The 121,420-nt window shown below is 37.6% G+C and overlaps 6 protein-coding genes across 17 annotated transcripts; 3 read left to right on the plus strand and 3 right to left on the minus strand.

The window, feature by feature from the left end:
* Nucleotides 1-5,915: 5,915 nt before the first annotated feature.
* On the plus strand, nucleotides 5,916-31,584 carry LOC131306451 (probable rRNA-processing protein EBP2 homolog). 12 transcript variants are annotated; one of them, XM_058332693.1, is made up of 4 exons: nucleotides 21,133-21,241; nucleotides 21,281-21,321; nucleotides 22,067-22,116; nucleotides 30,529-31,584. In XM_058332693.1, exons 3-4 carry the CDS (start codon nucleotides 22,072-22,074, stop codon nucleotides 31,399-31,401), a joined length of 918 nt encoding a protein of 305 aa, XP_058188676.1. In that variant the 5' UTR covers nucleotides 21,133-21,241; nucleotides 21,281-21,321; nucleotides 22,067-22,071; the 3' UTR covers nucleotides 31,402-31,584. The 12 variants fall into 12 exon arrangements, with proteins under 12 accessions (XP_058188670.1, XP_058188675.1, XP_058188667.1 ...); XM_058332695.1 differs by having other exon boundaries at nucleotides 21,141-21,245; nucleotides 21,285-21,321; XM_058332684.1 differs by lacking the exon at nucleotides 22,067-22,116 and having other exon boundaries at nucleotides 21,037-21,245; nucleotides 21,285-21,321.
* Nucleotides 31,585-35,680: 4,096 nt separating this feature from the next.
* On the minus strand, nucleotides 35,681-45,212 carry LOC131308062 (26S proteasome non-ATPase regulatory subunit 13 homolog B). Its single transcript, XM_058334874.1, has 6 exons — nucleotides 44,796-45,212; nucleotides 42,308-42,754; nucleotides 41,777-41,857; nucleotides 37,962-38,158; nucleotides 37,756-37,855; nucleotides 35,681-36,200 (listed from the first exon to the last, which is right to left on the minus strand). The coding sequence occupies exons 1-6, from the start codon at nucleotides 44,943-44,945 to the stop codon at nucleotides 36,015-36,017; spliced, it is 1,161 nt and encodes a 386-aa protein (XP_058190857.1). The 5' UTR covers nucleotides 44,946-45,212; the 3' UTR covers nucleotides 35,681-36,014.
* A 13,654-nt stretch (nucleotides 45,213-58,866) lies between these two features.
* LOC131308238 (uncharacterized) lies at nucleotides 58,867-63,686 on the plus strand. The gene is made up of 3 exons (XM_058335107.1): nucleotides 58,867-59,127; nucleotides 60,014-60,187; nucleotides 62,818-63,686. Exons 1-3 carry the CDS (start codon nucleotides 59,062-59,064, stop codon nucleotides 63,016-63,018), a joined length of 441 nt encoding a protein of 146 aa, XP_058191090.1. The 5' UTR covers nucleotides 58,867-59,061; the 3' UTR covers nucleotides 63,019-63,686.
* A 5,666-nt stretch (nucleotides 63,687-69,352) lies between these two features.
* On the plus strand, nucleotides 69,353-79,864 carry LOC131307879 (secretory carrier-associated membrane protein 4). The gene is made up of 12 exons (XM_058334604.1): nucleotides 69,353-69,544; nucleotides 73,778-73,891; nucleotides 73,977-74,039; nucleotides 75,030-75,063; nucleotides 75,174-75,296; nucleotides 75,903-75,965; nucleotides 76,072-76,165; nucleotides 76,567-76,612; nucleotides 76,700-76,767; nucleotides 77,793-77,841; nucleotides 78,417-78,482; nucleotides 79,485-79,864. Exons 1-12 carry the CDS (start codon nucleotides 69,488-69,490, stop codon nucleotides 79,515-79,517), a joined length of 810 nt encoding a protein of 269 aa, XP_058190587.1. The 5' UTR covers nucleotides 69,353-69,487; the 3' UTR covers nucleotides 79,518-79,864.
* Nucleotides 79,865-88,518: 8,654 nt separating this feature from the next.
* Nucleotides 88,519-94,947, minus strand: LOC131308620 (plastidal glycolate/glycerate translocator 1, chloroplastic). Its single transcript, XM_058335578.1, has 8 exons — nucleotides 94,494-94,947; nucleotides 93,718-94,033; nucleotides 91,865-92,126; nucleotides 91,629-91,744; nucleotides 90,369-90,478; nucleotides 89,516-89,693; nucleotides 89,195-89,324; nucleotides 88,519-88,923 (listed from the first exon to the last, which is right to left on the minus strand). Exons 1-8 carry the CDS (start codon nucleotides 94,893-94,895, stop codon nucleotides 88,773-88,775), a joined length of 1,665 nt encoding a protein of 554 aa, XP_058191561.1. The 5' UTR covers nucleotides 94,896-94,947; the 3' UTR covers nucleotides 88,519-88,772.
* Nucleotides 94,948-102,999: 8,052 nt separating this feature from the next.
* On the minus strand, nucleotides 103,000-115,302 carry LOC131308618 (CSC1-like protein At1g32090). Its single transcript, XM_058335577.1, has 11 exons — nucleotides 114,735-115,302; nucleotides 113,686-113,838; nucleotides 113,216-113,351; nucleotides 109,567-109,668; nucleotides 109,357-109,476; nucleotides 108,007-108,087; nucleotides 107,247-107,587; nucleotides 106,862-107,107; nucleotides 105,211-105,535; nucleotides 104,286-104,519; nucleotides 103,000-103,707 (listed from the first exon to the last, which is right to left on the minus strand). Exons 1-11 carry the CDS (start codon nucleotides 115,046-115,048, stop codon nucleotides 103,306-103,308), a joined length of 2,454 nt encoding a protein of 817 aa, XP_058191560.1. The 5' UTR covers nucleotides 115,049-115,302; the 3' UTR covers nucleotides 103,000-103,305.
* Between the last annotated feature and the right edge of the window lie 6,118 nt (nucleotides 115,303-121,420).

Raw genomic sequence — 121,420 nt, forward strand, 5'->3', positions numbered from 1 at the left:
TATATTTTTAGTAATTCTAATGTTTGGGTTAGCTTATGTACACCTCGACCAATACCGGAGTCAATCTCACTATCCAGGAGCGAAAGCCCCAATTATAGCTGGAGCAAATGCCTTGTATGAATCAGCCCTAATAGAGTTGATAGCACCCGAGAGGTTTTAAACCTGAAATCTTAGATTCTTAAAGAGAGTAAACTATTTGGTACTTTACTCATATGATGTTTATATAAATACTATCTATATATAAAAGATGTATAAATTTGCGTTCATCCTCTCACTATGCTTGTTTGCTAGTCGTTATTATTTTTATCGTCACATAAAGATAGTATATGGTTAACTCTTTTTCTTTTTAAAAAAGAAAGCAAGTGATAAGCTCAACCAAGAGTTTAAGAAAAATGTTTGAACAAAAAAGAATAGTGTAAGGAATTGCCCCTCTAAAAATTATATTTGGGTAGTGTAAAAATTGTGATATGGTTAAATAGTGACAAAACTAATCTTCGATCTTATTTTCATCTTTCTTAAAAAAATTGGTTTTGCATTAAATTGTTTTGTTCATCTTGACGAGAGGAATAGCAAAAATAAAAAATTATTACTTAAAGCTTAAAAAATTACTAAACATGATTATCCAAAACAAGTAGATTCTTTCAAATTTTTTTCAAGTCGATTTTTGATTTTTAAAACGTTTTGATAATAATTTACTATATTGGTCTACTTGAAAAAAATAAAACAACGAATAAAATTAACAAAACATCCTAATTAAGGATTCTGAATATGGCAAAAGCAAAAAAGTACTCCTAGTAGTTTTGAAAAACTTTTTTCCTAGGAAAAGGAGAAAGTTCGTGTGGTATTTGGGGACAAGTGTGAAAAGGACAAGGTTTTGAGAGCATATCGAAAAAGAAAAAGAAAATGCGGGAAGGTTATGTAGTCGAGGAATTACCTCTTCACTTTCAACAAATCAGCGCTGCCACAAACCCACTGAATACCGATCGAGGAAGAAGGCTGCTCTATCGTCGTCAGTTGGCAACAAAGAGAGGAGGAATCAACAAAGCAACGAGATGGAGGGAGAGAGCAACACACACGCAGAGAGAGAGAGAGAGAGAGAGAAAGAGGGGTTTCTCTGGTCGTCGGAGAGGAGGAGAGAGGGAGCAACGCACTTAGAGAGAGAGAAAGGCGCTAGGGTTTCAGAATGATTTGGGTGGGAGGGTTTCACGCGTTTTGGGGAGGGCATACAGCAAGGGGAACGACGTCGTGTATAGGAGAAGGGGTATTTGTGTCCATGTTTGTTTTGAATTCCATGTATTGGGAAATAATTTTCTCCTTTCCATGCATTTTGAATTCCTAAAAACTACTCCATCACTTGGGCATTATTTTCTCCTTTCTCCACTGATATGCAATTTTCCCAAATGATTTTGCCTTTTTTTTTTTTGTTAACGTCACTCTCTATAAGTGTACACTTGCAGGAAAGTGGCGTTAACAAAAAAGGAGTGGCAAAATCAGCAGCCTTAAACTAAGTGGTTTATTTCTATCTCTTGGTACTCCACAAGGGAGGCCAATGGTCGAGTCTTGACAGAGGCATTCGAGTTTCTAACTAATCCCTTGCATTATTTGTTTGTCTTTAATTATTATTTTTTTTGTAAATTATTGATTTGTCTTGACATAAGGAATTGAATAAGCTAAAAATTAAACGTAAAAAAATTTGACTTTTTTGCTTATTTTTTGTCTTTATTAAAAAACATAGTATAAATTTCTATCATAATTTTTAAACTTTTCGATTTCTCTTGAGGAAACAAATCGATCATCCACAAAGTTTTGACAAAACTAACAAATGCGAAAAACATTTGAATACAGACAATTTTTTTCTTTTTTCCAAAATAGGCCTTGTCTCTCCAAATTACTATGTATTCTTTTGGTGATTTGATCTTAAATATAATTCAGGCTTTATTTGATAATTGTTATAGGTATGATGAATTGACAATGAGGTAGAATTATGATTGAGATTGATAATGATGAGAGATTAATAATTTTCAAGTTTCTTTTGCACCGAATTAAAAGATAGGATTACTAATTTTTATCTTCTTCTTTTGTACAGAGAGAAGAAGATGATGAAGACATTAATGTCTCTTTCTCTCTATCTCCCTTATTATATACTAGCGAATGCCCGTGCCTGAAGGCACGACGCAACACATTTTGAAAAAACTAAAGCTACTGGTCGAACAATGAGCAAAGGGAGGACATGTTGAAAAAAAATGGCCGGGTACGAACAAACTAAACTTTGGTGTATGTGCAAGACAAATCGAGGTGCAAATAATATTCAAGTTTTACACAAATTTTCAAAATCCATAAATCACCCAACATACGTAATAAAAATTAATTACTGTAAAACCAACTATACTTTTGTAAAACTTTACCTAATGAATAAAATGTCATTATAAAATTTCCAATGTCTTAGAAATACATGTCACATAGCCTCCTATTTTGAGTGATCAGGCAGTGGTCACATGGGGTACGTTCCATGCAAGTGTATATCCCATGTAAGAAGACGCTATAAATATATTAAATAAAATTTTGATAAGTCAGTTTCTAAGTACATTGAAAATCGAAATACATGCACATATTGGATCATGCTCAGATTCAAGCGGATTGTACCAATTTTATTATAATAACACACCCCGCATGACCACGAGGCTAGCGGAATCCCTCAAATGTGATCAATTTTTCATATCGGATAAAAATTTTACACTATGCCAACATACTCTTCAAGTGAAAAATAGGGATAGCATTAATACTTGTTATGTAATCGTAAGAAAAGTAGATTTTTTAGCTATGGACCTAGCAAAAGAAAAATAGGGATAGCATTAGTACCCGATATGATATCTCATCTTCAAAATCGGACATGAAAGTTTCTTTTTAACCGGTTTCGAATTAGTGAGTTCTCCCATTTTCCTTAATTTATTCTTCTTCGTTTCGGATCAAAATAAAATTTCCAAACCAAGTAAAATAAAAGGTTGCACTTATGTACATCAGATACTCAAACTGTAACTCTTGAATGAATCTTAAAAGCATTGATCCTAATATGAAAATTAATACCCTGTGTTTTGCCCCATAGCCGCATAATCTTTGAAGATGATTCAATCATCAATATGGCAGTATAGTGTACCCTAACTAAAGGAGCACATTCACGAAACAATTTTGCAACAACACCACAATAAGATAATGCACTTTTGCAAGCCCCTCTTTCTTGAGCCATGGCCAGTTTTACTAAGATCGACTTGCGCCCACTCCAACCATTGTCATCCTTTAATTTCAAAGCAAAAAAACATGAGAGTAGCCATCAGCAACCACAATAAGCGTTAAAATCAATTTTGAAAATCAACCCCATTAATTTAGAATTGTGTTAGGCCAATTTAGAACTCAAAAAATCCAAATTCGGTACCCCAACTTGTAGCTTATACTATAAAGAGAATGAATTGAGCGAAACTACCTTCTAATGCACGGTACTCACGGGAATGGCCTTAATGGTTTAGATTTCAGCATCACAATAGCTGCAAAAAAATAAAATAGAAAACCCGTAAAATCATAACTTAAAACCAACATAACTTAAAAGTAGGATATTACAGTAAAAGATATAAAAAAATTATAAATTGAGCTAAAGAAAGCTAAAGATAAACTCGATTGTGATTTCATATTTATACTACTAATTTGAAACACCAAAGGAATCCATTTTCATAGTAGCATATACGAAATCACATCCGCTAGATAACCTTACATATCCGCACAACATGATACTACACTTTTGTAAAACCTGACCATGACCATTAACCAATAATAATAACAATACACAAAAAAATAACTCTAGATTCTCATTCCCAATTTGAGTTCATAATTTCTAGAAAACTCAAAAGACCCGAAATCCAAACTTGCAGATTGAATCATGAATGGAGTGAATTGATTTAAAATACCTAGATCTGGAAGCTCGTAGAAGTGACTCAATTGGCCTTTATGATTCCAGTAAGAACTTAAAAGCAGACTACCTAAGGGGAAACAAATTAAAGCAACAAAGTTACACCAATACAAAAAAAAGGAGCTATCTGTTGAAAGGGAAAAACTTCTAAAGAAATAGTAAAATAAACTCAAACCTGCAACCACAATAAAAATTTCAGCTGCTGAGAGATCTCAAAACACCTAAACATTGGAAAAACAAACACGAAAACGATAAGAAAATTGTGTTGATTACCAAAATAACAACATGAATAATCGATAATATGGCTATGCTATAGGGCAATACTTCTTTATGAGCTTTCAAAAGTTATCATTTTTTAGGAGAATTGAAGGAGGAAATTCAAATTGTAGGCTAAATTTTGGGATCAATTATTGAACATTTGTCTCCATTACCATATTGCTCTATTTAAAACAATTCCTAATTAGGAGTATAATTTAAGATCAATGCGCAAAATTTTTATCTATAATTTATTTCCTACATTTGCAATGGCCAATTTGGATATAAAGTCCTTTTAAGGAAAGACGTGAAAATTCATGAATTCTATTTACTATATAATATCGTTGACCCCGCCATTAGAATGTAAGGAATGCTTCGTAATTTTTTGTTGAATAAGGTAACAAATAAGATATGTTAAACATGATTCTCCGCGTTAATGGCAATTCAGCCAGCGGTCTTGATTTATGATTCTACTGTATTAGGAGATGGTTCCTTTCTATTTACTTTATCTCCTTAACGATTTTACCGTACTAATGTCAATTCAGCTGACCTTCTTGTTCTCTAGTAATACAAATCCTAGAAATTTAGGATTCTAAAAATAAGGAAAGAAAAATATGCTTGATTGGTTTCCTAATGGCAACGATTATGGCAGATATTGTTTTCTTCTTACTTCCATGATATTTATTATTTAATTCTTAAAAGTAAAAAAAAATTCATGAAATAGGAAGGTTTCTCAACCGTAGGATTTATGAATATAAATCCAAGGATTCAAAATAATCAATTAAAAAAGGAAAGGGGATATGTTCAGTTTTCTCCCATATAGGAAACATGTAAAACTTATAAAACCTAAAAGGAATGTAGAATGAAGGATCCAGATTTATGCACAAAGAGGGATAAATCTAGAGCGTTGGTTGTCTTTTAGATTCAAACACAGTTCTGTTTTATTATATAGATATACACACACACACACACACACACACACACACACAGTCAGGATCAAGTCAGGAGGTGTGGACCGAAGCTCCGGTCCGCACCTCCCCATTTCTCACATTTCCCGATTGAATTTCGATGATCCGAGCTGCTCAATGTGATCAGAACGTGATTTTAAGGGTACTCACGTGAAATCAACAAAAAAAATGATCGGGAAGGGCTTGATCTGAGCAGTTTTTTTTTTGAACGGTTCAGAAAAAAACTGTTCAGATCAAGCCCTTCTCGGTCTTTTTTTTTGCTGATTTCTCGCGGGTACCCTTAAAATCACGTTCTGAACACATTGAGCGGCTCGGATCATCGAAATTCAATCGGAAAATGAGAGGTGCGGACGGGTGCGGACCGTAAAGGTGTGGACTTGCTCCAGACTGTGTGTGTGTGTGTGTGTATATATATATATAATGTATTGAACGTGAATACATTGTGCAAGATTTTTTTTCTCACATGAGTTGTTTCATTATTACATTCTTCTGATTGAGAATTGAGCAACAAAAAAAGACGGGAGGGTAAACTCGTTATCCTATAGGGGCGAGAACAGGGAAAATTTTCATGATCCGGTCGGGTTTTGAGGTGGGGTCGGGGGAATTTGAGAATTTTAGAGTTGGGGTACATCAAAATCCATCTCGCCCCTTTGCCATTCCTAGATACATACAGGGTTAAATAAGAATAGGATTTTGGACTGAAAGAAGTACAAAAGGGAACTAATTTGTGTCATGGATCAAAATACTAGGGTTTTACATGTAATTGTGGCAATACACATCTCCAATCTCTACAGGGTTTTAGGGTTTTTTTATTTCTCTGCTTCAGAAACAAAATAGGAGGGTTTTGTATGCGATCAGAATCAGCAGCAGCCCAAAATCTTCAATCGAACAGGTACCTCTCTCTCTCTCTCTCTCTCTCTCTCTCTCTCTCTCTCTCTCTCTCTCTCTCTCTCTCTCTCTCTCTCTCTCTCCTTCTCCTCCTCTTTGTCGTCGTCTTCTTCTTCCAGCCTCCTCCGCCATGTTTGGCTACCATGGGAAGCTCTAGATTGAGAAGTTTTAGCCTATTCATAGAAACTGATGCCCTCATCTGTATCTTAATAAATGAATCAATCAAAATAAGAAAAGAAGAGGATATGCTATGTTGCGTTGTGTATTGGATGTAGTTTACGACCCAGAAATGTCCCAAAGGCCAAATTTTTTTGGGCAACTGTTCTTGTATGCTCTATTTTTACTATGTGATGGTTAGAAAAACGACAGAGAAATGTAATTACTATTTGTGCTTGTTCCTCTTCTTGGGTAACCGAAACAAGAAAACTGAATTTGTGAGGAACACCATTTTCCTTCCTATAAACAAAAAGTTTTTTTTTTTGGTAACTTGCACGTTTTATAACCAACCAACTCAAAACAAGGGGATGAATCCCACAAACAAGAACCTATACAAAGGAAACCTCATACATTCTACCAAAGCTATAGAAATTCTACGCCCCAAGCACTTTACTTGAAATGTTCCAGCATCGGCAAAGACTTTGATTTTCAAGAGAGTTTGGAAAATGCTCCAAAGTGCAAACCCGAAGTCTCACATTATCTTCAATACTCGCAAGCACATTATTTGCTCCTCTATGGTTTCCTCCAAACACTTGAGTATTTCTTTCCAACCACAGATGGTATACTGCTTGACGGATTCCTAGTCCTAAATTAATGGGTTGCCCCAAGCGTAGGGTTGAGACCGATGTAGCACAATATCCGGTAAGTCCGGAGTCGAATCCACAGAGATGGTAATGTGTGCTGACTAAAACTCGGGTTGTTACTGATTAAACTGGCTCTTAGGTAGCCACCCCTTATCGATTGATTGAGATTAACTAAAACTAACAGATAACTTGCTCAAATGATTAAAAAGAGAGGCACGGTCGTAGGGAATCCGGCACGCACTACCTAATCAGAATCCACTCGCTTTTCAAGGTTCTAAAAATGTTTAAATTTAGGGAGAATTGGAAACTCCGAAGGATGCAAATCCTAAGCTTGCCGGTCCCGTACACAGCGGCGAACAGGTTTTGGTCCCCCGTTCCCGCTCACATGAGTCTCGGCAATGCCTTGGATCATCCAACAGACGTAGTTTTCACCAACTAAATTTATCTAATTAAATTAATGTACGAAAAAGTTGCAAGACGAATCCAATTTGGGTCGCGGCGCTCCTTTACCCAATGACCAAACCTCAGAAAAACTACTCACTCATTATTAGAAATAGAAGGAATAAAACCCTAAAATTAATCATGCTTTTATAACACGAGATGAAAAATAAACAAAAGATCTAAGTTAAACAAGAACCAACGAACAACTTTTATAAAGAACAAAAATTAAAACGAATTACTGGAGTGCGAGTAATTAAACAAGACTTTAAATAACTTGATGAAAAGAAAAACTCTGAAAGAAATTAAACAATATTCGAACCAAAGAATCGTAGCCCCATCCGTCGTACGTTAGTGCCGAACCAATTCCTGGATCGCCTCCTCTATTCTCCTCCACAGCCAGAACCCTTTTTTTCCAAAAGCTGCTGACCAAGTCAGTAGGGTAAAAGTTGGTTTTATAAGGATTGAAGCATTAATTACATAATGGTCCCTTGGATTTTGCCTAATATTAAATTGACCATCCAAAATTCTGATGCACTTCGCACTTCAGTCCAAAACTTTTGCTAACTTCCATCTTTACCCCAAAATCATGAAAACCAAACTCGAGCGACCTGTAAACGTAAAAACACATAATAAATATCAATTAACAAATATAAAATATTAGTAAATATAAATTGGAGGGCCAAAATATGTATATTTTGGCACTTATCACACCCCTCAACTTACACTTTGCTAGTCCCGAGCAAAGAAAACAAATAATAGAAATTCTAACTACGCCACTTTCGTAGGACTCACGATTGCACTTAGCTCGTGCAACAAGCCTTTTAAACCCCTAAGCGATCCCCAGAGGACGAGTGAAATCTCGTGAGGGTTTACAGCAATGAACTACCACAAACACTGTGAATCTTTTTTACATGAGACCCGAAAACCTATAAGACAGCTCAATGATATCTCAAGTAAATAATATGAAGCCATCGCAAAGAGCTAACGACATAAGCAGTTCTAGATACTATCAAGTCATAAAAATGAGTCACGGCACCTATACTCAGCGTGTGTGAATAAAGGCTTCGGTCACAAGTGAAAAATAACCAAAAGTTCTCTCCGAACCGAGTCTCGACTTCAATCTCACCATGTCATGCACTCAACAAATGAAATCACTCGAAACAAGGTGCATATTACTCTCAAAATGTGCTGGCAAAAATTATGTAAATGAAAGCAAAGTATCCTAAACAAGTTGACACGAAAAGAAAGCTTTATATAATGGACACACGATCTCATGAACGAAATGCCAAGTATTGGAAACTCTCTCTATCCACCAATTCATAGCGCATTGCCCAAGGATCAAATAGGACTTTCATTTCGGTTATAACATTAGGGGAGGGAAAGTATTTCAAGATTAGGGTAAAACGTTCAAGTGTCTAAGAATAGGCTAACCACAACTCACATAGGGCAAATATAACAATGCGTGCCCTCTTTTTTTCTTTAATATTTTTCTTCTTTTCAACTCCACCACATCTCTCTCTCCCACCTTTAATACAATCCCACATTAGGAACAAGTGTTTCTCCTTTTCACAATAAATTGGTATCTTCCCTTTTTGCCATTTTATTTTTTTTCCTCTTTTTTTGAATGGGAAAGATCACCAATTATCAAAACTCAATTCTTACAACGTTTACCCTCTCTCTTCTAAATAATTCACCTCTACATAATTACTAAGCCTTCTTAAGACACAATATAGATGGTGGAGCTCAACAAGAAAAAAGCTGTATGCATGAGGCTCAAATGGGCTCATAATCGATAAATGTATGAAAAGAAAGAAATGAACTGGCTCAAGATATCAAAGATGGCCTATAATCCTCTCCAAGGGGCAATACGACCATGTAACTTTTCAAACACAAGAGATAAGTAGACAATTCAAAACATTCCCAACACTTGACAACAAAAATAATGGGATCCACAACAAATTTACTCTTTTGTGACAAACAAGAGTTTATTTGACACCATTCCCAGAAAAGATAAGGCTCTAAACTCACATGGGCATAAGTCTCCACTACACTAGCCATTGAGAATAATCAAGTCACAGCTCACAAGCAACCAAAGCCCAAAAAGACGTGAAGTGCAAATGTTTTAAAAATAAATGCCATGACAAATTCTTCGCGACAAGCTAGCAAAAAGAACTACAATGCCACCACAATATTAAAAGAATGACTATATATCGCAAACTCAATTAATCAAGAGCCAATCTCAATAGCTTTCAGTCTCATGCAAAAAGATTTCCACCATTTTCTATTTTTTCATTTTTTTTTTTACAAAATAAAGAACAAAGTGAACACTCCCCCCAACTTGAACTATTCAATATCCGCATTGAAAGCATAAAAAATAAAGATAGGACATAAACATAAAAAGAGAGGATAGATATCACCTCGAAAAAGAGGGGTTAAGCAGAGTAAACTATAGATAGAGGGAGACTCCCCAATTTGGATCGAACAACCTGCAAAATGTTAGCTTCCAAGACAGCAAGAAAAATAACTAAAAGAAATAAACAATGCAAGAAATAAAATGAAAGACACAAAATTAAACCATCCACTTTCTTCACGCGAAAGACACGGGTACTACTTTTCTCCCTGGCCAAAGACTGTGTTTCCTATTTGTTGGAAAGACAGTATGCATAGGATTCAACGATATCTTGAGAAGTAGCGCCGTCATCTAATAGGCTGTCACTCCCTTTGGGGCTTCCAGATTCCTTACCCACCACTCCGTTTGTGAAGCAATCTCCACAGAGTTTGGACATTAAAGTCAGATGGTTCAGACAGAATTCTCGCTGCTAACTACACGCCTACCATCAGACCCAACCTCCTAAGTACTACATACATAGCTTTGACCAGGTGGCAACGGCGCCAAAAATGCTTGACGGATTCCTAGTCCTAAATTAATGGGTTGCCCCAAGCGTAGGGTTGAGACTGACGTAGCACAATATCCGATAAGTTCGGAGTCGAATCCACAGAGACGGTAATGTGTGCTGACTAAAATTCGGGTTGTTACTGATTAAACTGGCTCTTAGGTAGCCACCCCTTATCGATTGATTGAGATTAACTAAAACTAATAGATAACTTGCTCAAATGATTAAAAAGAGAGGCACGATCATAGGGAATCCGGCGCGCATTACCCAATCAGAATCCACTCGCTTTTCAAGGTTCTAAAAACGGTTAAATTTAGGGAGAATTGAAAACTCTGAAGGATGCGAATCCTAAGGTTGCCGGTCCCGTACACAGCGGCGAAAAGGTTTTGGTCCCCCGTTCCCGCTCACATGAGTCTCGGCAATGCCTTGAATCGTCCAACGGACGTAGTTTTCACCAACTAAATTTATCTAATTAAATTAATGTACGAAAAAGTTGCGAGACGAATCCTAATTGGGTCGCGACGCGCCTTTACCCAATGACCCAACCTCAGAAAAACTACTCACTCATTATTAGAAATAGAAGGAATAAAACCCTAAAATTAATCATGCTTTTATAACACGAGATGAAAAATAAACAAAAGATCTAAGTTAAACAAGAACCAACGAACAACTTTTATAAAGAACAAAAATTAAAATGAATTACTGGAGTGCGAGTAATTAAACAAGACTTTAAATAACTCGATGAAAAGAAAAACTCTAAAAGAAATTAAACAATATTCGAACCAAAGAATCGTAGCCTCGTCCGTCGTACGTACGTTAGTGCCGAACCAATTCCTGGATCGCCTCCTCTATTCTCCTCCACGGCCAGAACCCTATTTTTCCAAAAGCTGCCGACCAAGTCAGTAGGGTAAAAGTTGGTTTTATAGGGATTGAAGCATTAATTACATAATGGTCCCTTGGATTTTGTCTAATATTAAATTGACCATCCAAAATTCCGATGCACTTCGCACTTTAGTCCAAAACTTTTGCTAACTTCCATCTTTACCCCAAAATCATGAAAACCAAACTCGAGCGACCTGTAAACGTAAAAACACATAATAAATACCAATTAACAAATATAAAATATTAGTAAATATAAATTGAAGGGCCAAAATATGTATATTTTGGCACTTATCATAAAACCCTGTTGCAAAAACTAATTTGAACAAGAACGCCTTAAAACTTTTACCTCTACAATGATCAACAACCCACATGAGCTCACTATCCCATTCTTTCGAAGTCCTCTGGACCTGGAATCTATGAAGAATTACCTGCCAAATACTACTGGAATAACTGCAAGCAAAAAACAGACCCCGGATCAATGACCATTCCCCATTTACACGGTCTCTCTTTAGTAGCTAACCTCCTAAGATAAGCAAGCCACAAAATGAACGACCATTTGGAGACACTTCTTGAAAACCACACAAGAGAAGCCCACTGGACTTTCCCTCCTCTATTCCTAAGAGCCTCCCAAGTATGTTTGGTATTATAATGGCCTGTAGGAGAAATATTCCAAATAACTTCATCTTCTGTTTCCGCATGGGGTTGCATTGCACTCGGAATCAGGCTTCGAATTTGATGAATCAAAGAGGATCTAGGTTGTGGCCAATTCCATTCTCCATCCCGAATAATCGAGCTAACTTTTGCTGAACTTGACCTTCCTAGATTAGCAAAGGCACGATCACTAAAAGCTTGTATAAAGGGCCACTGGGGTGCCAATTATCAAACCATAAAACGGTCCCCTATTCATTGCCAATTAGATGATTGATCAAGCTCTGACAATGCTCTTTCATCTTCATCAGCTTCCTCGTAGTCCATGAACAATCCTGTGGTAGTTTCATAACCCAGATATTTTGAGCTTTAATGAAGTAACTATGGATCCATTTCACCCATAAATTATCCTCTTTTTTGCACAAAGCCCACAAATGGATCAACATGGACACTTTATTCCAGATCTGTAATGACTTCAACCCTAACTCACCTTCATCTTTTGGTGTGCAAACATCAAACCAGCTGACTTTTGCACCTGCTTTTGTAAGATTAAGTTCAGACCATAGAACGGATCTAAGCATAGCCTCCACTTCCTTTATAATCTTCTTTGGTAGAATGAAGAGAGAACATCAATAGGTTTGCATGCTGAAAAGTACTGATTGAACGAGTAATGCTTTACCAGCATAAGTAAGAGACCTGTTTGTCCAACTCATTATACATTGTTGAGTCCTCTCCTTTAATTGAATACAGTCCTCATACCTTAGACATGTTGAAATGAGAGGCACTCCTAAGTACTTGACTGGTAATGAACCTTCTGGGATAGGAAGAATATGCAGAATTTCCTCTTTAATCATATCAGGTACCCCAGCAAAAAAGAATTGGCTCTTAGTGAGATTAGGTTTTAGACCAGAAGAGTGAAAGAATTCATCCAAAGCATGTAGAGACCTGAGTATTTTTAAATTTTGAAAATTATTGTTAAAATGCCTAAATTGAGAAAGTATGGTTTATTTGTGGTTAATTGGATTAGGGATAGAAGTGAAATGATAGAGATTAGAGGGGTGAGAATGTGATTTACTTGTGTGTGAGTATATATAGTGGAATATGTGTTGTAGGAGATAATTTCATCTCCCCTTTTCTCTCTCTCTCATCCGGTCTCCCCCTCCCCCCCCCCCCTCTCTCTCTCTCTCTCTCTCTCTCTCTCTCTCTCTCTCTCTTGCCTTCTCTCAAAAACTCCTCCAAAACTTCAAGAATCAACCTCATTCAAGTCTTCCAATCGCGTCTTTGAGCTTAAAATTTTGTGGGTTAAGCTCGGAGGAGAGGATTTCGGTTGATTTCAAGGAGTTCGGAGCTAGGGCTTGTTCAAATCTCTTGGGTTTCGCTCCTTGACTCAAGGTAGGGATTTTTTTGCCTTCCTTATGTGTGAATATGTTGATTTGGTATGAATATCGTGCCTATAATAGTTGTTGTTGATGTTATGGTCGAATCCTTGAAATTCTGCAGAATTTCTACTCGAACTGGTATTGTATTGATACAGCTCAGATTGGTATCGATACAAGACTCTCTGTTGTGTTTCAAAGCCCATCTGTATCGATACTAGGATTGCTAGTATTGATACAAACAGGCTTAAAATCAGATTTTGCTGTTTTGCTCCAAACTCCATTGTTTTGACCCCCGATCATTCCTAAACCCTTTTGGGCACCTCCTAAGCTATCTTAAGCATGTCTAATTGACTTCCTAGGATGGTTCGATGTATTCCTTGGTCCGTTGGCTTCCCATTAGCAAAAACCGAATAAGGATTTTACTTGATTAGAGTTTTGTCAAAAATACGTCTTAATGATAAATTGAATTCTCGGTTATGTTTGTGGCATACTTAGAGCATTGTTAGAGCACCGTATGATGTTTCATGTGAACATGTGATTAAGGTTAAGTCTTAGTTGGCTTGTAGAGTGCGAGGGTAGGCGAATGAGTCAAGGGATGGACTAGGAAGTCACGTAACGCAAGGGGTGGTAATATGGAGACTTAGGCGGATCCCGTAACGCAAGGGGTGGTAATATGGTGAACCGAGTTGTTAGGGATCACTGTGACGCAAAGGGTGGTAACATGGTAATCCACGTGGTGCATACGGTAACGCAAGGGGGGGAAATACCGACGGTGGGAATTTGGAATAGCGAGTCGTGTTGCGATTGGGGAGTGTTCCAGTCTTATAAATTGTGTGGCTAATTGTGATGTTGGTATATCTTAAACAAACATAATGAATGTCGATTCACCTATGAACCAATCGTTATCTCATGATTGAGCTACCTCTCTTTGGCATCATATTTTGCACTTGTCTTCCTTCTTTGCATCTATCTTCATATTTACATATAAGATTGGTAAAGATTTTCCTACTGGGCTAGTATAGCTCATTCTAATCTTTCTTTTCAGGACAAAATGCCGGGCAATAGATTGCATGCATTCGTGTGTTTGGACATGAAGATTTTTGGGAGCTAACCTTGTTTTAGTTACTTAATCATCTTTTGTAATTGATTTACTTTTGGCAAAAATGAGTTTGTAACTAATTGTTCTTGAATTTCTTTTGACTAAAAAGTTTGTAATATTCTAAACAGATTCGTACTTGTAATTAAGTTGATGTGGGCCATGGAGCCAAAGTTGTATAAAGTTTAACTTTTGGGGACTTGCATGTAAAGTTAAACAGTGGGGAACTCTTTTGGGTATTATTTACGTTATGCGAGGATCTTTTATTAAATTGGATTATCTATTTATGTTGAAAATCGAGGGCGTGACAAAGCATATTTAACGATCCCAATAGAGGAAGGGTCAGCCCCAGCCAAAATAAAGAGATCATCAGTAAAAGCCAAGAAAGAAATAGAACGTACATTTCACTTTGGATGGAAAGCAAATGAGCCCTGAGAGATCCTTCTTTAAAGAATAGTATACAGCCCCTCCATAACCAAAAGAAAGAGATAGGGTCTCCTTGCCTAAGCCCTCTCTCCCCTTTAAAGAATCCTTCAAGTTCTCCATTAACCACCACAGAAAACATAGCAGAGGTAATGCAAGCCCTGATCCACGAAATAAACAATGAAGGGAAATCCATGGCAACCATGACTTGAAACAAAAACTCCCAATCAACCGAGTCATAAGCCTTCATGAGATCAATCTTAATGGCACATCTAGCAACCTCAAAATCCCTCTGGTAATTTCTAACAAGTTCTTGCATCAAGAGTATGTTGTCAGATATAGATCTTCCTTTAACAAAGGCTGCTTGAGCTTTATTGATGACATAGTGAAGGACTGGTTACAATCTTCGAGCCAACACCTTGGTAATAGTCTTATAGATGACATTACAGCATGCAATTGGGCGATACTCTTTCATAGATTGAGGATAACTGGTTTTAGGAATTAGAACAAGAGCAGTTGCATTAACATCTCTTAGCAAGGTTCCAAAGTGAAAGAAAGAAAGGACAAAATCTGTTACCTCTTTGCCAACCACTCCCTAATTTTTTTGGAAAAAACTTGCATTGAAACCATCTGGACCTGGGGATTTGTCTCCATCAATCGAAAAAATGGCCCCTTTAATTTATGTAGGAGTGATAGGAGAGATAAGGCCTTCATGAAATGTAGCAGGAACAGTATTATCAAAATGAAGCCTTTCCTCAGAATGGTGTTTCTGATCAAATTTGGGACCCAACAATTTTTGATAGAATGTTAAGATTTCCCCCTTAACTTCCTTAATATCTTCCCGGAAATGATACTCACACAACCGTTGTGTGTGTTGTGTAACCAATTCTGACCGTTCAGATGTGCTTGGACGCTCTAGATTTTAAAAAAACTCTTCCAATGAAAAGTTTTAACTCTTCCAAGGAAAAGTTTGAACGAATCTTGACCATTTATTACAACAATGGACGGATGGAGATTGGTTGTATTTGATGTTTTGCACAACCGTTGTGCATGTAGCATCTTTGATATCTTCCAACCGCCTTCCATTCTCATCACAGATGGATAAAATCTTGTTCCCCATTCGATGACTAGCAACCTTTTTATGGAAAAATCTAGTATTGTTATCCCCCAATTTAAGCCAACTGTAGACACCCCAATCTGGGCTTCCAGATTAATTTACTTACGGTTTTTGATTCCCCGATGATGAAATAGATCAAGAACACCCTGGGAATGATAGCGTGTTTGAGCTTTGAGTGCTTGCAAAATCCTTGAACCTAACCTAGCCTAAGCCACTTCAAAAAAACCAAAAACCCTACTGATGCGCGCCAGGGCGCAACCATCCCGCGCCGGGGCGCACCATCGCGCGCCCGACTCACTCCATCACGCGACAGAGCGCTGGGGCGCACCATCGCGCGCCTGACTCACTCCAGAGCGCCAGGGCGCACCATCGCGCGACAGACTGACTCCGTCGCGCGACGGTCCAACCTACCACCAATCTTTCTGAAGGAGGACAGTTGGCCACCAATGCAACTCTCAGCCAGCCTCGTGGACTGACTGAACTCCTTTCCTGGCACCAACCAGATCCACCATCTCCCCCTATATATACCCCCTCATGGTTATTCTTTCAAAGGGTTTCAAGTTTTGAGGTCCAAAGGAGAATTACACACACCATCCTCCATACAAACCCAAATACCAAGCAACAAGCTATCTTGTTCCTTGCTTCTACCACTCAAAAAGCTTCCAACAATCAAACCTCAAAGTTCAAACACTCTTTCAACCTCAACCAAAGGTATAGCTTACCTTTGTTCTGCTTTCTGTTCTGATCCCTGAGGGGGGCTGGCAGGGCCAAGGCTGGTAATCAATACCAGTTCTGGTCCTAAAGCTGGCAAGGTTTCAAAAACCGTCATGGTAGGAACCAGTGCGCGATGGTCCCACTCTCTCGCGCGACAATCCGGTGCTGCATGCGATGGACCGCGTGGGGATTGGTGTCCTACTGTTTCATGCTTTATTTTGTATATAGATCACTGTTAAGCATGTTAAAAACCAGTTTACTGCTTTCCTTTGTTAGAAATTGCTAGCCGTAGTTCAATTTGCATGTCTTCTATTTTGGAGTACCCCTGGGATCATTCTGGACCTGTCCCAGAACCCAGAAATATGTAAACCAAACACTGGTCCGCGCTAGGGCGCACCATCGCGCGCCAGACTGGCTCTATCGCGCGACAGTGCGCCAAGGCGCACCCTCGCGCGCCAGACTCACTCCGTCGCGCGATAGTCTGCCTCTGACCAGTGAGTGGCTTTGCATGGGTAACTTGGATTGAGGCTGTTATTCTATCCCCACACTGTTTATGGGGTGCTTTATTCATTTGCAGGGCTTTTTAGCCTTTAACATTACTTAGGACTGTATATTATGCTGCTATATGAACTGCGTGGTTTGTCCTGGGTATGCACTGGTCCTTCCTGAGCCCAGAGGGTTTGAGAATAATAGTTGTGGGTTTGAGCTCACCGGCGCGCGCGTGTCTTGGAGTTGTGTACGTAGGAGTGAACAGCATGCAGTGACTTGTTCAATGCATGTTGGTTTCTTCCTGCGCACGTCACTCCAAAACAGGGGCCTTCCAGTTTGTTTAAACTCCCACAGCAGTCTGTTCTCATCCTATACTAATTGCTCATCCGTGCTATCTTTTCACATCCTGCAAACTGTTACAGTTTTAATCCCCGATTAACTGTTCCCCCGCCCTAATTGGCTAAAAATTTATTAATGAAACAGAATCGCAAACAAACATTTTTCGCAAATGCCTAAGTAGAGACCGATCTCCGGATTGGGCGAGAGGGGTGCCATAAAACCCTTCCCCTCTCGTAACCTGGCTCCCGAACCCAGATATGGTTATGACAGACTAGTTCCTTAACTTTTTCAAATCAAACAGCGCGGCAAGTGCTTCGAAATACGGTTCCTTGGGTGTCGAACCTTCAAACCCGAGTGGCGACTCTGTATTTTCGCGAGCGCTTGTCGTCCAGCTTAAAGCGCTCCCGCGAACCGGCATTTTCCTCTTTAGGAAGGGAACGGAATCCTTTCCTAGAAAAGAAAAGGGCACGCATGCCCACACCAACGAACCCTAGATTTTTGCCGACACCAAGCCTCATCAGCAACACAGAGATCATTGAAATTCAAAAGACAGATTCTTTCATATTCCATCAAAATAGGATCCCCAGGTAACTGAGCACAACAATTATGAATGCTACTAAGCTCCTCCCTGGCCACCAACACCCTATTCTGAATAACACTGTAAAACTCCATATTAAGCTTCTTCAGGCATGGTTTTAATCTTCGGAGCTTCTCATAAAGTATAAACTTAGAAGAGCCAACTTTATCTACTGAGCATCCCCATGACAAAATAAGCAGAGGAGAAAAATTCTTATGATTCATCCAAAAGTTGAAGAACTTAAAAGGTTTGCTTCCCCCCCCCCCCCCCCCCCCCCGCGATAAGGTAGCACTGTAACAAGAAGTAGGCTATGACCAGACACATGAGGAACAAGAATTGCAACTTCAGATTCGGTAAATTCAGACTGCCATTGAGAATTAACAAGAGCTCTGTCCAATCTACAACTATAATGACCCACATTAACTCGTTTATTTGACCACGTAAACCAAAGACCTTTTGAAGTAAGTTCCTCCATTTCAATATCCTCTATACAGTTATTAAAATCCCCTGTAGCATTAGCATCAAAATGACTAGAGTTGGACTTCTCATTCTGCCATCTAACAACATTGAAATCACCAATAACAATCCAAGGTTGGCCCCCAACAGAAGCAAACCCAGTCCTTAGCTCATCCCAAAGCTTCTTCCTAGAACTAGCTTGATTGAAGCCATAAACAATAGAAAGGGCAAACTATCTATTATCCATTTGAACAAAAGGCAATAGCATTTGATCAGAGGATAATAGCACACTAACCTTTGGACCCTGAGTGTCCCAAGCCACAATTATCCTAGCAACTGGGCCTGTCCCAATATTGTGAACATAATCCCCACTACAAGAAATCCGGCTTTTAGCGAGGAAATCAATTCCCTCGCTAAAGGAAGGGTATTGGCGAGGAAATTATGGTTTCCTCGCTAATGGGACGACAGTGGTGTTTTATTGCGTGGAAGGCGAATTTTCCTCGCTATTTCCTTGTCGCTAAAGAGTATTTGCGATAAATTTTCACAATTCCTCTCTAATTCTTGCTGCCAAAAACGTCGCGGGATTTTTGTATGTAGGTAGGAAAATGGATTTGCGAGGAAACAAAAAAAATTGTCGCCGAAAGGCTGTAGAGTTTTTTTGTGTCAAACTTATTTGGATGCTAAAGTTGTAACCATGCATTTTGCAAGGAATTATGTTTCTTGCAAAAATAGTGGTTATTTGTGAGGAAATGAAGCATTGGTTGCTAAAAGTCTATACTTTGTTTGATAGTACAGTAAAAACATTTTACGAGGAAATGTGATGGTCACAAAAAAAGTTCAACAAAAAAACATGAGTATTCTTTAAACGTGACCCTTGGTAGTTTTATACTATTGTTGCCCTTTTTTGAAATAAATGTCATTATATCTTAGTTTTACAAAAAAAAAAAAAAAAATTTATCATTATAATATTATTTTGTAAATAATTTTTCAAGGTTTTGCGAAATACGGATTAATCAGATCATTCATTACAATTAATCGTGTATTCGTTAGACACTTGATCGAACGAGAAATATCATTTTTTATAATAAATTTGCATCCCGATGAAGGGACTTTTAATACCTAATCGAGCAAAAAATTTACATGAATGATTTAATCAACAAGCACAACAAAATCAACGATCTCGATTGTCATGATTATGTTGCGACCATGTGGTTATTGTACATCAACAATTGCACAAGACTTAGTTTACTATCAATTGCATCCCAATGAAGGGGCTTTCTCAACTCGAGATTGAGCCAAAAATTTACATGATTGCTTAATCAATAAGCACAACAAAATCAACGATCTTGATTGTCATTATTGTGTCACGGTTGCGTGGCTAGTGTACATTCAACTACTGCAGAAGATTATTAAGAAAGTTGAACCTATTGATTATAAAGATCATTGTTTAAGTCTATTTTTATAATGGTCGATCTAAACCGTTAGGATTTTACCTTCTACTGATCACATCATTTCTACTAAAATTTGAGATCATCGGATGTATACAATCATATGATCGGAAGACATTAATGCATCTGGAGGCATTAAAGTCTTTATGGTGCATCACTCAAGCTCACATTGTGGTCTTTTTTTGCCATACAAACTGTCTATCTTTTACATAATATGAATTAGATTATTTTTGTACCAGCATGAAGTTAATCACGTATCGTTGGACGTTTGATCATAACAAAACGTATCGTTTTATCAATGAATTTGTATCCCAATCGATGAAGCGGCTTACTAAACTCGATTGAGCCAAAATTTACGTGACTGATTTCATCAACAAAAACAATGAAATTAACAGGATCGATCGCAAAAAAAAAATTCATGTGAGAAATTATGTTTGATGTTGTATTTCAATTGTTGTATATGTAGCACTGTTAGGCCATCCACAATGGTATAATCAAAAGCAAATTGTTTTTAAAGTTAACAATGTTAGGGCAAAAGATTGCTCACAATGGTATAATCAAACTTAGCAACATCCTTAGAAATAATCAAATTTTAGGCTTTGGATAACCAAAACTAGCAAACTTTTTCAATAATCAAAATTTGTGGACTTCACACCACATAAATTAACTAATTCCAAAATTTGTATACACTCGTATTTCAATTGGTATTTTTTTCTTCTCTTTTTCACATGCTCTATATCTTTTTCACTTCACCCACAAACTATTTCTCTTTCTTTCCCTCAAAAAGTGAAGCTTATATCTCTCGATCATCTATAATTCAACCCATCATCGCTAGATTAAAGTATTTCACTTTTATTTTCCGTTTCTATTTTTTTTCCAAAAAAAAATTCATAATAGGAGGAAAAAAAGACACTGATTTTTTTTCAAAATTAAAAGAGGGAATCGATCAATATATTTTTACCAAAAAACAAACGTAAATGAAGGGAAATGAATGGCAGGAAACAGAGAGGGAAAGAGAGTGAAATTGTAGCGGATCATTATTTTGGTTATGGACTAAAAGTGAACATTGTGAAGCTCAACATTGTTAAGTTTAGCAACTTCTTAAGTGAATAATCAAAAGCTGATGTGTCAACTATTGATTATCATTTTTTGATTATACCATTGTGGATGGCCTTATAAAAGAAATTAATATTCACAAGAGAAAATCATTCAGCCGGGAATAATTTTATTTGTCATTTGTCCGAAAATTTCCAATTAGTGGCGGGAGTGGGAAAAAGGAATGGCGCGCGGGAGGGGAAAAAGAAGAAGACAAAAGCGGCACCGTTTGGGCAAAAAGGGGAATACTTACAAAAACCCTAGCCGCTCATTCTCCTCTTCTCTGATTCCAGTCTCCACTCTCCACAGTCCACACCAGGGAGGCAGCGACGCCGCCCACTCCCGCACTCTGCCCACGCCGACGTCCACTCCTCCTCCCGCCGACGATCGATCCACACGGCAGTCCACCCCTTCTCTCGCCGACGATCGACCCACACCCACAGTGGTACCACTGGTACGTCTCTCCTCTCTCTCTCTGTCTCTCTCTCTCTCTGTCTCTCTCTCTCTCTCTCACACACACACAGTCACAGCCACAGCCACAGCCACAGAGCTTCACCATCCGGTCCAAGAGTCTTTGTGCTTCGAATGTATTGTTTCTGTTACTGATAGCTTTAAGCAGTTACTTCTCCTGAAATTCAGCTATCGATTTGGTTTATTTATTTTCTGCAACCATTCTGTGATTTACAATTTACCATTAACCTCTGTTGTATGACCTTAGATTTCATGATTTTTGTGTGTGTATAAGAAGTACGTTAATGGAAAAATACCCTAAGTTGACAACACAGGAAGATGAATTTGCCTTTCGCTATATGCTCTCAATAGCCTGAAAGTTTGAAACTTTGTAGTGTGTATCACTTGTTTGTAACTTTGTATTGTAGGTGATGGTCCTGAATCATGATGGATCCAGACCTTTTTTTTTTGGTATTTGATGGATCCAGACCTACGTGTTATATAACTTATATGACCTTTGTTTGTATTGTATGAAGTCGACCAATTTCGTAAGCCACTCCTCTCCTCTACACTCCTATCCTATACTATACGTTTTACTTTTAGGACTTGGGTTTTGTAAGATCGTGCCCGTTGCAGTGTGTGATCTGATAGGTGACCAATACAAATACAAATTGCTGTTGTTGCTCTGTGACCACTTCATAGTAGATTAAGCCCCCGTCTATTGTTTCAAATCTGTTTAGCTCTTTCAGGTCTTATGCATAGTTTCTATGTAACCCTGGGTGAGGGATTGATATGTGAGGTAAGGAAAATTATGGGTTAGGTTTTTCGTTTAAGATTCTACTTGAAGGATGCATTTAGTTTTTGGTACTCAACAGTACATAATTGGTACTTCATTGTTGCTTTTTGTTTAAAGGACTTCTGGTACTTAACAACATGATATAGTACTTCATTGTGGAGGATATTGGAAGGAGGCTTTTGGTACTTAACAGTACATAATATAGTACTTCATTGTGGTTTTTGTTTAGATACTTGATATTATGTTTTGGAAATTGAGGTACCATGTTTTGACATTTGGAAATTGTTTTAATGTTCCTGCAATTACTTTTGAGTTTGATGGATTGTGTTATTTGAATAATATAGCAAATCATTGTATGACAAGAAGCAAAAAAAGAACAATTACCAAGGGTTTTTTTTGTTGCTAAAAGAGTTATTTGTGATAAGAAAACTATTTTTTATTTGCGATGATGAGTTTCTTTGCAAAATGTATTTCTTGTTTTGGGATAAAATTTTATTTCCTCACCAATCATATATATTGGGCGAGGAAACTTGTGTTGTTGCTATTGAGGGGCCATTTTGCGAGGAATTTTTTCGTTGCTAAACATTTAAATTTTGCGAGGAAATTTGGGTTGTTGCTATTGAATGCACCCTTTCTGTGAGGAAATGATTGGTCGCCAAAAATGTATATTTGGCGAGGAACGGGATTCTTATAGCGACTAATTTGTTTTACATCAGTGTCCAATGATATTCCTCGCAAAATGGTTCATTCAATAGCAACGACCAAAATTTCCTTGCAAAAAATAACCCTTTGGCGAGGAAAAAATATTTGGTCGCTAAAAAGAATCGGAGACTACCCATTTGCAAGGAATGGACGATGAATGAAATTTTGTCGCAAAAGCCCTTTTGCGAGGAGAATTTTGCAGTTAGCGAGAAATATATTTCCTCGCAAAAGGCTTGATTTCTTGTAGTGCCCATCCATTAGGCAAACACGTTTTCATCGCACCTACCATATTTTCCTCTAATTTTTGATTCTACAATTCCAATCAAGGCCAATTTATTAGAATGAATAAACTTTCGAAGCTCACCTTGTTTAATGGGGTTGTTTAAACCCCTAATATTCCAAGAAGAGAGCTTAATCATCGATACTTAGGTTTCCTTCCCCTCTTAGTTGCCCCAGGCTTCTTCCCTTCATTAGGCTTGGTAGAGTCCTGCAGCTCCGTAGAAATTAAAGCCTGAAACAATGCATCGGGATCTTCCATCCCCACCCCAAGAACGTCAGGTAGAGTACCATTCTGATCCACCTCCACACCCTTGCTAGAATTGGGATCAGACCCCATAAGATCACTACCCAAAGAGTCCTTGATAACTAAAACACCAGAATCCAAACGTACGTCAGCAACCTTTAAACCCATAACCCCTTCAGAAGTATCATCAACTGAACTATCCACCACCTGTAAAGCTTCAAATTGATTAGAACAAGGGAGTTCTCTAACAGCAGAAGCCACCATAGTTACCACAAGCTCAGAAACCTCCAATGGGGTTGGGACAGATTCTCCCCCACCTGGTTTCACAACCCAAACTTTTCCTTTAGGAGCAGTCAGTCCCTTAGTAGGAATGTCATCAGTACGCACAAGAGGCTGCTCCTCCCTTTGACTGCATTCAGAATGGCCAAAAACCTTACATGCCCCACATTTTACAGGTCTCCAAGGGTATTTAATGGCAGTGGAAACCATCTTCCCAGATGACATAAGCAGGTCCACTGAATGAGGTAGAGAAGCATTGACATCCACTTCAATGCAAATTTTTGCATAGCTAATTCTCTTAGCAGTTTCAGTCATCTCGTCTGCACAAAGGGGTTTGCATACAGAGCTAGCTAAGTAACGCAAGCCTGCAGCAGTCCAATACTGGAGAGGAACATTATAAAGCTGGATCCAGATGGGTATTTTTGTCAAGCCCTCCTTTTCATACTCAATATGAGGATATGCCAAATCTGAAGAACCATAAGACGTCCACCAAAGTGCCAAGGTCCTGATTCAACAATTTGTCGACACACTCCTTCAGACCCAAATTGAAAGAAGTAGAAACCCTTATCGTTAGAAAGAACATCAACAAGACCATAGTCAGCCCACTTCTTAAAGGCCACAGATCTAACTGCAGGGAAGGGGATCTTTCTATCCACAAAATGCCCAACCAGACAATCCTTCCATTTCTCAGCCCCCTGTACTTCCACAGGACTAGGTGGAGAAACTGTAATTCTGTCCCCCTCCACCGTAGGAGGAAAATACTGGAAAGTCATTCTAGTATTACCAACACCAGGAGGAGCAACTTTATCTTTCCATGAAGAGCCCATCTCTACACCCCCAGGTAAAGCAATACCTGAACCATTAATGGAATCAATCAGCTTATTCTTCGAATCAAGTTCAGCCCGTAGTTCCCTAATTTCCTGATTCAATCCCTTAACCTGTTTAACTGTTGGAGTATCATCCTCCTTAATCTCAAGATGATCATTGTTTGTAACAGTAACTGACTCCAAAAAATCCAGCAAATTAACACGACCAACAAAGCTAGAATTCCCTTGATTAGCATTATCAGGACCAGAATCCGTAACTAAGAGAGGGATCGTACCACAATGTAAAGAATTATTCAAAAACATCGAGACCGGTTTACGTAATCCAGTAAACCCTAACTTCGAAGCAGAAGTAGACGAGGACAACCCTAATGGAGGAAAAAGAGAATCGAAAGTGTTACCAGGAACAGATGAAGCCATCGTGATGGAAGATCTCAAGCCTAGATGGAGGATGATGCAGCGAAAATCAACAAGAGAACACTATCGCACCCAATCGCCCATATCGCCAGTTTGTTAGCTCCTCTCGTCCTCTGCTTGTTTTGGAGCAAAATTGTTAATGAAATAAAAGGAGCCTCTTCCCTGAGAATGTTCTTCTGAATTTTTGATAATGTGATTGAAATCGAAAATGTTAGTGTTCATAGGATAATGTAAAGGTTCTACAACATTTGTATCAATACTTGTGTACTTTTCAAATTATATTCCTGGAATTGCTGGTGAATGCAACTTATGTTATTAGGCCATTGCATGACCTCACCAAGTCTTTTTGTAATTCCCTCCGGGCCAAATATACCATACGTGTTTCCTTTACCATTTCATTCCATTTTGCATCATGCCTGACATGCGTTTGGGAATTGTTTTGCCTTTTTTTGTATCTGTATTTTCTCTTTCTCCAACTTGATTGTATTAGCTGGAGACGCTATTAATGTACAAAACCATATTACTTTATTTCACGTGGTCGGTTGCATATCTTTTGGGGGATAAACTTGGCTGGATTTAATGGTGTATCTGCATCTGTCAACACTTTTTTTTTTCCTGGTAAATGTACTCTTCCATATAAGCCCCAAACAAGAAAACAGCATGGTCCAAACAGGACACAAAACTATCTCAGCCAACTCCCTTAAAGGAGTCACCAATAAGAAAAGAAAATACAACCAGGCACCTATCAACCAAAGAGAAGAACTAACAAAATATAAACTTCTACTATAGAACTCAACCATGGGAAAGGAACTCCCCAAGCCCTAAACAAGACCTTGTTCTCCTGTGTGGAATTGATATTTTGCCAAGCCATCATGGCATCTCTGATGTTGCAAATCTTGGAGCCCAACAGTTCGGCCTCCATCATCTTTTGCTGAAAGATCCTCGTATTCCGCTCACACCAAACTCCATAAACAATAGCAGCCAGTGATAATTTGAGAATAGATTTCCTAATTGTCTTCCCCTTAGAATGCAGCAAGAACCATTTCTTTTCATCATCCCACATAAGTGGGCCTCTGTGAATGGGGTTCCTTCGCAATATCTCCTTCCAGACAGCTCTAGAAAATGTGCAATCGAAAAATAAATGATTATGAGATTCAAGAGCCCCATTTATACACAGAACACAAGTGGCATTATCCACCACACTCCATTTCAGCAGTCTGTCCTTTGAAGCAAGTTTACCTTGCATGGCCATCCATAAAATGAATGCCCATTGAGGAACATTTTTAGGAAACCACACAATGCTACACCAATCTAGCCGACCATTTGACACTCTAATTGCTTCCCAAGCAGATCTCAAAGAGTAAAAACCATTATGAGAAGGAAGCCATACCACCCCATCCTCATTTAGAATATTAGGAGTAAAACTAGAGGGGGTGCTGGTATTGATTTCTTGAATATATCTATTCCTTGGTCTTGGCCAAGCCCATTCCCCATCTTTAATAATTGTGGAAACCTTAGCTTGCAACGATCTTCCAATGTTAGAGCACACAGTCTCCCCCAAACCTTTTATACAAGGGCCCCAAAGGGTGCCAATTGTCAAGCCATAAAAAAGTGGAAGCCCCATTCCCAATTTGATATCGAATTAAAGGTTGACAAACCTCCCTGAGCTGGAAGATCTTCCAGATAGTCCAGGGGACATCATAAGGCAGTCCCATAGTCCAGAGATTATGCTCTTTTATGACATACGTATGAACCCATTTCACCCAAAGAGAATCAGCCTTTCTACTAAGAGTCCACAATAGCTTGAGCATAGCAGCAGCATTACCTTCTCTTAATTTCCTAAAACCCAATCCTCCTTCATCTTTTGGAGAACAAACCTGACTCCACTTGAGCACATTTATGATTTAGATCACACCCAGACCACAAAAAAGCCATAAGCTTGCTTTCAATTCTCTTTAGTATTTTCTGGGGGATAACAAAAATTTGACTCCAGTAGCTTTGAATGTTGCTAAGAACAGACAAAATAAGCTGAGCTCTTCCACCATATGTAAGAACTTTATTGGACCAGCTCTGAATACAACCCAGAATCTTCTCCTCCAACACTAAGCAATCACGTGCCTTGAGCCTAGTAGTGATAAGAGGTACCCCTAAGTATTTCACTGGGAGAGTCCCCACAGGAATAGGCAAAATCTCCCTAAGCAACTGAATTTCCCCTCCATCAACCCCAGAGAAGAAGATAGAGCATTTGTTAAGGTTAGACCTCAAACCAAAAAAGTCGTAGAAATCGTCAAGCATATCTCTAATAGTCACCAAAGAGCCTCGAGCTGCCCCACAGATGATGAAAAGATCATCAGCAAAAGCAAGTTGAGAAAGTTGTATAGCTTGGCCAAAAAACAGATGAAACCACTCTCTGATGAAAGATAGCTGAGAAGGCTTCCATGACAATTAAGAAGAGATAAGGGGATATGGGATCCCTTGCCTCAAACCCCTCTTACCGGGAAAGAAACCCTCCAAACTGCCATTAATAATCACTGAGTAACATGCTGTAGATACACACTGAGAAACCCACTGAATAAAAATAGAGGGAAAACCCATGGCAGCCATTGTGTCAAACAAGAAACCCCAGTCAACAGAGTCGTAAGCCTTCATTAAATCAACCTTGATTGTACAACGAGGAGGACCAGACTCTCTATGATATCCTCTAACAACATCTTGCATCAACAAGACATTGTCAATAATAGATCTTCCTTTTTATAAAGGCAGACTGGTTCTTATCAATAAGATAGGTGAGCACCTCTTGAAGACGATTGGCAAGAATTTTAGTTATGCATTTATAGTGAACGTTGCGGCAAGAGATGAGTCGATATTCCTTAATATTCACTGGCATATTCACCTTTGGAATCAAAGATATTGCTGTAGCATTCCAAGCCTTTAACATGTAACCATTAGAGAAGAAATACTGGACAGCTTGAGTAAGCTCGAGACCTATAATATCCCAATTGTGCTGATAAAAAGCAGATCCATAACCATCAGGCCCTGGAGTTCTGTCTCCATTGATAGAGAACAAGGCTTTCTTTACTTCCTCCATTGTGTCAGGTTGAATAAGCATTTCCTTATCCACATCGTTCACCTTGGTTTTAATAGCGTCAAACAAAACATTTCTAGCCTCCCATTTCTCCCCAAAAGAAGTATCAAGCAGCCCCATATAGTATCCCAAAATTTCAGCTTTTACCTCCTCTGGATTTTCCAAACTCCTACCCATACTATCTTCCAACCTAAGAATAGTATGCTTAGTCCTTTGAACACACATTTTATTATGGAAAAACTTGGTATTCCTATCCCCCAACGCTAACCATTTAACCCTTGACTTCTGTTTAAAAAAAGATTCCTCTGCCATGCTAAGATCCACAAATTGTGCCCTCAAATCCTTCTCGAAAAAACTCAAAGTCACATCATAAGGGAAGAGAGAGACATTGCATTTGAACTCTAGCTAACTGGTCTCTAGTATTCTGAACTCTGGTGCTAATACCAGAATAGAATTTTTTGTTGAAACCTCTCAGCACCAACTTCAGCCTCTTTAATTTAGCAACAAAAGCAAACATGGGATCCAGACATCTCAAGCCCCCAAGAATTCTTTAATTCAGACTTAAAACGAGGATTAGACATCCAAAAATTAAAGAACTTAAAAGATACTTTCCTCACTACCTCAGGCACAACAGTAACCAGTATAGGACTGTGATCAGATATACTTGGAGGCAATACCACAGTACCACAGCTTCTGCATTTGAGAAGGCAGATAACCGGCAGAATTAATCAAAACCCTGTCCAGTTTACTTCTATTCTCACCCAAACCACTTCTTCTGTTGGGCCAAGTGAACCATAAGCCTTTCATAAGCATATCATCCATCTCAATATCAAATAAACAATCATTGAACTCTGTAGAGGCAAGAACATCAAAACCATCCAAACGTTCTACAGCAGATCTAACAATATTGAAATCCCCCAACTGTATCCAAACTTGAGACCCAATAATCCCATGAATATATCTCATCTCAGACCATAGCTCCCTCCTCTGAACAGTAGAATTACCGCCATAGACAATAGAAAGAAAGAAAAGCTTCTTAGTAGTAATCTCTTCAGCAGAAACTACAATCGAGCAAAAGTATGAATAACATTCACCATAAAACACAGAGAGTCCCATCCAAAAATAATTCGAGCAGCCACACAGGACCCTAAATTATCCACAGCCTTCCAGTTAGGAGGAAAACAATGAGCCAGAGTTCTCTCCATATTTTCAGCCCTAATTTTAGCTTCAACAATTCCCATAATCCACAACTTCTCATGATTAATAAGGGTTTTTATTTCTTTTTGTTTTAAGGGATCATTAAGACCCCTAATATTCCAAGAGGCTAACTTAATCATTTAGACCCAGCCTTCCCACCCCCCTTATCCTGAGGGCCTCTACCTCTTCCTCGTCCCTTATTCTTCTTATTATTAGAAACAGGATCTTGGGGAACAGCACCTAGTTTCAACCCTTAAGCAAATTCCTCTTCAGAGGGCAAATTAGCAGTCTTATCATCATTCCCATCCAGAGCAACAAGGTCAGGAGGCCCACCCAACACTTGGATATCTGCCCCAGAAAAACCCATAGCTACAATATCTCCTAGAACACCACTCTTCACAACCTTAGTAGATTGCCCGGGGCTGTCAACAATAGCATGAGTCTTATTTGCCTTACCATGACCTTTCCCAGAATCACCACTCTGCACAGACATAACCAGACGTTGACCAACTACAGCTTTAACACCCCCTGATTTAACCACAGAGCTACCTCCCAACAGAGATATCAAAGAAGTACCAGATTTGGCCACCAAAGTAACAGAAGCTTCCTTGTCAATTTCCTCAAGAATACCAAAAGAATTAGAGGATACAACCCCTAGCGGGACATTAGTATCCAAGGGAGCAGTTGTAGATACAACCATAGGAGATACTACCAAGGGCACATTAGGAGGGGCAACCACAGGAGGTTTAGCCACCCATACCTGCTTAGTTGTAGCCAGAGGAACCGTCCCCTCGGTGGAAATAGGAACACAAGTAGCATGTCCAAAAACCTTGCAAGTAGCACACCATAATGGCTTCCAAGGATACTTAGCCTTAATCTCAACCAAATTACCATTTGCCAACCGAAGATCAAAAGACGCAGGTAAGGCAGAATCAATATCAATTTCTACACAAATCCTAGCATAATTGATCCTCTTGCCACTTTCAGTGAAAGAATCAGCGTATAAGGGCCTTCCAATAGCACTAGCCACGAAACTAAAACCTCCAGCAGTCCAATACTCCGATGGGATATTATAAAACTGCACCCAAATTGGAATCTTAGAGAGTTGCTCCTTCTCCAAACTCATACCAACCTCCCACTGTTTCAGCATCAAAAGTTTTCCCCCAAAATGCCAAGGCCCCTGTCAACACTTTCTTAACTGTATATGCGTATTATGTTTGTTATTTAGTCTTATGGTATAAAGTCGTGCTTCCTTGTGTCGAGTTCTCAAATGTTCGAACCTAATATGTTCCTCCAGATCCAACAGTAGTGGTAAAATGTGTTCTTTATTTCGTTGTATATATTGTATGGGAATTTTCTTAAAAGGACCTGGTGTTTGGTTAGGAAAGGATACCATGAAGAATGATGAGGTGGAGAATCCTGATGTGGAAGTTTCTGAATCAGAATCTGAACCAGAAGACGAAGATGTGAAGTTGACAGAACCTTCGAAAGCCTCCATATACAACGCGGATGGTCTCCTAGATAAACTTGATGACATCAGGTGGCCTCAGAATGTGGAATGGATACACAAGCTTTCCCTTGACATCAATCAAGAGCAAAAGGTGGACGTGAATGATGACCTAGCACGTGAGCTTGCCTTTTACACCCAGGCACTGGAAGGCACAAGACAAGCCTTTGTGAAGTTCCAATCGATGCAGCTTCCTTTTCTCAGGCCACCCGACTATTACGCTGAGATGGTGAAAAGTGATTCTCACATGGTGAAAGTCAAGGGCAGGCTTTTGGCAGAGAAGAGAAAGATGGAAGAGGCAGACGAGAGAAGGAAGGCTAGAGAGTCCAAGAAAATAGCTAAAGAGGTTCAGGCTCAGAAGCTGAAAGAGAGGGCCAAGAGTAAAAAGGATGAGATAGAGTCTGTCAAGAAATGGAGGAAGCAGAGGCAACAGAGTGGGTTTGCTGGAGGTGACAAAGATGGTGATATGGGTTTGAGCTTTGAAGATGGGAAATCGTTTGAGAAGTCTAATAAAAAGAGGCCGGGGGTGGCTCCTTTTGATCGCACTGGTGGGAAGGGAGGCAGAGGTGGTGCTGGCAAGGGGAAGAGAGGAGGAGCAGCAGGTGGAAAGAGGAAGGGTAGGGATGTCAAGGACTCCAAGTTCGGGTTTGGAGGAAGGAAAGGTATGAAGAAGCAGAATACTGCTGATACTACAAATGATTTTCGAAGCTTCAACCAAGGTGGGTCCTCCGGAAATAAAAAAAGGAAGCGGTAATGTACTCATTTTCATTTGGTTCTGTGATGTGCCTTTTTGGTTATTTATGTTTGCTTGGAACTTTTAAGATTTGTACGTTCTATTGCATTGAGCTTTAAATTGGATTTCTACGAGCATTTCTTCAAGTACTCTGGCGTGTTAAGGCCATTTGTCGATTAGTTGATATTTTCTCTCAACCTTGAACTTACTGTGCCCATTGATAAGCCGAATGCCGTTGACTTGAGATATCTTGGATTTGATTGTTTACTACTGTTCTTGTTGCCACCATTCTTATGCAAAATATTTACTGAAAAAGTCTTGTTGTTTGAGGCATGATGGCCACCAAGTTTCGCCACCTTTATTGGATTTTGAAGTTAATGTTGTTCGTTTGTTTGGCATGGAGTGGTGGTGTTTTTTTTTTTTTTTTTGGGGTCTGAAATCGAAAGTTATGGTTGTGGTCCATGGGTAATAGTTTTTGTTGCAATAGTTAAAAGTGCCTTTTTCTTCTGAATATTGAATGTTATGCTGTTCTCTATGACTGATCGGTCCTTTCTGTCCCCAGTTCACTTATTTTTTGCTTTCCTCATCTATCACTTAACCATCATTATTTCGGATATTAATTTGAAATATACAGAAACATTAATTTGAATAAATAAAGGCCAATCTTTACTTAGGCGGAAGTGGTAATTTATTTGAATAAATCGAATAAAAATTAATTGGCACTCTTAGCTCCTGAACTTAGAATCGATAATAATTTCTTGGTTTCTATAATCAAGTGAACTCCATAACAAGTGAACCACAAAGTACTTCCAATTTGATGCATAACGGGCATTGCCGAAGTGAAAATGACTCCAAATAAAATTTTCCTTTTAATGATGCCACTTGGGAAAATTTTGCACCCAAGGGAGAAGATATTGATGACTCATATTTGTGGCATCTTAGATATGGCCACTTAAATTATAAGGGTATGAGATTGCTGAAAAAGAAAAATATGGTGAAAGGGCTACCAAACATTTCAAAAATTATGAAGTTTGTGAGTGGTGCATATACGGAAAAATGCAAGACTCCCATTTCCAAAATTCTCTTGGAGGGCTAAAGCTCCTTTAGAGTTGTCGCCCTACCTGAACACCATCTCTTGGTAAAAAGAAGAGATACTTTCTTCTCTTTGTTGACGATTATACTCAGATGGTGTGGCTTTATTTTCTTAACCAAAAAACAGAACCTTCTCTATGCTTCTTCAATTTAAAGCCATGGTAGAAAGGCAAAGTGGAAGGGAAATAAAGATATTGCGGACAGATCGTGGAGGAGAGTTCATTTACACTCCAGACATGGAGCATAAAGAGGAAGACCCGACAAATCATCTACTTCGACAGTATGTCAGCCATAGCAGTGAGCAAAATACAATTTTTCATGAAAGGACAAAGCATATTGAGTTTCGACATCAATTTATCAAAGACTTTGTGCAAAAATGAGAAATTTAGCTCGAATTCATCGATACCAAGGAGTAGCTAGCAGACATCATCATGACCAAATCAAGAGCATTAGAAAAAAATTCAATTTCAAGAGATCATGAAGATTACAAATTAAGGAGTGTTAGACAAATAATGTGTAATCTTCTAGAATAATGTAGAATAAGTGTTAAAATATCTAAGCCAAAAAAAAATTTAAGTGTGTAGAAGTAAGAATGACACGAGAAAGATTTTTGTATTTAAGAACATAGGTAAAACTAAACATTTCTAGAGATTGGAAGGTCGGTGGATTGCTCTATAAATAGAGCTTGAATGTACTCTTTCCTATATAATGAAAATCAAGTCTAAAAAGCCTTGAACTCCTTTGTGCTTATTGCACCAATCACCCCTCCTTTCTTACAAATCCTACTTATCTTGTCCAATTTCCTTCCAAGTTTAACTAAGCACCCCAACAACATTTTGCGGAGCTTTTTTTGTTTTTTTTTTTTACGATACAATAAACAAAGGTCGTTCCTTTGGCAAACACCATGAGTTTTTACATACTCTAAGGCGGTGCTGGCTCCAAACACCCGTCTCACTTTTTTTGTTGGGTTTACGGCATTTTGGTCAGTATTCATTTGACACTTTGTTAATCAACTGCTGAAGGCTTAATTCTTGTCGAGCAGCATCAGGATTCTCCAATCGATAGAGTACTTTGTAGGTTGTAAGGGCAGCAATCGACGAGCAAACAGCTTTAAAAAGAGTATTGATGTCAGAAAAGTTAATTTGGTGCATGATACTTTCATTGGACAGCCAAATCTTAGAAATACCATGTATTTACATACTCTAAGGCGGTGCTGGCTCTAAAGCTCCAAACACCCATCTCACTTTTCTTGTTGGGTTTACAGCAGTTGGGTCGGTATTCATTTGGCACTTCATTAATCAACTGCTGAAGACTTAACTTTTGTCGAGCGTCATCAAGATTCTCCAATCAATAGAGTACTTTGCAAGTAGTAAGAGCAGCAATCGATGAGCAAATAGCTTTAAAAAGAGTATTAGACAGTCAAATCTCAGAAATACCATGTATTCAGGTACGGACAAGAGACCATAGAGGTCTGTGGACATTGTAATTCAGACTATTATAAATTAGGATCTAAAAAAGTTATGCAAAATATATTAGTTTGCGATTGAAAAAAATCATAACATCCGGTCTGTCTTCGAGCCAACTGAAGTTATCTGGCTGTACAATATAAAAATAAAAGCAAAATTAGGTGTGGGCACAACCCTTTGGGTTTCCTCGTTTGGTATCTTGCCAATTGAAGATTTGGGTCTCGGATTGGGCATAGGATTTTTCTTAGCTTTGTTAGAAATTTGATTTCATTCTCCTTGTTCCTATTGGTCTTTGCATCTATTTCAAATATTAATGAAAATTTTTTTGCCGTTCAAAACAAAATAAAAGCAACATAAACCCATAAGAGGAGGGGATTAAAAGCCAAAGTACAGATATTGCCAAATTAACAAAAAAAAAAAGAAGGTAAAATCAAATTCAATGTGTGTTTGAACTGACTTGGTGTCAAGTTCCCGAGGTCTATGACTTCTCACTTAGCATTTTAAACTACAATGTAGTAAAAAAATACAAAAAAGAACCTGAGTTAAGGGTAACCATTACCCACCACGAGGAAAAGGCTGGGAGAAACTATAGGGGGCTGATTTATGTGCCTCTACTTAGTTACAGGATTAATGCTAATACTAACACTGAATGCGGCTGGGTAGTCTCCCTGTCGAAGTTTATATTTCTACCAGAAAAAGCAAGAAACTAGTATATATCAAATGCAAGCCAGATGATGGGGTTTTGGCCAGAATGCCTCTGATGGCAAAGTCAACAAGCTACTTCACTTGAGATAGGCTCAGCCGAGCGATGAAGTTTCCTCCATTGATTCTAGAGAACTAGTGTGGGTCCCGAGGAGTAGGCAAGTTGTCAAACCTCGTATATATATGTGTTCTCTTTCTCTTTCTCTATTTCTCTTGTTTGTTTTTCTGTGATTCCTACCATCTAAGATTCTAACAGTTTGTGTGTTGGTGAGTATGAGCGCATACTTTAGTCGTCTTTAATCCCAACATGAATGGAAACCCCTCATGGAAAAATATCAAGACAATGTAATTTCGTGACACTACACTTTGTACCGCGTTTGATGCACAACATCCTCCCCAAGTCCACAGTTCACCATTTTCCTTTTTTCAATAATCAGCCCGCAGTTTACCATAGAACATTAACTTTATTATCTAGTCAAATTACAAAGTGGGAGACATTCATTTGGTGGCAAATATGGCACCAGTTTTTGCTAACTTGAGACATACTGCAGCTAACCCCAGATATAGTTGTTGCCAAGAAAACCTGGTGAGGTAACATGGGAAGCAAGTAGCAACAAAACACGAATTCATATACGTAATCTCTTCAAATTTGGGCTTCTTCATTATGATTGAGGTATGTCACGACATAGAAATGCAAAACAAATTTATCCACCAAATCGAAGGTTATATTTAACTCGCAAAGATTTCCTTATAAAAGGACCGATTAACCATTAAGTAGGGGTGAAGGAAAAACCAAGTAAACCAGACCGAAAACAGAAACCAGACCGGTAGTCTTTTTGGTTCTGTTTGATTTTTAGCCAAACCAGTGGTTTGATTTGGTTTGGTTTCTAGAGACAAGAGGTACTCAGTTATACGTATAATATTAAGTTTCTAGAGACTAGAGTAACAAATCGAAAACCGGAATAAACCGGCCAAACCAAACCAAACCGAACAATTAATATTAGGTTTGATTTGTTAAATGTCAAAACCATAATGTTCGGTTTGATTTAAGAAAATGCCTAAACAAGACCAACCGAACCGTTTACACCCCTACCATTAAGGGAGCCAAACACCAGTTTTGTCAATTGACTGACATTGTCTCTAAAAAAAAATGCCCCCAAACTAGGACAACATAACTGCGAAAGTACAAGAAGCTGCTCCTTCACAAAAAAAATTAATGCAAGAAACCATTAAAAAGCAATTCCAAAAGAAGCATACAAAGATGGCCCAAGCCAGTAACAATCTTCCTTGCAGGGGTGACAGTTTGACGGTTCTTTTGGGCAGTGAAAAGATTGTAAAGAAGCACATAAAGGAAGTTTAGTCCAAAATCAAGGATTAAGATGCAACTAGATCAGGAGTTTCCGCCTCCACAGATACCAAAGCAGTGTGAACTTTGTTAACCCAGTTGTCCAGCCGGTCACGCAAAGATGTGATCTGAGAAATACCTAAAACTCTTGGTTGCACCCAGGAAACATGGACAGTCCCCTCAACTTGATCAATTATCCCCTCGATAAGATGAACCTGCAATAGGACTCACCCACTATTTAAAAAGGAAAATCTCCATAGCATTTCAAGAGTTACAGTACTAACATGTAAATAAGTTGGAAGGACAAAATGCAACAAGAGCAGCAAAACAGAAAAAAACACAGTTGACAGTGAAGATTAAAGAATCTGTCACATCCTAACAACTTAACTATTTTCTTAATGGCTTTTTTTTTTTTTTTAACGGCAACTGAACTATGTGGAGGGTAGGAACAATAACAGATCTTTTCAGAACAATAAGTAATCCCCGTGAGGCATTGGAAATGACTACTATTATATTGAGAGAAAAGGGAGAAGGGCGGGGGGCTGCAGGGGTAGGGATTTCACGGTGAACCATAGTTTTGACAAGCATGGACATCTCAACACATAAGCAGCACTTGTCTAGAAAACCAAGTACTAATTGTTTGCATTTTTGTGCCTAGTAAAAGCGTCTCCTATCTCCATTCCATTGGCAATCATACATAATCAATGTCAATCAAACATTCTTACGCCTAGCCTTGATTGCTTCAGGTGTGCTACAAATAATGATACTTCATCCCAACATTTTAAAGCATCACACAGTGAGTCTTCATGAGCTTTAGAGTCACCCTGCTATTATCCATAAAATCTGTATACGCAAGCAAGGGCACACACAAACACAGAAGAGGGAAGGAGCAGTGCAGCTTGGATACCCGGAGATGCACAGAAGGAAGAAAACAAGAAAGGGGGTTGCAGGGTAGTTGAAAGGTTTAAATCACTAGAACAAAATGACAACTGAACTATCTTACCAAATAAAACTTTTTGTAAGTGCCCAAAAAGTCGGCACTCGTCTTTCTCCTTTAACTATAGCTCTCATTCTAACCAGTAAGTTCCTTCCAATATCCAGTTACGCACTATTCTCTTAGGGTACGTTTGGTTCGATGGAATGGAATTGAGGTTGTAATGGAATTTGATGAAATGAGATTGGAATATCCATTCTCATTCCCAAGTTTGGTTGTGCTAAGGAACAATCATTCTCATCTGCAATGGAATGGTGTGGCATTAGTAATTTTTGGATGGATAGTAAATTTTAGAGTGGCAATAGTAAATTTTGGTGTGGCAATAGTGAATCTTGGAGTGGCACTAATAATGTTGGTGTGGCAAGAAAAGGAATAGTGATTCTTTTACTAAGGTGAATAGTGATTTCATTTAGAATGATCATTCCATCATTTAATGGTGAACCAAACATAGGAATAAGTATGCCATTGGAATGACCATTCAATTCCAACTTTGATTCCATCGAACCAAACATACCCTTGGTCCCATAAAGTCAGTCAACAGGTCCCCAATTGTGGTTGCACAAAATTGATTCCCACTGATTTTTATAGCCTTTTCTCGAGGTTGAAATGTCCTAACAACCAACTTAGACTTTTAACAATGAACTTCTGAACAAGGTTACTTCAAACATAAGAGATAACTACAATTCTACAAAAATATGATACATAGCCAAGGGTGCTGGTTTCATAGTAGTGATCCCGAAAATTTTCAATCGAAAATTGTCTAAACAGGGACTCACCGAAAGGCTTTTCATGAGAAGATACTCCACATCCTCGACAGTAAGTTTTGTGCGCTCAGCAATGATACTTAGTGGAATAGTCCTATCTTCTGAAGGTCGGCTGCCAGGAAACACATAGTTAAATTTAGTAAAATGTAAAAACATTTCAGTAATAATGGCTACCGTAAACCTAAATTAGCGAGTAAACACTGGCTAACATAAGATACCTGAAGATGATTTCCATCAAGCAGAGAATGTTAATCTTTTCTAATAGCTTCTGTTCATTCTCCACCAGTGCAGGTTGGGCATTTAGAGCAGCACTATGCACATGGCACAATTCTTGATAACGAACTAAATCACCAGAGTTGAATGCTTCAAGAATGTAATAAAGCCATTCAACCTTTGTCCCCAGAAGACTCTTTATCTGTACCAATGGTTCAATAGAAGGATGTCATAATCATCTCTGAGAAAGTAGGAATCTACTAAAGGGCAAACGTGGGAAACCAACAAATTGCTACCCGCTGCACGTTATGACTATCAAACTCCAAATATGTCGTAAAAAAATCCATCAAAATATAGGGGAATATCAGGTACAGTGTGTACAGACAATTAAGTACCACAGTTGGCATAAATGAAAGATAAATGGTTTTGTCAGTGTACCCAACACATATAATCAGCGCAGATACCGTAAAGATGCAGTAACCATGTTCCCCCATATAGCCTAGTTCTTCTGAAAGATGCAATTGCCAAACAATAAGTTCGTTGTTGCGCCATTGATATTTAAAATGTGTATCACCATATAAGCAGTCACGCCTCATTCCATTAATTCAACCAAAATTGAAACAGAACACCAAAAACAACCCTACCACCCAATGCAAATCAGGGTATCAGATTTGCATCTGTTACCTCCTGGGTTTTAATAGACATGGCCAATTTCATATCAGGATGCTCATACTTCAAACCCCCTTCTAAACACCCCCGCGCAAATAAAACAAAAAAAAGGACAAGTTTCTTCTTTCGATACCCCTCTTCAACCCACTCATTTTATCATGGTTGACCAAACATTGGAAACGTTTGGGAATTGGGGCGCTTTTCATTTATCATCAAAACTTCCAAACCTTTACCCCCTTCTTTCAATTCTTTCAATATCACGGCCACCTTCTCAATCTGATCATGGCTCACCATTCCACCCCATATCAGAGCCAAGTGTACAAGCACAGATAGTATGATTCCTTTTTTTTTCTTCTGATAAGTACAGATAGTATGATTCCTCTATGCATATCTAATCATAACCAAGTCAGTTTTTGTTCACTCATTTAATCCTTTTACAGGAAGGATTATTCCTGAGTCCCTGACCAAAAGGTTGCAGACAACAGGGTTACACTTGTCCAGAACCAGCAGCGACATGGGCAATGGTTAAACTAAAGGTATATTTATAACTCCCAGGGACATACTGTTTATACCCACTTAAAACTTTTTTTTCGCAAAAACAATGATAAAATGACATGTGGCAAGCAGGCCCAAGCTTATGGTCAAGAGATGAGGATCCAAGTGTGATTTGATCAGAAGGCCGAGAAACAGGTTGTAATATGGCAAGGATGTACTTAATCCTCCCTGTCTTACCGTTCAGCAATGGACACCTATATTTAATGCACGCCTGCGCAGACAGGATTTTAGTGACAGGTGTCACTCACTGGCATCTCGAAGCATCACCGGGTAATATTTAACATATTCCTTGGATTTAAAGTACATGTTCCTTGGAAGACCAAATCACTTGTCCCATGGGCAGCAAAGAAGCAAGTTTCAGCTGAGTATGGTTGGTGCGTGAAAAGAACCAGAGAAGTAAAATAGGAAGCATTTCGGGTAGATACTTGTTGAAAGCTACAAATGGCAGCCATCAGAGGTGGTACATCTACAAATATTTTGAGTCACCAGAAATAATATAGGAGACGTATCATCTTTTCAGAGCCCAAATGTGCTCAATTTCAGGGGAGAAATAATTGAACAACACTTATAGATAGCACAATTCAGGGCCAGCCTAGGGCTCCGGTCCTCAAGATGCAGTATCAATGTCCAAACTCAAGCTTTTCTGTTTTCAAATTAATTTCCAAGTTCCAAAAACTTCAATTACTTAGCTTTAGCTTCCAATGCCTTCGATAAGCAAGCCTTTTCTTTCGTTGTAGTCTGTAGCCTATGATACATTTCTTATTTCACTTGTATTCATTAATATAAGTGGTCAACATTGTTTAGTTGTGTTCATTTACCTTACTTTCCAATTCATTCTTCCAACAGGACATTTTGGTTCCTAGTCGTCATTTAAATTGTTCACGAAATTTTAACGACCAAGGAAAAAACAAGAATCATCACTGCCTTCATGGTAGGTTGCGGCACAACTTTCAAATTAGAAGTCAGCACTTAGGCCCTACACTCAAATCTATGTTTGGATCATGTGTCAGTCTTGAAACGCCCGTAAACACACAATCATTCACCCACCTCTTGCCAGGAGGTGAAATTCCCTGGACGTTCTAAGGAGGGAAAAAATACTGTCGTTCTCGTTTCAAAACAAACTCAACAAGGTATCTCACCCAATTTTTCTCCTATACACCTTGTAGACCACGAATATTGCATTACTAATGCACAAAAACAATATGAAATCACGCAATCCCTTACTATATAGCACCGACACTCCAAAAGGGCGCCGTGTCCACGTATTGGACACGGGGACACGGCGGGGACACGTATTGGACACGCCACGTGGCGTGTCCAATAATTTTTATTATTTTTTGATAGGGGACACGGCGGGGACACGGCTGGGGCCACGGCGGGGACACGGCTCGGGGTCAAATTGTAATATTTTTTAAATTTTGGGGGGTTAATATGAAATTATTCAAAACATTTGGGTTAAACTGTAATTTTTCCTTTGAAATTTTTTATACAATTTGTGAAATTATTCATATACAATGGTTCATAATTTTTTTTATATATATGTAAATATATTTATTTTTTATTTATTTATACACGTGGCGTGTCCCCCTCCGTGTCCGTATCCCCATATTTTTAAAATTGCCATGTCCCGTGTCCGTGTCCGTATCCGTATCCGTATCCGTGTCCGTGCTACATAGATCCCTTAAATTGACTCTAACCCATGAAAATTAACCATAGTTCAGAGCAAATGCACAGCCACAGCCTCTCTTGATCTCTTCCCATGCGTATGCTTTCAAGGTGGAACATGTGTATTCATGTCATCTGAGCAACCCTTTTCGTCGCAAAACATAAAAAATAATCCACAAATGGCATATGACACGTGCAAACAGTAGGGCTTTTCTTTTAATGTGCACCTAAATTTCAGAGGGGCAAAAGACCCTACCAACGCAAGGTCTAGACTCAACCAAAGCAAATGATTACATATTTGTACCCACATTTTTCTGCAAACTTTTCTTTTTTTATTGTACCTAAGCTTCACATAATGTAGAGTAAATTAGATGCTTCCATCTTATTAGATCTCTTAGGCCCCGTCCCGCTTTCCCTTCTTAAAAACTAAGTACTTATTTGCAATTTTCAAACTTAAAAATAATGAACTTACAATAATTTTTTTATTTTTTTGCATCATTAAAAAGATCTCATCGAGATCTAATTTTCAGATTTCAGTAAGCGCATTATTTTTAAGCTTGAAAAATTGCAAAGTACTTATTTTTTAAGAAAGGAAAGCAGAACGAGGCCTTACTAACACAAACCCTTGGCCTAGTGGTCAATGCTTGGGACTTGGGGATTTGTTCCCTCCTAAGATCTCAGGTTCAAAACCTCTAAAGTGCTATCAAGTCCTTTGGGGCGAGTACATATGGGGCTCTGTCCCGGCATTAATTGTGCCCCTGCTAGCAGACAATGGGATTGGCACCCAGCATTAGTTGAGGTGCACATAAGCTGGCCTGGACACTTGATTATCAAACCTAAATCTCAATGCAGTTCACTCACATAATGAGAACAAACAAACGCAAAATAACTAGAAGAGATGCTAACGGAAAAGAAAGAGAAACACACTTACAATTGGATGAGCAAGCAACTCCCCAAAGTTGTATATGTTTTCTCCAAGCAACGCAGCAAGGGACAAATCAAAAGCCAAATCCTAGAAAAGGATGGACAAAGAGAATCAATAACCGCTCATGGAACAATGGGAAGCTCAACAAACCATGTACATGATATCCAAGAGAAACATCAAAAGAAGTTATATGCAGCAACCGATTAAGCTTTATTGAATGATTTTTATTTCCTAACAAATGTCTAACACGCATCTCCAAACAAGTCAAATTTAGCACATTTCATCATCATAGAGGAAGAAAGCACATTCTGGAACCAAATGCATTTTACAGCTCTCTCTTTTTTGCATGCAATAACAAGAGATTACAGTCTACAGAATACAATTTACCATATCGCATTTAAACAAGTGTTAAACATCATAGTATCATGAAATTAAGCCTTCCACTACATTTCCATGCCAAGATATCCTTAAGGGTAAAAGTATAGTTAAGAATGAAAGATGTCATGGACCTTGGTAAAGTACATTATAATCCCATACCAGCTTAAATGATTCTGATATAGACTCCACTGAAGTGTATGCCAAATAAAGCAGAGCACTTTTGTAAAATTCAGCAAATTCCTGGCGAGACTTGTGATATTGTGATGAAACCCAATAATAGCTAGCATACACGGAGGGATCAATGTCAGTCATGCTGTCAAGTGTAGTCTTCCCATCTTCTAAAAGCTTTTTGCACTCTTTTTGGTCGCCTTTCTCCACATTGAAGATAGCTATTTGCATCTTAATGTAAAGGATTGGTTCCTCAATGCGCATCTCTCTTGTAGCACGAAGCTTTTCAATCACACCTTCGAGAAAACTAATGGCAGCCTCTTTCTCTGGATACTGCCGAGAGACTATGACGGCAAAATGTGCAAGTTTGAGAAGATTGATCTTGGTTTCAAAGTCCGCAATGAAATTATGATATAACTGTATGAGAGAATCACCAGCCTGAACATAATGACATATACAAATGTCAAATGAACATAAAGAGCAGATGATCGCCGGTGGATGTTTTCAAACTGAGTTTTCCAATCAAAAAATTGAGGAAACATGTAGAAGCAGCCATGCTACATGTCAACCTTCACATCATAGTATAAAAAAAATTAAAAAGGAAAGGAGTCATAGTCATAAATAAGATCCTATCAAAAGGCCATTACAAGCCAAACAATTGACTAGACTACTGATGAATAGGGTGACAAAACCTCATCTTCCACAAAAGTATGTTATGATAACGGTAACATAAGTAATGATTTTGAAGTTAGGGTAGCTCTCAGTTTTCTAATCCTACCTTTTATCCTCAGTGTGTGGGCACTAAATGGCTCCATAGTCCATCCCAACTTGGAAACCCACTAGCAGCTGTTAAGAAGGGAAAGATGTGATTCAAATACAATTACACCAGCTTCTTTGAAGTCAGTGATACTATAAATATTTTACTTCAAGGACAAGCAGCCTTCTCGATGAGCAAATAATAGATTAGGATAACTACCAGTATTTCCAGATATTACTTAAATATTGTGCAAGATCTGCCACCCAACTTGTACTTAAGGTCCAAAACCCTAAACTACCAAACTAGAGGAACCTGGATCTAGAGTTCTTCCATTCCACACCCACATTGCATACTGGTCGTTAACAGATAAACTACATGTGGACATCAACCCAATTTCCAACAGAACCACAACCCCCAACTGACTTGGGGAGATGCGATACAGGTAGGAGGGGAACAATTATAGGGGACAAATACTACCACAGGATGGGATTGTATTTTCCATATGGCAAGAGGTACTGCGTTTAAATAGGCTGAGATAAAGGGTGCAACTAGAGGGAGCCCAGGAAGGATTGTTTCAATAAACAGCGTAGAAGGGAAGACAAACCAAAAGATACATGGGAGGGGTTGAATTAAACCCTCTTTCCATTGATTGGCACAGAATGAGCAATCCCAAGGTTGTGCCTTAGTCCTCAAAATAAACAAATAACGAGCTATCTTGTACCACCACTTCCCCCCGATATGTCCACAAAGCTTTGAGTAGCAGGCAATAAAGATTCCACCTTAAAGACCGCACATAGAGTTTATTTCCCAAACAAAAAACAAACATCAAAAAAGTTTCAGATAGCCAGCAATGCATAACAATGCTCAAGCCATTGACTCCAAATAAACCAAAATGACGATAAGCCAAATCATCACATGAAAGAGGACACTCTTTCTATACAACCTCAGAGGATCATCTTATTTCTCCTACGGTCCTACCGAAACTTCTACATCTTATTGTGCATGTTAAGGGAATCTATTATCTTCTTATTAGCTGGCAATGAATCAAACTTCAAGGCACTCAGTCCAGTTTCTGTTTGCGCCAAACACTAACAAGTAAAGGCCACTTGGATAAAGTGATCCACCAATAAAGGATAAACCCCGAATAACAGCAGCCACCAACAATCCTCAGGTATTGAACAAGACAAGGTGTAGCAGACGGGAGTTGAATAAAAGCCTCTGGGTATACAGTTGGCCCAATGTTATACAGCTGGACTACGCTAATGGGTCCCCAGGAATAGGATCTCATATAAAGTTCCACAAGCCTTGTTCTCTACATTCTCTTTTGTTCTTTGTCCATTAATGTTTCAGACAAGGAAATCACATCTTATAACGGACCTAAATAAATCCTCTGCAGTTAAGCCAGCTTGCCATCTACAGAAACATAACCAACAAAACTAAAATACAAAATTTTCATCCCCAAGGAAACAAAAGCTAACTGGTAAAACCATTCTCAGGAAAACTGGCAATACTCTCCTAAAAAACCCAACTTTTCAGTCCAAGAACCTTAATGAGATCTCCAAACCCTAATTTCGGTACACAGTCAGGCTCGAACAAACCAATACCTAAAATTCCGTAATTCCCAACTTACTCAGAGCAAAATAACGTCTAAGCCGCAGATAAATGAACATGTATAAGTATCAAAATTGAGATTGAGGAAGGGGCGAAGAGAGAGGGGGGGACCTGAAAGGCGGAGAGAGAGACGAACTGCTCGAGCTTGAGAGTGAGCTGATGCCAGAGCTTCTTCTGGTACAGATCTGCTAGGGTATTGAACCAATCGTCGAGCCCTGGATGGGCATTGCGAAGGGTCTCCAAGTACTGCAGAGCGGCCATGGCTGACTCAAAGCGGTGAGCCCCAAGTCGCAAAGGCGGATACAGTATACAGAGAGAGAGAGAGAGAGAGAGAGAGAGAGAGGGATTGTGTGAAAAACCTCTCTTCTTAAATTCTATAATCTTCTGTCTTGTCTTCTGCTTAAAGAAAGGAATTCAGACGTCAACGAGATGGAGTTTTGAACCCGGCCACCCTGGTTTAGGTGAAACGACCTCCAACTTTGATGGGTTTTTTTTGGCTGCCTTAGAGTCTTTACCAGCATTGTTGTTGGGGGGTTTGAGAGAGATTCAGTTTGAATTTTAAACAAAATTTTTAAAAATAATACTGTAAATTTAGCGAGGTAGGTAGGCAAAATTTATGGACGCTGCTATTGACCGCCTTTTATTTTCTCCCATAGCCTATTACATTTCGGTAAATAATTGTTGAAAATCATAAATAACATTTCAGTAAATTGCGGTTGAAAACAAGATTATATTTCGGTAACTACATGTTGAAAATATGTTCAATTTTCGGTAAACAACTGCCGAACATACATTTTCGGTAAATAACTGTTGAAAAAAATATTATATTTCGGTAATTGGATGCTGAAAATATATCTCAATTTCGGTAACTAACTGTCGAGTATAATTGAAAATTTTTAACGGGGTATTGGAGAAAATAGAGGGCTGCGAATAGGGACGCCAAATTTATTGATGACTGTGTACACCACTATTTATTTATTTATAGGATATATTTCACTAACATCCCCTGAGATTTCCAATAAATACAGTGACCTCCCCTGAGATTCTGATAATTGTACTTTCATCCCCTCCTTTACAAACTATTAGCAAGATTCCCCATTCAGTTAAATTTATTTTAACACCGTTAGTTTAGGCTAATAAATGACTGAAATAGGGTAGTTTAAGCTAACACTGTTAGTTTTGTCTTTCTCTAGCTTGCCAGTTTGCACCAATGACAGCACAAGAAAAAGGGTAATGATGAGTTTTCATCGCGAAGGTAAAGCACAGTCCTTTTGTTTTGCTCTTCTATATATTGCCTTGTCCTTCTTCTTCTTCTTTTTGTTGAATGGACAAGTGGATATATCATCCTTACTTAGCATGATTAAAAATCTGAATGAAAAAAAAAAAAACAAAACAAAATCACCATCATCTTTTTTTTAATTGATTTTTGCACTCAATGTTTTACAGGAAAAAAAAAAAAAAAACCATGGGTACAAACCCCTAGATATTTAGGTGTTCTAAACAAAAGTCTTGTTCTCATTTTCATTTTAATTTTCAATTGGAGTTTCTAACATTAAAAGAACTAAGGCCCCGTTCCAGAAACCTTTTTAAAAAATAAACAGCTTTATTTCACATTTTCAAACTCAAAAATAATGTAAATGAAAAATAATTTTTTTAATTTTTTTTTGCATCATATAAATGATCTCGATGACATCTTTCAAATAAGATCCATATTGCATATTTTTATATTTCAATAAGTCTATAATTTTTGAGCTTGAAATTACCTTCTTAAAAAATAATGGTTTTTTTTACGTTGCGGAACGGCCTAAGACTTTAAAATTTTGGTTGTATGTGATTGAATTAGTGTAATTATTTGTACATCTAATATCTTAGTAATTACTCCATCCATCTCTTTTAAGTATCTAGCTTCGTAACTCCAACTTATTAAGAAAATATATTCATTACGCTTTTCACATCAACTTTTACCTCCATTTTTCTTACTTACCCTCTATGGCGACATTATCATTATACTTTTACTCACTAACTTTTCAAAATTGAATCTATTTTTAGGGGTAAAATGAAAAATGCACCAACTTTACAAAATGGACACTTATTAAAGGACAGCTCAAAATAAAACACTGGACTATATAAAAGAGACAGAGGGAGTATAGTTTTTTTTGTCGTAAATTATATTTGTAACTTAATGTATCTCATTCTTTGTTTTTTGTTGCTAAAAAATTTTTTTTGAATGAAATGTATATGCAAATTTTTACTTTATCATATCCCCCTCCAACAACAAAAAAGAGTGAAAAATTATCCTATTTGTTTTTCGTAATGACTACCTCATTCTGATCCCTAACTTTTTTTGTCTTTTTTTATTTTGGTACTTGTGTTCGTTTTCTCTAAATTTTTGTTAGATTAGTATTATATTTTTTGAATTAATCACTCGTCTTAACGAGAGGAGTCTAAAAAATAAAATATGATGACCAAAAAAATTCACTAAAGAATCCCACCCATGCCACTGCTGTGTCTTTGTGTGGATTTGCATGGAGGGCCTTTGGCCAACTAGTCATCTTAGTGGTACTGTGGTGACGGCCTGTCCTCCGGAACAGTAGCTATGGCTCAAACAGAACATTTCATAGCGGGTAGGGAGCCCCTATGATTACGCCCAAGGGGAGTCGCTACGCTGGTCGCTCTCTCTCACCCTTTTCGATTATCAAAAAAAAAATTCACTAAACAAAATGCACAAGTTACTGTATAATTTTGAGTAAAATATGTATGACCAAAGTGCAATTTTATGTCAATACTAACTCTGGAAAAGAATAAAACAAACAACAAAAATAAATAAATATTTTAAGTTGAATGAGAAACATTAATTGATATTTATCTCATTTGCACAAGAACAAATATATTATTTTTAGAACTACATTTTATCCAATAAGTACAAACATTATATCTCATATAACAGAAAGTCTAATTTTCTTTTAATGTTTAAAATCCAATTAAAAAAGAACCAGACTTAGTTTTTTAGAACACCTAAATATCTAGGTGTATCTCAGTCATTTATTAGCCTAAACTAACGGCGTTGGAGTAAACTTAACAGAATGGGGGAATCTTGCTAATAGTTTGTAAAGCAGGGGAGGATAATGAATTATGAAAATCTTGGGGGATGTCCCTGTATTTGTTAGAAACCTTAGGGGAGATTAGTGAAATTTACCCCTTTTTCGGACATTGTATTCTTTGGTTTTTTAATCTATTGTTCCAACGGTGAAGGATGTCTGAGTCTTTTTACGAGCACCTCAACAAGTTACTTTTTTTGTTCAATCAAAGGCAAGTCATCCACATCGAGATTAGAAGATTTACAATAAATTCTCAATTGCAGCCTGACAACAAGAATCGAACCATGGTCAAAATTGTGTGAAAAAATAACGGTCAATGACATATTTTGATAATTTGGGTGTTTGGGAACCTACTTTTTGGTTTTTCATTTTTAGCTTTTTGGTTTTGTGAATTATGGCCAGAATGTATTTTGAGTATGGTAGGAATGTTTGAGAGATTTGTGCAGAATGTATTTTGAAATGTAGTAGTGTTTGGTAGATGATTGTCGAAAATGAATTATGTGTTGGATTTTTACCATATTGCCCTTTGTCTTTATTACTTTGTCGAAAATGAATTATGTGTTGGATTTTTACCATATTGCCCTTTGTCTTTATTACTTTGTCGAAAATGAAGGGAAGAAAGTGGGTATTTTGGTAATTGACCACAAAATGAAAAAATGCAAAAATGTGAAAAACACCTCTAAACCTGTTTTTGGGTTTTTGCCTCTAAACCAAAAAACCAAGAATCCATTCTCATAATGGGGTGTCAAACACCCAAAATGAAAAAATGAAAATGCAAAAATGAGAAAATGGGGTTCCCAAACACCCCCTTAATACCCGTCAATGACATTTTTCAGCATTAACAAATGTTCTTAGCTGGTTCTTGACGTGTATTAATTATCAAAACACATCATAAGCCGTCATTTTTCCAAATTGTGTGGAGAGAAAGCCCACCAACTAACTGAACGAACCATTGGAGTTTTACCAAACATTGTATATCAACAGGGTTAACAACAAAAGGGGTTGATATCTCTGTAGATTCGATTCTCAAGTCTTTCCCTTAAAAGCCAGGGGTACTAAACTACTAACAGATGAGCTTAGAGCCACGCCTTAATTCTTCGTGGGACCATTAGGTCACACACTTAATAATTGCTCTGCGAGTTCGTTTTCAAATCTCACTCTAAGAAATTTTAGTACTTTGAGATAGCTTTAAAAATATTTTCACATTCGCGCATCATGTGACTGTGGTCTAACCTGTATAACTACGTTATGCTTTTCTCTTCTGAAAAGAAACAACTAGGAGTGCTAAAAGCCTAAAATCACCAATTTCAAAGAAAAAAATATTCAATGCTCTTCGGGCACCGTCACGTGGTGCCCCAAACTCTTTTTCAATCTCACATTTGCGTGGTCTCCTTCACAAAGCATGCGGAGCCAACACAAATGTGTGGTAGAAAAAAGTTTGGGGCACCGCTTAGAGTTCAAATAATTTATCTCAAATTCTCAACAGATTATCTTCACTAATTTGAAAACAAACAGTATGCGGTCGTTTTGCTAAATACAATAACCATACTTACAAAAGTAACTATTATTTAGACAAGAAACAAAAAAAAAAAAAAGGAAATTTGTCATTCTAAAGAAAAAGTTACATTAATAACTGTCACTTGGAAAAAATTCTAAACTTGTGCAGACAAAAATATTCCACTTGGGAAAATGAGATCAAAGCCTTGGAGAATAGGGAAGATAATATTGTCTTCAAATTCTTAGATTCAAGGGGTTGGATAGCGATTTTCAATGTTTTTATAGTACAATTATTTGAACCTAATACCAATTAACTGATACTAACGGAACCTAACGATCATGGGGACATTGGTACTTGACTTCGAGAACTAGATACGTAATAAAATTAAAAATGAAGAGACAAAGTGACACTCCATGTAAAATGCAGGACTGCAAAGTAGGGTTGCCTGCGGATCGGTTCGGTTTTCAATTCAATCCGCTCGCGGCCAGTTGTCCTTTTTTCCATCCATCAACCATCCGTAGCATTGTTGGGTTGGTTTGGTTTGGATGTGGTTTTGGCGGATTTGAGCATGCAATTTATCTTTTTTATATACACCAAAAAAGTGAAAAATAAAGTCCCAAAATTTCAAGTCCAATCAAGTGCGTCACAAATTCAAACAAGTCTAAACCAACATTACTTAGAATTAAATTACATTCATCCACCCTAATGTCTAAAGATAAACTATATTAGACGTCAATAACACTCGGACTTGGAGTTGGACTAGAACATGAACTTGATTCAGATTATAATGTACCAAAAAAATAGAGAAGATTATGAACATTTTCAACATAAAACATAAAACCATCCTACAATACATGTTTATTACTTTATTACCTGTGAAATTTTGTTCAAATTACTCAATAGCATCCATAAGCTTTGGAAGAAAAATAGTAACATTGCGGATTGGGTGGAACCGGATCCATGAGAATTAGTAGTTTTAGATCCGTATCCGTCCGTAGCATGCCTCGGTTTGGTTTGGTTTGATGCTGATTGACTGGTTCAGTTCATCCGTTGGTGTTTATGCTAAATTCGCTCAAAATTTGGCAAATGATTGTGTGCGGGCGTGCCAGAAAAGAATAGAAATTATTCTTTTTAGATTAACTCAAAAATAGCTAACTTAATTAGGCAATTGAATCTACACACTTCAATCAAAGAAATCAAAAAAAGATAAGTGAATATAAGCAAGTTTGAATTCAATCGAAAGCAAACTTATATATGATTACTCTTAGGATTTTAGCAAGAAAAAAATAGAACAATGTAAGATAACTTGAATTTAATCAAAAGCAAACTTACATTCAAATAAGTCTTCAAACTTGCAAAATATTAAGCTACAACTACTTTAACCACAAATACTTCGAACTAATTTCTAAGTCCTAAAACTACTCTAGATCTCTGAACAACCATTTTGTATGGAATGTCAAATGATGATTTGTCGGGGGTTCTTCTTTAGTGGTTTCTTCTATTTATAGGCAATGGGGTTTGCCCATAATTCTTGTTCTCCACGTTTTTCTTTGAGCACCCAAGTCTACATTCAAATTTGATTTGAAATGCCTTGATTCCCTCCAAGAATGGTTGTAACTGTTTTCGAACTACTTGTTGACTTGGTCTTCTCAATAAACTCTTCCACTTCCCACGTTTGTTGCTATTAGTTGTGGCTAAATATATGGATCATGGGCTCTTGTTCTTATGCAACATGGATTAGTGCTTCGAAATGAGTTGCTCAAATGGATGTAAGTAAATATAACTGATTCTCCTCATAAAACGTCTCTAAATGACACCGTTCGATGATTAATGAGTTAATCAACTGTTATACTTAATCTTCCTCTTGACATTTGTCATTAATTACTTTGGTTTTTGTTTCATGACTAAGCGTGGTCGTTCCCAATCTAAACGATATCGTATAGTACTAAAATAATATTATAATTAAACCCTTCAATCTCATGCATCTAAGGTGTAATTATAATGTATTGATTGGTCCATACACTATTTATTGCCACGTGTGATTTTCTTATTGGATAATATATTTTTGGATGTAAACAGTTGGACAGCCCTACTGCAAAGTATACTTAACCTTTAGCTAAACTATGCCTCGCGCCCTTTTGAGTTTTGGGCCTTTTGGCTTTCTAGAAATATATAACATGTCACTGAATATATAAATTCCCCATAAAATGGTGGAAATCTATTTATCTTTGGGGCTTGTTTGGTAACCTTAAATATTTATTCACTTTATTTATCCTTCAATTATACAACGCTATTTTTTTTAATCAATCTTCCACTCCCTTTGTTCAAATAAAAATCTATTTATTTACCTTCTAATCTTCTACTATTGTAAATTAAAAATGACTGAATTGTCAATAATCAGAAACTCTACCAGCAACTAAAGACACAATAATTAGATCTGAGTAATCGAAATTAACAACAAAAATGTCCTCCTCGTTTCTACACTACCTCGCACGTACATACAAGTCCAAGCCATGGTACATTTTTGTTCTATTGCTGGGAGAGGGTAAAACTCGTAAATCACTTCTGAAATTCGCTACACTATTTTTCGTGGTTTGGGTTTTTTTGCCTTTTTTTTTTAAGCTCTTTACCGATCACTCTAAAATTAGGAAGATCTGCACGCGCGTCCACGTCCAATCGAATAATCTCTTGCAAGGACTTTTAATTTGGTTATCTTTACCAATAATGCTCTCTATCCCTCACACTTCTAATGTAAAACAGGAGCAAAAAAGTCGATGTATGCCCAAAAAGACTTATAAATTCATGAAAACCTGGACCGGGAATAAGTTTACAAGTTATGACTTATTTGATAACCTAAATTCAGTATTTAAAGCTGAATCAATTAAGTAATAAGTGATTCAGTAGGTTTGATAACAACATTATACATTGCTTAACAAATTAAGTGCTACTTAAAATATAGGCTAAAAAGTTGAAAAAAAATAAGTAGCTTTGAGCTACTTAATTTTGGCTGAATTCTTGTATTTTTGCATTTAATCACCATACCACTACCACAACCACTCCCACCACCACCACCATTCACCACCATCACCATCACCACCACCACCACCACCACCACCACCACTACACCACCACCACCACTCCCCTATCACTCCATCACCACCACTACCATTACCACACTACCACCACCACCACCACCACACCGTCGCTGCTGCCACCACCACAATGCCACCATTACACAACTATCACTCCACTGACACTACTCACTGTCACCATTACACCGTCACTCCACCGCCACTGTCACCATTACACCACCACCACTCGCTGCAACCGTTACATCACCATCACTCCACCACCACCACCACTGCCGCCACCACTCCATTACCACCAACACACCACCACAGCCACCACAATCACCATTCCACCATTATAAGGGGGTGTTCCAGGTAGGGTTCTTTTTTTAAAAGTTCTTTTTCTTCAATTTTCAAACTCAAATATAATAAAAATTAAAAATGATTTTTTGATTTTTCTTGCACCGTATAAAAGATCTCAATGAAATCTATCAAACAAGATCCATATTGGTAGAAAAATTATTTGCATAAACGCATAATTTTTAGGTTTGAAATTACCTTCTTTTTTCTAAAACCTTCTTTTTTCTTAGTTGGAACACCACCTAAGTACATTGCGACCATTAGTAAATTAAGAGAGAATCAAAACTAAAATTAATTTATCTTTTTTTAATTCAGTACTTAATATGTTTACCAAATAGCTTTTCCGTTTAAAAAATTCAGCATTCAGCTTTCAGTACTTAATTTTTCAGTATTCAGTTTCAGTTTTCAGTTTTATCAAACAAGTCCGTAGGGACGACCGATAAAATTGTCTTTCTTTTTTATCCCTTTCATTTCATTCTCTCTCTTCTTCTTTTTTTTGTTGGTGATATTGCGGCAATGTTTCTTTCAATGTAGTTTTGTGATACGTGAGTATAGTTTGCTGAGACGGGCCAAAAGTCTACCCTTTATCCCTTTGCCAACTAGCCCATGGGACATTATTAGGAAGATGAACATGGGAGCGTGCAAAAAAAGAAGAAGTTGGGTACCTGTTTGTCCTAAATTAGCTCAACCTTTGGTAAAATGATTGTATACAGGCTTGTCAGAAAAGAATAGAATTTATCTTTTTTAGATTAACTCAAAAATAGGTAACTTAATCAGGCAATTGTGATTATCCGTTCAATTACCTCAATTAAGAAGATTTTTCTAAAGGGATCAATTGAACCGAATCGACACGATTCAAATAAGGAAATCAGAAAAGATAATTGAATATATAAAAAATTGTTGGGAAGTCCACTATAGCATATTTGTAACCCACTAAATCCACTTCTAAATTTCATAACCCCCCTAGTCCACTAATTAGGTTTTGTTGAGGCCTTAAGTCCAATTCAATTAAAAAAGGAATTAGTTCAGGACCAAAATACCCTTACCTTTAAAAATTGTTAATCTGATATATCTCACTCCTATAAAATCTCTCATATCCCACTCCTATAAAATCTCCCATATTCACGTTGTTCCCATATCCAGAAGGGAAACAGAGTCCAAACGAGAGAACAAGAGAGAGAGAGAGAGAGAGAGAGAGAGAGAGAAGATTACCCTTTCCATTCAAATCCCATATTTTTAGCCCATTATCCGTTCTACGTTTGAAATCCCAGCAGTTACGTTGGAATAAAGCGACAAAAGATTCTCATTTTTTGATACACAGTATATAACGTAATTGTACATATATAACGTTATATACTCGTTCATCAGTTCTCATTTAACGTGTGATACTTACATTTTACGTTATATACTCATTCATCGGCTCGCATTTAACGTTATATGAGTTTTTGAAATCTTTTTTTTATTATAATACAAGAACATATAACATGCCACATTTACATCTGAACGTACATATATTAACATAAAATGGTATATGTTCTACAATTTTTTTGGAGTTTCACTGTACAAAAACTCCCATATAACATTATATTTTTACTTTATTGAATTGATCCGCGCAGCGGCCTCAATGACTTGCTTTGAGTAACAATATATGTTCTTTTTTTGTTGGGAGGTACACAAGTTAGGAACTTTCATATAATGTTATATGTTCTATTTTTTTTGGAGTTTCACAGCACATAAACTCACATATAACGTTATATGTTCTACTTTATTGAATTGGTCCGCGCAGCAGCCTCATTGACTTGCTTCTGATAACCGTATATGTATGAGCTTCTGGAATCTTTTTTATTACAATGCAAGAACATATAAATAATCTTATATATGTTTACAATGCAAAAACAAACAAAAAATCTTATATGTATTACTTTGCCACATAAATAAATAAAAACAAAAAAACGTAATACGTGTGACAAAAAATAAACATATAACCTTATAACGTTATACATGAGATTCTATCTTTTCTAACTCTAAAAAAAAAAAGGAAAAAAAAGAAGAGGAGATCTCGTATCTTCTTTCCCTTTGTCACTGTCGCCTTCTTCACAGTCGACTTCACAGGTAACTTAATACTTCTTTCCCTTTGTCACCGTCGCCTTCTTCACAGTCGACTTCACAGGTAACTTAATATTCTTCACCCCTTGAACAACTGCACAAATAATAAGTCAGTAAGGCCGCTGCGCGGTCCAATTCAATAAAGTAGAACATATAATGATCAGAGTTTGATATAATCATATCTACTCGCAATCAAAATCCTAACTTATATATTATTTACTGTTCAATTGTGCTTTGCTAATGAGTTCCTATATATACCTTGAACTGGACTCAGTTACCAACATTGATATAACCATATATAACCCTATATATTTGTTGAACAGAACATCATATATAATGTCTCACGAGATAGTAGATCGTATATAACGTTATATAAATCAGAAACTATATATACATATATGCAAAAGCGACAGAACATCATATATAATGTCTCACTAGACAGTATATCGTATATAACGTTATATAAATCAGAAACTATATATACATATATGCAAAAGCAACAGAACATCATATAAAATGTCTTACGAGACAGTAGATCATATATAATGTTATATAAATCAGAAACTATATATACATATATGCAAAAGCGACGAAGGGCAACGATCGACGACGAAGGGCGACGATCGACGACGGATATTTGCAACGATCGTACCTTGGGCTAGGTCGACGACGAAGGAAGTCTGGGACGTGGGTTGATCTCTGTTTTTCGCCCGTTGATCTCGTTGTTGGAGTGACGACAGCAATCGAGTGCTTGACGACGGCGATGGAGACGATGCCGGTATTTGAGTGCTTGAGGACGGCGACGACAATCGAGTGCTTCTCGCCGATCGAGTGGTTGAAGACGAACCGATTGGCTAGGTTGGGAACTGGGCCTTTCTTCTAAAAAGAGATGAAACAGATGAAAATGGGGTTGGGGGGGGGGGGGGGGGGATGGGGGTGGGTTTTTATAAGTTTTTGAATGGGGAGAAATTTCAGGAATTGGGAGAAATTTTAGGAAATTTCAAATTGATGTTTTTGAAATGGTTGAAAAAATGGGCAAAAAGTTTTTAAAAAACAGGGGTATATTAGACCTAACAGGATTATTATATCTTTACTAATAGGTTGGTGGACTTAGGAGGTTTTAGAATTTAGAAGTGGACTTAGTGGGTTTGAAAATTGCTATAGTGGACTTATGAAAAATTCTCCCTTGAATATAAGTAAGCTTGAATTTAATCAAAACCAAACTTATACACGATTACTTTTAAGACTTCGACAAGAACAAGACGGAAATATAAGCACGCTTGAATCTAATAAAAAACAAGCTTATATGCGATTATTCTTTTAGCAAGAACAAGATAGAACGATGTAAGATGACTTGAATTTAATCATAAGTAAGCTTACTTTCAAATAAGTTCTCAAACTTGCAAAATATTAAACCACAACTATACTATCCTAAACTACTTTAGATCTCTGAGCAACCATTTTTTTGTATGGGATGTTAGATGATGATTTTGTTGGGGCTTCTTCCTTATTTTCTTCTTCTATTTATAGATAAAGGGTTTGTCCATGGTTCTTGTTCTCCACTTTCTCCTTGAATGTCTGAGTCTTCATTTGAATTTGATTTGAAATGCTATAATTCCCTCCAAGAGCGGTTGTAACTGCCTTCAAATTGCTGTTGACTTGGCCTTTCCAAAAAACTCTTCTCCTTCCCACATTTGATGCTATAGATCGTGGCTAAACACATGGATAGTGGGTTCCTATTCTTGTGCAATCATGAGTTAGTGCTTCAAAATGGGTTACTCAGATGATCATAGGTAAATATAACTGATTCTCCTTGAGAAACGAGTCTCTAATGACACCGTTCAATGGTTTAAAGACTTAATCAACTGTTATGCTTAATTGTCATCTTAATATCGGTCACTTTGTGACCATACGTGGTCGTTTCCAATCTAAAAGATACCGTCTAATACTAAAATAACATCATAATTAAACTCTTCGATTCTTTATATCTCGGGCATAATTACATCGTGTTTTGATTGGTCCACACACTATTTAGTGCCACGTGTAATTTTTTCATTGAATGGTATATTTTTTAATGTAAATAGTACCTGGTTCGATGTCTCATGGCATGCCGCCTATTCAGTTTTGGGTCGTCGCGGGTCGTTAATCTTAATGTTATATAGCCTGCTAAAAAATCATTCTTACCAATTAAAAATCAGCTTCATGAAATCCCTCGCCAAAAGCTTCATGAAATTACTTTTTCATTTTCATTTTATCATTGGCATGAAATCACATTGATGCATGAAAATATAGGGCTAGTTTGATGGTTCAATTTAGATTAAAAGAGAAACTTCGAACTGTCTATTTTTCGCTTGCACAACATGCTTTATTTATGCAACTTTCAATGTTCAAACATGATTGTTTGCTTGAAGAATCTTCTCGACAATGTTTACTAAGATCGGTGGTTGTCACTGGCGACTATATACTTATTGGTGGGTGGGTTTCTAATTGAAAACCCTTCAATAAAACAAACATTAGGAAAAAGGTCTTTTGTAATTTTATTTGTAGTCTAATTAATATAAACATTGACTACCCTAAAAAGACTAATTAATCTTTGTTTGAATCCACTTCATCGGTTTTAACACAACTTTAACTTTAACCCAACTCCTTGTTTACAATGCAACTATTTTGGATAGAGAACAACTATTTCCACGGAATTTTCTGTGAATAGTGATTTACGGAGCTAAATCGCGCCCGTCCAAAATTTTATTAAAATCCGGATCATTCAATGCCAAAACAAATGGCTGAGATCAAGAGGCTCCATAAATTACCTCTTTACATCAGCTCTGCGAATAAAGCCATACTCTTTTGGATATCATTCTATTTCTCACTCATTATGTGCTTAGCCCAGCCAAACTATCCAATTGGAATGGCCATTATCATTTACTAATAGGTACTGTATTAATTTCTTTGGAGGAAATGATTTCTTAGCTACTTGTATTGCTAGACATGCACTTAATCATACGGATAATGAGATAAACTATGAAACAACTCAGAGTTAAAAAACTTGTCGAGTGAGATTACAATATTTCATGTACTTGGAGTTGCCTGTTGGAACATTGATGTCAGTGTATTACAACTGGCCTTTGTGTATGATCTTGTAATGTCATTGATAAAATTCAAGTGTTATATTGGCAACCTTAATGAATATCCGCCACAAGCGGTTTTTATGATTACTTTTTTGTGGAATGACTCCGCCGAAGTCCAAAATTGGACAATAAGGCATTACAGCACATCTACCTCCAAAAAGATTGAAAAACTATGGATGGCATAGCTATGATTCTCCCTCCGAATTTTTTTGGGGGTGAACATTAATTATTGTATGGAAGTCTACATCGAATTGCATTTTGTGAATTACAGCCGGTTATTTTATATGATTTGAGTTGATTTTTCAACTCTAATACTTATAGTATCCAATTAAATTAATGTTATACACGATTGCTTACAATTTATCAAATCACACAAAATCTCACTCAAATATTTATCCAATCGACCTAATTTTCTATATCGAAGAATTTTTAAAAAATAAACTTTTCAAAATGGACAATAAAAATTTCCGAATCAATGACACGGTTTAAACCGTAACAACAGAGTGATCACCCACATTAGTTTCACCGATTCACGGACTTTTCTTCTCATGGCTAAGGCTTGAAGCAGATAACACATGAACCTAAGGGCTGGCTTTGGCCAACAGATTAAACATGATTATTAGATTATTTTTGTTTGGACTAACTTTTTTTTTTATGTTAGATTATTGGATTATTTTGCTCCAAACAACCATGTTATGTCAAGTAGGAGTAGTATTTTTAGCCCAAACAAAGTTTGATGATTGCTCTATGCCCATGGGATATCACGTGGCAGTACCCCAAACTCTTTTTCATCACTCATTTGTATGGATTCCACAAAATTTGGGACGAAAACCATACAAATGTGCGGTGAAAAAAAAATTTGGAGCACCACGTAACGGCATCCGATTAGCATTGAATAATTTTTCCTATTGCCTTGAGATAGATACGTATCTATTGTCTGGAGATATTATTACACGACGCCAAAGCTATACCGCATCATCTGCCCTCACGCCTCTCTCTCTCTCGTCGGTGAGAGAGAAAGAGACATTGAAACAGAAATAGAGGGGAGAACCAAAGGTCAGAGCACATCAGCATACCCTTCTGGGTGAACTATAGTTGAAGACAGTAGACCCCCAAAGAATGGTGGGTATTTTTTCTATATTTTCTGTCTACAGAAACGGTCACCGACGAACCCAAAGTGCACTTGTAAGCCTCTCTCTCTCTCTCTCTCTCTCTGCTTCCCTTTTGAATTCTTCATAGCTGTACGCTTCTTGGAATGATTGATCTGTTTCTTTGATCTGGGTTCCTATCGTCGTTTTATCTCTTTTCTTCCTCTTTTTTTTTTGCCTACCGGTTTTTGTTTCTTCAACTGAAAGTAACACTTTTGTGGTTATGTATATCAGTATATGTGATGGAGATGGTTATGTATATGTATATTTGTGGTTACTTATATGTTCGTAGATGGGAAATATCAACTCTAATCTTCCTGTATGTTTTAATTCTCGGTTTAGATTTTGTGCTGTTTGAGGGAGTAAGACTTGCTTTGACCTTTTCATTCGGCTCTAGTTTGGTGATAACGCGATTTGGGCTCCTGTATCAATAATTTCTTGCACTGAGAGTTTTATGATGGTGTTAGTTCAGTAATTAAACTAATTTTCCAGGTCTTTGACCATTTTCTCTGGGTACTAGGTCAACAAAATGCTTATTGTCTTATTGCTACCCTCCTCATATTAATTTCAATCCAAACTTAATCAAGTAGGCACATTGAGATTTTTTTTGAACAGCAAAAAAAATTCATTAATCTTGAAATTGTTACAAGACTAACAGGAACAAGGAAATGACATCATGCTCAAGAACATTCATCTGTCCAATCTGAGACCTAGTCCCTACGTTTTGGCAAGAAGCCAAAACAAGGACACCCATTGGGCCGAAACCCACCTAAAAGGCAGAAACCCAAACACTCTAAAGTAGGTACCTTGAGATAGATAACAAATAAAAATGCATGATGTAAGAATAGGGAGGTATGGGACTTGGTGATTAGTTGTTGTATCTGGTCATGTTCACGTATTTGGTCGCTTTATTTTGTACACAGGATCAGGGCGAAGTACTGCCCCCTAATTCTGAGGCTGCAGAAGCCACTACAGTTACAGCTGCGCCACATGGTATCGAAGTTGCGGTTGAATTTAAGCCAGTTGAGTGCCCGACGGAGCCTCTTGACAATGATCGTCCGATTCAGTGCCCACTGCCTGAACCTTCGATTCGTAACGTAGGTTAACTTGCTTTTATTTATGTTTGCTCCCTGCCTGAACCTTCAATTTTTAACTTGAGTTAACTGGTTTTTATTACTAACTTGGAGTAGTACATATACACCTGGATACATCTTTATGGGTGTTTGTGTATTTAGAAAGAGATGCCATGGAACACATAGGATATGCAACTTAGCTGTCCTGTCTTTTGAGCTTTTACTGTTATGCGTTTCAGCTTCATACTTGGAGCTGCAGGAGCAGGATGTTGATTGTAGAACTAGAAAGTATCCCATCCCATTACTTGTCTTCGCTGATTGTGATTTCGATGCAGTGCCCAATGTTACTTAAGTTTATACAGAATGGACCATGAGAACCATTTTAGATGAAGTATATGCTGGTTAGGATTAATCATGGTTCAACTACATGTGGGGATCAACATGTGATATATGCTTCATGCTTGAGGCTTTAAATAGGAATATAGGATGAAACACACTTCCATACTCAAGGAAGGCAGACGAGAACCGTGCTTTTTTGGGGTAACTGGAGAACCGGTGCTTTTTAGACAACATGAAAGAATGTTCCAACAGAATGAACTCATTGAGGTGCCAAGCTAGTATTGCCTTGTAGAAGGCTTATTATACTTGATGCAATTTCATACACAAAAACGATGGAAGTATAATAAATGAAGGGAACCTGACTCAGAGGTTCCTGTAGTTGTTTGGCAAAATTCTACCTTAAAACTTTGGTTAGTATCTAGAATTTTGGTTGGGGCTTTGTTTGTTTTTTTCTTGAGCTCACGTAGTGAGACTCAACAACGCCTTAATTTCTAGTTTAGGTTTCCCATAGAAAGGCGATTCTACTCGGACATTTTATTTATTTACGTTATCAAAAAAATGTTGTACGAAAGTTTAAGTTCCCATTATGCATATCAAGGATTTTTTCATTTGTCCAACTATGAAACACTTTTTTTCGTGAAGTGGACAAGTATGGTTTAAACCTGATAGCGCTGCTTATTTTTTGAACAATGAATTTGATAGTTTCCTCCTAGCATGTGGTCATTATTTTGGAACTTGAACGGAGCTAAAGGCAGCACATTAGGTGACAATTTGAGAATTTTCCGATGAGCTATTGATACTTAAAGTTCCTTTGATTCAGTAATGAAGCTCATTGGTATAGTTTCTCCATAGCAAGCTGGTGTCACGGGTTTGAAACATGGAAGCAGCCTCATTGCAACCTGATAAGATGGCACTCATCGGACCCTCCAAGAGACTACAGTGACGAGAGCTTCGTGCACTAGGTTTACCTTCTTAGTTCATTGGTAGATGTGGAGTTGTATTATCCTTACAGCCCCTCAAATGACTGTTAAAGCCTTAAAGGGAGAATTGGAAGGGAACGTCACTCAGAAAAATAGAGAAACTCACAGGTGCATTTAGAAAGAAAGATAGTGATAGCAGAGAAAAGATAATGGATATCGAGTTTTGCTCCATTTGCCAATTGGAGCTCTACCATTATTATTTCCGTCAAATTCTTCATTTTGCTTGCCTAATAAATACTAGTTGAGAGTATTGAGACAGGTTCAAATTATGCTGGAGGTCTGACATGTCCTTATAAATATATAATGCTGGCCATTCCATTTTGGAGGAGGAGAAAAGAAAACAACAGAAAGAAATGGGGGGAAAAAGCAGAAGAGAAAATGAAGAAAATTGGAACAATCAGTACTACTGGATACACTCTGGATTTAGGTGTTATGAACTTTTTGGAGAAATCGTTACAAGTACAATACCAAATTGATGGTGGAAACTTACGTGGGAATTCTCGGCTAAAACAGCTTGGTATGCAATGTGGTTGGTTCATGTTGTGGTGCCTTCAAGCATGTGATCTGGTTCAAGGAAAATGTTTCGAGGTGGGCTTCTATTCAATGGCTATGCTTTCAATGCAAGCAGGCTAGATTGGATAGGGTGATTGGAGGTGGGGCATTGCTTCTGATCGTGCTTGCGTACTGTGTAATGTTGGGACTGAATCGTATAGGGCTTGTTCCTTGAGTATAGTTTCTCACAGCATAGTTGTTTGTATTTGCTGGTAAAAAAGAGAATATATTTAAGAGGTCCTATGAATCTGGTGGGTCAAATAGATTAGGCTGTCCAAATTTGTAACAAATCTTTCAGGGCTTTAATTTTCAAGTTCTCTTAAGCTGCTACCTTATGCCATTACCGGATGGAAAAGGATTTGAGAATTTACCAGTACAAAGCTCTGGACTGCTATCTCTAAATATTGGTGATGATGTCAGACCTAGAATAAGTTCTTGGATCAAATGCAAATTCTGTTCATAGGTAGCTTTGCTTGTCTTGGAATATCTCTTCCATGATTTTGCAGTACTCAATATTTGTATGAGTCTCTGATATCTCGTGTACTTCCAAGGGGGCGCATCTTGTTTTCAGCTCGCTGTGGTTAGATTCTTCTTACCTAGGTATAGTGGATCGCTGCTTCCAGGCTCCTTGAGCCTTGGTTGTGTTCCTTTTTGGTGCCTGGGGTGGGCTCCAGTGTATTTTCAAACTTTGTTTTGTTAAATGGAAATTATTTACTCAATATAAAATAATTAAACTGCTTTCTTCAACATCCTAACGTTTATTTCGTTTTCTTCAAATTTCAGGACGGACGAATATGGAAGGAGCGAACATCTGCTGGGGTGCGGAGAAGGCCAGATTTGCCCGTAATGCAGGAGGAGACCGGGACCCCCACAGAACCAGAGGCCATGGGGAATGAAGAAGTAAAAAGGCCACCATCCAACCGCATGATCCTACCATCTATCAGTGCCCCTGAACATACCCTCCTTAAACTGCTTGAAGAATGAAATGCATCTGGGATCTGATATCACATGGTACTGGTGCAAATTCAAAAGCTTTTTTCTCTCACTGTTTTCTCGTTGTAATTGTTGTAAAAGCTACCATGCACAATGCTTTCCCTCTCTGGCTGTCTCTCTTTTCGATCAATTTCTGGGAAGATTTATTTCTGAATGGACTCTTGTCGAGTCGGAGATTGTGTATGTATATCAACAGATGAAAAAGGAGATCAATACATATCTTTACTTGAATAGGAAAATACACTCTTTTTACATTATTCCTTCCAATCATTCACGTACTATGAAATTGTAGATAGAGCTTAGTTTAGTCAAATGGGCATTATTGTACTATACATAAGAGCACTCCAACACAAGTGAGAACTAACACCAGAACACGATGATGCAGAATGTTAAACCGGTAATTCACGAACTTGGAACAGATGCTCAACCTTCGGATTGATAAATTGTTTCCGAGGCCCACGAAAGCTTCCATGATTCATCCACGGCTTCCTCTGCCACATCCCGTGGGATTCTCGTACACGCTTTTCGCCGACACGAGTACCAGCAGCAGAAGATGAATGGAGCAACGCTGAAGAGAGGAAAATGAAGAGCAGAAGAGCTACTGAAGTGAAGAAGATCCTCAACTGCACCATTGTGATATTCTGTTTTGGTGGTTTATTGCAAGGACTTAGGAGTTTGGTGCTAATAAAGAGACTTTGCTTTGCTTAGAAGTCACTTGGGGAATCATTTTATCTCACACTCCATACATTGGTTCTGGGCCCTTTGGTGGGGTTGGTTACTGTGTGTAGTTGTAATGATTTTGTTGTGGTTGTTGAAATGAATAAATTAATTTTGTATGTAGTGTGCATAGGTATGACTTATGAGTATGACAGCCATTTGCCAGTGATAGCACTCACATGAGCCTAGAAAGTATTCCGGGGAAGCTTCCGCCCACAGCACCATTCAATATTTTCTGACCCACGATTGCCCTGACCACTTGGGCATTAGGCCCAATGTGAGTAGGATCGCTCAACTATGCTTCAATAGTTGGAGAAAATCAAAATTGGTCAAAAGAAAACGTTTATTTTGGAGTTTTACCAACAATTTGCCTGTGTTACAAATTGTTCGGTGCTTCATTAGGCCTTAATCAAAACAATTTGCGTCGACATTCGTATTACTCATTTAGATCCCATCACAAATATATAAGGTCTAAAAATCACTTTTTATTTTTTGTCCTTAGAACAATCAAAACTTCTTTTTTCCAGCTTTTAGAGCATTGGCTTGAGATGGGAGCAGGATTTCAATATAGGGTGAACGAATGTACCTACAATGAAAATTTAACACCGAACATGTGATCTTGGGTCGGCAAACCTCTATATAATTTTAATTTTTTTGGAAATAGTTGTATTTTAGTAGTGAGGATTTTATGAAACTTGGGGTGCGCAATTGCCCGGACTCAGCCGTTCCTCGGTCCGTCCTTGGCTTTGGCTATAATCTCCCTAAGCATACCGGTAAAAAGATTACTCGACACAGAAGTGTCCGAGGAAGAAAGCATTGGAAACGAGTAGAAGAGCATTGCGTGGTTTTGCCTTTTGCGTGTGTGCCAAGCTCACAATCTCGGAAAAGTCCGTTCACACATACATTTTCAAAATAGATTGTGCATAGATTTTTTGTGTAGCCCATTAAGGGTCTCACACAAACGATCCAAGCCGTTCATTAAATGTAAAATATTTTTTCAAGAGTCCTCAAGAAAAATTAGCTTAATTCGATATCTATAGGTGCTTGATCCAATCATCTAACTTTTCATTTAGATTGTAGAATTATGAAAAGTTAGAAGATTGGATCAAACACTTATAAGTATCGGATTGAGCTGAGTTTGATAGGAGCCCTTAAAAAAATGTTTTACATCTAATGAACGGATTGGATCGTTTGGCTATGGGTCCCACATAAAAATCTGTGCACGATCTGCTTTAATATGTCTGTGTGGGTACAACTGTCCTTTACTAGTAGTGGTAATTGCTATCTGTATTTTCATTTGGCCAATTATAGGTACTTCCAAATTATCATGCGGTATTCCCCATAAGTTAAAGATCGCAATCGCACAACGTGGGTTACCCCTTGTAAACGATATTGTCTCTATCGCATACTTTGTCGCTACGTAAATGATTGACAGTATCACGTATGCATCGCCACGTGGTATTCTGTGAACGTTGAATAATTAAACATTTCGTTTCACTCTTATGTAGTCTTTTATCTATGGTTATCACCCTTTAAAGTTGGACTTAAGTAACATAATGCTCGTGCACGCATGCTAGGGTGGGAGCATGAGTACAAGAGTGAAAGTGCCTTCATAACAATATCCCAATTAAAGAATATCCCAAAGAATTTATTAAAAAATATATATATTGCAAAGAATATGAATTCACGATAGCCCGAGCAAGAATTGAGATCGGAAGTACGTAGAGGACACTTCTAAAGGATTATGTGACTGGACTTTTTAATAAGGTGATATATTGCTTACTCTTGTCTAATCTACACATGTAGTTAGGCCTGTCAATGGACCGGATCCGATCCGAAAAATCCGATCCGGATCCGATAATGTCAATCCGAAATCGGATAATCCGAATCCGGTAATTCAAATACGGATTCGGATCGGATCGGATCGGATTAAATCCGTTATCAATCCGAATCCGAACTTTATTTTTTTTAATTTTTTAATTTTTTAAAAAAAAAAGGGTAAATTTTTAATTTTGAAAAAAAAATGTTTAAGAAGTTGTATTTTTATTTTTACTTTTTATTTTAAATTTTTTTAGATTTTTTTTCAGAAAATAATTTTTTTTGAAAAAAAAATAATTTTTTTTGTGCTAAAATTTCTGAAGTAAAAAAAGTTTTCGGATCGGATTCGGATTTTCGGATCGGATCCGAAGTTTTCGGATTTGGATCCGGATTACCACTATCGGATTTGGGTCTTATCGGATTTGGGTCTTATCGGATCCGGATCGGATCCAAATCTGTCGGATCCGGCCTATTGACAGACCTACATGTAGTAAAAGCAGGAAGTTAGTATCCATTGCCATTTGCTGATTTTCAAGAAAAATAAAAGTTGCAATTGTTAGCTGAATTCCAACCGTGCAAGGTAAGTTTAGTAGCAATATAAATGAAATGGGGCCCACTACGATAAATAATGCAATAACACATAAATCATTATTTGCATACTAAAAAAAGTTTGAATGTGATAAATTGGTACTTGAATTTTGACCGCATGAACGCAAAATACTACTAAGTATTAAAAATGTTTAATATCAACAATGAAGTAGGCTTGTGGGACCCATAATAATGAGAAATGTTTATACATCATAGAACACGGCTGTAAAATATGATTAGCATTTATAAAGAATAAAGGCAAATGATAATGCCACGAGCAAATCTGCTGCTGCCACAAGACTTTACTTGTCCTCCCAATTTTACCCTTCGTATCTTGTCATATATCAGCTTCAATCTCTCTGTCTCTCTCTTTCTCTCTCTCCTGCCTGTAGAAGTAAAACCTATTTTGCTCTCTTTCAGTCCTTTGAACCTACCATGAATCCCAAAAAAACGAGGACTCCTACAAGATTCCCTCCAAACCCGAGACCCCGGGGCACCAGTCGGAGAGTCGGAGACCTACCTACCCTTTCCAATCGCTTTGGTGTGATCGTTCTATTTCTGATTGTACCTTGAATATATATAAACTATACGGGCAACCCAATCCATTAGTCACAATCTATAATCTCATATGCAAATAGTAGATTGGGAAAATGCATACTGCAAATTTCCCCCCTAAATGCCAAACATATATTCGGTCTTGCTATTGTCAGTCCACTAGGCTGACGATAAGTACACTAGAAAACAAGATAAACACGTAATCCTGTGTACTTTTTACACCATTTAATATGCATTCATACACTTATAATTGTCAGTCCATTGGGCTGATTTTAGAATTTTTCAACATATATTCCTATGTTCAATACGTCCTTGGAATGAAGAAGAGGAGAGTGAAACAGAGAATCACATTTTACCACTATGCCTCTCTGCAATTTCTCTCTCTCTCTCTCTCTCTCTCTCTCTCTCTATATATATATATATATATATATATATATATACATATATATCTCATTTTACTTTACAATTATCCCATTTTTTAATGAAAAATACGAAAAAAAAATCATACATAACAAACAGTTTTGTGATGCGATACAAAATTGTTAGTATTTGATTTGAAATGTAATAATGGGCATCTGAAGAAGGCTTATGCGGTACAAAACTGTTGTTATTGAAGAAGGTTAACACACATATATATAGAGGGAGAAGAAATAAAATACTCTAACAAAGAACTTGAGGGTAAAAATGACAAATGTAAGTAAAAATGACAAATGTAGGTAAATGTTCATGGCATTAAACAAAATCCTCGTGGCTACTTTGATTGAAATTAAGTTATTTCGAACTCTATCCTACACGTACTGCTTACCCATCATTGTCTCGTAAACGTGGGTTAACTTTTAAAAAAATCTCGTAAACGTGGGTTAACTTTTAAAAAAATTATTTTCAAAATTTTGACATTATAATTTTTCATCCAAGTAAAGCATAAATCTTCACGTACAAGTACGAGAAGCGTAACGTAACCACCAAGGTGGTAGCGGAGATGGCCAAAAAAGCATATATGGGTGAAAGTCCCTCCCTCTCCACAAAGTCTTGGGTTTGAATCTCGATTGTAGGCAGTAGGGCCCTTGTACAAGATTCTATATAAGAGGGCATTTGACGACTCCACTCGCACTTTAGTGGGTTTATGGTGACATGCTGTCTTGCTCCAAACAATGATTGATTCGTAAAAACGCTCTATGATAATGATCTTAATTGGGACAAGTAGACACTGTTGAACATTCCACAGTGGGTCACGGCTATGAAGGGAAGTTACAATGATCGCTCCTTCTCATCCATTTTTTTTGGCTTAGAAAAAAAAAGGAACGAGAATGTAATGTCGCAAACCCCAAAAATAATTTCAAACAGGTTTTAAGCCCCATTGAGTTAAGGTTCTTATTTTTTATTTTACGAGACATGTCATTCTCTCACGATACATCACCTTTAAATTTAAAAATAAATAAGTACAATAAATAAGTACTTATTTATACTTATTTTTCTTAACGGAACGGATCCTTAGTATCTTTCATCCATACTTTCAAAGGAAAACAGTACAGTTATTAGATGATTTAGGTCCCATTGGCCTAATTTCCTTATTATTTATCTTGATTTTCTAATTTTTCTTGTTAATTTTTCCTTGACAACAGAAACCTTAAAAGTAAAAAGTGAAGGCTAGAAGTTAGACAAAAGCAATGAAAAATTGACAAATCCATTAAGCATTAATTTTTCCAATTCTAGAGATGATATAATAAAATATAGTTCAAAGATAAACTCTCTCAATTTTAAAATGTATTATACAAAAATAAAAAATAATTCTAAGAGAGAAAATAAGTCAACGACTACAACATATATCTCAATCTATATTACACATATATCTTGTTTACCCATCGTTGTCTCACCAGCCCTCGGTTAAATTTTTCATAATCCCTAAAAAAATGAGTTTTTTTACCCCCAAGATATGCCAAAACCAAGGGCGCTATAGATTTTTAGAATCCAAAATAGTACTTATTTTTTGGTAATTTTAAACTAAAAAATAATATATTTACGCAAATAATTTTTTTTGTAATATGAATTTTGTTTGATAGATCTCATTGAGATTTTTTGAACGGTGCAAAAAAAATACAAAATTATTTTTTATTTACATTATTTTTGAGTTTGAAAATGTAAAATAAACTGCTTATTTTTTAAGCAGATGGAACGCGGAATACCAATCTACAACAATCAGGAATGTTCGGGTCAGTTTACGCATTTCTCGACTAACTCACTCTATGATTCTGATTCAATCAAAGGTAGTCCATCCACACCAGAATTGAAAAATTTGCAAAAGAATTATTTCTTACGACATGATTCAAAAAATCGAACCCTAATCAATTGTTTGATAAACAAACCTTCCAACCAAAGTGATTAACCATGCAATGAACACAAATCTAACAAGAGAAAAACATCTTTATCAAGCAGCCAGTAAATAAAGTTTACGATACTCAATCGTGCGTTTACAAAAGTGTTTTGTACGATTTGGATTGAAAACCAACTTTGACCTTATTGTTCAAAATTGAAAAACAGATTTCAATCATTAATTATCAAAATGAACGATTGAGATTGTGCGGAGCCGGGGATAAGATTATCTCATTTAACCATCCCGCGTTACACACAAGCAAAGTGAGTATAGTGCTTTCTTTACTCAACTCTCTCTCTCTCTTCCCCAGTTCAAAAAACTCGACTTTCTTTCTCTCTCCCTCTATACTTTCTATTTCAAAACCACTCTCTGCGGAAGGTTTTTCTGCAAAATTGCCGTGCCACCGACACCATGAATAGCCGCAACGATCCCAACCCCTTTGACGAAGAACAAGTCAATCCATTTTCGGTAACAGCCCTGCCCTCTCACTTCGCTAACTTTTTCCACATTCATAACCGCACCGTGTATCTACCACACACGTCGCAGATCTAGCCACATTTTTGCATTTTAATCTCATTTTTGTTGATCCGTTTTTGATTACCGCGTTTGGTTCGGTTTTTCTTACATGGACAGGTGTATCTTGATTTGGGTGGGTCGATGGGTATTTTGAGGTTATTTTCGGTTAGACATGGGTCTAGATCTGAAAATAGTAGCTTCTGACTGTGGTGGTAAAAATGGTTATGACTTATGAATGAGATTGACTGAATGAATTCTGAGTGCAATAACATTCACCCACCTTATAAGTGGATGAAGAAAAATTCTTCAATATCTGCATAAAATCGGGTATGCTTTGCGGCATAAAGTTGGGTACGGGTGGGATATTTTTTATTCCCAACCGTACGATAAAGGGAGGGGATTTGGGTACGTGTTATGTCCCAAGGCACGACATAGGGTGTTATGCCCGTGCCGTGCTCATTCCATGACCCAAACCGTTCATTTTGTATGACCCAATGAGTATCGCATGAAATCCAGGTTATTTCGACTCCGGTCACCACATAATCGTATCATATTTGTTTTTACGGAATGAAAATTATGTTTATGAGAATTGATGTTTACTTTCTAAAGATAAATGTCTTTAGTACCCGTTTTTGACTGATATAATCATTTGCATGGATGATCTACTCATGGGCTATACCATAGGTCCATATGAACGGTGCAAATTATGAATTGTGCCTGGGATAGGCCCCACAAAGGGTACATCACCCCATGTTGTGCCCAAGCAGGTTCCCATGGCTTTATGGTGTGATGTGTAAAAATTCAAAATATTTGTAAGTCCGTTCCATTTACATGAATATTCATAAAGTCAAGGCAAAAACTCATAACATGCAAATACTACCGATACAACGTTAATTTTTTGTAAGTTTATGTGCAAGTGTGATGATATATTTATGATTTGTCGGAAATCTAATGGGTATGATCAAGTATCAATGATGTCGTGTGTTTTGTTGTTATGTTGATTTTGGCTTCTTTTTTCTTTTAACAGCTTTTATTTTTTATTTTTTATTTTGGGTTCAGTTCGATTTTTTGGATCTTTGTTGGTGCAACCACTGGAAATAAGGTTGTGTGAAATTCTAATACCGGAATTATCTATTCTAATATACCAAGGGAGAACACCTTTTGTTATGAACAATTTTGTTAAGTGGTGTTACAAAAATGATTTCCATGATTGCTCCACAAAAAACCAAGGAAATTTCAACTATCTTATTGTGGCATGAATTAACCGTTGGGAAAAATTATATAAGAATTAAAAACTTAATTAGAAACTCCTCACTAAGCAAATAATTGTTTACGGTTGTAAAAAAGCTGCGCTGAGAGCACATGGAGAATTCCTATATAAAGCAACAAATAATTAGCGCCATCTAGTTATATGGAACTGTAAATGAGACCATTTTGGTTCAGATGTGTTGTCAAGTTATGTTCTATCAATCTATCTGATGTTCTCGGAAATGTGTCATTAGAATTATAATTGCAAGAAAACTGAAAAGATTTTGAGGACAACCCTCGATGGTGAATGCAACATTATTTAAGGTTTGTTAGATAGCTTCCGAAAAGGGAATCTGAAACGGGGCATGGTGATAGTTGTAAGTGAGCTGGTTCGATAATATCATGTCAATCGTGCATAGATGGGCAATTTAGGATCGATCATATAGGTGTTGGAACATATGTGAAGGATTTGAGTCCCACATCACATAAATAGAATAGGGTTGGACCTTAATATACTATTGGGTGGCTCACCACTTACAAAGCTTAAGCTTTTAAGTATACTTGGGTCCTTCAATGTTCATTGGGCCCAAGTGATGTGGTGTGAACTGTGTGGATACTCCCCAACGCATTGGGCCCACGCGCACATGGGGTGAACCTTTGTGGATCAGACTCCTAACAATAGGAAGCTATTCTTTCTGTTGTAAATTACAATCTTAATTTGTGAAGAAGTAGCAACTGTAGAACCTTTGGCGAGAAGTAACTCTGGGGAATCGTGATCATCAAATCTCTTATAATTGAACCATCCGGGTCACCACCTTTCGAGTCTCAGATTAGATTAAAATCATATAATACCACTTTCACCATGACCCTCTGGAGCAATCATTTTGCTGCCACTATTGTTTCTATGCCAGACGTTATAATCGCTTGTCATGCTCCTAGATACCTAGAACCAGAGAGGAAGAAAGCCAGAAGATTAGTGTGGGAGTTTGGCCCATGTGGAGATGAGATTGACTGAAAGATCCAAGATTGATATAGAGATGGAGCATTCAGCACAATTTTCCATTTAAAATTAGAGACCATTTGGAAAAATCCTTCTTAACAAATATAGTTATATAAGTAAGATCTAAATTCCAGCAATGGTTTTGTACTACATATATCTAATGCTCCATAGGGAGAAGCAGGCAACAACAACCTGGTGCTATGAGAAGGAGCTAGGGCAAGATTCGTTGGTGTCCTTCGCACTACTTATAGGTTCCAGTTTTTATGACCCATGGAATGACATGTTTTTGGGTCAAGAAAAGAGAAACAGGAAAAAGAGATCTTGAGACATGAAAGGTGTCCTTTGGCTGGAGTGCTTGCTTGAATCTAGCTAGTCCCACTAAAATGGAATAAACTAGTGCTTTATATGCGGAATGGCTACAACCTAATGAAGAAGTCTGGAGCAGCTGTGGGAGGCTGGGAGCTCACTGCTGGTGAGGGATTTAATGTGAAGAAAGCATTCTTTTGTTGATTCCTGTAATTAAGTCGATGGCATGCTACAGGTTGTTAGGTTATCTACGGGTACAAAATCATGCTTTGGGGACCCAAATGAAATTAGAATTTGGCTGCTCAACAACAGTTGGACCAAAGTTGATGATAACTACGAATTAACGCTAACATATCTTAGATTTTTTTTATCTAGAAGTCTATGACTTTATGAAAAAACAAATGGCCATTTGTCAAAGACAAACTACTGATAACACGATATATGCTTCTATAAACGAGCATATATGTTTGGTTCCCTACGTTGAAAGAGTTGGAAGCCCGGGTGCTGTTTATAAGATGCTTCCTCTCGGGTGCCAAACCACAATGGGGACATGGGAAAGGATGACTTTGCTTAGATGAAGCTCATGATCTTTGCATTGCTATTTTTTCATATATTGTAGTTATCAACTGGAATACAACTTATTGGCAACTTTTGATGTAATCATGTTTGGTAAGAGGGAGAATAGCTTTAGGGATAATGTAGAAATGTGGGCCCTAACAATAACAGCATTTAAGAGGGTTGTCTGTAACTGTAACAAGACAGATGTTGTACTGTTGGATAGTCTCCTTTATCTAGCTGAACATCCCTGCTTTACATTTTCAGGTTATTGTAAAAGCATTTGTAGATTCTGGATTTAAGAGACAGAAGAAAGGTTCTAGATTTATGGAATGAAAAGTCTGCTTGTATTTTGAAGTTGTGGTTTTCTGAAAAATAGGCACTGAAAGTTTTGATCTACTAAAGGTTTTTTACTGATTCGTTATAGAGAAATGGCATGGTGTTGTAATTGTGAAGCTTTATGAGGACTTGAACAGAGGTTCTGAATTTGAAATGGTTTTGGGTTTTTCCCCTGGGGAAGAAAATGGAATATTGGTACCCCAAGGAAGTAGAGCTTTCATTGTGGTTTTGGGTTGCTAGGGCTCAATATGGGCCCACATATACATTGTTATTTGTGAAAGCTTTGAAGGAAACCATAGTTCACCTCATGATTATCTACCCATTGCAGAATGTTTTAATCACCAAATCTGAATCACACTTTAAAAATTTCACTGTAATAGTAATGTAAAAATCGTTGTCAAAACTGGTTTGTGTGCATAGTTGAGTAACTTTTGCTTTTAGGTGTAGAACTGCAGATACATGCATAATTACATGAACTTGTGATTGGCCCTGGGCCAGTCCTTAGTGGAGTTTAAATTAATTTAACGGTCGAAAACTTGTTATTTGTTCTCTCTGTAAGTAACTAGTTGATGTATCATTGCCTAAGCTGCTTCATAGAAGTACATTTTGCTTTTTAATCTTTTTTTTTTTTTTTTTGGAATTCATGGTTGAATCGTGCAATTTGGATTTAACATCTTTTTTTTTGCATGTTGTATTCATTTAATTGGATTATCATGCCATCCCAACTGTCATTGCAGAATGGCAGTGCTGCTCCTGGATCAAAGTCACGCATTCCCCAGATGGTTGCTCAAACTCTGGGTTTTGGCCAAAAACATGATGCAAATGTTGATATACCATTGGATACAATGAATGTATGAAATGTTAGAGTATATCATAAATTTTCCTGTGATTGTATTGTGAGCACTGAGTTGCATAACATGTGGTGTGAAATGGCAGGATGGTAAGAAAAAGGAGAAGGATCTTGCTACTTGGGAAGCAGATCTGAAAAGGAGGGAACGAGTTAGTTCTTCAGTCCTTCTATTAAGCATATGTTGCCAATGTAACTTATAGCTTTGTCTTTCTTTTTTGGATTGCAAATTGTCTCATGTCCTTAAGAATAGCAATCCGACTACTTTACAAAATGATGATGACTCATTGAGATGTTTCCATATATCTTGGTCACGCATTTACGCTGTAGTACATGTCATCTCTAAATGTTACAATGCACCGCATAGGACCTATGTTACCAGAGAACGCTATTACCCTAGCAAATTACTTTGGTTATGAACTTTCCAAAACATGGTACACTACCGTTCAGCGATCCAAAGCGATCCCACAATTTTTCCCCAAATTGCTAGCTTACTATGGTAAAGATCAAGGGAATTTGGAATTTCAGTGAGAGAAAATGTTAAAATTTCATTATGCTCCTAGAACTGTTTTTTGTATGAATATAATTTGACAAATAATACTTAGTTTCTCTAGATGTCTTTTGCTTGGAAGAGTTGGTTCTTAGTTTTGTCATCCATGGAAGCCTACCCCTAGCGTACCACAATTTAAGCATGTGGCGTACCCCATTCCTGTTCCCGTTCCTCATACCGATACGATTCGCGTTCCATGTAACATAGCCTAGGACACTCGAGTGAGAGTTTGAGGTAAGCGTGTCCCTCATCTGATGATGCAGGGGACAGGGCCTACACTTTTAGTTGTAAACATTCACCTTTATTTTGTAGCCCAGATCATGATTCAAGTTTATGGTTAAACGTCATAAAACTCACATTATGCATGGAATATCTATGACACATTGTAAACAGCATTTAACTGCACAGAATAAGAAATATATAGAGTATATGTTTTCTGTTTCCGTATCCTTGAGATGGAAATTAGATAAATTTGACACTTATTGTGTACCTGAACCCAACACATGAGTTCATGTAAGATAGCTTTTAAGAATATATATACTTGTCCTAGGTAGAAGTAGAACTGATGTGTCATGCGTGTTATTTTTTCCAGGAAATTAAGCGCAGGGAAGATGCTGTTGCCAGTGGTAAGCCATGAGATTAAGTCCAAGTGATGTTCATATCTTTGAGAGTAGTTTTGTTTGCTTTCCTGGATGGTGGTTTTTGCTAATTTGAGTCTTCCTACATTGCATTTCAGCTGGTGTCCCCGTAGATGATAAGAACTGGCCTCCATTTTTTCCAATCATTCATCATGACATAGCCAATGAAATCCCTGTACATGTTCAGAGGTTGCAGTATTCGGCTTTTGCAAGTTGGTTAGGTATGGGATCATTGAGCTCTTTAGATTGGTGCATTTGTCACTTGGACTAAGTTTCTTCCCAATTTAAATTAATCTGAGATAATTCCACATTGGGAGTGATTGACAATGGCAAAATTTTCAGCACATTAGCATCCTGTTAGTTATTGTACATGTCTTGTCCAATACAGAATTTGTATCCTGGAAATCCTTGATCTTTGCTAACTTAAATGCCTTCTTCATTCTGCATTTTTTGTTATATATTAGCATTCTGTTTGTTGGTTATTATGAAGAGTTGTGCAATCCACGCTTCCCTGGAAATCCTTTGCAGCATAAATGTTTTCTGCCTTTTGCATCAGCTACCACAATAAACACGCAGATTATTGAACTCTATATTGTCAGTTTGTTTAGTAGATTATGTCTTCATTCTGGATTATTTTTTTTCCTATTTTGTTCTTTCCGTTACTTCATTTTGGTATGTCAGCTCTGAGGCTGGATCATTCAAATTTGGATGATAAGCTTTGGTAAAAAGACTTCTGTAGTATTATATAATATATATAAATTCGTCTTGTTCCATTCTTGCCCCTTCCATGAATTAATTTTCTCCCTTTTCACAAATTGCCATTGCAGGTATAGTTCTTTGCCTTGTATTTAATGTTGTTGCTGTGACAGTATGTTGGATAAGAGGTGGAGGTAAGGTTTTTAATGTTTGATTTCGTATAGAGTTTAAGCATCTAAAAAATATTGACATGATACAATATAGAGCTTTTGAGTTATGAAATGGTTTCACTATCTCCAGGTGTAAAAATCTTTTTCCTGGCAACGATCTATGCTCTACTCGGATGCCCCTTATCATATGTTCTATGGTATAGGCCACTTTATCGTGCAATGAGGTATTCAACTGTGCCTTCTTTTGGTTTTTCATTCTCTGACTTCACCTATGCCACTTCTGGAGGTTCCAAATTCATATGTACTTTGTTCTTTATTTGTAAAGGGGGCTGTGGGCGGCTTTCTTTACGATTGAAATTCATCCATGCTAAAAAGTGGTAGACTGGCAGGTGCCCCCTGCCCGTAACCCCTCAAACTGGAAGGGGCTCCAATGGATGCAGTTCTAAGTATTGAAACTTATAGCATTTATAAAATATCATATGGTATTATGGTGTATCAATATGGGAGCTTATGGATAGCTACATGATGATTAACTTGTTGAAAGGTTTTTATATTTTGATACAACACAAAAGTTCTGGACAGAGTGCTGATAGATGTAGAATGTGACTCTGTTTCCACACTGCAGGACGGACAGTGCACTAAAGTTTGGCTGGTTTTTCATGTTCTACATGGTGAGTCTGGTCATGGACTGTGATAGTTTACCGCTTCTTGGAGTTTGACTTTTGTTTCTTTGTGTTTGACATAACTGGAATTTGCAGCTTCACATTATTTTTTGCATATTTGCGGCTATTGCTCCTCCTATCGTCTTCCACGGGCAGTCATTGACGTAAGTTCTATTGACTTAAGTTTTTGAGTTTAAGGAACTAATTTCTTAGGAGGTGATCTGATAGCATTTTATTTTTCAGTTTAAGCATTCATGTTGATTCATTGTGATATTTTTGTTGCAATTTAGCTGGGAATGTTTCCTGCTTAGTTTTTCAAGTTCATCATCAGAACTCTAGGCAGTTCTACACGTGTCTTTAATGTCTTGTGGTGTATCATTGTTTAATTAACAAATAACATGACAGATGAGACAGCAATTTTATGGTCACTGTATTTGAAATTCCTTTCTAAAAGAGAAAGGGAAACATCCTTGTTCGACTCTTGGTTTATTTCATACTGTGTTTTTTCTTCGTCGCTCGTCAGGAACTGAATTGTAGGTGTAGCTGAACAAGATCTAATAATCTCAATTTTTCTGATTCTTTAAAGGTGTTAGTCGTCAGTTTTATCATGATAGTTTGTAACTTTGTCAAAACTTACCCAATACAAAAGATTTCTACTATGAAACCTTTTCTGCTTTTTACCAAATTAAGAGTGCTTTGGACCTTTTACATATGCCTTCTGGTTATTCTGTACTTATGGTTCCTTAGTTCCTACCAATGTTGATGGGTTAAGGGGTAAGGGCCCATAGCCCCATACTCTTTAAGATTCAGGTTGTAGGCGTATGCCATAAACTGCTCCTAGTCCTGAACTCTTGATTCTTCAGTCATTTTGGGTTCTTCAAGAAGGCGTCATAGTACTTTAATGTTCAGAGACTGTCGGTGATTGAGCTCTGTAGCCAACCCAGTGCATCGATTTAGACACTGAATTTATCTTGCTTTACAAATTTTTTAGTCTTGGTGAACAAAAAACTAGAATAAAATTTTGTTGGTTGGAAATACAAACGGGAATGCTTTTGGGATTAATTCTTCAGTATTATACTCATTCTGCAGCTTTAATAATTACTTGTATCAAGAATATGAGATTTTGTTGCTTACTCGTGTCCTTTGATATTTTTAAGTAATCCATTGCTCTCTCCTTTTCCAATCTCAGGGGAATTCTTGCTGCAATTAATGCCTTCTCTGACCATATTTTGGTGGGGGTAAGTTATATTATGAGCCTGATAACATTCGCTTTTTCTTTTTAATACAGTTATGATGTATGTGCTCATGCTCATGCAACTTATTATTTTCTTGCACTTGGATCTTTTTCGGAGTGATATGGTTATGGCAGATGGTAGCACTAAGTGTAGGAGTGTATCCAAATTGACTTTGGAGGTGGTAGTTTGAGGAGACCTAGGTTTCTTGGATATCACGGAATACAAAACCCTCGACAGTACTCAATGGAGACAATGGATTCATGTAGCCAATCTCAATTGATTAGAACTTAAGGCTCGGTTTGTTTTGGATCTGTTGTAGAAGCCATTTTCCCCCCTTTTGAATGGCTACCTCTTGTTGCCCCCTTTCTAACACGTCTGTCTATTCATGCAACCTTTTGTAATGCTGGACAACATCTAAGCCAACATGACTTGATTTCATGTATTATTGTGCTTAGAATGCCTTAAACGATGTAAGGAATTAAGGTCATACGTGTTTTTCTTTTTGCTTTTCTTGCTACGACTTCTGGTATTTATTGTATGGATACAGGTACAACTAATGTAACTTTGTTTTCTTGCAGATTTTCTACTTGGTCGGATTTGCCCTGTTTTGCTTGGAGTCACTTTTAAGCTTGTGGGTTCTTCAGGTTAGCTACAGAAAACTTGAAATATCCTTTCAGTTGTAAAACTCTTAGCTATGTGCACATTGTGATTTATTTAATTTTCCTCCATTGTGATAGTAATGAATCATCTAAGAATTCCAAGAATTCATAGATAGGACTGCCCTAGTCTTTCTGACAACAATATCTTATGGTACCTATTAGGGGATATTTGTGTATTAGTGAGTGAGGGTAACTTAGTCTTAGGTTGTCTTCCACTTTCAAAAAAAGTATTTTTTTTTTTCAAACGAAGGTAATTTCAAAGTCAAATATAATGAAAATGAAAATTATTTTTTCAATTTTTTTTTGCACCGTTTAAAAGATCTTAATGAGATCTATCAAACAAGATCTATATTGGTAGGAAAATTATTTGCGGAAACACATGATTTTGGAGCTTAAAATTACCTTCTTTTTCTAAAAGTTCTTTTTCCAAGAAACCGAAACACCCCCTTAGTCATTTTGTATCTTGTTCTCATACACTATATATATCAATAATATGTGTGTTAGGTTAATTAACACACTAAACACTGTTCTTTTCTCTCAAACACCATGGTGTGAGAGCCAAATCCTAAGCTTTATCCACCACCCTCGTCGATGCCGTCACGATCCATGCCACCATAGCCCTCGTTGACTATGGTCGCTGCAAACCCTAGCCACCACCCCAACGTCATGACTCGTGATGCATACAGTGGATTCATTCTCTCTTCGGCTACCAAAAATTAGTTTAAGAATATGCTTATTAATTCGAAGTTCATTAAACCAAACCAAACCGAGCCTTATGTCCCAATCACTTGGGGTCGTCTACATAAATCCTTTTCCTCTATTAATTCGAAGTTCATTAAACAGGAAAAAATATTACGTAAAGTTTATCTAACCATGAAGGTAAAATCATTGGTGTGTACAGAAATAAGTTGGTGTGATATGTTTCCACGTTTGAGTTATTGGTTTGTATAGTTGATTACTTAAACTCTCTCTTGTTCTGTTTTGCAGAAAGTTTACATGTACTTCCGTGGTAACAAGTGATGCGTGAACCTGGGTAGTGTTCCATTCAGATGTTTGGTGTTACCATTTGTTGAGCTCTTCAGCATATTCCTTCCATCCTCCATTGTCATCCTTTCATCACTGAGGTAGTTGATTGCCTTTGAGAGAGTGATTGACGTGGTATATATATTGTTCTTTTTTCATGTTACATTCGAAGAATATTTTTTTGTTCAACCATTGAAGGACCTTGTGTGTTCTCATTTGTTAGGTTCGCTTCATGCTTACTAGTTTTGTTGCTTTCTTTCAACACACCATTGGTACAAAATATTATTGGCCGCAATTGATCACGGCATTAATGGATTCCTTGATATAAGAATTTTGTTACTTTATTCCCTCGTATTTGTGAATGTCTGATCTTCAAAACATGTCTTTGGGCACCTTACTCATATTTCTGATTGGTTGTAAATGATGGTCCTTCCATCCATATAACTGCCAGCATAATATACCAGGAAGGGTTAGCCGCGGATTAAACAAAATGCTGAGTTTGGACACGCGGTTAGCATGTTGGTGTGAATTTTCCTTGGAAAATCTACGAATTTGAAAAATCGTTCACTTTGACAAGGCTTATTGAGGATTACCATTTGTTGGATCTTTTTGTTTTAAGTTCTGCTTTGAAGAAATCGGTTATAGGACCTATCTACTCTTTCCTTGGAGAAGTAAACAGTTGTATATTTTTGTCCTCAACCATCCCTCTTACATTAATGGGCTTCATGCTGGTTGCAGCCTAATATGCTTGTCTACAGTTCTTCTAGTCTAAAATTTAATCCCGAATTTACGGGATAAAGGTTATAGCTATGGAAATGTTTTTAATTAGGACCCCTGCAAGTGGGTGATAGAATTGGTTCTCCAGGATTAGTTCAGGTGCGCGTAAGCTAGTCCGGACACCTGAGCTATCAAACAAAAAATGAAGCCATGGAAATGTTTGGCTATGAGATTTATATGGGTTTGGTTAAGAAAAGTAGTTTCTTTCCATCGATCATCTTCTATTGCCTTCTGGGAAATACTAGTGTTGAGGAAGTACCATAAAAGAAAATGTGCTGAGAAGTATGTTGGTAATGGAAACGAAAGGCGTCTGGATCCTTTCATGTTAGAGGACATCATGAGATCTTCTCCTGAGCAGTGCGTGCCTCTGCTTGAGATCTCTCCCATTTAGCCAATCAACGGTTCCGATTGCAATTTCATTGAATGAACTAAACATCGCGTCGGTTTGAGCCTCGGGCAGAAAAGGAAAAACCCCAAAACAGGATGAGCTTCCACACAATTTCATGAACTCTCAGTTTAAACATTATGGAATTCACATTCTTCAATCAATCAAGAATAAGTAACCCAAATTAGGTTTACTTCCTCATTAGTCATTACCATTGTTTTATTCCTAAACCTTTAGAGAGATCAAGACCGAGTCACCCAAATACTGATATATGTGATATATGAATTCCATGACAAATGATGAAGAGAGACTTTGCGGCCCATTCATTTCGGATATGATACTTTTCACTTGTACTTATTTACTTATTATTACTCGTAATTGTCAGAAACCTCAAGGGAGGTCAGTGAAATTTACCCTATTATTAAACAATCCAATTTTACTGGATTTTTCTTTCTTTCTCAGGCTATTAATTAAGGCTTGAAGTGATATAGATTTGGTGTGTCTATATGTATGTATATATCTATAACTTGCTTGGGAAAAAGTTGTAGGTAAAGAGGGGCAAATTTGAATTTCAATCTATACATACTCTTCCATGGGACAATCCACATTCCTCAGTCAAAAGAAAGACAAGATTACACACTCTTGTGTACTGGTTCACTTTTTCTATCTCCAGAGGGAAGCTATTTCCTTATCATTAGTATAATCTAGCAACCAACAAAACCACAAATAAAGTGGTAAATCTTCACTGAGGCTGTTCCAAAAACACAAATGGAAAATAGAGTGTAAATTTGATGTTGTGGGGTTATCCATCCTTCCATTCATCAACGGGTGAATGAGCATGTCCTGATCTATCCTTTCTCCCATGAGAGCTAACAGTGAAATGAACAACTCGGGCACTTTGATACCTAAGTAAGTAAAAAATAGGTATAGAGACTCGAGATTACAACATACTTTCAGGTTCCATCTTGTAGCTAGCAGCTTGGCCTCTTAGCTAGCATCTTGTGCCTGGCTCATGTCGTCATAACAGCTTTGTAGTTGTGACGTCATGATGACATTGCCGAGTGCCATGTTGGCAGTCACCATGTGGTTGAGCCGTGCCACCTTGGCATCCACATGGTGCCAACTAGAACAGATGTGCATGGTGGACTGCGTTTGATCCAGTAGAATTCGGCCCAATAGCCCATAACCACGGACTAGGCTCAGTTCCCCTAGCCCAGCCTTGCGCGTGGCTCCAGGCAAGCCCTGTCAAACGTCTGTCAGCCCATCAACCTGTGATGACATGGACCTATTCACTCGCTCGGTTCACGTACCCTTTATTCGGTCCACTACAGATATTCATACCAAAGTGCTGTTCGTTTCCCTCAGGTTTCTGTTTTGGAGATGGATGGCCAATTTGACAGATTAGATGAGCTGATTTGCGTTGAGAGCCATCTCAGTAAAATCTCCACCAATTTCTACGGTGAAGTCACTCAACAAATGTTTATATAGAGGTGGATTTGTGAAACAACAGTGGAAGATGGATCAGAGGTAGAAGAGATGCATTTTGTTGGGATCCTTGCATAACTACCATTCACAATGTGAAGGATCTTAATCACTTCTTTTTAGCAGTTGTTTCAAAATCCATCATGATAAAACTCCCGAGCTCAATGTCGAAATTCATATGTGGCCTATTAAATCTGATTTCAAGCTATTTTTACTGATAATGTCAGATCCCTTTGTTTGAAAGCTTCTCTCTCAAATGGAGTCCAGTCGTTTTCTCAGACGACTTAGCAGTAAACTCTAGAGAAGTTTAGGTACTAGACCTGCTAAGATACCTAGGCCAACGCACATTTGCAGCCATCTTAGCAAGTTCTCAACCATTTGCCAACTAGAGAAAATCTACATCACCGAGGGAAATCACAATGACCACACACTACAATTCACAGCAGCAGTATGAAGAAAAGGTAATAACAAAACAAGATGATGCATTTTCTACTGCCACATAACCATAATTGATAATTCAATTCAACAAGTTTTACCACTTTTCTCCTACATATGACAAATAAAACATTGATAATGAGGTTATTCTGCAGTTTTTCACATCATAACCGGGGAATCATACATTGAGCAGGCTTAATGGTTACTGTTGTGTACCGTTGTAGGAAGTATAATTGGTGTATACTGTTTGTACTTGTACTATTGGTGTGAAAGTCTAGGTAGCAGTAGGTGATGTATAATTGGTCTTTACTATTCAAGTAAAGACTATGTGTTAAAGTGTCGTACTAATAGCCTGATGTAAATAGTAAAGTTATATTATTGAAACTTTGTGTAATGATGTGTGGTGTAATATAAAGTGTAGTAGTGTTCTCCGGAAGACATGGCTCTGGTACCAATTTTACAGACACGAAGTGGGTACAAACACTAAGTAGGTTAGGATCGTAGAAAGAACACAAAAAGGAATTATAAGAACATAAGAGACTGGAATATTATTGCAAACACTGACTGGCTTTCTAACTTGATTTACAACAGTGGAGAACCCTCCTTTTATAGGCATAAGGAGGGGACGTTTACATCATCACATATCATTACACAAAGTACCAATAATATAACTTTACTATTTACATCAGGCTATTAGTACGACACTTTAACACATAGTCTTTACTTGAATAGTAAAGACCAATTATACATCACCTACTACTACCTAGACTTTCACACCAATAGTACAAGTACAAACAGTATACACCAATTATACTTCCTACAACGGTACACAACAATAATCACCAATAATTTCACCCCCTCCAGAAAAGAGGAGAACACTACTACACTTTATATTACACCACACAAAAGAGACAGCTGGTATGAGCACGTGATTATCACTGTGGATCATCTGAACTACTTTCTTCATCTCTGTCAGTCAAGTGATACTAGGTCAAAAGATAGCGAATATTTTGGCGCCATTCTTCCGGATAAGTATCATTGAATTTCCAGTTTGCAGTTTCATAATCGAGGAGAGATGAGGGAACTTTTGCAGGTGTCAATCCATTGAGTGAACACAGTGTTTGAGTCATGATCAGATAATTTCCATTGTGAGTCTGGATGTCCTGAGACTCTTGATATGCAGAGAGGATTATAGTGTGATACTCCTTTCGCCAAGTGATAGAACCATCAGGATTAGGAAGACATCTGTTGTTGCGAGTTGTCCAAAAAGCAAATTGAAAGTCTTCGTCTGGACCTGTGGGAACTTGTCTGATCTTTTGTTGCCAGTAGGGTATGCTTCCAAAAAGAAGGAGAAATTTCAAAAAGAAATCTTCTGGAGGTTGAACTTGATTGAACGCCGCATGAGCCAGATAGACCAAGACTGCTGATTTATTAAAACAGACACTTATAGTATACACATCGACTAAATACCACAAGAGAAGATAGGCTTCTTTTTTGAAATAAAAGATATTATGGTAGGACACTTCAAACTGGGTGAGAAAAGGATAGACAGGATGGAAGGGTAGACCTTTTTTGGGACCTTTCATCAAGACCATATTTGAAAATACAGAGATGTTGAAGGTTTTGACACATTTGAACACACCTAGAAAGAAGGGTTAACTCTAAAATATGACATTGAAGGTGGACAGGAAAATTGACTGGATGGAAACAGGAAATCATGGAAAAACAACCAGGAACAAAGGAATGTGGTTTTGTTTTTGAAAACTGGTTGATTTCTTTTTTGAGCCTTGATAGAAAATCATGGAGGACATTTGTTTTTCCTTTTATGTGAACAGCATCAAAACTCCAATTGGAAAACCAATTTGCCCATCTGAGTAACTGTGCTTTTGGGAGGTGCTTCTGTTTAAACTTGAGCATGCTGGGAAAACTCATCATATCAATCTCAATTAGGAAATGATGACCGATTAGATGAAATTCAAACTTCTCAATGCTCTTTTTAATTGCCAGAATTTCTTTGTAAGTAGAGTGATAATGAAGCTCTGCTGGAGGAAAAGATTTATTGTTAGGTTTTGATATTCTCTAAAATCTCAGCAAAGTTTCCTGGCTCAAAAAAGGTTTGAAATACAAAAACTACTTGTTACCCTGAACTACCCAACCAAATCTCTTTTCCATAGAAAATTTTTCCTCCATCAAAGAAGCCATAATCCAAACTTCCTGTGCTGAATCCCATTCCCAATTCCTCACCAAATGCCCAAACCCACTTTGGAAAAATCCAAATTTCTTCATTTCTCTTCCCTTTAAGAAAAATGAAGACATTAATCCCACCAAAGCCACCCATCATAGAATGAACCTAGAACACTACCAGCTTGCTCTTCAAGAACTCCAGCAACTTCAATCAGAAGGTTTGATTGAGCCCACAACCTCTCAGTGGGCAAGTGAAGCATTTTATGTCAACAAAAGAACAGAGCAGATAAGAGGAAAGTTTCGCCTGGTTATCAACTACCAACCTCTTAATCATTTTCTGCAGGATAACAAGTTGCCTCTTCCTCGGAGAAGTGTTCTTTTTGCAAACTTGCCTAAAGCTCAAATTTTCTCAAAGTTTGACTTGAAAGCAGGTTTTTGGCAGCTGGGCATCCATCCAGATGATCGCCCTAAAACTGGTTTTTGCATTCCAGATCACCACTTCCAATGGTTAGTCATGCCTTTCGGATTGAAAACAGCTCCATCCTTATTTCAAAAGGCCATGATTCGGGTATTTGCTCCTATTCTATCCTCAGCCCTTGTCTACATTGATGATATCCTATTTTTTTCTTCAGATATTGAGTCTCATGTTGTCCTACTACAAATTTTCCATTCCCTAGTCCAAACCCATGGTATCATGCTCTCAGAGAAAAAAATGTTTCTTGCTCAACCAGAAATTGATTTTTTAGGGATGCATATCTCTAAAGGTCAATATACCCTTCAGCCTCATATAGCCTCCCAACTTGATCATTTTTCAGATGAAAATCTCACAGTCAAACAAGTTCAACAGTTCCTTGGAATTGTTAACTATATGGCTGATTTTATTCCCAACCTGGCCCAATACCGAACTCCTCTCTCAGCTCTACTAAAGAAAACCCCTCCTTCTTGGTCAGCCTTTTGTACCAAAGCTATAAAAGACCTCAAAGCCATAGCCAAAACTCTTCCTCCATTAACCATACCTTCAGATGGAAAGAGAGTCCTTCAGACAGATGCCTCTGATCTATATTGGGGACCAGTTCTTTTGGAAAAAAACACATATCAAAAGCGCAGAATTTGTGGATACAAGAGTGGCGCATTCTCTCCAGCAGAGCTTCATTATCACTCTACTTACAAAGAAATTCTGGCAATCAAAAGGAGCATTGAGAAGTTTGAATTTCATCTAATCGGTCATCATTTCCTAATTGAGACTGATATGATGAGTTTCCCCAGCATGCTCAAGCTCAAACAGAAGCACCTCCCAAAAGCACAGTTACTCAGATGGGCAAATTAGTTTTCCAATTGGAGTTTTGATGTTATTCACATAAAAGGAAAAACAAATGTCCTCCCTGATTTTCTGTCAAGGCTCAAAAAAGAAATCAACCAGTTTTCAAAAACAAAACCACATTCCTTTGTTCTTGGTTGTTTTCCCATGATTTCCTGTTTCCATCCGGTCAATTTTCCTGTCCATCTCCAGTCTCATATTTTAGAGTTAACCCTTCTTTTTAGGTGTGTTCAAATGTGTCAAAACCTTCAACATCTCTGTATTTTCAAATATGGTCTTGATGAAGGTCCCATAAAAGGTCTACCCTTCCATCCTGTCTATCCTTTTTTCTCACCCAGTTTAAAGTGTCCTACCATAATGTCCTTTATTTCAAAAAAGAAGCCTATCTCCTCTTGTGGTATTTAGTCGATGTGTATACTATAAGTGTCTGTTTTAATAAATCAGCAGTCTTGGTCTATTTGGCTCATGTGGCGTTCAATCAAGTTCAACCTCCAGAAGATTTCTTTTTGAAATTTCTCCTGCTTTTTGGAAGCATACCCTACTGGCAACAGAAGAGGAAGCATACCCTACTGGCAACAAAAGATCAGACAAGTTCCCACAGGTCCAGACGAAGACCTCCAATTTGCTTTTTGGACAACTCGCAACAACAGATGTCTTCCTAATCCTGATGGTTCTATCACTTGGCGAAAGGAGTATCACACTATAATCCTCTCTGCATATTAGGAGTCTCAGGACATCCAGACTCACAATGGAAATTATCTGATTATGACTCAAACACTGTGTTCACTCAATGGATTGACACCTGCAGAAGTTCCCTCATCTCTCCTTGATTATGAAACTGTAAACTGGAAATTCAATGATACTTATCAGGAAGAATGGCGCCAAAATATTCGTTATCTTTTGACCCAGTATCACTTGACTGACAGAGATGAAGAAAGTAGTTCAGATGATCCACAGTGATAATCACGTGCTCATACCAGCTGTCTCTTTTGTGTGGTGTAATATAAAGTGTAGTAGTGTTCTCCTCTTTTCCGAAGAGGGTGAAATTATTGGTGATTACTGTTGTATACCGTTGTAGAAAGTATAATTGGTGTATACTGTTTGTACTTGTACTATTGGTGTGAAAGTCTAGGTAGCAGTAGGTGATGTATAATTGGTCTTTACTATTCAAGTAAAGACTGTGTTAAAGTGTCGTACTAATAGCTTGATGTAAATAGTAAAGTTAAATTATTGGTACTTTGTGTAATGATGTGTGATGATGTAAACGTCCCCTCCTTATGCCTATAAAATGAGGGTTCTCCACCATTGTAAATCAAGTTAGAAAGCCAGTCAGTGTTTGCAATAATATTCCAGTCTCTTGTGTTCTGGTCATCAACTACCAACCTCTTAATCATTTTCTGCAGGATAACAAGTTCCCTGTTCCTCGGAGAAGTGTTCTTTTTGCAAACTTGCCTAAAGCTCAAATTTTCTCAAAGTTTGACGTGAAAGCAGGTTTTTGGCAGCTGGGCATCCATCCAGATGATCGCCCTAAAACTGGTTTTTGCATTCCAGATCACCACTTCCAATGGTTAGTCATGCTTTTTGGATTGAAAACAGCTCCATCCTTATTTCAAAACGCCTTGATTCGGGTATTTGCTCCTATTCTATCCTCAGCCCTTGTCTACATTGATGACATCCTACTTTTTTCTCCAGATATTGAGTCTCATGTTGTCCTACTACATATTTTCCATTCCCTAGTCCAAACCCATGGTATCATGCTCTCAGAGAAAAAAATGTTTCTTGCTCAATCAGAAATTGATTTTTTAGGGATGCATATCTCTAAAGGTCAATATACCCTCCAGCCTCATATAGCCTCCCAACTTGATCATTTTTCAGATGAAAATCTCACAATCAAACAAGTTCAACAGTTCCTTGGAATTGTTAACTATATGACTGATTTTATTCCCAACCTGGCCCAATACCGAACTCCTCTCTCAGCTCTACTAAAGAAAACCCCTCCTTCTTGGTCAGCCTTTTGTACCAAAGCTGTAAAAGACCTCAAAGCCATAGCCAAAACTCTTCCTCCATTAACCATACCTTCAGATGGAAAGAGAATCCTTCAGACACTTAGTGTTTGTACCCACTTCGTGTCTGTAAAATTGGTATCAGAGCCATGTTTTTCATTCTAGTTTAAACCCTCTTCTAGGAACTTCTTTTCCAAAACTACTTCAAATCTTTTCTAAAAGAAAAACTTGAAGTGTTTTTCCTTTTATGTGAACAGCATGAAAACTCTAATTGGAAAACCAATTTGCCCATCTGAGTAACTGTGCTTTTGGGAGGTGCTTCTGTTTGAACTTGAGCATGCTGGGGAAACTCATCTTACGACTAGAAGATGGCATTTATTGAAGTTGAAACAACAGTTTACTTAACCAATATGCTTTTGTCAAATGCTAAAGCTCAATTTATAAACTTTTCTCTGGCATATCTCACAAACAAAACACAACTTTCTATGAAATGAACGGCAGGGCTTCCCAACAAATATGCTAGTACATCTATGTACATCATCAAAGCTATAAATATCAAGGATTTTCTTTTATCAACATGTGTCTAGAATCCCTTTTTACAATGCTGGAACTCGACTCAAAGAAATAATGATTTACCAACGAGCGTACAATTTGAGGGGCTGATTGTTTTAACCCACAACTGCAAGCAAGCTTTGTCTGACAGCAGGGACTGAGCATAAAAGAGAACCAAATATACCAGTGAGAGCATAAGCAATGGCACAAAACGGGAGAGCCTCAGGTTCCTTTGCTGATAATGCTGCTGTTCCCAGTCCATGAGCACTGAAACAATCAGGAAAGAGCCTAGTGTAAAAATTACTGGCATGAAATAAGAAGCTTTCCCCCCTTTTTTTGGTATTCCTTCGCTTTTTGGCAATTTTCTTTAGAACTAACCGAGGGGTGAGGGATAATAATTTCTTCTCTTTTTGTATAGATCCTCTGATTGTTGAATCCGAAATCGTAATTTGTTCCATTTGGTCCAAACTAGCATATCCTCAGATAGCTACACAGTTCAATAAAACGGAGTTACCATCTCTGGCGAGAAGTCACATACCTAGATGCAGTTGCAATGCCTCGAGCAATAGGATCATCAAAGCGGAGTTTGTCCAGCATTGCTTGCACAAAGTTTGCTCCAACCAGACCAGTTAATACAACAACAGCAGCTGTGAGAGATGAATTGGCACCTAAAACCAAAATGGGAAAGAAAGCAATACAAATTAGAAAAAATGACTATCATATTACAAGCATTGCATCCAGTGGTATGCTTCAAACAATTTGATTATCAATTTACGTAAGAGGAAAAATAACAGAAATATTACAATACCATTCTAGATCATTATCAATTTCAATTATAGGAGCAAAATTAGTCACTGACCTTCAAACAAGGACACAATGCTGAGGGCTAGGGCCACTGTTATACATCTGGGTAGAATTGAAATTGTTAAAGATGGTTCCAACCCAACTAGACGTCCAATGAGAGCGGTTGAATACAATGAGAATACTGTTGAAATGACAACTGATGTGAAAATTTCAGTTGAATGCCTCTTAACAAGCTGAAACAGTAAACAGTACCCGATATCAATGCACAAAAGACCTTCATATCTACTTACAGTAAGAATATGTATAGTCCTGAAATTGGAGCTCTATAATAATCTGTAGTAAACACATTAATGACACTACATATTACGTATATCTGAGCTATATATGTTACTAAGAGGCAGAAATGAGCAAAAAGTGCACAAAAAGAAGCAGGGCCTACGATTCTTTTGTACAAACTTGTATGTCTTGCATTACAATTGACCATTGACTTTTTTGGAAGTTGCTCACCATCCACCCAACTATTGATTGCTTATAGGCTGGTGATGGGTGGTGACTATGATATCAAACGAAAACTAGATCTTCTTGTTCTCTGCTATTATCATGAAAAAGAAACGAAAAAAAACTACACTTGGTTTAGTTCAGAGTAATCACGGACTGGGAGGGGTAGATTGCGTAAAGACCTAATATTTGGCGTTATATACATTAAGGGGCTGCCCTTAGGATCGAAACCATTATCCCAAGGTTAGTAGGTCGAGTTTAACCAACGAACCAGTTGAAAGGCAGTGGTAGGTAGAACAAGGGGGTTCTCCTTAAAAAAACTGCAAATCACATCAAGTGTTAAATGGAATCTAAACCTGCCTTAAGCTTCTGAAAACAAGAGAAATAAACGGTTGAGACTAATCAGTTACCTTTCTCTGTTTGAACATAGAGAAGGCAAAAGATATAATAACTGATCCCAAAAATCCCATCAAAATGTCACCAGCTCCAGGGTTTGATGAGACTTTCGTAAGGTAATATCCTGCATTAGTTAAAACGGATTATTACGTAGAAAATAACCAAGTAACCATTATATACAATAGTCAATGAAGTCATAAAATTTGAGTCCTCAAAAACGAAAAGGATAGAGAACTGATTTGGATTTTGTAAGTATTATTGTTAAGGGCGAAAGAGATGAACATAGATTTTCAGCCCTCAAATGAACTTTAATTTCTATATTGTTCAGCTTCAAACTTAATCTGAGCTTGCTTATTAGTCCAGATATGGCTGTAGATTGAGGGAACTCATATACCAGCTAGAGTTATCATGGGTATATGAATCTGATTTTTCTCACAACTCGGAAAATAATACTGGAGGTCAGCTGCAGCTTTCATTCATACCCATATTGAGAGTGAAGATGACTGCTGGTTATCCCTAGTCTCCACTAATAAACCAAAACATGAGATCCATTGTACCGACAGATGAACCTAAATCCGATAAATGTCCAACTTAGATATATGGACAAAAAAGGAGTCATTATATCCAGCGGACACAAATATCCTTATCTCGAACCTTCACGTTAGCTATTTAGGAACCTAGTCAATGCCTCACAATCAAGTTACAACCATTTCAGGTTTTAGTTCTGAACATCTGGTCAGAGCCTTTATGATTAGACGGTAGATTGCACAGTTCACACCTCTTTAACATCTTCTCAAGCAACTCATCGCATCCTTATGTGCAAAACAGGTTCCAAATAATCAGCCCTTTGAATAAGAAAAGCTTTCCCGATAGAAATATTCACATGGGATGCTAACAAGAAGATGTGATTTCTACCATGCATTTAAATTGATACTTCATATCAACTGTGCGACTACCAGTAATAGCGCCGCATTGTGCCACAAGAGTGTAGGTGTGCACTGTCTATAGTGTGCACCTACTTGCAGTGCCAGGCGCATGCATTGTGGCAAACTTGTTTATTTGTTGGCAATAAATCAAGCCTTTACTTTTTCTCTCACTTTCCAATGTACGTTGACACTTTCTTAAGGCAAGTCACGGCTTTCTTTAAACCATTTTGAAAACACCCAACACTTGCTTCAAATAATATAAACTTTGAAAATCTTTTCAACATGAAATAGCTATGGTAAGATTCTGTTTAAACCATTCCACTATCTTTTCGCAACTTGAATTTGTACCTAGAACAGGATCAATTCCAGAGTTGGAAAGATAAGCAAAAGCCAAAGCTGCTATATCCGCAGATAGTGCACAGCAAATAATTGGATGGAAGACCTTTTTCAGATCAGATGGCAACCTGAAAGACAAAATTTAACAAGGTGATGAAGCAACACTTCATAACAAGAGAACGAACTAATTATACTTCGACAATAATGTTAATTCATTAGATCTGCTAAAATGAGAAACTGCATTTTACCCAGAACCAACCATATAGCCAAGCGCAGTAGAAGCAAGTAGAAATGGAAGGCATGTTCTTGCGCCTGTTCCAAGTGCTGTAGGGTACAGAAGTGAGGCAACAAATGACACAAGAAAAATACCACTCCAGGTCTGTATCTCTAAAGAAGAAAAAGGAGGTGGTTTTGACATAGGCTCAGCAGGTATCATTTCTGTTTTTACCATCTTTCTCACAGCTATAGCTGTAAAACCAGCCACAGAGAGCGAAGCCAGCCAGCCTCCAACTGCAAGACATAAGGAACAGTTGTACATTTAAATGAAAAATGGTTTACATCATGCAAGCAGAGAGAGAGAGGTTTGCAAGATGAAATACAGTTTTTATATGCTTATGTCTTTCCTGAATGGACAATGGTTTGCCTTACACATTCTTAATTAAAAAGCTGAAGCTAAGTAGAGCAACAATGGCTGAGTTTTCTACTAAAACTGACTTACTTCAAGCATTGATGTCTAACCAGAACCAACCACGAGATAACATCATATTTTTTTTTCCTGTGGCAGAATAATCAAATTGAACAATTTAATTGGGTTTTGTTCCTTAAATACATGACTAATGGGATACTTGGCAGTTAAATCAGGTATAAAATCAAAGCGAGTGATTCTGGAGCATGAAAGTCTTCACAACTGCATTCACTTGTTGATATGCAAATACTATTCATCAGACAAACCTGCAAATGAGGACTTTTTAGGTTTAAGTACCACACCGATAAGCAGAAGTCTTGAGCACATATGGTTCCAGAGCAACGTCATGATCCTACAGAACCTTGGCTTCATTCCTAATTTAAGACTTTATTTGACCAACAATTGGAACCAGATCTAGGCAGAGCTGAGTTGTGAAACAGGAGTCCATATAGGAGATTTACGAAGTAGCTGGAAGACTGGAATAAGGGATTTGTTTAAGTTGAAGAATAGCAAGGCAAATGAAGGCAGGAAAAAAAACTGGTTTTTATTTCTTATCCTCAGTGAAACCACAATTCCAATTACTGCTACGTCAAGGAGTAAGGAAAGAAACTGCACAATAGTCCGCTGCTCTGAGAAAATTCTCGAGAGTTGTTACATAGCTATTTTAGGCATTCAGCTGATGAATACTCCTAACATTCTTCAAAGCCAACAATATTCATCCACTATGGATACTGGCCTACAAAAATTTGTTGCACTCGATCCCATTTCTACATTAAGTGGAGGAAACAACTAACTGGTCTAGTTACAGATGCTAAAGGGGAAGTAAGGAGGAAACACGAGGCAAGTGGTGTGACACGACATGTGATATGATGCTAAATCTTGCAAGATATAGGCTTTGCGTGTTTTGTGGATCATAGTGATTTGGTTGGCAGCCATTGGACATTATAAAACTGACAATAATGTGAATTGGGTACAAGCAATCTAGTGAATTAAGTATATAATGGCAAGTAAGATGATGGGGCATGTGGGCTTGGTAATTTTGTTTAGCTTTGATGAACTTCAAATCTTGTTTAAATCCCTACCATGCCTTTGCTAGACCTAACACTTCTGTAAAAAGAACTGTCACCCAACTTCTCTCCACCAAAAGACCATTTATTTCAAATCCCTACCATGCCTTTGCTAGACCTAACACTTCTATAAAAAGAACTGTTAACCAACTTTTCTCCACCAAAAGACCATTTTATTTCGTAGGTACAAGTAACCTTACAGAGATATGTTTGCCAAGCGCATATAACATATTACACAAGAAGTTAGACCAGTTTGCCAAGCCACTAAAAGATTACACAAGAAGATTCACTTCCCACTAAAAGAATGTCAAAATACTCCATACAATTCAGAATCCAAAAGTTGACCTACCTATAATGAGACAGATCTTAACCCCAGAAGCGGCGGGGATATCTTTAACCGCAAGAGGCAAAACCACCAATGAAGGAACATAGAACAATGGAAGCCACCTCTGGATAAACAAAAGTGCGGGCTCAAAGAAGTTCATCAAACTAGTGGCAGCAGCCGGGATGGTAGAATCAAGAACCATGAGAATGGTGAATACACAAAACATCCCAAAAAGGGCGCTTGGGAACTTAATGGCAGCTGCCACAAATGCCTTCTTCAATACCTTATCCATTGCTAGTATAATCCCCAGTGAGACAACCAAATGTAATACACCGGACACCTATAGGCAAACATATAGAACCCATCACAACCAACCATTTATCAACAAAAATAATAAAGAAAACAAAACAATCACACAACACGTGAAATACATACTTTAAAAAAAACAATAACACAAAACACAACGATTTTTATGTGGTTCCCAAATGTGTAGTTGAGTACATCCACGGCTGACACGAGTTTCACCATGTATACTGTAGTTAGTAAATCCACGGCTCACACCAGTTTTCTCTATGTATCAAAATGAAGGGAGTATAAGTTACTGATGCGTATAACAAGTGTTCATAATCTAGGGTTTACATCGCCCATTGCCATGATACCCTGTCAAGGTAATCAGGGTAAGCACGACCCATATCGAATTAGGCTTCACAAGCCCAACAATACAAAGAACAAATCCACTAGCCCTACAATACAAACAACAAATCCACTGTTAGGTAAGAAGTGAGAAAACTGTTGCTTACACTTTGAAGGCTTCTGGAAGAAAAACTACTGTCTGAACCCATGGATTTGGACTGAATCCTCCTAGTAGAGTGGGTGTTGTGAGGACCCAATCGCAAGAAGTGTGGATTAGGTCCCAATGCTCTAGCGGGTGTTTTCGCAGTTTCGAGGGGATTTGGCTGGTTATGTGAGATACGGACGCCATTGAAAGCAACTGGGAATATCTTTGGATGGATTTTAGTGGGATACTTTCTTGAGAAAGTGTGATGATCGAGTGAGAAAATTCTTGAAGCGTGGTGATTGGTAAGAGAGAAGGGATTGCGGGGAACAGCGGTGGGGGCAGCCATGGGGAGAGAGTGAAGGGAAGAGAGTGGCAGCGTTTCCCATTTTGTTGGGGGTGTGGAGTTGGTTATTTGTGTGGACATGAATGGCTGTTTGAAGAAAAGAAGATGACTCTCTCTCTCTCTCTCTCTCTCTCTCTCTCTCTCTCTCTCTCTCGGGACAAGTTCTCGCGGGAATTTCACAAGTTAACAGTTATTTAAGTTGGGTCCATGGCTTCAGGGGTCCCAAAAGGTGAAAGTCCCATTACATTAATTTGAACCATACACCAGACCACTTTCGCAACTAACAAAAAATATCGGAACTTACATTAAAATTTCCGTGTAACTTACACCAAAAAAAATGTAACGTTGTACACCTACAATAGTTGCGTCCTTAATTATACACAATTGTGTGTGGTTTTGAGATCCGGAAACCCAGTAGTGCAGGGTCTCTACTACAGAGCGTCAAAGAATAAACTCTTCTCCGGAAAAATTTCATTTGAATTCGGATCGTTGAAAACACTTATAGACGACTGAGATTTGGCTTAGAGGATCTCCAGGTCTATGGTTTAGGGTGGTTTAGGGTGTTAGGGTGAGTATGGACAAGGTTTGCCTAGTTTGGACTTTGGGTTGGTACTGTGCAGTGACGTGCACAGTATCGTGTTACGCACCTTTGAGCCGTTGGAACGTGCATTTGATGGCTCAGATCTCATCTCGACAACCAATGATCTAGAGCTGTTCATTGCCGAGATGAGATCCGAGCCATCGGATGCACGATCTGACGGATCGGAGGTGCGCGGCACGATGCTGCGCACACCATTACACAACACCATCCCCAATTGGCCTAGTCTATACTACATTATTTTCTTTTGTCGGCACCCTTATTGTGGGGTTTTTTTGTTTTTTTTTTAATCGTGGCACCCTAATTGTTCATATTCATAACACAATGCTCATGAGTCATGACTGAGATTCTTGAATCTAATACTTACATAATTTTCGCATAAGACAATGATCATACACCGAACTATTTATTAAATATGCTATCTTTATTTCATTGGATTACCCAACTAATTATTTTATGTAGTGACGCTACATAAGTTTGGCAGTGGAATTTGAAAGCTTAGAAAGTTGTAACCTCGAACGGAGGAGCATGGGGTCAATATGAAAGGATATTGACGGCTAAAGATTTTGTTTCTTGTGCATATCCCAAAATTATGGCGTAGGATCTCCACGTTAGATTTTAGTCTCAAAATGCTTTGCCTAAATAGGAGGGGAAAAAACCAGGTAAAATGTGTAATAAGGGCAAAGATGGTTTTTTTTTTTTTTTTTTTTTTTTGTCCTTCTAAACTTAACGATGAAACTTAACCCCTAAAAGTAATCGGGATGACAAATTACGTAACTAGGTGAGAAAGGACCAACATTTCAGTATCCATTTTATTTGTCTAACTTTAAAATTCAAAACGTCTTAAAATGCATGTTTACTCTGAAAAGTCAACTGTTAAGTCTCCGAAGAACATCATAATTTGACACCAACACCCCTACTGCGTAAGAGAGAAATTGTAAGGTACGTAATTATTTGTTTGACCAATACATAATTTGAACTTGATTCTAAACATTGTTGTAGTAATTCTTAGGTTCGAGGTTGCATTCGGAGGGTTGTAGTTGTAGGCACTTAGGAGGGCTTCAATTGTCAAGGAGTTCATTGATCTATTTAGCGTGATTCGGAGCCACTAACAGGTAGGTAGAAAACGCATTGTATCTCTTATTTTTTGTCACGTCGTTTTTTTTTTTTTTGGACCTTTACCGATTTATTGTTTTCTTTTTGCATGTAGTTTTCATGGAGTTAGACCAAGGGAGACCTTTTATCAAGGTTGCAAAGAAGGGCAGCACTAGAAAGGGTTATGGAATTCGACAGAAGGCCCTCTAATGATAGGGGGAAGGCAGAGTGCCGCTCCTACCGGCGCCACTTGCGATCTTGCTTGCGCCGCCTCCGCTTGTGCGGGCCCCACCGCCGCTCATGCTGGCGCCACATCCGATCATGCCGCCACCTTCGATCGTGACAATGCCATCTCCCCTTCTGCCGACACAACCTCCGATCTTGTGATCGAATTTTGTGTGCAAAGATATATTGGGTGGACGAATATAAAAGGTGTAGAGTTTGGAAACAATGGCGTGGGGAAAGAATATATTATCGTTGGTTTTCCAACACCTAGATCACTCTTTCCATAATTTTCCTTGTCTGGTACTTCTATAATGTTGAACTCCAAAACCTTCCCGAGCTCTAGATGTTCATTTTTCGGGGGTCTGACTTCAAAACTATTGTTGAATTTACCATCGTCAGCAAGTTTCATGGACGAAATAGGTTGTGTGGTTGACAGTTGCCACTCTGGGTTGCATTGCGTAAACGATGGTTTTGACATTTTGTTAGGAACGATTTGCAGTCATTAAATGCCTACGTTTAATGAGAAGTATGCAAACAATATCGAAGGGCGGATGAGATCGGGCAACTGTAACGATCCGGATTTTTGACCCAAAATTTTTTTTCTTTCTAAATATAATATTATTAAAATTATTTTCCTTAATGCAATTTTTTTTAAATACTATTATGCATGCAATATATACATGCATTCTTTTTAAATTTTTCCTACACACACATGCGTGCATGCACACTCCTTCTCCTCCCTCACCTCAAACTCCTTCCGTCTCTCCGTCTCCTACTCAGTCTCTACTTTCTCCCTAACCCTAAAACCAATCCCAATTCGTCAATTCCAAATTCCATAAATTCAACCCCATTAAATTCACTATTATCCTCTTCCACCAAAATTTTCCTATAAATACCTCACCCTATTAACCCACGAAAATACCACAATATTTCTCACGCCCCACCAGTCCAGAAGAGAGAGAAAAGTCAGAGAAAACGGAGCTCCAATCTATGGGGTTTTGGAGAGAGAAAGTTAGAGTAAGAAAAGTGGGTTTCATAGCTACGTTCAACCGAAACCCAATTCTCCCGTTCCAATCATTTCCTTCAACTCCAAGCATCCCTAAACGTCATCCAATTCGGCCCCAAGGTTCCCCCTCGATAAAACCCAAAGTCATCTTCTCCAAATTCAAAGTTTCGGTTTTTTATCCAATACTACCAACTCGAGGTATTATAATCCATTCCAACCCCTTCTCCAAGTATATTAAGTGTTTATATGCTTAACCCTATGTCCCGAACAAAAAAAATATAGTTCATTGCGCGTTTTCTGTCGTATTCACCAATTTGATATTATTTTTGAGCCCGACATTTTATTTATAATTATTTACTAAGAAGATGACCCTTATGTAATTTATTTTACAATCTTTCTGATATTAATATTATTAAAAACTACTTATCTGATATTATTTTATTACAGTGTAATATCATATTAGTATAAAATATATTAGTTATATCCGTTTAATTTATCTGGTAGATTGAGTTGGTTTTAAATGTTTCGAAACAACTTTGAGACCTTCCAAACCTCATTTTTGACACCCAAACTATTTTTTCTAAACTTTTCACATCTCAAAGATCATAACTTGTTAAGATCATATTTTTTTATTTAATTATCTATTTATTAAATTATTTATTAGTTATCTAATAAAGTTTACCAACGAAAAATCTTTGCGACCTTCCAAATAATGTTTTAACACCCAAACTAATTTTTCCTAGACTTCTTGCATCTCAAAGATGATATCTTGTTAAATTAATATTTTTTTTATTTAATTTACCATTTATTGTTATTTCTATAGCGTTTCCAATCAAAAATTCTTTACGACCTTATAAACCTTATTATTAATGCCCGAGTAATTTTATTTAGACTCCCTACATTCCGAAGATGAAATTTTTTTAACCTCAACATATTTTAATTAGTAAATTATTTATTATCTATTTACTTCACTTTCGACCACTTTATTTAACGTCTTTATTTAAATTAATTTCGCGATTCTCCGAACCCAATTTTTGACACTCAATTGGTTGCATAGGACCTCTAGGACCCTTATTACGGTCATGTTAATTATTCTAATATTTTTACCTAATTAATGTATTTAATTAGTTTTTAATCAACCTAATTACTTAGAAATAATTAATGGGAGCCTAGAAAAATATTTCTTTTAAATTCTTTTAAAAAGTTCTTATTTATTATCATCTTGGCCACACGAGATTAAGGGCAACGGCACATTCATAAAAAGTTGCGTGATTACGTTGCTTACTGATTGTTTTGTTTATTATTTGATTAATTGTATGTTGCACCACTACTTGATTGAATGCTAGATTGGACCCTAGAGACATGGAGTGGTATGCGAATAGAATTCACCTAGACGATGCTAGGTAATGGATGAATTGGAAAGTTTTATTTTTAGATTGCCTGCAGGCGTGATTTTGAGATGTGATGAGATTTGTGATGTGATTAAAACTGGCAGAAGTCCAGTGATGAATTGATAGACTGGCAGGAGTCCAGTGATGATTGTGAAGTGATCTGTGAAGTGGTATATAAGATAGGTGAACCCTAGTTGTGATTCAGGCATGATAAACTTTCCCTTTGTTGTAGTTATTAGGGTGCACACTCGGTATATAACTTAGGTGTATCTGCGACAGCAAAGGGAAGTGACCTCATGGAACCGAGCATAGCTAGCGGTTGGAGGAGGAAAGATCTCGTGGAGGGATCTTAGATTTCACATTAGAATAATAAATAGTAATAAATTGGTGTTTGTAAATCCTTATTCTGCTTTTCGCATCTTTATTATCCTATTACTTGCTAGCTGTAAAGTAAGAGGGGTGGTTGGGTTGAATTATTCTACTGAGTGATTTATCACTCACGGATACGTCTGTATCCTGGCAAATCGTTTGCTTCGATGATCAATTTGCTAGCGGGCGCATGATTCAATAGAGAGAATTCAAAGATGTTGCAGTTCAATACGAAAAGACTATCAGGAACGAAGATCGAGTATGCTTCGGACTTGTATCAAGCCTAGAGTCAGCTCTGAAGTTAATGTATTTTGAATCAGTAAATTTATCTTGTGACTGTAATAGCTAAACTTTATTTTGGAAAATTATATTTATTTAGCAAATTTTTTTAAGATTTTATTTTATATTGCTTTCGGAAAATCGGGGCGTTACAGCAACTGCCCTACTCAAGTTTCAATTTTTTTTTAGAATTATAGTTTTTGGCTTAAAAACGTTATATTAGTTTGCCCATCCAACGTTTTTTTTTTAAAAAATCTAACATTCGCCCATATATTCAAGTCTTTTTTCAAAAGTTCATAAGTGTTCTCTTAAGATTGTATGCATCTATAAAAAAAAAATACTAGGTTTAATCCTTTATCTTTTGAAATAGCTATGTAGTACAATATTATATACATGCATCTACAATTATATATGTCTATATTTTTATAATTGCATAAGTTGATTGAAAATGTTAGGACTATTTCTTTAGTCTTTGGAACATGTATCTTTTGTTGAGAGTTAACATGTGACTCTCTATAGATCTAGAATCATCCAACATTGACTAAAGATTGTAGAAATTTTACTATACGTTAGACTTGTGAGAAGAGTTCTGAAATATTATAGACATGTGAATAAGAAAATATATCTTCTTGGAGGATTTTAAAAGGAGATTGTCGGCCGTTGGATGAAAATAATCCTAGTCCTTCATTGAAGAGGTTGATGGCTAAAAAAAAAAGAATGTGCTCCTTTGAGATCGAGTGTGCATTTGTGTAGACTATTTAACAAGTTGTTGTTGGACCATTAAAATAATAATATAATAATATTTTTAATATTTTCAAACTCAACACCTTTTCATGTGATAACAATATATATTTAATATTCGTCCACCCAACATATCTTTGCATACAAAGTTCGGTCTGAAGAAGAAGAACAATATCCCATGGAAGAATCTCCTATATATCGACAGTTGTTACATCACTGATATTTTGTGTTGTCTCATAGCATATAGAGTACTAAAACTGAATCATTAAACTATCAATGCCTAATTTGCCTTCTCCAAGTTCTGGCAAATTATATCTGCTTTGTTACCTGATCAGCTGCTCCAACAGACGGGGAAAAAACCAAAGCTACAAGCCTATAATTAGCTTAAGCCTAGCTGTTTGACCTACCTTGCTTCATTGTTCAGAGTTTTCCACGTCATGAAATAACAAAAGGAAAATCTGCCTTGAGATATGGACATCAAATATAACTGGTCGGCTGACTGGGGCTAAATTTTCATCTTTAAGGTAACAAAAACAAGTTCATTCTATAGTTATAGCAAGCACATCTGTGATTACTGGTCCTGCTCAATGAATTCATATCTGGCTCAAGTCTCAACTAACAGCAGGCAGCTAGAAGATCCAAAATAGGCAATTAAACCAAGAGGCAACCGCATGGATCGATAAGTTGTGCACGTCATGCCTGAAAACCCATTTGGTAACTAACTCAAGCAAAGTATAATCTGTTACTTTCATATCTGAAGCCAAAATAAATTGAAAAGTCAGAGTGCAATTGACCGCAAAAATTTCACTTCCGTGTAGTACGTACTAAGAGAACAAATTCAACACTATGACCAAAACGGCCACTCAACATAACAAATCCACAACCTACCCTATAGGAAAAGAACAACTCAAAAACTAAACTCATGAAATTGACACAACAATAAGCAAACAAAATTATCAAACCTATATGGGTTTAGCTTTGGAAAAAAAAACATACCCAAATAGAGCTTTTGACTCAATTTTTTTCCCCGTTTTAAGTGGGCTACCCCCTTTCTCGACACTTTAGATAACACGATGCCCCCATTAAATTGCTTAAAAGGGAAGGGGGGGGGGGGGGAAGCTTTTGAGTCAATTTTTTTTCCCGTTTTAAGTGGGCTACCCCTTTCTCGACACTTTAGATAACACGATGCCCCCATTAAATTGCTTAAAAGGAAGGGGGGGCGGGGGTGGTTATGGGAATATCTAACCTTTATGTATTGTTTATGTATTCATTTGAAATACTGGGACTCACCTCCCTAGCTTTCCCACTAAAAGCAGTATTTTCTTTTGTTGGCACCCTCATTGTGGTTTTTTGTTTTTTTGGATCGTGGCACCCTCATTGTTCATAACACAATGGCTCATGAGTCATGACAGTTGACGGAGATTCTTTTAATCTAATATTACATAATTTTTGCATAAGACAATGATCAGACACCAAACTCTTTATCTAATATACTATCTTATTATATTGAATTAATTAAATAATTATTTTATGTAGGGACACCACGTAAGTTTGGTGGTAGGAGTTTGAAAGCTAAGAAAGTTGTAACCTGAACCGGTTCAGAGGAACATGGGAGGATATTACAGCTACAGATTTTGTTTCTTGTGTATATCTCGAAATTATATATGGCGTAGGATCTCCATGTTAGATTTTAGTCCCAAAATTATTTGCTTATATAGGAGGGGGGAAAAAGGTAATACATTGCAATAAGGGTAAAGTTGGGTTGTTTTTAAATTTAAGAATGAAAACATAACCTCCAAAAGTGACCGAGATGACAACTTAAGTAGGTGTGAAATATTTAAGTACTACCCTTCTATTTGTCTAACTTTTTAAATTTAAAACGTTTTAGTCACCAATGAACATAATTTGTCACCACCACCTTTACATAAGAGAGAAGTTTTAACGTAATTAGTTGTTTGATCAATACATAATTTGATCTCAAGCGCATTAAATGTGTTGTTCCATTAAAAAGTTAAAATAAGTCAACTTTGTAACTTTTGTCCTTAATAAATTATTTTAAGGGAAGTGATTTTGCCAATCCTCTTTTTCTATATAACGGCCTTCTCATTTGTGTCTCTATTTGGTGATTTATTTTGTGAGAGTGGGGGAATGTGTTGTAAAAAAGAGGAGTGACAAAATCACTTCTCTATTTTAATTATGATCATAATTTTTACCTTCCCATTAAACAAATTGACCCAAATTTGACTTAAAAATCAGAAAGGACATGTCAACTCAACTAATCTAGTCCATACTTTGCCCACAGTTAAGGTGAACTCAAGGTTCCACCCTTTCCCTTTCATAGACATTGCAACGGCATCTTTTTCATTGAATATCCAGCTCAACTTACGCACACCTTTAATATGCAATGACATCTTGACTTCAATTTCCAATAATGCGCTTGATTATATTGCCAAAAACATGTTAAACAGGAGCCAACAAGGATAGGTTGAGCACTCGATAAATTTACACAGTGCCCTGACAAAAACAACTCCAATACATGTGTTCCTCACAAATGTGCAGACATTCACAAATCAGAAAAGACTACAACTCAAATTACCAGTTTTCAAGAAAAGCAAAAAAAAAACCCATTGACATCTATGCACTAGCAACCAATAACTACAATCGGATCAAAAAAAAAAAAACCAATAACTACAATTGAAATGAGCACAACTCTGTTAGAAAACCTTCGTAATATTTCAAACAATGGTTAGCGTTCTGTGATAAGGGAAGCAAAAGCCAAGGTTTACTTCAGTAACGATAGCCATTAGAGGACAACTCGGCCCCGTGATGAAACACATCATACGGATACGGATGCTGCTGCTCAACTTCGTACTGATTGACAGTGTAGTTCTGCTGGTCAAGTTCGTACTGGTGGGTCACCATATGGGGAGGTTGATTTTCGTAGTTATAGGCATGGTGACGTGGAGATGGGGAACTTAATTCGCTGGCTGAGGGACTGGGAACATGATTGTGGGGTCTGTCTACTGAGGTACTGGGGATTTGAGTCTGGTTCTCGTCAACTCTAACCTCAGTTAGCTCGACTTCTTCGAAAGAGTGGAAGATTGGGTGCAAGTATGCATCAGTCAGGTAAGCTTTCAGATTGACATCTGGTTCAGAGTTACGGTCCTCTAAATCCTTTGCCATGGCTTCCTAAAGAGGAGGAAAAAGAAGAAAGATAATTCTGTTAAAATGTAACAAAATTAAAAAGCTCTTTAGGAATTTAGGATTACAGAGCTCTTAAAATTTCTACAAGAACAAGAATTATGAGCTCTGAAAATTTTATACAAGATAAATTCCGTTAGTACTTTGAATTTTTGCTTGGCACGTACTATTTCTCTTTAATGTTTTCTCCAGGCAACCATTGCAAAAAAATGCAACAAAGTCAATTTGTGAAGGGATTTGTGGAGGAAAAGGAGAGCATAAAAATGGTTTCACAGATCCCTTCTTGTTCTTTCCCCTCAACAAATCCAATATGCAAACAAAGCCTGGAACATTTCTTTGTGAAATAAAATGGAAATTGATAAAGGAGGAATCACGGGAAAAAAAAAAAAAGCAATAGAGATTCGCTGAAATCTAAAAAACCATGTGCATGTATAGCCAAGGTTAGCAATCTCAAATTATATCATGAGAAAGGAAGAATTGTTAATAACAGGTTGATCAAGGCTAGATGTAGCAAGAAAAATGAAGAAATCTTTTCTAGAGTTTCTATGTCTAGATTGGAGCTTTACCTCAAGGGGGTACTTTCTGAATGCCGGCTCAAAGCGATGTTTGCAGTACTTGTGGAATGATAAAGTCAATATAGGTAAAGCAACAAGCAAAGGAGTGGAATTCGCAGCCTTTTTTGTGCTGAGCAGACCCAACAATAGAAGCTGAGATATCAACAAGCTTGCTATTATCCGGCTGTGAACTTGTGGCCAAAATGCAGCAGCACTCTCATATTGTTGATTGTACACATTAATTACCTGCGTGATCAAGCAGAGTACAAAATCTTAGCCACAAGTGTTGTGGGAATCGCAGCATGTGCACACTAATATAGCCTCGGAATATCAATTATGGGCTTTAAATCATTTAACCCTAGGGAGCAAAACAACCGACACCAATTAATTTGATCCACGTAATAACAGACATGTTTTTATTCGGCACTAGTTGACAATTGAAAGCCTAGCGTGACATTCGATCGTTACTTCATCGAATTTCAGAATAACAATTCCATCCCCACTCGGCTAATTGTTAGTCTTTTTTGGGTATTCGTGCCCAGATTCCAATCTAAGGATAGTATATGTAAATGAGTTTCTGAACCTCTTTAAACCAATTAAAAGTTCTAATTCAGATCTTCTGAATGGTGTAAAAAATTCCAAAATTACTTATATTCATATATTAGCTTTTTATCCAAGCGTCGCACAGCTGCCCAAGAAGGACAAACAATTGGGGACAGAAGGACTATGTGCTTATATAACCTCCATTGCATCAACTGCCCCAGTCCATCTTTCATGTGATTCCTTCTATTTTATGATATTCTTCTTTGCACACTATCCCAAATCAAAGCATAGGACCACAATTTTGCTAATGAACAATGGGTTGTGATAAACTCTATCACTATTTTAGACGCTCACTTTTGAAGATTGAATGTACTAAATTCAGAGAGTAACTAACCTGATGACGATAAACAAGGTATGCGAAGGCAAAGAAGACTAGTATGAAAGGAAGGAGGATTGGCGTAACCACGGCATATACAATTCCTAGAAGGAAGTAGAGTTGAAGGCTTGGAAGAGTCTCTGGAAAATCCACACTCCCAGGGTTCATAGCCTTCACTCTGTCCCTTTCAGTTTTCACCAACAACGTGTTCTTAAGGTGAAAAATAACCAAAGGCTTCAACCTGAGAATCTCACTTGCGATGCCAGCCCAACCATCAACCATTATATACGTGATAAAGAAAGTAGCCTTCATTGGTATCGAAACCCCAATGGTTCGAGGAATCCTACAATGAAATACGAGTTATAACCAACAATATTCACAGTATCCACAGAGTAGAGTCAAGAGAAAAATATCAACCAAAGTTAAAGATGAGCTCCATCCTTCATTGAGTTTGTATCTGCTTCGCAAAACTTGTATATTTTTATTGCATAGGGCGAAATTTGTACTATTTATCACACTCCACTTTGTTTACTTTTAGGAAACAATGAAACATACAAATTTTGCCATTTTAAATTCATATCAGAGAGGTGTCCTCCAATCCAAGGCAACTCAGTCATCCAGGCAGTCCGAAGCCCGGATAACAGAGGAGTATTTTATGTTGGGTAGCTAACAAACGGCACGTAAAAGACCTTGTTAGATCCTCATGACATGAATCCAATTACAAAACCCAATGCCCTCGACAGAGAAAACCTATTCATGTAGCTAGACCACAATTAATTGGGACTAAAAGCTCGGTTTGGTTTGGCTTTAGTTCCCAACAAAACACTAACCCAAAAATCACTACCAGAATTCAACATAATCTCCTTCCAAAAACATAGTTCAGATCACAAGCCTTTTTCGACCTATGAATTGTACTATTCCATGCTGCCAAAACTCTGCAAGCACTCGTAAAGATATACCCAATCATTACAAAACAATATTGTTACTTGGATAGAGATATGTTGGATTTGAACATATAACAGAGAAGTTTAACGTTGACAATCTTTGGCGAGGCAGGAAACAAAAGATACGGAAAAATTAATCAATGCCTTTAGGCACCACCACGTGGTACCCCAGGCCCATTCTCCACCACACATTGTGGTGGGACCCCAGGCAAAGTGTGTGGATCCCACCACAATGTGTGGTGGAGAAGGGGCCTGGGGCACCACGTGGCGGTGCCCCAAGGGCACTAAATAATTCCTCACTCATATGATAAAGCAAATCATTCACTTATACTTTTCAATAAGGACCTCATTACTGATAATATGATGAGGAAAACACATACTGTGACAATATACCAAGATGTACTGCAAAGTGCAGATAGCACCAAGATTCATTATTAACCTTTTCCCCCACACTGATCGCCTAAAGAACTTGTTCAATCTCTTCACACCAGTTTTTTTAATCATAGACATTCAGGCAAGAATCGAGGAGTGCTGCCTTACAGCAAGCTGTACCTAGACCAAGACTGTCACTTTTATAAATTATAGACCCGTTACAAATTTCAAACAATTGACTAAGGAACCTAGACCAGAATGCGGAACAAAAAGCGTGGATCAAACATAGAAAGCAATACAAAGACATTATAGAAACCATTATTACAGCTTAGAATAGGGATGTGGGACGTTACTGGGTGGGCGCCTGGTGAAGGAATGCATGAAGTTGCTGGAAAGCTGTTCCAGTCACGATGCTACCCAAGAAAACATTCACCAACATAAAGTAGTAATATTTTGCTGATGCCCTTCGCTCTAGTACTGACAATGCCACGTGTCCCTCAATTTTTGACATAATCATCAAAACTGTGGGAAGAATGTACAAGAAGATTTTGAGAGCTAGACCAGGAAGAAATCCCTGTAGGAATGATTTCACAAATTTCCTGCCAAAAGATTTTTTTGTTATAATGATGACCAATTACTTAGAAATATGTAATAGAAACAAGACCATAATGATCAAGTGCAATAGAAGTTGAAAAACGTGATCCTAAGACCAAAAAAAAAGTACAAATCTTCACTTACACTTCAATCACAGGTCTCAAAAAAGGAGCAACTTTTTCAAGGCCCTCCAAATTCGCAAGTGATTGCACAAAAGCAATGGGTATCATGTAAAAGAACACCAAAGCAAATACGGACAATGATATCACTAGCTTTCTGATGCTAAGAGAAACAAAGGGGATTGCAAGGTTCTTCCAGTATACGTCACGGGGTTCAGGGGCCCAATTTGTCAACCAAAGTATAGGGTTCTTGCTTTGCTGAGTTTGTGCACATACAGCAGCACCCCACCTTGAATTAAATGAAACAAATGCAGCCGACACAATAGATTTTGGGTCCTTTAGAATTCTCTGGCGCTCCATTGTTAACTAGCACAGTACGAAGAAAATATTGTTACAAACTTGCAAGGGAGAATGAGTTAAACACTTATGCCCTGTTTGTTTGACCGGATTAACAACGAAGGTATACATATTCCCGAAGGATGACAAATCCCATTTGACGAATAGTAAAGGCATTAACAATACCACATGTCCACATGCCCCGTTGAATTATATATCCCATGTTTTGATGGATATACTATCCAAGAGCTATTTAACCCTGACCACATAAGTTCATATAAAACCCCGGAAATGTCGCCCCCTCGGATTTGTAGTCTTCTAAGGTTTATAATCCGGATAAACAAACAGGGCCATAATTCAAAGAAACAATATCAATTTGAACCAGCACAAAATAATGGATAAAGGTAAATAGATGGATTGCTTTTGATGAAGTAGCACCCCCAACTTACTCTTCTATCAAGATCATTGATCTGCTTTTTGTAGAAGTCAATAGCATCAACTTTTTCACCACAAAGCCCAAGGAATCCTCTCTGAAGGTAAAATATTACAGGATATTAAAACCAAAATTCCAGATAGGTGAAACAAAATGTTCAATAACATCTGAATCGGCTTATGAAATTGAGTCTGTTTCTTTCTTTTTCAACAAATTCGGTAAATGTTTAAGAGGCCCTAAATAAATAAATCTCCAAATATTACAATTGTTGAACCCTAAAACCTCAAAATAAATACTAATGCCTCTAAAAAATATCTATATGCAAATAATCCTTTTCCGCTATTCCCTTTGACCAATCACCACTAATCTGTCTCAAACCTAAAATCATAAATTATGTAGGAAGTATACAATATGACAGAATAATAGCTCAAAAGCGATGGAATTAGCTTAATCAACGACATAACTGGATTAATCATACGGGACCTCGTACCCGGTTCTCCTTAGTAAACAAACAGCGGCTGGGCCTCACCCCCTCAACCAAGCTCTCTTTGGCTTTCCGAAATGTAGCGGTCGGGCTATTAGCCGTGCCCACTCGTTTGATTTACAAAGTAGTTCCATGGCATTCAGCCACATTTCATATATTTAGGAAATGATTTCTACACTTCCTTTTTTGATAAATGCACTCCATTTCTCGTCTTTTAGTGAAACTTTTATGGGTAATATTTTCACTAAAAGACAAGAAGTGGAGTGTATTTATCAAAAGAGGGAGTGTGAAAATCATTTCCCTACTGAATCATATCAATGATTCATGATTCCAAATGATTTCAAATAAGACTACATGGAATCCAATGATGGCAAGCTATCGATAGAAGAGTACAAGATGGGGATAATAAAGAAAATACTACAAAGATTGGGAGCATGACGTATGCTTCCAGAGTTAATCTCACCATTGATCTCCTTGATCATAATCTACCATCAAGTATCAAATTTCTTGGCCAAAAGGCCATTGATTCTCATGACCAAGTATTCTAAGTTTCTAACTATGGTCAACAACACCCGACTAAGGATATTTATAACATTGGTTTCTTCCTCCATTTAGTTCAACTAACAAAGCCAACAATGCCATATCTTCTTGCAACTCTGACCTATATCCCACCCCACTTCTTTCTCTCTCAGTAAAGCAATAATCCTCCTCACTCCAATTATCAGTACACTTGCATAATATCACTATTTATCCTTTCTTTAGCATCTCCCGAGCCACACCACATGCACACATCTTTCCTCCCCCCTTTTTTTTAAAACCTAACGATAATGGTTTTAACCTCAAACGCAAACAAAATATGGGCTATCACATAAAACAAGCTACCTTCTTGGTTGGCCTTTTGTCTGGATGTCTTTCAAACTTAAGTTGGTTGTAGTCCAGCCAATTTTGGATCCTCTCTCTTTTTCTCACAAGTTTGGCAAATTTGTTGGCATTGTAGACAGCCTGGATAAAGCATATAAAAAGAATGACATGACATCACTGAAAAAAATGGATAAGATCACCGAAGAAACACCGATAGAAGTTTCATATTACCTGGTGACAGAGATAGTGATCGGGATGATTTGTTTTGAAGAAGTTGTCCACACTATCAGATATTGAGCGGCCAGAAACATGTGGTACATTCCTGACCAATACCTACGGATCATGCAGATTCAAGAATGTTAAACCTAAAAAATTAGTCAAAACATAATTTGTTTTGCAATAGAAGATCACAGTTTTCCAAATTCACATACAAAGAGCAACAACGGCCACAGGTAAACACTGAAGAAAATAACTCAAGCAAACATGTAAAAATAGTCCCCCAGAAAATGCATTTTGTATCCTTTCAGCAATGCCCTAATCAGATTTTGCATCAGAAACAATGACAGCTGTGAATTGGGTGAATGGAGATGGAGAAGGTAGAGATAACCACACAAGTAACGGCATGTATGCCAACAGAGCAACAGCAACTACATCAGCTCTACCATAACCTGGATCAAGTTTTGCTGAGAACCAAGAGAGAGGATGTATTACCATCAAGATGCAAGTGCATAGAGGTGCACTATTAGCAAGTAGTATAAACTATAAAGCATATTGTTTAATTTGTTTCTACAATGCCTTATAACCTGCTTGAGCACACATTTTAGAAACCTAGGTGTTGTGTCAAGGCCTGGAGAGTATTTAGCAGGAAAGAACTGACAAATTCATGAAGGCCCATAAAAGCAGAGCAAACCATATTTGATCGGACAAGCAATGATTGATACTGTTATACCCCTTGTACTATAACTCTAATAAGGCATAGTTTGCATCCAATCAAAGTGAATTTGGTAAGCATGCTGACTGTGAGCGAGTACAATCTAACAAAGACCCATGTAAATAATGGGTATTGCATATAATTATAGAGTGATTTTTTGGAATAAAAACTTGTTATAACATTTTAGTCCATATCCCCCCCCCCCCCCCCCCCCCCCCCCCCACACAAAACAAACAAACAAATTCCAATCACGTTCTCACTTGATTATCTGTCTCATTTCTCAGTCACACATTTAACTTCAAGAGCTAGAAGGCGCAGTTCGAGTCAACAACACCAGCCTTACTAACTATTGCGAAACCTTCAGCAACATTATATAGTAAATCAAATTTACATATCAACCAACAGCATGACCTCATCTGAATGCTTGAACTATTGCACAGGGGTATAACCTAATATTCTCAATGTGGGGTTCGCTGATCTGGGTTAGGTAACCTCTTGAGCCACTGGTCCAGCTGTGGTTCGCACCTAAGACCTTCACCTAGCCTGCACAAGAAGCATGACTAGAGACCATGCCAGATGGACTCCGGAATGGCCCTCCAGCGAGAGAATCAGAAAGTGCAGCGCAAGGAGAGGAAGGTACTAGGGTTTGTGAGTGGAAAGACTATGTACCTCTTAGGGTTGCATCCTTTCCTTTATATAGAACCTCATGACATGCTCTCCAAGCTGAGGCATGTGCCAAGCACGCGTAGGTAACCCCCTTCGGCTACGTCACCCCTGATGTCAGGGATAAGGCAATTATCACTGACATCATCCCTATCACTCTAGATAAGGTCGTTATGAGCACGTGAGCTGGCCATGGGAAACATGGCCGAGCCCAAAGATTGGGCCGACCCGCAGTGGGTTAGTCTTCATTCCGAACGGACCAATAGCCCTCAGCTGTCGGACCGAGCATCGCCGAGGCTAAACGCTGAAGCCGAGTCTATAAGCCCATTCAAGGGTTCGATCGCAAGACTTAGGAATTGAGCCCACTATACATCCCGTAACCCGTGACAACTACAGCATGTGTGCCATCCTCGTCCACGTCATTGTAAAGACGAAATGATCCCCGCACGTGCATGGAGGCCGTGAGGGGGAAACGGTCAATGGCTTGTTTGATGGCCCAAAATGATGAACCAAATTATGGTTCTTCTCGAGTTAATTGGCGCCATCCTCGAATCAGTACCCAACGTGCATTTGTTGGAGGTGATCTCCAATTTCCTATGGTCCACCGTCCTTCAAACTCCAAGCAAGGGTAATTAGCTTCGATAGACACCCCATATCTTCTTACATACTCATAGACACACATCCTATAGGAAATAACTATGCCATTTTGACCAAATGCGTTGTTTCGGAGACAAACCGCTCAGGGAGAAGGTCAATGATCTCTTGCCAAGACAGCTTCATGGGTTCTCCCCCTCCATGCAGAGCATATTAGAGAGAGATTGAATCCAGAGCTGAGAAAATATTGCAAATGGGCCCTTGTTGAGTATAGACTGGTGTCATCCTCTGAGGATGCCTCTTGCGCCAATTGAAGTTTCAAAACCTCCTCACTGCTCGGAATGGAATATCAATTTCATCGTCCACCATCAATCCTTGACCAGCTCTAAAATAGTAGCTTAACCTGATATGCTTACAAACCAGTCGGATTTGAGGATGAGAAAATGGTTGTTCTTTATCTCTATAGTAAATACTAGACAAGAGTGAGAGATGTGGCAAGAAATGATAAAGCAAATTGCACCCCGTCTCTCACCCCGCTTCAATCTAAAGAGAGAGAATGGCCATTTTCTCATCCTCAAATCCGACGGGTTTGTAAGCATCTCAGGTCTAAGCTACTATTTTAGAGCTGGTCAAGGATGGATGGCGGACGAAGAATTCAATATTCCATTCCAAGTGGTGAGGAGGTTTCGAAACTTCAGTTGGCGCACGAGGCATGATCAGAGGATGACACCAATCTATACTCCACAAGGGACAATTGCAATATTGTCTCAGCTCTGGATTCAAAATCTCTCCCATATGCTCTGCAGGGAAGGGGAGAATCCGTGAAGCTATCTTGGCAAGAGATCATTGACCTTCTCCATGAGCAGTTTGATTTCCGAAACAACGCAGTTGGTCAAAATGGCATAGTTATTTCCAATACGATGCATGTCTATGAGTACGATGCATGTCTATGAGTATGTAAGAAGATATGGGGTGTCTATCGAAGCTAATTACCCTTGCCTGGAGTTTGAAGGACGGCGGACCATAGGAAATCGAAGATCGCCTCCAACAAATGCACATTGGGTATCGATTCGAGGATGGTGCCAATTAACTCCAGAAGAACCATAATTTGGTTCATCATTTTGGGCCATCAAACAAGCCATTGACCGTTTCCCCCTCACGACCTCCATGCACGTGCGGGGATCACTTCGTCGTTACACGGCAATATTGGGGGGCCCTTTTTGGGCTGTTTTTTGGGGCCCAAGGGCCAGCTTTGGACGAGAGTCTCGAGAGGTTACCTAACCCAGACCAGCGAACCCCACACTCAATAAAAAGGCTACAGCGTTTCAGCTCTGTGCTAGGACATTTACAAAACAAAAACAAGTGCATTTTCACTACACCCACAGACACCAATGCATTGGGTAAGAGGACGCTCTTGCTTTTGCATTTGAGTTATATCTAGGATGAGTCAGTACATATAGTGACTAGATTTTCTTTCCACCATACAAAAAGATTAGATGAGTGCCTAAAAGATGACATGAGTTAGTGATTGCAAGATTTGACAGGGCGTAGAGATCAAATGCTTGATGATAATAAACCATATGAACATTAGGATTGCATCACTGAATGATAGACAACTGCATTATTCTTTTCAATTAAATATGTACACAGGTTTTAGTTAACATTATTCTAGCACATCAAAGCTCAACTCACTGTGAACTGTGCTGCACGCCGGCGTTGAGAAGCCAAAAAGTTCAACCGCATTGATGCTACTCTACCATATTCCTTGTAGAGCAGAAAACAAGTCCAGAACGTGAACAAATATTCCAATCCTATGTGAACGAAAAACCTGAAATTCAGTTAAAGGCACTTTTCACAAGGCAGAATTGGATACCTAAAGAAAAATATGAATAAGAAAGAAAGGATGAAGAAATGAAAGAAGAAAATAGCAAGGAAAAATGAAGAATCCCAAAGGTCAATACTTGCCTCGTCTCTTGACAGAGGGTGATACACCAAGTTTAAAAAGTTTAGATATAGAAAGGAAAAAAAAAAGCAACCACATTAGTACTGCAGCAACTAGCACTCGTAGTCATCACTCTTTTCTCATCATGCAGTATGAATGTCGATTATATATGACATACGTTGAATGAGTTTCTATCTTCCTGTGAGAGAGAAAAACTTACCTAATTGATTTTGGGTGAACATTTGATATTGAAAGCTTGTCGATGTTGCTAACAACCAAATCTTTGCGTAGGAAAAACAATGTTCCACCCGATGCATTGATTGGAATTAGAACCACAAGTGCCACAATAGCTATGGGCCCAAAGATTTTTAAGCTGACAAGAAAGAAAAGCAGATATTAGTCAGAACTTTCATAGGGCTTGAGCGTCCAATCATTTGATAGCCACGGAAAAAAATCACCCAATACACTGAGCATTATATGACACTATGATGTAAAAACAGACAAAGATAGTTTCCATAATATACTAGACTTGGGTCTACCACTTATCCCTTCCTAGTTTTTCATGAAATGCACAACTTGGGACAACCACTTATCCCTTCCCCTGACATGAAAGCATAGGCAGGTAGTGCATCACAGCATCAGAATGTTCTGTTTCCTTTTTTCGTTCTCATTGTTCTTACAAGCACATAAACCTTGTGTGGTTGACGGTTATCGGAACTCGTTTTCTACGTACTTATTTTTGAAGAACCCATCTTGAGAACCATTTCGAATTCCTGATCTAAAATTTCATTAAGATATGAAATACCCCCCATCAAAAAAAATCTGAGCTTTAGAACAAAATAATGCTTACTTCAGCTTTTGCGTCCAAATCCGTAAAATTATCCCCAAATAACAACCGGCAGCAACCAAAATCTTAAGAAAGAAGGAATAGGGATAATTCAACATTCAACTAGAAATTGACTACCCCAGAAGGTAACTCTAAGCAGGGAACCAAATCTAAGGAATCCATTAAAATTTGAGTTTAAAATTTCAATTTGAACAACTACCAAACAACAGCAACAACCACGAAATCCAAGAAAACCAGATAATATAAAATTTGACTACCCAATAAAGTGAACTGTCCATGATATTCTCCAATTACAAAGAGCACAGAAATTAAGTACACGGTCCAAATTCTTCAATTTTCTCATTAAACAAACAATACCCACGTTTTATTATACTACAGAAACCCAAAATACGAAAAAAGAAAAAGAAATCATCTTTGAGTACCCGAGAATGTAGATTCTGAGGAAAACAGCAGAGTCAAGTCCAGCATGATTGATGAGTTCAGACTCACTCATCTTCAAAGCTTGAGGCATCCAGCTGAGGAAAGTAAAGTAGGTCCACAAATTGAGATTGACGAACTTGCCCACGAAGTTGCTAGAATGTCTGGGACTGGTCCTGCCCCCAGCAATGTACCATTTGGGAAAGTAGACTCTGTCATTAATGGGTTGGATTCTGAGAAGAGCAAAGGCCAAGAGGAAAGCAAAGGCACCCAGTATGTTGATTAGTGCAGAGACCCCTATGTCCCCCAGAGTCGCCATGGAAGAACACAGTAGAGAGAGAGAGAGAGAGAGAGAATAGAGGGAGGAGGAGAATCAAAAGGTGGGATTTGAAAGGAAGAAAGGATTAGCTAAAGAGAGGAACAAAGAAAGAAAAAGGAAAGAATATTGGGAACTCTTTTTAAGTAGGAAAGTGGGGTTGGATTTGGAATGTGTTTTCTTTCTTTGAAAGATATGTCCGATCACATGTATGAACACACACTATCTCCCTCCCTCCCTCCCCCCCCCCCTCTCTCTCTCTCTCTCTCTCTCTCTCTCTCTCTCTCTCTTTCCATATACTCCATAGTCCATATATATCTATATATGTATTCCCACACGCGTGTATGATTGGGTTTTTGGCAAACTGGGTGAGAGTTTGATCCGCCGGCGCAATGGGTTTTGTCGGGGGGGGGGGGGGGGGGGGGGGGGGGGCGGGGTTTGGGTTTTGTTTATTAGTACAGGAGTTAACGGTCTCTCTCTCTCTCCATAAGCTCCATAGTCCATATATACCCATACTGGTTTTTCTATTGTCAGTCCAGTGTGTTAACAATAAGCACATAAAAGAATAAAAAATACATATTTTTATATATTTTTTACACTTTTTAATACACATTCACATTTCTTATTGTCAGCCCAATGAGCTGATTTTAGATTTTTCCATATCTATATATGTATTCCCACGCGCTTTTATGATTGGGTTTTTGGCAAACTGGGAGAGAGTTTGATCCGCCAGCGCAATGGGTTTTTTTTTTTTTTTTTTTTTGGGGGGGGGGGGGGTTGGGTTTGTTTGTTTATTAGTAGTAACGGATTGAGTTGCGATTGTGGTGGTAGGGATGGCAATCTCGGCTGACCCGTTCGAATCCGTTCCGTTTCCCGCCCCGAAAATCTCCGAACTTCGGGGATTCACTTGGGGATTGGGTAAGGTATAGGGAATTTTTTTAAAAAAATTCGAGGATTGGGTAGGAGGCAGGGATAGGTCTGTCCCCGTCCCGAACCCTATCCGTTCTCGTTCCCCGTTTGTTACCCGCCCCGCCCCTTCCCCGAATCCTCGAAATATATATATTTATATATAAAAATAAATAAATATATACTATATTATATATACCCCTTCAGTAGTACTTGCTGAAACAATGAATAACAGGTGCTGTTATGTGCTGAAAATTGGTAGTATATGCTGAAATTGTGAATACAAGTGTAGGAAATGGAGGTGCTATTATGTGCCGCAAATACAGGTGCATGCCAATGTGTGTTGCAAAATTCTACTGAAGCTTTTTAGTGATAAATATGGCCGTTCCTGATATCTTATTTTATTTTATTTTGTTGGCTTTTTTAATTCTGTTTGTGGAGCTTTGTTAGCTCCTAACTTCCTGGCCAACCGACAACCGTTACTAATACTATTTCCTTAGCCCTTTTCCCTAGAAAAAAAATACAAAACAATCCAAGTCCTTTCGGCTTTCACATGCTAGTATATGCTGTTAGGTGCTGAAATTGTGAAATACAGGTACCTAAATTCCGAATCCCCAAATCTCCGTTTTGGATCCCTGTTGCCCGTTTGGGGTCGGGGATGGAAGAAGAAAACAAATCCCCACTTGAATCGGTAATTGAGATTCACAATCAATAACACACCAAAACCACCCATGTCATATTTTCTTCTCTTTTTTTTTTTTTTGGTTGTTGTTGTTATCGTCGTCGTCGTCTCTTTCTTTGACAAGAATCATGAAAAACTAATTGAATGCGCTTAAAAGTTTTTCCAACGGTAATTTATTTGGCTTTAAAAGTCAAATAGTAACTTATTTTTTTCTTTATTCAAAAAAATTCGCATTTGTTAGTTTTGCGTCAAACTTTTGTGACTTATTTATTCGTTTAGGCGAGAGAAAAAGTATAAAATTTTGATCGAAACTCATAATTCATTTTAAAAAGACAAACATAAATGAGTTTCGATCATACTTTTTACTTTTCTGATTCTTCTCGAAGAGCCAAATTAATAAGTCACAAAAGTTTAACACAAAACAAATAAATGCAAAAAAAAATTAATAGAGACAAAAAAAAAAAGTCACCTGACTTTTTAATCCAACCCTACGCAGTTCAATACGGTCGTTACTATTTTAGGTTTTCCTTTTTCCAATAGATATTACTCTACGTTAGGTTTGAATTGTCTATTTTTCTTAAATGCCATTTGTAGCTAAGTTATACATTGTGCCCAATTTAACAAAATATAGTTATCTGTATATTTTAATAATACCGCTTATTTCTATCTAACTCATGATGGATAGCTTATGTAGCAATTACATTGTCATATTGCGGGAAAAAAAGAAAAGAAAAGAAAATAAATTACCTTTGCACTATTGAAGCAAATGAAGACATTGTAACAAGAGCAATGCCGAGATTCTGAAAATATAATTTTAAAATACAACTCTAGACATAATGGCATTCGAAGCCATTCGGAATACATGGATCTGCATACATCGAACGTTTACAAACACAGTTGCGAACGAAAGGTTTGTTCCTAAACTTTTTCTTGTAATAAATGGTAGTTTAGCTTGATAATCATTTGAGATGCTCCAAGCAAAACTACAAATAATGTGCATGTACCTTAGAAAGCTACCCTCCTTTGCTGCTTTATATCATTTGATTAATGACAGATTCTACATTTAGGTAATTATCTTAACTGTGTTTGTTTTGGGTTTTCAAACCCAATAGTGCTACAATCACCGCACATTCTACCACACGCATGTGGTCGTGTGTGGCAAACTTCAAATCCCACAAAAAATACAAAAAAATACATATAAATTTTAAAAATAATTTTTTATAGGGCTTAGTAAAAAATCAATTCCAACGGATTTTGTAAGTATTTTTTCTGGATTCCTAGGGGCGAAACTCACCCTACGAATGCAGAAAAAATTGGCATTATTATGAACTTATTTAATACTCCCAAGTTCATGACAAAAAGGTGTAATTATTATTTCGGGCGGTTGTTTTTTTATTTATTTGGAGCATTATAACATTATTGGCGGAGCATGTGAAGTAACAGCAAAATTCCCATAAATTGTGCTTGATTTGTGGCAAGTGCTAACCTCTCTTTGTCTCTTTCTCCAATACTTTAAACTATGGACTAGAACTAAGTGCGCCACTTTGACATTTTTCCCTCTGGCATCTTTTTTGTTGTTTGCTACCTTAGGAGGGGGAAAAATGTATATATATTCAAATTGCATTCTTGTAAATTTATTTGTTCAGAATATTTTTTGGTAATTTTAATTTTTAGAACTTTTTGTTTAGTTTTTTATTGTAATTTTTTGGATTAATCATTCGTATGGACTAAAGGAATCGGAAAAGTAAAAAAATATGCACCAATATTGAAAAAGTTCTTATAAGACGACACTTTATACAAAAAGACAGTTGTTCGATACTTTTTTATCTTTAGCGATTTTTTTTTTTTTTTTGGCTTTTGGTCCTACTTAATGTTTTACTTCTTACACTCCTTTTGTTTTGGCTGATGATTAATCTAAAAAAAAATTAGACAAATCTAACAAAAAATAATTAAAGATGAACAAAACATACAAAATGAAAAGAAAAAGAAAATACAAAAATGCAACCTTAGAGTGATTGCTATGCCAGTTTGGTTTAAATTATTTGGATGAGATGCAAATAATTTGAAGTAAACAAGCACAAAACGAGCCCGCTGCTTTTTAACGGACCTTGCGACCCTGCAACGCCCCTGGCCACTACAAGCTGCAACGCTCCATCGGTCCATCCCGATCGTTCGTCTCGGCAATCATTGGTACGGATTTTAAAAAAACTCTTGCCTGTAAAAGTTAAAGAAGAGTTTTTGTAAATTCAAACTTTTGAACGGTGAGAATAAGGACTGCAAGGTGTAACGCTTTTGTGGGACTGCACCAACCCGCCTCCGCTTTTTAACTTGCACAGTTGCGCTATAGGTCTCGCTCACTATTGTTGCACACACAATCGCAAATTCATTAATTCAGGCGTTGAGCAAGTCCATCCGTAGTCATTTGTCTTGCCAATGTCATAATTTTGCATTTTTTTTAGCAAAATATAGGTCCAACAGGCACCAATTGTTAGTTGTTTTTTTTCTTTGTCAATCAATAAAAGAGATCATTTTACATCAGATACAAAGTACATAGTACAAATCTGGGACACTACGTCAATTGTGAGAGTCCACGAAACAACCAAGCTCAACAACTCAACCAATACAAGAAATAAACTCATTATTGGATAGAAACAAAGAAAGAAATGAAAAGCCCTCTAAGGGAAGAACACCCACATGCAGGTGGGGAGAATCGAACTCCTAATCTCTTAGTGAGATGCAAGAGTCTTGGTGCTTCGTTTGCTCCGATGTAATGGAATAACGCCCCAAGTGTAGGGCCTAAAACGTCTGTTGAAGCATAATAAACCGAAAATCCGGGATCGTACCCAAGGGAATAATTACATGGCTTGCTCGGATTTGTAGATGCAAGTAAGGGCTTTCGGCTTTTAGACAGCCAACTTTGTTTTACTTTAAACGGTGGAAATAAAAGGCTAAATTGAAAACGAATTAACTAAAGAAAAGATAGGCTAGGTCTAGGAATTATTAACACCCAAGACCCGAGCTAAATCACACTTTTCACCCAACTACACAATTTAAGATACTTGGTTAAAGTGCTCAAATTGGAAAATAAAATGATTTGAGAACCAAGCTAGCTCTAGAATTCATTTGGTAAATACCTCGTGCGAAAGAGCTCTAAGCATCATCTGTGGTGGGTAGGCGAAGCTCCCACCTACACATGATCAAAGAGGTTAACACCTCGGTGATTTGACAAACAAACCCGAACCCCACATCAATTTTCAAATCAAAGTTTGAAGCTTTATTGGGTGCAAAATGCAATTTTCGCCCCAGCCATGAGGTGCTAATCACCCCATGACCTAACCTTGGAAACTACTCACTCATATCTAGAGAGATAGGAGCAAGAGAAAATCTACTCAACATAATTGAAAAGCAACACTAGAAGAAAATTAGAGATAAAGATAGATCGGGAGAAGATAAACAACTTTAATAAAGGCAACAATAACAAAAAGTAACAACTAAGAGCAGAAAATTAAAAGATAAGTGCTGAAAAAATGAAGAACAACAAGAACACTCAAGAACAATTTGAATCTAGATCTAGATCTAAAAATTAGGTAAGCAAATCTAAGTCTACTTTTTTATCTACTTCTTTGTACAAAACAATAAAATAAGCTTTTATACTTCTAAGATCCGCGCCTGAAATATTCCTTAGATGCTCTGAAAATTCGCTCTTAAGCCCTTCGGCATCGATGGCAACGGCCTTAGAGTGCTCTGCTAAGGGGCTCGGCATCGATGTAAAACATTTCCTTCCATCGATGCCGAGATGGATAAGAGACTGGACCACTAAGGGGCTCGGCATCGATGTAACAAATGGCATCCCATCGATGCCGAGCTCAATAGCTCAGAATTCTGCCTTGGCTGCCTTCCTCTTGCTCGGGCAATTCAGCTTCTGCCTTGGCCATCCAGCTTCTGCTCGGGCAAATCTGTTTCTGCTCGGGCAAATCTCCACAGCATCTTATTTTCATTCTCTAAACTTAAGTAAAGATTGCATTTTAAACCTTTCTTTTACCTTTTCTTTACTTTAATTTATTTAATAAAAATAAGGAAGTACCCCCCATTTGGAAACAATGGCATTACCAGAATTTTGAGATTTCAATCCAATCAAAATGTTGACCCCCAGCTTTTAGTGTAAAACAGAAAACAGCACACTTTTCTATCGAATAAATAGCTCAAAACATGACCTTAATCGTTGAATAAAACCTTGCAATTTTGAAGTTGCTCTTAGAAAAATTCAAGGATCAATTACCGTCATTTTTTATCTCGAAAATCGATATTTTTTTCGAAAAGTGATTTTTCCATACTTAGACAGATTTTCAGGGGCCGACAGGGTCTTCATTGGTTCATCGGGTACTTGGACGCACTCGGGCCATGGATGATATCAAAATATGCCTTATTCACATGATTTACCTGAAAGCACTAAAAACATACCTTATGAGTAAACGCAATTAAGAAACAACTAATTAAGCGATGAAATTAACTAAAACTAGATACTAGCGCACCCTGCATTGCATTAACGGGTGCTTATCACCTGGCCAACTAAGTTAGCCCCAATTAATTATTGTCTTGTTGATGCCGAAAAAATGACAATACCATATTTGGTGCACCAGAGATGGCATTGCACTTCTCCAAATATCCCACCTCTTCCAAGCCATTATATTTGCATTGGAAAATCAGATGCGTTCCATCCAATGGACTGGATTTTAACTTGTGCCAAAATGGCACAGTAGCAACATTGCTGTTTTTTTTTATACAAC

The sequence above is a fragment of the Rhododendron vialii genome, chromosome 11a, assembly GCF_030253575.1.
Source record: "Rhododendron vialii isolate Sample 1 chromosome 11a, ASM3025357v1".
NCBI lineage: Eukaryota > Viridiplantae > Streptophyta > Magnoliopsida > Ericales > Ericaceae > Rhododendron > Rhododendron vialii.

What these genes read in the sequence shown, in the direction of transcription:
- LOC131306451 (XM_058332683.1), top strand. Translation starts at nt 21,052, where the DNA reads ATGGCGCGCGGGAGGGGAAAAAGAAGAAGACAAAAGCGGCACCGTTTG. An exon ending in CACCCACAGTGGTACCACTG is followed by an intron (nt 21,322 to 30,528) that starts GTACGTCTCTCC and finishes TGGTTAGGAAAG; the next exon opens with GATACCATGAAGAATGATGA.
- LOC131308062 (XM_058334874.1), bottom strand. Translation starts at nt 44,945, where the DNA reads ATGGCCGCTCTGCAGTACTTGGAGACCCTTCGCAATGCCCATCCAGGG. An exon ending in TATCAGAATCATTTAAGCTG is followed by an intron (nt 41,858 to 42,307) that starts GTATGGGATTAT and finishes ATCCTTTTCTAG; the next exon opens with GATTTGGCTTTTGATTTGTC. An exon ending in TTGATGGAAATCATCTTCAG is followed by an intron (nt 37,856 to 37,961) that starts GTATCTTATGTT and finishes GTTTCCTGGCAG; the next exon opens with CCGACCTTCAGAAGATAGGA.
- LOC131308238 (XM_058335107.1), top strand. Translation starts at nt 59,062, where the DNA reads ATGGTGGGTATTTTTTCTATATTTTCTGTCTACAGAAACGGTCACCGA. An exon ending in GACGAACCCAAAGTGCACTT is followed by an intron (nt 59,128 to 60,013) that starts GTAAGCCTCTCT and finishes TTTTGTACACAG; the next exon opens with GATCAGGGCGAAGTACTGCC. An exon ending in CTGAACCTTCGATTCGTAAC is followed by an intron (nt 60,188 to 62,817) that starts GTAGGTTAACTT and finishes TTCAAATTTCAG; the next exon opens with GACGGACGAATATGGAAGGA.
- LOC131307879 (XM_058334604.1), top strand. Translation starts at nt 69,488, where the DNA reads ATGAATAGCCGCAACGATCCCAACCCCTTTGACGAAGAACAAGTCAAT. An exon ending in ATCTGAAAAGGAGGGAACGA is followed by an intron (nt 74,040 to 75,029) that starts GTTAGTTCTTCA and finishes TATTTTTTCCAG; the next exon opens with GAAATTAAGCGCAGGGAAGA. An exon ending in CTGACCATATTTTGGTGGGG is followed by an intron (nt 77,842 to 78,416) that starts GTAAGTTATATT and finishes GTTTTCTTGCAG; the next exon opens with ATTTTCTACTTGGTCGGATT.
- LOC131308620 (XM_058335578.1), bottom strand. Translation starts at nt 94,895, where the DNA reads ATGTCCACACAAATAACCAACTCCACACCCCCAACAAAATGGGAAACG. An exon ending in CTATGTTCAAACAGAGAAAG is followed by an intron (nt 89,694 to 90,368) that starts GTAACTGATTAG and finishes TTACTGTTTCAG; the next exon opens with CTTGTTAAGAGGCATTCAAC. An exon ending in CATTGTGTCCTTGTTTGAAG is followed by an intron (nt 89,325 to 89,515) that starts GTCAGTGACTAA and finishes TTTTGGTTTTAG; the next exon opens with GTGCCAATTCATCTCTCACA.
- LOC131308618 (XM_058335577.1), bottom strand. Translation starts at nt 115,048, where the DNA reads ATGGCGACTCTGGGGGACATAGGGGTCTCTGCACTAATCAACATACTG. An exon ending in CTCAGAATCTACATTCTCGG is followed by an intron (nt 113,839 to 114,734) that starts GTACTCAAAGAT and finishes CTTTCTTGTCAG; the next exon opens with CTTAAAAATCTTTGGGCCCA. An exon ending in ACAAAAGGCCAACCAAGAAG is followed by an intron (nt 108,088 to 109,356) that starts GTAGCTTGTTTT and finishes TTTTACCTTCAG; the next exon opens with AGAGGATTCCTTGGGCTTTG.